At 48.0% G+C, this 144,179-nt stretch overlaps 2 long non-coding RNA genes across 5 annotated transcripts; both read left to right on the top strand.

The window, feature by feature from the left end:
* The first annotated feature begins 6,824 nt into the window (after nucleotides 1–6,824).
* Nucleotides 6,825–16,744, top strand: LOC102552398 (uncharacterized). 3 transcript variants are annotated; one of them, XR_015627327.1, is made up of 4 exons: nucleotides 6,912–7,096; nucleotides 7,693–8,112; nucleotides 15,398–15,483; nucleotides 16,407–16,744. It is a non-coding gene; the product is annotated as an uncharacterized LOC102552398 (long non-coding RNA). The 3 variants fall into 3 exon arrangements; XR_015627325.1 differs by lacking the exon at nucleotides 7,693–8,112 and adding an exon at nucleotides 13,848–14,017 and having other exon boundaries at nucleotides 6,913–7,096; XR_015627324.1 differs by lacking the exon at nucleotides 7,693–8,112 and having other exon boundaries at nucleotides 6,825–7,096.
* Nucleotides 16,745–58,543: 41,799 nt separating this feature from the next.
* Nucleotides 58,544–128,183, top strand: LOC148004187 (uncharacterized). Of its 2 annotated transcripts, none has more exons than XR_015627322.1 (3): nucleotides 58,544–58,679; nucleotides 118,379–118,607; nucleotides 126,717–128,183. It is a non-coding gene; the product is annotated as an uncharacterized LOC148004187 (long non-coding RNA). The 2 variants fall into 2 exon arrangements; XR_015627323.1 differs by lacking the exon at nucleotides 58,544–58,679 and adding an exon at nucleotides 81,179–81,304.
* Nucleotides 128,184–144,179: the final 15,996 nt, after the last annotated feature.

Genomic DNA, 144,179 nt, shown 5'->3' with positions numbered 1-144,179 from the left:
TGTGCAGACACTAACCGGACAGCGGCTGACCATGGGTCTACTTGACTGGATTCCTCTCCTTTGCTTTCTAAAATGTACAGGGGCGCCCAATGGCAGGGTCTAGCACGAACTTCTATTCCCAGAGGAGGCACTGAGAAAGGAAATCTGGTGTGAGAGAAGTCAGTAGGGTTTAGATGCCATAGGCTGTCTCAACTTCTACCACGTCTTGCAGCCATGCCAACTCCTGTGAAACAGGCTCTGAGGGAATGCGTCTTTCCACCCTAGCCTAGCCACTCCCAACTCGCCTCAGCTACTGGGCATCACGAAAGGCAAGTGCAGCCTGACCTGTACTTCTCTTCCTTTGAAATCTCAGCTTTTGCTTTAGGAGGAATTCAACACTCAACGGGTGGGCTGCCAATCTGTGACTTCCAAGTTCTTTGTCCCAGTGTCACCCTGAACTAGGCATGCTGAACCCATCGTGACAGTTGGGGTCTGGGAGTGTCCTGTAGAGAGAGAGAAAGGAATTTCCCTTTGACTCAGAAAATCCTGCTTCCCAGGTCTCCCACCCTGCATGAAGCACTGACTTGTTTGGTAAGAAAAGGGGACCTTGAGGTTTAGAATCAAGGGATGTAGGGACAGACACTGGACAGGTCTGTCAGGATCCCTGGGGACTCTTTATTGAGCATCTGTCCTAGGCTGGAGCTTCTGGAAGTTCATACTTTCATTCTATTTTTCTCTTCTCATTTTTTCAGAACTAGACTTGGTGTGTGTGTGTGTGTGTGTGTGTGTGTGTGTGTGTGTGTGTTTGCACATGCACATGTGTGCCTGCTTGTGTAGCCATCAAAATGACAGAGATTCTACGGCCTACATTCTCCATAAACTGCAAATATTATGAGCTGTGTTCACACTCTGGGCCAAGACAAATGTAATTTTGGATTATCAAGTCCGCATGACAAATGAGTGCCCATTAATTTGTATTTATCTTGAGTGGGTTAACAGGAACTAGCAATGGGGGAAAAGGACATCTTTCCATTCCTTGGTAAAGAGAAGCTGATTCAGGTCCTCGGAAATGGTAGCAAACAGCCATCAAATGCTGAAGTGAAAGAAACGCATTTACCTTTGCTCAACACAAATGCATGCCTTGTAGGTCCTGGCATGCCTTCTACGTCCTAGATGCTCAACATGTATGCATGGTGTGCCTCCTGGGTCCTGGGCACTCAGAAGCAAACAAGGATCTTCTGTCACTGTCAGGGAACTCAGAGCTCAGTAGGAGCAACAAAGGGAATCTGAAGAATGAAGGCTATGTAAGTTTAGGGCCAGCGGTCACAGCTCCCTGGGGAGGAGCTGTCCTCCTGGAGGAAGTGATGTCTGCACTGAGTTTCATTGCAGAAGTAGGAGTTTGCCAGGGAAAAGACCTGGGGAAAGGTATGAGTGTCAGAAACAAGAGTATGGGTGTGTTCGACCGTGAGGTGGGCTTATAAGTCTGTCAAGTGGAAGGGGATGGGGGCAGGGAGGTGGGCTCGGGCCAAACCTGCAGGCTGAGCTGAGCACAGGACAGACTTTCCTCAGTGATGGGCAGCCAGCCTCACGTGAGAAGTTGGGGGGCAGACAACTCAGTTCTTCAGGAGGATGCACTAGGGAAGGCAACGCTGGGGACCAGAGATCCTGAGGATGCAGGTGAAAGTCAGGCAGAGGTGACAGGGAAGGAGGTAAGACGATGTTTTATATCAGTTTCCGTGTAGCTGCTATGACGTCATTGCTATCTTAGCAGCCTGGAAAAAAAATGCATCTTTAGTTTTTTTCCATCTTTGGAGGTTGGGAGTTCAAAGCCAGTTCCACGGGGCTGAAGGCAGAGGTGAAGGAGGATGGTTCTGCCTGGAGGTGCACGGTGAACCAACCGTATTCCCTAGCTGCAGAGGCCACCTGCATTCCTTGGCTCCCCTCCCCCTTCAATCTGCACCCCTCCCTTCTTCATCCCCAATGCCATCACTTTCTGTCTAGGTCTGGTCCTTGTGTCTCAAGCCCTTTGCAGCTGTGGTTACAGCTGCAAACTAGCCTTGTTGTGCAACTTCCAATTTCCAGGCTCTAGGGATTAGGGTGTGAACACATCTGGAAGGCCATTACTCAGTTGACATCCACAGAGAAAGCCTGCTCATTAGTCAGACCTGCTTAGCTTTTTTTTTTTTTTTTTTCATTCCTTGTCTCTCACTGCCTGGCACCCTTCAACCCTGGAATCTCTTTTCTCAGTTATCCTCTCTGCTCTTATACCTTGTCCTGTGTTCTGCTTCCAGAAGAGCCTAAACCAAGAGCTCAGAGTTGTCTGTCACTATGGAGTCATGGGATGAATTGAGGGTCATGCTGGAGAGGGGCTGTCAGCCTTGGAAAAAATTGGGGCACAGGGAAAGGAGTCTCTGGAGAACCTCTGGTAGCTTGTGGTATACCCCCATTTGCAGCACGTTTTCTAGTGCTTTACCCCCTATCTCTGGGGGTAAAGTTCCCCCTAAGTCCCCCCTCAGAAGTTCGTTTCAAGGCCTCTGAATTCTGTGGTCAGTTCAGTTAGATTCTGTGTTCTTGCTGTGTTAATGAGGACATGTGTGTCCCTTCCTTTCCCTCAGTCCCTTCCCCTGATGACAATGTTCTTGCATCAATATGGGCCTCCAACATCTCTGAGAACAGAGCGGATGAAGATGTCTTAAGCAGTACTGTGTGCACGTCTGCTGTCTCATTTACTCTCCACAGCACCACAGGGAGTGATTGCTGCCTCTGCAGATGAGGATGTTGGGGCTCAGGGAAGTTGAATGGCCTTCTAGGAACGGGATGGCACTGGGATGTTAGTGTGTCTCTACAGGACAGGGATTAGAAGATGACCTGAATGTCATACTGAGTTCTAGGGCATCCAGGGTTACATAGTAAAAGCTTGGTCTTGCAAAAACAAACTCGGGGCCAGGGTTCAGTGGGTCAAGTGATTAACCTGCCAAGGACCTGAGTTCAAGTCCTCAGAATCCATGTAAGAAACTAGACATGGCCAGTACTGGGATGCTGGCACATGAAGCTCTTGGAAGCTCACTGGGCAGTCAATCTGGCTATTTTGTCAGGTACAGAGAGAGACACGAACACTTGTGAAGATGGTACCCATATGCCTTTCCATTCCCTAGTCAGGCCCAGGATCATGTTTCCTTTCGATGGTGCTTTGAGGGGTGTGGTTCACTGGACTGTCTTGGTGACACTCTAGGTCTGCCTCAGCTGTGGAATGAAACACCAGGGCTTCCAGCTGTCTGGAACTCTGTGCAGTAGCATCACCCCTGCTTACCTGAACGTTATACCTCCCTCTCTGACCCACGATCGTGTTTACCTTGCTGACAGCTATGGCCTTGTGTGAGCTCAGATGAAACTCTGGGCAACCTTCAACCCCAGATCCTTTCCTCAGGATGGCTGCCAGCTCAGGGTACTTCTGATAACAATCATTTCTACTGCCCTGCTGGCCTTGACATAAGCCAGGGCTAGTGTCCTCCTGGCTTAGGGTAACAGTACAATAAAACCACATACAAATGCAGTAGAGCGCTCTCTCTCTCTCCCTCCCTCTCCTTCTCCCTCTCCCTCTCTCTCCCTCTCCCCCTCTCTCCCCCTCCCCTTCTCCCCCTCTCCCTCTCTCTCTCTTCCCCTCTTTTTCCCTCTCTCCCTACCCTCTCACCTCTCTCTCTTTCTTCCTTCCTTTCTTTCTTTCTTTCTTTCTTTCTTTCTTTCTTTCTTTCTTTCTTCCTTTCTTTCTCTCTGTCTTATGTAGTCCAGTCTGTCTTTGAATGCTTCTGATCCTCCTGTCACTGCCAGCTTCCTAGTGCTGGGATTATAGGCACGCATACTGACCATAACCTGTTTCTGAGGTGCTAGCAAGGCCTTGTTACGACAGGCAAGCACTCCATCAACTGAGCTACATCCCAAGTACAGGCTGGTATGTCATCCTCTGAGCAAAGAAGACACACTTCTCCTTTGCTTTGTCCATGGGACCTGGCACAGAGGTTTATCCCCAGTAGATGCTCTGCAAGTACTTTTGTTGTCTAAATGAGGAGCAGACCCCTCCCCCCCACCACACATATACCAAGCCTGACCCCTTCCCCCACACCAAGCCTTCCAGTGTCATTCCACCGGGCATCTCTAGCATCTGGGGACTCTGGTACATGCATGCCCCCCACAATCCCCATCTTGATTAATCCTGCAGACAGATGTCCTTTGGGAGTGATGGGGCAATATAACTGACTGAGAGGAAGGGTGCGCATGCTGGAACCAAGAGATCTGGCCAGGCTCCCAGTACCAGCACATGGCTGCATGCTGTTCCCAGCCCTGGAAAAGGAGGAGAAAAATAGGTCATATGCATCCAGCCCACACTATAACATGTGATCAGAGAACTCTATCTGCAGTCTCATCTCAGTGAGCAAGAGATAGTCACTCTCGCCATTAGTGTGTGTGTGCACATGCAGGTTCATATGTACAGATATGGGCATACGTGTGTGTGCACACAAGCATATGTGTGCACATATGTGGGCATGTGCGTGGAGGTCTGGAGACAACCTTGAGTGTTGTTCTTCCCTAGGTGCTGAGACTGGGTCTCTTGGAGTTCACCCACTGAGCTAGGCTAGCTGGCTAGAGAGCCCAGCCTTCCTCTTGCCTCCACCTCCCCAGCTCTGGGTTACAGGAGTATGTCACCTCACCTGGCTTTTTACATGGGTTCTGGGGACCAGACTTTGGTTTTCATGCTCACAGAGCAAGCATTTTACTGAGCTGTTTCTCCAGCCTTAATGCTCAATTTTTTTTTAAAGATGGAAAAATCTGAATCAGAATAGTTCATAAAGCCAGGTGTGGTAGCAGAGAATCAAGAGTTCAAAGCCAGCCTGAGCCGCTTTGCAAGTGTCTAGCTCCAAAAGTTAAACCAACCAAACAACAGCAAAACAAAATAAAAAATTAGAAAAGTTTATTTGCTCTGAGTTAGGGAGCAGACAGAGACAGAATTCGAGCTCCTGTAGCCTGTTGTGCCTTTCGTCAGCAGATACCCATTTGTATAGATATCTCAGGAACAAACAGAATACTTTAGGAAAAAGTGACTGCCCCATGCCCCATACATACTGAGTGTTCAGTCAATGATGCTTCCCTCTCCTGCTGGCCCTAATTCCTTAATTTCTCCCTGAATCAGGGCGGTGCGAGGGTTAGAGGATGGAAGAACCTGTAATTTTTATTATAACAACATCAACAACATCAATGATGACTCTGACATTGTGAGTCCCTCAGGAAGACCTCTGCTCTTGGAAAGGTAGACAGCCTGCCAGCCAGCTGCTGCTGACTTCTGGTCAGTCTAGTCGTAGGAAGGATGGCCTGGGGCCCTGAGCCTTGGAGGGAAACATTCTTTCACCTCTGGGTCATCCTGAACCCCATCTCCTTTGCGTCCCCCATGCAATCAATCAGGGGTTATACTAATACCACCTCAGCCCCTGGCATCAGTTCTCCTACTTCTCTCCAAGCTCAATGCCATGATGCTCTGAGCTACAAGAGGCTGCCCCCCCCCCCTTGGCCCTGTCTGTGGAGCTGAGTGTGTAGCCTCCGCTGGCCACACCTCTGCAAGTCCTCCTGAGATGTGGTGTGTGTCCTACACCAACTCAGGACAGCACCGCAGGGGAAAGCACACAGACCATCAGAACTCTGTGCAGGACTTTTCAGGAGCACCTCCCCCTGCCTGGGAGATTCTTTACCTCTGCCGGGTAACTCTCTTCCCATGGTTCTAGCTTGTACATTTCTTTCTCTTGGCCGCTAGTCCTCTTTTCTCCCTCTCCATCCAAGGATGTGGGCTAAATCTGCCACATCCGTGAAATCAGAGGCCCTACCTCTTGTCTCATCTCTAGGGCCTTCTACTGATGTTGAGTCCTCCAAAGGCCACACTGTGGTTTGACCCCAAGGACACATGTACAAGGCTAAGAGTGAATGGCATATGGGTAGAAAGGATAGCACAGACACCTGGCTGAGGCTGGGAGAGGGCCAGGGAGGGCCAGGTTAGCTGGGGATCCTGAGGGGACCCAGTCTTGTGCTATTTGCCTCCCTCCACACTTTTTTCGGCTTGTCATCTTCACAACACCTGGCCACCAGCCCATCTTAAAGATGGTGAAGCTCAGAGGACTTAAGAGCTCGCTGAAGACCGTGTGTCACAGGTCAGGACCTGGTGCTTTTATATATGAGTGATAAACTTGAGAGCATAAATGGGTTAATGAATGGATGGATGGATGATGGAGGGTGAGGCCAAGTGTGTTTGGCTTCAAGCCCTAGCTCTTGCCTGAGTCACACAGCAGGAGTCTTCTCAAAGAACAAAATGGCAATCCCACGGAAAGGAGGGCGAGCCACACAAACTCTCTGGAGACTGAGGTGCCAGCTGCTTTGAGCACAGTTTCCTCTCATGCCTGGTTGACCCTCCATGCATTTCTACAGAGACCCTTCCGCTCTCTACTGCCCTTCCAGATGCCTGGGAGGCCCCGTGAGTCTTTCCTGCTCACAGCTACCTACAAGGCTCACGCAACCCAAGCCTCTTGCAGCTGTTCAAGCCCAGAGACAGGCCACATGCTTCTGCCTTTCTGGAATCTTTCCGACTACCCCTGGGACACTCAAAACCAGCTGCCCTTTGCAAGGTGCTGTATGCCTTCCCTACCTCAGGTTTTGTCGTTTTCTCCAGGACAATATTTGTCTTCCCATTACTTTAATCATGCCTCTCGGGTCCAGCAGAGAGGCCTTGGAGGGGAATTAGAGTTATTTTTTGTTTGCCGTACTGGGGAGAACAAACAGGCTTGTTTGATTTACCTGTGTTTTCCCAGTAGGTAGACCCCTTGGAGCAAACACAAGCAGCCTCTCTTCCTGCCCTTCTGACCTGGAACATTTAAAACCCAGAGGGCTTCCAGCAGGGGTGAGCCAGAATGCCAGTGTTGTGTTCTGTACCGGGATGTCTGAGCCCAAGCTAAGTTCCCAAGCCTAAGAAGTAACTGTTTCCTCTAAAGTAACAGCCAGCCCTGTCACCATGACATAGCTTGATCTGAATGAGACTGTGTAGATAAAGGGCTCCAGGGATGAGTGCAGGATTCGATAGAAGGTAAGACCTGGAAGGAACTTGCATTTGTTGCTGAGCGGGGACCCTGCTGGTGGAGCTCCGCAGAGCTGGCTCCCTTCAGTTCTGGAGGAGCTGTCTATGCCCAGTGCTCCTTGTTGGGCTGCTTCCATCACTCACACTACACTCGGGCACTTCCCATGAGCCACTGCGGTGTTTCCGGGGGAAGAAGCAGCAGTGACATCTGCCTTCTGGAATAGGGAAGGGAGTGTGCACATCACAAGGCAAGTTAGAAAGGAATGTGGCGAGTAGACCCACTTAAGGGAATACGCCACAGGTGGGGTCGGGGACGGGAGGGCTGGGTCTCAGGAACACACCTTACAGTCGGTCTTCTGAAGGCTGATTAACTGCTTAGAGCCTCAGTGACTGTGGAGAGGTTGGAATGTGGCAAGTCCAGAGTCAAATTATCTTGGGCTAATCTTTACCCTTCCATAATAGACATTTGTTTTGCTCTTCTTTGGAATGCAACAACAGACCCTAGCTCCCACCAGCCAGAAGTCTATCAGGCTGGAGGAAAGTCACAGGGATGTTGCTTGAGAGCATCTGACACCCAGAATTGAGTTTCCCCCTTTTTCTTCTAGCCGCCTACCTGATGTGCCCACCAGTGACTTTTTGAAGTGCGTTGATTTTCTCTGTTCAGTTACTATAACAACTCCACCAGACTGTTACCATGCCGGAACGTGGAATTCAGAGTGAATCCGTGTCCCCAGGCCATGGCCACTTGCACTTGACTCCGGAATAAGCTTCTCTTTGAGATGAGAGCTGAGCTTTTACATCAGTAGAAGAGAATCAATCTAGTCCAGGCCTTTGTGGATCCCAAACCAAATTCTTAGTTAGGCCCATGCCACTTCCTGCCCAAATGAAGAGTCTGGAAAGGTGCTCTGTGACCATTGGCTCTTCTCCCAACTGTCTCTGAGGACTTCATCAGCCAGGGAGCAGGTGGTGAGAACCCAGTATGGTGCTGTTATTACAGCAGAGAATGCAGAAGGCAGGAGCCCAAGGTAGGGAGCAGGCAGACACCAAGATGGCTGTGATTGACTTTGGAATTCCTGTGGACTAGCTGGGAGTAGAGTTGAACTAGGGAGGGACAGGCTCAGTAATGTCCCTGCACTGCACAGTGGGTGGTGGGGATCAGTGAACCAACAGACCAATGGAAGGCTTACTAGCATCTGGTGGCTTCTGGGAGTTTTCCCACCTACATTCTTCTCGGAACTCTCCACTCGGGCAGGCAATCGATTCTCTGCCTCACTGTGTGGGAAACTGAGACCCTGAGATGGAAAAGCTCATAGGTTGCTGACTGATTGGAAATATAGTATAGATTTAGATCTGTCTTTTTTTTTTTCCTCCTATAACTTCAAAATCACGATCAGTTTCTCTCAGTGAACAATCATCTCTGTCATCAATACCCTCAACATCAGCACCACAATCTTGGGTACTGCCATCACCAGCATCAGTACCACCATCAAATTCACACCATGGTGCTGCCATTCACCATCACCAGCTTTGGGAGACAGGGTAGAATCCTAGTCCTGCCACTCAAATGACTTTAGGCACGTCAGAGCATCTCTCAGCTTTGGGTTCTTTATCTATGACATGGGGCTAGACAGGCAGAGGGCATAAAGTAGTAAAGGTGATAGAATCTAAGTTCTACTGTCTCCACTCTACAAGTGTGGTGATGCTTAGTCACCAGGGAGCAGTACTATTTGGAAGGATTAGAAGGATTAGGAGGTGTGGCCTTGTTGGAAGCACATTACTGGAGGGTGGACTTTGGAGTGTCAAAGTCCATGCCAGTCTATCTGTCTGTCTGCCTGCCCCCCCCCTCTCTCTCTCTCTCTCCCTCCCTCCCTCCCTCCCTCCCTCCTTCCCTCCCTCCCTCCCCCTAGAGACTGGGATGACTTTTCCAGCATCATGTCTGCCTGTGTGTCGTCATGTTCCCTGCCATGATAATATTGGACTAAACCTCTGAAACTGTAAGCAAGACTACAATTAAATGCTTTCTTTTATAAGAGTTTCTTTTATCAGGTCATGGTGTCTCTTCACAGCAATAGAACAGTGTTTAAGATGCTGCTTTAGTTAAGTCCATCAGTGACCTCCATGGTGGCATTCTAAGTGGCCTCTGAGAACCTCTGACACATCTGGCCACTTCTTCCTCCTGCCTGGGGCACTCACTTTCTACTTCTCCTTCCAAATATCAGATCCTCCAGACCCCACCCCTTTGCTGCCACTGTCTTCCAAAGAACCCTGAGCCTTCCAGTCTCCCAGAGTCTGATGCAGCTTCAGCTTTCTTCAGCCAAGGCCGCCATCTGCTTTCCTTTCTTTGAACCCCCTCCCCTCCTCCAACACCAACCTTCACAGTACCAGGACATGTTGAACCACTAACCTTAGAGTAGCCACAGAGAGCCCCTGACAGAGGAGGACCCTTCCCTTGTCATTCTGAGACTAAAAGAAAGGTCTTAAAGGAGTTAAAGGGCCAATTCTGAGCAGATTTCTTTCTTCCTTCCTTCCTTCCTTCCTTCCTTTCTTTTTTTTTTTTTTTTTGGAGGAAGTTTGAGGGCCTGTGTTTTTTGACTGTGCATCCCTTTTGTCTTCCTGATGTTTACTGGGTAAACTAGCTCCTTAAGATTCTTTTAAAAAGATTTATGTATCTTAATTATATGTATGTATATGTGTGTGTGTGTGTGTGTGTGTGTGTGTGTGTGTGTGTGTGTGTTTTGCTTACATGTATGTATGGTTCCATATGTGGGTGTGGTACCCGTGGAGGTCAGAAGAGGGCATCAAATCTCCTGAAATCATGAATGATTGCAAGCTGTGATGGGAGTGTTGGGATTTGAACCTGGGTCCTCTGCAAGAGCAATACCTCTGCAAGTGTTCTCAACCACTGAGCCATTTCCCCAGTCCCTACATTGGTCTATTTTTTGGTTTCGTGGCAAAATACCAGAGATAAATCAACTTCAAAGAGGCACCTTAGGGCTTCTACTGCTATGATAAATACCATGATTAAAACGAACTCGGGGATGAGAGGGTTATTTTACTTTACAACTCTCAGGTCCCACTCCAACACTGAGAGAAGTCAGGCAGGAACCTGGAGGCAGGAACCTGGAGGCAGGAACTGAAGCAGAGACCAGGGAGGAGTGCCAAGTTACTGGCTTGCTCAGGTTTTTTTTGTTTTTTGTTTGTTTGCTTTTTGTTGGTTTTTTTCTTATATACCTGGGGACCATCTGCTCACAGTGGACTGGATGGATGCTTTTAACATTAAACATCCATCAAGAAAATGTTCCTCAATGGAGACGATTCCTCAACTGACATCCCCTCTTCCTAGTTGACTCTAGTTTATGTCAAGTTGATAACACCAACCAAACCAAAACTATCTGGTGCTGCAGGTAAGATTGGTTTGAGGTTTCAGGGGTGTTTGTCAAGGCTAGGTAGTTCTGTTGCTTTTTTATTTCGTCCTGGATGGGAAGCAAAGAAGAAGCCAGAGGAGGGCAGGACCATTACAGATAAGAACAATCAGTGCTCTTAACCGCTGAGCCATCTCTCCAGTCCCCCAGTGGCTAAACTTTTGATGGCATCAATGTCCTCATGATCCATTCACCTCCCTAGTGAGTGACCAAGCCTTTACCCGACAAGTCTCATAGGGGTGCTTTATATCTAACTCATTAACACTCAGATAGCATTGGAGGAGATTAGAACCCCCAAACTCCTCAAACCCTGAACATATCTATTCTGAGATGTCTGTGGTGCAGGACTTCTTAATGGCTGGTCCCTATACCTGCAATTCTACATGGAAGCTCTAAGCACAGTGCCAGAGAAAAAGCCCAGAGTGACTGGGGACATCTCAGCTTGTGTTCTTGGATCTCTGAAATGGGTTTGCCTTGGGGTGCGAGGGATTGACTCTGTCTCCCCTATCAGGGGCCTGTTCAGAGACAGATGGCCTCATTGGGCTGTACACACACACACACACACACACACACACACACACACGCACGCACGCACGCACACACACACACGCACGCACACACACACGAGCAGAACTCGTTCGGGTCCTCTTGGCCTCAGGAGCATTCTGATCCGGTGCCAGGAGAAACAGATTGCCAGTTCCTTTCTGGGACTGTGGGTGGCTGGGTTTGAGAGAACTCTCTTCCAAGAACGTGTTTTCTCTTCCATGTTCAGGATGCAACGTGCTTCCCACTGTGCTCTTTTGAGGCTGGCCTAGCTGCAAAAGCTGCTGTGAGGGGGATCCTTTATGAAAGAGTGTGTGTGTGTGTGTGTGTGTGTGTGTGTGTGTGTGTGTGTGTGTTTGTGTGTGTGGTCACCTTTGGCATTGTCCCTTTGTGCCTGTTGCATAGGACTACCCAATTCAGACCACTATCCACTCCTCACTGACAAATTAACCTTCCTACCAACGGCTCAATGCGATTGGTTAGTCCCTTGCTCAAGAGCTACCCAGCAGCTTCCATGATCTCTAGGATACTTTCACAGGCTTCGTGTTCACTCAGGAATCCTGAAGCCTGCCCTTCTTTGGCCTTTCTTACCACATTTCTTCACTACGACTTACCATCTCCTTTCTGGGCTGGCCGTCTGCCCACCCTTCTCAGAGCACACTGGCTTGATGGCTGCATCCACATGTCCCTCCCCTTCCCACTTGCTGTCTCTCTAAACTACTTCCTGTTCTCCTAGGTGGGCTGAGGATAACCCTTGCAAAGGCCCACCTGCTGTCCGTGGGACCCACTCATTGCTAAGACTGAATATCTAATGAAAGCAACTTAAAGAAGAGTTCGGGGGTTGGGGATTTAGCTCAGTGGTGGAGCGCTTGCCTAGGAAGCGCAAGGCCCTGGGTTCGGTCCCCAGCTCTGGAAAAAAAAAAAAAGAAGAGTTCATTTGGGATTACGGCTTGTGGCTTGTCCGTGCAGTCTATGATGAGGAAGTCATGGTGACAGAAATGTGACACAGGTGCTCATATTGAGCGCATGTCTTTGTGTGTATGTATGTTTGTGTGTGCATGTATGTTTGTGTGTTTCTGTATCCAAGCATCTCTGTGTGCCCCTGGATATGCCTGTCTTGTGTATGTGTGTTTGTACCTATGTCTCTCTGAGTGTTCTCATGTGTGTGTCTGTATGTGCACATATGTATATACCTCTGTGCATCTTTATGTGTTTCTGAGTGTGTGTGTGTGTGTGTGTGTGTGTGTGTGTGTGTGTGGTGTATACTTTGTGTATTTCAAGGGTACAGTCCTAGGGTACTTCTGAGAGAGCCTTTTCTCTACAGCCTTAACACAGGGACCCCAGGCAGTGCTGGCTGCTCGGTCAAAGCAGAATGGAGTAAGGAACTCCCTCCCAAACAGATCCTGCTCTGCGTTAGCTCTTTTACCCAACGTCTTCCCACCTTTTTGGAAAATTAAGGCAGTTCTATATAAAGTTTCACAATTTTCAAAACTTCATGTTGTTCTTATATCTCGTGGTAAGCCTGCCATAGAGTGAGGGCAGAGACCACTCTAGGCTACCTCAGATGAGGGAACGATCTCAGGGCTTCACGCCACAATCCCAGGCAGAAGGTGACTGAGCCGACCTGTCTCTGAAGATTATAGTGACCTTTGAACTGTGCTGTTTCTTCCCTCACAGAGTATGTACTTTGAAAAGCTTCTAATTTTCTCATTCCCTCACCTCTTTTTCCTCTTCTTTCTCCTCCTCTCCCTATCCTATCTTCTCTCCCTCTCTTCTTTGCCCTCCTTAAAGGAAGATTCTGTCTCAAGCTACAGAGTCATCTTTTTTCCAAGACTTACTTTTAAAAAATTGAGACGGGGTCTTGCTAAGTATCCCAGGATGGCCTTGAACCTACAGTCCTCCTGCTTGGATCTCAGGAGCTGTGGGATTCCAGGTGTGCCACCACGCCCAGCTTTCTTGTTTGCTTCTTGATCTCAAGAGTGGCAGACGGCAAATCAGCAGATTTCTCCCCTGGGGGGAGAAACCAGCTAGGCGCTAGCTAGGCAGCTTTCTGCGTTGCAGTTCACAGCAAGTACAAGGACCGCAAACCATTGAGCAATCTTCCCTTGAACCATCTGCTTATTGTTTAATTATCTTCTGACTGAAGAAATGGAAAAGCTGACACATAGTTGAACCCGGCGAGAGTCAGGTTCCGCATCCCCCTCTTTGTGGACTGTGTATAGAACACCAGTCTGCCAACATCTCCTGGTCTCTCTGGGACACTGGCAGAAAAACACAGACAAATATTTATATTGCGTGGACTCAAGATGGTTTTCATTTTTTTTTCATGTTTAACCGATTTCAAATGAACGACAATGGCCCTTAATGTGGTTACAGGAATTTGTCATTAATTGTCACTTGAAATTGGACCCAGCTGGTCTGTCTGCCTTTGCTAGGTTCTGGTTCTTACTGACGTGGGCTGCTTCCCACTGGCTGGCTGCACTCCAGCTTAGAGGAGGCACTGGTCCCCATTCCATGTGGACAAAAGGGAAGTTCAGAGCACTGCTCTTTGCACACGGCACTTGAAGTTGGGAAGCCGTGTGAAGGCCACAAAATCAAGTCATCCTAGGTGCACTGTCCTTTCTCAGCAGCAAAGATACAAACTCCAGGCTCAAAGAGATGGGAACACAGCTGAATGGCCAGGAGACACAGGGGTGTGCTTCAGGGTTTCAGAGTATTTGTATGTGCGTGTGAAAGTATGAGACTTAATTGGGGTGTCTCCCTCTGTATATCTCAACCTTATATTTTTGAAACAGGGTCTCTCATTGAGCCTGGAGTCCACTGATTGGCTAGACCAACTGGCCAGAAACCCCTGGGGATCCACCGGCCACCGCTTCCCCAGCATGGGGGTTACAGGCTGTGCCATCATGGCCAGTGTTTCAGACATGTGATGGGAATCTGAACTTAGATCATGCTTGCCTGGCAGGTACTTTACGCTCTGCCTTGGGGGTGGGGATTATCATTCACACCTGGTGGCTTTCAATTTCTGTTTCATTATGGTTATATAGTGTAGCCAATACTTTTATAGGAAATTGTTGACGGGATGTTAGGAAGACAGGTTTAATTAAAGTGGATACGAGAAGCCTGTGAATAAAGAAGGGATTAAATCACACTGGTAGTATGGGTAGAAGTGGTAAGAAGAATCCATAGTCCCATGACAGGGCTTCCTATGTTCTTGGAGATGAAGAAAATGCAACTTCTGCCCAAGCACAGAAAGGAAGAGTCACCTGGTTGATTAGTAATGTCTGCCCTGGTCACTGGATGGGATGGTTGTACTCGGGATATGTATGTATTATTCAGGGCTGAATGGTCCTCTGGGGACCTTTAACAGTTGAGGAGGGAATGGAGCTGGCCTCCCTCTAGTCTGTCACGCTGGAGGCTGAGACCAGGAGGCCAGATGGAGAGGCTTGAAAGCAGGGCCTCTCACACACAATCCTCAGCATGTTGACTCAGAAGCAGGAGGTTGGGTCAGGACTTAACATTCTTCATTTCTGACAGGCTTCCAGAGGCTGCAGTTGCTGCTGGTCTCTGGGACGTCTCAGAATAGCAAGGACAGCTCTGGAACCTGAACCAATGTTCCTTTGCTTCAGGCGTAACTGCCTGCATGGGGGTCTGTGCAATCTCACTCTAATCATGTCTGAAGGTTCACTGCTCTACCATTGCAGACAGTCACTCAGGCAGACACAACACTGACAGGGTCTCTGAGCTGACCAAGTAGTTAGGTAGACTGACCGGGGAGTCCAGGGAGCTCTGCCTCTGTCTCTCTGCTGGGAGTAAAATTTCTCTCTCTCTCTCTCTCTCTCTCTCTCTCTCTCTCTCTCTCTCTCTCTCTCTCTCTCTGTCTGTCTCTCTCTCTCTGTGTGTTATGTGTGGTGTGTGGTGTGTATCTATCTCTGTCTCTGTCTATCTGTCTTCTTTGGTCTCTCTGTATATGTGTGTATGCATGTGTGTGTGTGTGTGTGTGTGTGTGTGTGTGTGTGTGTGTGTGCATGCTATCATGCCCACATTTTTAACATTTACTTTTTAGTATCACTCTGCCCACCTGCTTTACTTGGGTTCTAGGGCTCCAACTCAGGCACTCATGCTTGCAGAGTGACCACTCCACCAGGCAAGTCTTCTCTGACTGAGCCATTTCCTCAGCCCCAGATTCAGTGTTTACTGGGATGCTCTCCGTTTGCAATAGGTTAGGAGAGTGTATTGATTTTTAAGTAGCATCTTCTGATATGACAAAAACAAGCCAGACAAACTTCAAAACTTGCATTCTTTTTTCTTTATTCTTCTTTATTCTTTATTCTTCATTATTTAGCACACCAGTACTGAAGGCCACTCAGGCAGTACACGGGATCTTGAAAATTAGAAGTAAACTCTAGATGTCTCCATCGTGACTCGACAGTAAGTTTCACGGCTTCTGCTGCCTGTGTCTTTAGTGTGTGGTGTTAATTCTGTTAAATGCTGTTGTCACAGAGTTCCTTAAATAGTTTTTAATGGGCTTTAATTTGCAGGAAAATGCTCTGCTCAGGATTCAGGGGGCAGGGGTTGTCAAAAAATTTTTTTTAAATGAACAGATAGGATTCCTCAGAAAAACTTTTAGGCAGTCATTTGCTGGTTATGGTTCTAACACACATGATGTGTGTGTGTGTGTGTGTGTGTGTGTGTGTGTGTGTGTGTGTACTAGCAAGCAATCAAAAGGGAGGAAGGGAGGGAGAGAGAGACAAAGAGAGAGAGAGAGAGAGAGAGAGAGAGAGAGAGAGAGAGAGAGAGAGAGGGAGAGAGAGGTTGTAGAAGAAATTGATTCTCTGATTCTCTCCTTCTGGGAATTGAACTTGGGCCACAAGGCTTGGCAGCAAGCACCTTTACCCACTGAGTCATCTCATTGGCCTGGACCACAGAAGTAGTTCCTCTTTATCGTCTGGGTTCTTGGAAGGGACTCTTTCAACCACATGAACTAATTAGGATGGTAGGGAAAATACAAGCAGGTTGGGAATTTCACTGTGCATTGAAACCTTAGATCTGCTCGGGTAATTAATATTATTAATTATCTGTGAGGAAAGAACCCATAACATAAAATCCTTCTTTAAAAATCTGCTGGAAGTGAAATTGCCACCATCCCAGCAACCAGGAAACGGACAGGTGGAAGAAAAAGGAGAAAATTCCCTTTGTTGTTGTTGTTACCATGGTGTCTTTGTATGATTTCAGGCAAAGCCGATGTCATTTGGACACTAGAGTTGGGATCTCTTCCCTGTGTTTTAAGATGTCATCATAGATCTGTATGTTAGAAGCGTGGTCCTAATAAGCAATCCTGTGTCCCTTCACAGAGAGAAACAACAGCCCCCCTCTCAGCTCCACCTTTGCCAATGCCAGCTAAGGTGCTCACGAACTCCTGGCTTCACAGAGGACAGAGGTCAAAAGCCATCCTAGGAGGTACAAGAGAATGACCCAGTCTCCTAGAGGAGAGAGTCTCAACTGGGCCACCTTCTGTTCAGGTGGCATCTGGTTGGGAAATACGTATTAGAAACATTTTTTTTTCTAAAATAGCGAAAAATGTGTCACACAGAGAGAAATTGACAAGCACAGTTACACCGTGAGATTCCTACACTTGGGTGCTCTGTAATGTGTCCTCAAGTTTGCTTAACCAATAAAATGCAAAATGGTAGGATTTGAATGTTCTTGTTCAACAGGCAGATGCAGTTAGCATTCTGTAGGCCGCTGTATACAGACACTCATAAACGTCACCAGGAGTGTGACCGTTCAGCCTGTGTCACTGTAACGGAAGCTGGAGCAAACTCTGCTGAAGTACACTCTTGCTTATTTAGGCTTTTTTTTTTTTTTTTACAGCAAACTTTATTCCAAACTACTACTTCCACCCCAAAAAGTACATATAAAATTCATATATTCGCATCACAAACCACCAAACCAAAAATATCTCCTCAATTTGCGCAGCCATTTTCTTTTGTTGTTCTTGGAGACAAGAGTCTTGCTCTGTAGCCTGAGCTCTTCTGGAACTCACTGGTGTAGCCTAGGCTGGCTTCAGATGGGAAGTTCTCCTGTCTTAGGTTCCCAAGACCTACAGATAAGTACCATCACACTGGCTCGCTTAATAATCTTAAATAACGAAACAGCTAGGAAACACGTAGACACCCAATGTACAATTTGAGAGCTGTTTAGCTAAGTAAATATTTAATATTCAGCAAAAATCATAGCATTGAAATCGGAAAGTTCTTGAGTTTCGAGAGAATGCCTGTGTACCTTTTTGAGATGGATTTGTGTGTGAAGACCGAAATATTTTAACTGAGAAGAAACCAAGTGTGTGGGCTTGTTTCTCCTCCCAGTGGGCTCTCCAGGGCAGTCTTCACTTGACTACAACATACAATTTTGCTTGTCCTCTGCGATGTCATATACTAAAAACCCTTCGCCAGGCTCAATATAGAGAGCTTGCCTGGCATACGAGAGAGTCCTGGGCTTGATCCCCAGCAGTTATGCTAGGCTGTGGAGGCAAATGCCTGCAATTTCATGGGAAGCAGAGCTCATGACAACTGGGAGTTCAAAGCCCGGCTCAGCTGTGTGAGATTCTGTTTCAAAAACTATAAATGGATGGATAGATGGATGGATGAATAAATGGATGATAAATAAGCCCTTTGTTTATGTGACAGCCATACCTAACACTATAGAAATTTCACCCTTGGACTCTCAGGGCCCCATGGCCCTGTTTGTTGCTCACATTCTATTGACCAAGGTCTCATGGCCTGGCCACAGCTTTGTCCTGGGCTCTTGACACACCAAAGCTGCCTTTGTAGCTCAGTGGCTCTTGGTCCCCAGGACAGGACTCTACCTCTCTGCCCCTGCACTGTAGCCTCACGTTCTGCACCACGGGTTGTTTCCGATCCACCAACCTCATTGGTTTGACTCCTCCTTCAAGCCCTTGTCAGGTGTGGGTCCCCCAGCTCTCCGAGGTTCTGATAGAAAACACAATGAGTTCGCATCCCCAAAGACCCATCTCTCAGGTTGTTCTAGATTGCATCTAGCCGACAAATGGGACTGACGGTCGCATGTGGCAAGCACTTTAGCCACTGAGCCACCTCCCAAGCTCTTCACTGGAATCTTGCAACATGCGGAGCACCAGGTCTGAACAGGTACTTGGTGTCGACATGTAATTTTGTTAACTTTTAATTAAAGACATTAAACATTTCTTCAGTACTGACTATTGATTTTAGTACTTGCTCTTCTGTGGGTGTCTTGAAAACAAATCCTATTTTCCATCTCTGGCTTGAATTCGGTGTGTCTATTGCAGTGGGTTTGATGCCTGGGAGACTTGAGAATCAATGTGGTCCCAGCTGGAGAAGTGATAGGCTGGCTCCTATTTAGGAAACTCTAAACTACACAAAGAAAGCTAGGGGGTGCTGGGGAGATGGCTCAGTGGTTAAGAGCACTAACTGCTCTTCCAGAGGTCCTGAGTTCAATTCCCAGCAACCACATGGTGACTCACAACCGTCTGTAATGGAATCCGATGCCCTCTTCTGGTGTGTCTTGAGACAACAGTGTACTTATATGAAACAAACAAATAAATCTTTAAGAAAAAAGAAAGAAAGAAAGAAAGCTAGGAACTCTGCCTGCCTTTAAACAGAGGCAACCCCAAGTAGAGGTTCGGTGTGTCTGTGTGCAATTATTCTATTATCTTCATTCTTTTTTTGTCAACTGGACACAGGCTGAAGTTATCTGGGTAGAGGAACCCCAACTGAGGAAAATGCCCACGTCTGATTGGCCTATAGGCAAACCTGTGCTGCAGTTTCCTGTTTGATGATTGATGTGGGAGGGCCCAGTGCACAGTCCGTGGGGCCATCCCTGGTTAGGTAGTCCTGGGTTGTGTAAGAAAGCAGGCTGAGCAGGCCACGAGAGGCAAGCCAGTAAACCGTGTTCCTCCATGGTCTCTGCATCAGCTCCTGCCTCCAGCTCCTGTCCAGACTTTCTTCATGACAGGCTACAATTGTAAGCTGAAATAACCCTCCCCGCCCCCATCCCCATGTAGCTTTTGGCCATTGTGTTTCATTCAGCAGCAGAAACCTAATTAAGACATCTATGCTCTTGGGATTTCCATTTCACTGTGGGAAGATGAAAAAGTTCTGCCCTTCCTGTGGAGAGGTCTTGAGGATTGAGGGCCTCTGTACTGTGACCCTAAATGTTGAGGCCCTCAGCAAACAGACTTTTCTCCCGATTCCAGAAAGCTCCCAGGTCATTGTGATCTGTCTGGCTAAAGAGAGGAGCTCCTGCTGTCCTGGTCATAAGTTAAAAGAAACCAGTGTTGAGTCTGCGAAGTTTTGCAGTCCTGTTAGTTTTAACCTTGAGTGTGGGATCTCTGATTTCCCAGCTTCTATGCTAATATGAATTAGAACTGCTGTGGGAAGAGGAGACGCCGAATTCAGACATCACCTCCTCCCCAGCCTCTCCAGGGCTGGATTCTGGGCACTTTACAGTCGTACCTAACATAGGCACCCACAGGGTATGCTTCCTAGATCCTGGCTGAAGTTACATGGTAGCCCTATGGATATATGGCTAAGCCCTTGGGGGTAGGAGAAAGGAGATTGGAAGACACCAAGACTCCATGAACTTCCACAGTCTGAATTTTAAGAGATGCTATCAGCCTGAAGAGAAATTTGAGGCTTATCTACTTTCCCCAGCACCATTTCCTGTCATATCTCCACCAGCTGCTGTCCACATCTTCCTGGAAGCATTTTTACTGTTTCCCCTGGTAAATTTGAGTCTGGAATTCTCACTTGACAGACTGAAAACTGAGATTTCAAGAAGTGTGGGCTGGGGAGATGGCTCAGTGGTTAAGGCACCTGCTCTGTAAGCATGAGTAGTGGAGTTGGGATCCTGGCATCCAAACAAAAGCATATGCTAGGGTTAATCGGGAGGTGGGAGGGCCCTTGGAACGTACTGGCCAGCCACTTTAGCTTAATTGTTAGGCCCCAGAATCGGTGAGAGGATCAAAAATACTGTGGGTTGTTTCCACAGAGAGTCTGACCTAGAGGATGCATGTCCCAACTGTCATCAGAGAAGCTTCTCCTTGCCATAGGTGGCAATTGACACAGAGACCCTCAGCTGGTCAACAAGCAGAGACTGAGACCGTGGAGTGCTCAGCCCTAAATGGGACATTCCCATCCCTCCCTCCCAGGCCCAGGGATCTCTGTGGAAGAGGAGCTGGAAAAAGTTTAAGAACCAGAGGTGGCAGATGACTTCAAGGAGCCAGGGGTTTCTGGACACAGCAGGACAGCTACATATACAAACTCAGAGTAACTGGGACAGCATGCCCAGGACTCACACAAGCTAAAGCTGGACAAAACTCCAGCCTGGAGCGGGGAGATGGGCGTGAAATCCCACCACACTCTGAGAAGCTGCTGGCATTTGATGGCTTCTGGTACCGTTTGATGGAGAGTCCTCTGGCATGTGGGCCACACTCCAGGACAGACTTCAAATCGAAGAGTGGTTGGGCAACACACACTGGACTTGATGGGAGAAGTTGGGCTGGTGGAGAGGTGAGGGTAGATCTGGGAGGAGGCAGGGGACGGGAGGGGATGGTGATAGTGAGATATAGTATGAAATTCCCAAAGCATTAGCATATTGTTTAAAAATAAGGTGGAGCAGCATTGAAGAAACCATTTGATATCAGCCCCTGGCCTCATGCATGTATTCAGACATGGGCATGCCCACACAAACATGGACACATATACGTATGCACACACACACACACACACACACACAAACACACACACAGAGGAGGGGGAGGGAGAGTGAGGTTGAAGTAACTCCTCCTTTCCTCTTTTGATTTGATAAATGTTATTCTGAAGTGGAAACGGGTAGGTGGCTTTAGGGTCATGTTCTGTGCTCTATGTGCATACGTGCTACAGGTTTGGAGCTTAGATTCAAATGTTTTCCAGGAGGGCTGGTCCCGCTGGCTGATTGTCCCCAGCTGTTGTCATTAAGGCTCTAGCTTCCCAGTAATCATCCAGAGACTTTCCCCCTGAGCCCAGGATGACCATTCCAACTTTAGTCTTCTGTCAGGTGCTGAGGCCAAGGCTTTCCAGCCTCACTGTGCCACTGTCTCATGGCTTAACGGGGAGGCCACCTGCACAGGCCCTGTACCAGCTGCCTGCCGTACTGAGAGGCATCTTCTACATGTACTTTCTAGAATCATGATAGACATTAGCCATTGAGAGCGGAGGCTCCATGTTCACCTGAGTGTCCCAAGCCTCTCCCTCTCTCCCTCCTTCCCTCCCTCCTTCTCTCCATCTTTCATCTTCCTCCCTCCCCCTCCTCCTCTTCTAAATACAAGGCCTTATTATATAATCTTGGATGGCCTAGAAGTTGCTATGCAGAGCAGTTTGGCCCAGCACTCACAGAGACCTACCTGCCTCTGCCTCTCAATACTGGAATTACACGTGCGTGCCGCTGTGCCCAATTTCTTGGGTGATTTGGAAGCTTGCAGTCAGGCCCCAACGTTTGTATTGGCAGAGTTTCTTATCAGTAGGGCCATGTCCTGTCCCCCTCCCCCCATTAAGCTAATTGTAGCTAGAATTGTGTCACTACCTCATCCCAGTATCTGCCAGAGTCCCACTAACTGAGAGTCTGTGGCATTTGTGCTCTGAATCTTTAGTGAGTTCCCAAGATCTTCCTCAGCACCCTAAAATGTAGTGACTTTTGCCATCCACATTGCTTTTTATATAGACAAGTTTCAGAGGATTAAAAACCATTACCCAGTTCTAATAATATCTCATTAGGGTTGTCCCTGTCTTTTGTGATCCAAGTGAGATTGCTTTAAACCAAGTTTCTCTTCTGCAGAAGGCCTAGGAGCCCACATTTTCTGGGACTCTCTAGGGCTCCATATGCTGTGGGCTTTCATAGCCTCAGGCTCCTGGTGTTTCATGTACTGTCTCCATCTCCTCAGATGGACCAGATGGAGAGTTCAGCCTCCTCTCCATTTCCACAGAGCCATCTGCTGGCCCAGAGATTGGTGGGTGAGACTGGTTTCCTTTGAAGATGGGGCAGGGTGAGGTGGGAGTAGGCAAGGATTTGCATCACTACAGTGCTAAGGAGTTCAAGTTGTCATTAGTGTGCTCCCCCCCCCCCCCAATCACACCATCTCGCTTGCTTTTTCTTAGGCAGCTCCGTATTATCTTTCCCTTCCCCAGTTCCTTCCTTCTCTGGTTCTTTCTCCTCTTTTTCACATCAAAATGTTCCTCCTCCTTTCCACACGCCCTGCAGAGCAAATTGGCCTTTGCCCCGTGGCCTTGGCTGTGGCACGTGCCATATGCTTTCAGACCCTGCCGTCTCCTCCAGAAGGCGTCACTCCAAACAGAGCCCATTTCCTCCTTAGAGGGGTCCTTGTAGTAGCTGCAGATAACGAAGCCTCACCTCATTTGCCTCCGTGAGGAGTGCTGAGACTGGAAGGGATCCCGAGGCCATGAGTCAAGTTGATAGCAGCCTTTGGCCCAAGGTCGCTGGCAGGTAAGAAGCAGTTAGAATCAGGACGAGGGCCCTGGCTCTGACCTTAGTATTCCTGTTGCTTAGCTGGTCCATTAACAACGTGGGTTTCCAAGGCATTCCTACAAGTGCAGTGATTCGGAGCAAGGCTTCGAGGTTGGACAACAGTCCACACGGGCCACCCCATGACATGCGCAGGTACTTCTAACCCTGCAATCTGGACTCAGCAGCTAATCCTCAAGAGGTTGCTGCCTCTTGAGTCAGCAGGATCCAGGATGTAACCCCATCTCCATCACTGCTATCCTGATCTTAGATAGTTGTTTCTTTTGGGGCCTCAGCTCACCGCATTCATCAAGACAGGTCTGTTTTTGGATGTTCTGAATCGGGTGCTTTTGGGTGTTCTGAATAGTTTGTAGACATGTTTCAGTGCACATTTGGCTCTACATGTGAGGGAGAGCCAGGATTTTTCACACCACCGTACCAGAGTCAGCTCTGCTAATGCCTGCTTCGTAGAGCTTTGCATCAAAGAAAGATTACCATTGCATAGGAAATATTCCAACTCTTCTGTTCTAGCTGATATGTGGGGTCCATGCTTCAGTGACCCCCGAGGCTTCATGGCTGTAGTGAGCTGGGCTTCCACACAGCCACCTTCTGTGGGGACACAGGAGCAGATGGGCACAGATATGATCCATCACCAGGCAGCTGGGCCAGCTGGGCCAGTGGGCAGGTCCCCATGGTGTTGGGTGTTTTGGGGGACTTTCTGGGTACTGGTAAGTGTGAATCAGGGTGCAAGGTTTCCATTTCCTCTGCCCAACACCCTATTTTGGAACTACACATAAGTGTATGCTTCAGCAGATCACAGGTGTGGAAGGTTCCACAGGTCTGAAGGGGGTGTGGGAGAGTACAGGGAGCCGGGCCCAGGTGGGCACCCACTATTTCCACTGTGGGTGGTATCCTGTGTATGAAGTCCTTGTCTTGTCTCCTGTCAACCTTCAGAGGGCTCTTTCCTTAGTCGGCCCATATATTCTGTGGCTTCTCAGAGTAGCCAGGTGGGGCACAGGTGACACCGGGGTTAGATGCAGACCCTGAAGCTTGCCAGGGGGACCCTGCTCCATGCTAGCACAAGTCTGACCCACCATTGACTTCTTTCAGCCTCATACTAAGAATAAAGAGAATGCCGAGGTCTAAGTGCAGACCTCAGCGTTCGGCCAACACTCATGTATCCATGATCTCATTTGACCACCCACAATATCAAGAGAGGGGCATGGACAGAATCATAGTGACACCATATAAGAGGCATGCAGGGATGCAATCAGGTCTGAGGGTTTAATATAGCACTGTGTCTTCCATTCAAACTCCTTCTGACCTCCATGTGTGCTCAGCCCACATCAGAATTCTCTATTACTACCAAGGAAAACGTAAAGACAGACGTCTGTCCTTACCCAACCTTAGCTGTCGAAATAGCAGCACTAGGATATGTTCCTCTTCCAGGCATTCGGTTATTCTCTGAGCCACTCTTCTGTCCACACATGCCTTGTTTACTCATCCACTCACTCACCTATTCTTCCACCCGAGCTTTGCAGAACGCTTACCGTGTGCTCAGCCAATGGTGGCATCTTAGGGAGTGCACAGGGTGTGATGGTGAGAACTCAGTTAGGAGCAATGGGAAGGGGTTGTAGAGACCTGATTTCCCAGCCAGGGCAGATACAGTCTCCTCTGTCATATGGGCCAAGGTCGGCATGCTTTGGGCACTATGACGATGGCTCGGTGGATGTCCCTTGAGCTCCAGCTTTCCTGCAGCACCAGGACTCCTTAGCACCATAGGAGAATAGAGAAGGGAGGGTTCAGATAACTGGAGTGGAGGACTCGACTCAGCTTAAGAAGTTGGGGAAAAAGTAAAAACCAGAAAAGAGGAGGAGAAAAGGGAGAATAAAAGGATGAGGAGGAGGAGAAGAGAAAAGTAGAAGAGGAAGAGGAGGAGGAAGAGAAGGAGGAGGAGGAGGCAGAGGAAGAGGAGGAAGAAGAGGCAGAGGAAGAGGAGGAAGAAGAGAAGGAGGAGGAGGAGGCAGAGGAAGAGGAGGAGCAGGAGCAGGAGCAGGAGCAGGAGCAGGAGCAGGAGCAGGAGCAGGAGCAGGAGCAGGAGCAGGAGCAGGAGCAGGAGAAAGTAACTGGGGAGACTTCTGAAGGTTGAAGAGGAAGGGAGGTGGGTAGCAGCATGCAAGTGAAGGTTAGACCGTAGAAGCTGCCCCCAGCCCTTCGGCTCCCACTGGATGTGTCAGGTGAACCTGGTGCAGCAGCGGTTGGCTGCTACCTTGTGTTGACAAGAGCCTGGCCTACCGGGATGGGACAATCTGTCATCTCCTTTGGCAGGCAGCACTGGCGCTCACATTCCTCTCTCTCCTTTTTGTTGTTGGAGAGACAGAAGAGAGAACATGAATCGTGAACAAACACATGGGGAGAGAAGGGAAAGAATGGGAAACAGAGAAGGAAGTGAAGAGATTCAAACCAGAGGAGAAGACAGGGAGGAAGCAGGAGAGAGGAAGGTGAGGGAATGAAGAAGAGGGGAAGGAGGAAGAGATTTTAAAAAAGAAAAGTGGACAAGGCCCCTCAGCCTTCCTTTAAACATTATTTTCATTGACTTCTGACCCTTGGGCATACATATAGGGTGTGCCATGATGATTTAACACAAGTCATGAGTGGGGGGCGGGGGGGCATGAGCTTTTCTTTCCATACAACCCAACCTTTTGAGACAAGGTCCATGTAGCCTGAGCTAGCCCAGTACTCTCCGTGCAGCTAAAGATGACATTGAACTTCCTGGCTCTGTCTCCCAAGTGCTGAGATTACAGGTGTGCGCCACCATGGCCAGTTTATGGGGGTACTTGGGATGGGATACATACTTTGTGAATGGTGGTTGGAATTAGAATGAGCCCATAGGCTCATATGAGTGCTTGTTTGGTCCCAGTTGATAAACTGTTTGGGGAGAATTAGGAGGTGTGGCTTTGTTGGAGTAAATGCGTTCTTGGTTGGAGGAGGTGTGTCACTGGGGATGGACTTTAGGACAAGCCTAGTATCTGTCTGTCTGCTGCCTGTGGACTAGGATGCAAGGCCCTCAGCCTCTGCTCCAATACCTTGCCTGTCTGCTTCTGCCATGATGCTAATGCACTCACACTGAAAACGTAAGCAAGCCTCTGATTAAATGCTTCCTTTTATAAGGGTTGCTGTCATCATGGTGTCTACTGGACAAATCTACCAATTCAGCTCCAACCCCCATTTTTCCCTCTTTCTTGTTTGAGAAGCCCTGGGAGCCCCCATCACCACCCTGCTGTGGCAGGACTGCCTTCTTAATCTTCCAAATAACTTTAGCTAATTCTTTTAAAAAGTACTTGGGAAGCTGGACATGCCCTTGAGTCTAGCACTCGAGGGGGGATGTAGGAGGGTCAGGAGGGTCGTCTTGGCTACACAGTGAATTTGAGGTCAGCCTGGCCTACTTATTGAGATCCCATCTTACAACAAAAGCAAGAGTCTGGAAAGATTGCTCATCACTTGAGGGAACTGGCTACAGTGTTTGATTCCCAGGATCTGTGTCTGGTTCCCAGCACCCATACCCACAGAGCAGCTCACAACATGCTGTAACTCCAGTCTCAGTGGATCCAACACCCTCTTCTGGTGTCCTTCTGTGCTCAATGAGCATAGCGCACAGACATACAAACAGGCAAAATATATATACACATAAAAGACAAAACCTTCCCAGCCAAACAAAGCAACAACAGTAACAACAGCAAAACACCGAAACTCTGGGATACAAAACTGGGCTGTCAGAATTTGAATCAGAGCATGAGCTTTCTGCTTCCTTAGAAGAGCAATGGCTGTTCTGGCTTGTTCAGGGGTCCACACAGCAGCTGGGAGGCTTCTTAAGCCCTGACCACAAGTCAGAGGAGAGTTACCATGATCACTGTTGCCATATGGGTTGGATTCTGTCATGGAATCATGGGTAGTGAGGATAACAGTTGTCACGGAAACACCTCCACCTTTCTCTTGACCTTGGAGACACCATTCTTAAATAATCCTCCCTCCCTTTCTCTCTTTCCTTCCATCCCTTACTCCTTTCCTTCCTCTCCAATCTCTCAAAACACTTGAGATAAGAAAACTGATTTAAGAAATAACCTTTATCTTGAAATAGGAATAAGACAAGAAATCTCTATAAACAATATATTTTAAAACATTTTTAGAACTTTTGGCCAATTCAAAGTTTCATAAAGTAGGAGTAGGGGGGAAGGCACCTGGGCTATTGAAAAGAAAGAGAAGCATCCTTGGCTTTAGATCCTGTGTAGGGCACATAGCTAGGAAGAAAGAATTGGAGCGTGTGACAGACATTGCACAGCTGCCAGTGCTGAGGGTCGGGATGCCTCAGCTTCACCACAGAGCACCGCTGGAAGAGATGTGCGACTCCAGGATCCTTGGCAGTCTTCAGATAGCTTGTCATGGACGGAGCATCCAGTCACCCTCCCACATATGAAGTGGCCCAGGATTTCTTCCAGGACAGTTTCCTCATTACAAAGTCAGAGGCTCACAGGGGCTGCTGCTCAATGTATTTTCTCTGTTGTTGTGGTTCTGTATCCCTGCCATTGGTGCTCTCATGTGTACCTGTGGACTAACTGCTGTGCTCTGGGTACCCTGTAACTACTGCAGTGAGGGAGGACCAAGTTCATGAGAATACAGCCTTTCTCTTGGCTGATTTTCTTATTAATCTCTTTTCTCCTCTCTTCCTCCCCTTTCTTTTTCTCTTATGTACCACAGTTTTCTTTCCTGCTCGCTCTCCCTTCCTTCCTCTTCCCCCTCCCTTCCCCCCTCCACATACAGATGAGGCTAACCCTGGATTCTGTTACTGCTTGGGTTACAGGATGCACCACCATGCCTGGTTTTATATTGGAGATTGGGTCTACGGCTTGGTGCATGCCCGGCAAATTCTACCATTCAAACTACATTCCCAACTCCTTGTGAACAATTGTTAGGGATATTTGTGAATATTCTCCTGCACAAAATAAGTGTGTAAAAACTGAGAACTTTCCTACACACCCACACTAATCAGACTGGAGACAAAAGCAAAGGAAGCCAGGATTCCCACCTAGGTGGCTCTCATCTTTTGGGAGGAAGGACAATCACAAAACCTCATTATTGCTGTGTGAGAAAGATTTGAGTGACTGGAGAGAGGTACAACATGCTCTTGGTTGGGGGAAGGGTCCCTGAATTAATAAATAGATCTAGAAAAGGAATCAAATTAAAATCTCAATGGAAACTCTTGGTCATCCAATGAACAATTCTTTATTATGTATCCAAAAGAATAATGAGCTAAAAATTGTCAAAGAATTTTCTGAAAAAAAAATCATGGGGATAGGATTTCTTCTAATAGACATTACAGCTATGGGACTCAGGGTTTGGGCTCAAGAAGCAAGCAGCACCGGGACTCCATGGGAAACCACCGGGTTTAAAAGCCCAGCCTTCCTCAGGGCAGGAAAGTAACACAGATACAAAGGAGCAGTCCGAGTCAAGAGGAAGGCAGGGGTGGGTTAAATGGTGTTGAGAATTTGACTCCTTGTGGGATGCTCAGTGTGGACCATTATCTTTCCCTCATGTAATTCCAGACAAACCTCAGCACTGAGCACCAGAAATCCACGAGCCAGAGACAGAAGCAAGAAGAGGCTAAGTGACCTTAGAGCTAGTTTGATCCGCTTAGGCTTAAAAGCAAGTCAGGGAATCAAAAAGGAAATTGTCAGCAGAACACAACTCCCGAACACACATTTCTAACAAAGGAGCCACAAAAAGTTGGCCACGGATAGAACAAAAGGCTATCAGCCTTAATATGTAAAGAGCTCTTACAAATAACTGATACCCCAGCAGAAACACTAGCAAAGAACATTAACAAAATAAAACACACACACGACCAAGCTGGGAACCGATTTTACCATAGCCAAAGGCATTCCAAGTAAAACAATATGATTCTATTTCATTTTTCAAGTGTTCAGGTGTTTTTTTTTTTAATGTAGCATCTCACGTAGCCTAGGCGTGTGCTAACACATCTGGTTTGTGGAGCACAGGGCTTGAACCTAGAGTTGTATGCATGCTAGGCAAGCACCCTACCTACTGAGCCACACCCCAAGTCCCTCAATTGTCCAGTTGTTAAGACTGAAGATGATGGTGATGACGATGGGCCCTGAAAGAGTTTTCTAACCTGATTCAGTTTTGATCTCATAGTTAAGATTCTCAAGTCATGTGGTAGGCGGTCTCCACCAGGCTTGGGTTCACAGGGCCCTTCAGCAAGATTCCTGCACATATGTAGATGGAAAGATCAAGTAAATGCAGCAGGTGAATCTGTCCATCTGTCAGCTTCTGATGTCAGCATCCGAGGCAGGGTCTGGCCCCTATGGGTGTACAGGGTCCAGTAAGTGGAGAAGGATGAGTCTTGTGGTAGACAGATGGACTGACTGCCTACATGACAGGCTAGAGTGGCTGGCTTGAGACAGTGTGCTCAGGGTCTCCTTCAACAACCTTGGAGCCACCAGGGAGGGGAAGAGAGAACTGAGGGTAAATATGATGGGAGGAGATGGGGGTGGGGCCAGAGGCCTCCCAGTCTTCTGTGACAGCCAGCAAAGGAAGGCTGAACTTGCCAGTTCTTTCGTGTACACACCAGAAAAGTCAAGGTGGGGGACCCAACAGTTCAAGCCTGGCCTATGCTGCCTGTCTCACCACAGCATGTGATTTGAGGCTCACTTTACTTGTATTTGTTATTTATTTATTTATTTATTTATTTATTTATTTATTTATTGTATGTGTGGTTTGGCATGTGTGCATGTGTATATAATGCATGTGTGTGTCCGTGTGTGACTATATGTGAATACATGTTTATATGTGTATCTATTTCTGTGTGCACGTGTATGTGAGTGCATGTACATGTGTGTGCATTTGTGTGCATATATGTTTCTGTGTGCATGTGTATATGTATTTGTCTGTGTATGTACGTGTGTGCATATGTGTCCATGTGTATACATATGTGTATATGTATGTGTGTGTCCATGCAAGTGTCTGTGTGTATGTGTGTGTAAGTACATGTGTGTGTATTAAGTGTGTGCTATTGTTTGTATGTATGAGTGCATATGTTTAGGTGTGGGTGTTAATGTATATGTGTTTGTATGTTCATGTGTGTATATATGTGCATGTGTGTGTGTATTCGTGTTCTCCAATGCAAGTACAGGTGCACAGGGCACATGCAGTGGTCAGAGGACAACTTTCAGGTGTAAGTCAACACCCTTCCACCTTGTTAGAGATAGTCTTCTCAGTGCTGAGGATGCTGGGTTAGCTAGCCCTAGAGCCTCCCACTATCCAGTGGACAGTGCCGAGATTACAGACATGTGTGCCATCATCTCCAGCTCTTATGTGGCTTCTGCAGATTCAAACTCAGATCCTTAGGCTTGTGCAGCAAGAATCTCTAACCACTGAGTCATCTCCCTTCTGGCCAGCTTAAGGCTGGGAGGTCAAGTTGTTAGTCCCACTTTATATGCAGAACAACGATGTCAGGTAGGAAGAAAATTTGTCCCATGCTCAACTCACACAGATTACTCAAGTAAAGGAGCCAGGCTTGAAGCCGGATCTGTCTATTCCCAAGTCTTAACCTTGCTGCTCTGTTCTCCAAGTGTAGACTTACTTCTCTCCATGGCGGCAAGGAAAGAATCCACTTTTGCTGCATGTGCATCTTGGGAGGAACCGGGCTCTACCTCTAAATCAAAGCCTGGCTGTGAGGGTTGTTCTGGGAATGGGCCATCAGCATGGTGGCAGATCTCTGCCGTCAATCATGCCCCGGTGACACCCTGACACATGGTGCCGGAGTGTAATCAGAGCGATGGTGTTCTGATCTATGAGCGATGTTTATCATCCCAGAGCTGGTACCTTGACATATTACCTTAGCTTGCTGTCAGCAGGACAGCCCCTTAATGTATTTCTGTAATTCATCACCCACTGCTGGCGGCCAAGGAGACCTGCTGACGCCAGTCTACCAGAGCACTTTCTGTGAGTCTGAGTTCTTGGTTCTTAAAAATTCATGTTTGGGAGTGTGAGTGTCTACAGAGTTAGTAAGGGAGGGGAGTAGGAGCAGAGGGAGAGACATGGAGGAGAAGGAGAAGAGAGAGAGGAGGTGACACAGGAGGAGGGAAGAGAAAATAATGAGAATAAAAAGGAAGATAAAGGAGCTGAGGGAGGAAGAGGAAGATGGCAGGAGACAGAAGGCAGAGCAGGACCAAGGGGCAAGAGGGAGGGATGGAGGGTTCAAGGCTTAAGCAGCCACAGGGTAGCAGTGGGAACAGTGACCTGGACCCCCCACCTTACCCCTGCTCTGTAAGACATGGCTGAGGAACCTTTGCACTGTCCCCATTGTACTAAGCTAGATGTGGGGCTAAGCTGTAAGGGTGGGAAGCCAGGAATGGATAATTCTCTCCCTTCTAGAGAGAACACCATAGGCCTCATGGGAAACCAGGACCCACTCACTCCATCCCTGAGCCTGCCCCAGACCCTTGTATCCAACTGACCGTGGGCCACCTTTACTCAGAACCACTCTGGCAGATAACTGAAACCGAGGTCACCACTCCTCCCCTGGCCTCCCCACACCCCTGCCTCACTTCCTTGTAGAGTTGAAAGGACCACAAAGGCAAGGTCATCTTGTCTTGCAAAGGGGCCACTTGCAGGTCTCTCAGCCTTGCGATCTAGTTCATTCCCTTGGATTTCTCTTTGCTCTTGCAGGCCCCCTAAAAGCATAGGAGGAAACTGATCAGTCAGCAGGGATCATAGAATTCTACACGTGGGGCTGAAATATATGTGAGTTATTTCAGTTTCAGTTGCTAATATATATTAACCATGTAGATGAAGATTTCTAGAAATAGATTTTTTCATGTATGTATATGTGTATCTCTGTCTCTCTGTCTCTCTGTCTCTGTCTCTGTCTATGTGTGTGTGTGTGTGTATGTGTGTGTGTGTGTGTGTGTGTGTGTGTGTGTGTGCTAATGTTGGCAGAGGTTTGAAGATCATATTAGATCCCTTCGATCTGGAGTTACAGGGACCTGTAAGCTACTTGACATAAGTGCTAGGAACTAAGCTCAAATCATCTGGAGAGCAAGGAAGCGCTCTTAACCACTGAGCCATCTCTCTAGCCCTGTAACTTGAGATAAAAAGTGATGATAAAGCTAGGAAATTGGCATTAAACCAATTTCAGAAGAAAAATGGGCTTGGGCCAGTGGCTCAGAAATGAACCCGTGAATAGAAGGTGTGGTCTAGATTCCACATCTATGTGGAGTTTGGCACATACCACTCCTGCATCACCTGTACGTCCCTTTTTATTGCTGTATAATATTCCACTGTACCCATATACTATGACTTGCTCAAGCACTCACCACGGAAGGATAGTGTTCATTCTTCTAATGAGGGTATTTCACAGATCATTTTTTTTGTTTAACATGAGATCCAATTTATCCACTTTTCTTTAATGTATTATACTTGGTATCTCAAGCCTAAAGCCTTAGATCCCAAAGATTTTCTCCTATTTATTTTTTAAAAAGACTTAGTGCTTTTCATTTCTAAGTTGGATTATTTTTTATGCAAACAATGAAACTAAAGGCAGGCTTATTTTTAAGTAGGGGAAGGTCTCTGAATAGGGAGAGCTGGGTGCTGTCACCCTGGGATCTACGTAGTGGAAGGAGGGAATCAACTGCTTCCTCCAAGGTGTCCTCTGACACATGTGCTGTGACACAAGCGCATCCTGACACACAAAGTGTTTAGAAACAGCAGACAGCACATGTACCGGGTCCTTCCTGGTCCTCCCAACTGTCTATCACTGGGCTATTACCACACACTTGTGATTCAGTGTCTTTGGATGTCCTAATATCCACTAGGCTGAACTTTCCCCCTTCTGTTTTTGAAATTGCCTTAGCTTTGTAAGTTATCCACGTTTCCATATACACTTCAGAATAGTCTTTTAATTTATCTATAGACAATTCTTGCTGGAACTTTGGTGGGAACCCTTTTAAACTACATGTCGATTTGGCAGGACTGGGAGTTTAACTGTCAACCCTTCTTGTCCATGAACATGGTATACCTCTCTGTCTATTCAGGCTTTTGCTGCCCTCTGTCACCACAAGGAAGCTTTTAGCATGTGGCATTTTACATGTACTATTAGATTCTGTTCTAGTTTGGATCTTGGATTCCCCCACGACTCACGTGTTGAAATTTTAGTTCTTAGATGAGAATGCTATGGGAGGTGATAGAACCTTTGTCAGCTGTGACCTAGGGAATGGTCAGGCATTGGAGGATGTGCAGCATGGAGGAAGGACATGCACCATGGAGAACGTGCACCATGGAGGGAGGATGCTTACCTTGGAAACTATGTACCATGAAGGGAAGCTGTGCATCATGGAGGGAGGACTCGCACCATAGAGGGAGAATGTGCACCAGGGAGGACTTGCAGCATAGGGGGAGGATGTGGACCATGGAGGGAGGATGTGCACTATGGAGGGAGGACTTGCAGCATAGAGGGAGGACTCGCACCATGGAGGGAGGATGTGCACCATGGAGGGAGGACTTGCAGCATAGAGGGAGAATGTGGGCCATGGAGGGAGTACATCCACCATGGAGGGAGGATGTGCACCATGGAGGGAGGATGTGTACCATGGAGGGAGGATGTGCACCATGGAGGGAGGACTTGCAGCATAGAGGGAGGATGTGCACCATGGAGGCTATGCACCATGGAGGCTATGCACCATGGAGGAAGTACATCCACCATGGAGGGAGAATGTGGGCCATGGAGGGAGTACATCCACCATGGAGGGAGAATGTGGGCCATGGAGGGAGTACATCCACCATGGAGGGAGTACATCCACCATGGAGGGAGTACATCCACCATGGAGGGAGGACATACATCATGGAGGGAGGATGTGCACCATGGAGGCTATGCACCATGGAGGGAGTACATCCACCATGGAGGGAGGATGTGGGCCATGGAGGGAGGACGTGCACCATGGAGGGAGGATGTGCACCATGGAGGCTGTGCACCATGGAGGGAGTACATCCACCATGGAGGGAGGACATCCACCATGGAGGGAGGATGTGGGCCATGGAGGGAGGACATACATCATGGAGGGAGGACATGCGCCATGGAGGTATTTGGAGCCTTTGTTGTCTCCCTTTTGCTTCTTCTCGATGGTTGGTTCTTTCTGGGGATTGGACTTGGGTTATGCATCAAGTTCCTTTTTCCCCTTAGCCATATCACTGACTCCTTAAAAGGAAATGTCTGTTTGTCTTGAGTATTTTGGAGAGCCGTATCTCTGACTGCGATATTGGGATTATACAAATGGCTGTGCCTGGCTTTTTACGCGGGTGCGGGGAATTCAAACTCAAGTCTTCATGCTTGCACAACACTCTCCTGAGCCATCTCCTGCCCCTGTCTGTAGAGTTCTGAGTGCATCTCTGTGTTTGCCCCAGGTATTGTGTTCTGTGCATACAACTTTCCTAAACCAACTGCTGTCATATTAGCAACCCAAGTGAGGCACACAAACCCTCATTCCTTTTATGCCTCCCCTCTTTTTGACTTAATAATTTCTTCCACATTCTTTAGGCATTAGAAAGTGTTACAACTATTGCCTCAACCATCAAATATAAATGATAAAAGCTCAACAATAGAGAGAAATCTCATTTTTTCCATGCTTATGATCAATACATTCTCTTTTTTCCCCTTCTGGGCCTCAGAGTTTCTTTCTTAGAGAATTTTCTGTAGTTATTCTTTTAAGATAGGCACATTGCAAACAAATTCTCTTAGTTTTCGTTCATCTGTGTATATGTTGGTATCTAGCGGGCATAGAGCTCTAAGCTGACTCTTTCCTTCCTCCTTTGATAAATATCACACCCTTTCTAGCCTCTATGGTATGTTGTGAAGAAATCCACTATCATTAGAATTATTCTTCCCTCTATAGGTAAAGTGTCTTTTTTTTCCTCTTTTCTGTAGATGCCTTCAAGATTTTCCCTTTGTCTTTAGTCTCTTGAAGTCTCAGCATGTGTCATTAGTTTTTTCCCTGTTGTGCTAAAATACCCTGACAGAAGCAACTTGAGGAAGAAGTCCAGGTTATAGCCCATCGCTGTGGAGAAGTTAAAGCAGGAGGAACTTGAAGTAGTCACATTGCAGAATAGTTGAGAGAAGACAGAGAATCAGTGCACATATGCTTACTCTACCCATATAGGATTCCCTGCCTAGGGAATGGTGTTGCTCACAGTGGCCAGGTCATCTTCATTGACACAATCAAGATACTCTCGACCCCACCCAGACAAGCCAAAGGTCAGTGTGACATAGACAATCCATCATAGAGACTCTTCTTAGGTGAGTCTATATTTTGTGAAGTGGATAATTAATACTAACCCTCAAAGCATGGGTGGTGTTCTGTTTATTTATGGTTATATGTGTATCTTTCTAAGTGTATACCATGTGTTTGCAGGTACCATCAGAAGCCAGAAGAGGGCATCAAATCCCTTGGAGCTGGAGTAACAGGTTGTTGGGAGCCACCTGACATGGGTGCTGGGAACTAAACTTGGGTTCTCTGGAAGAGCAGCGAGTACGTTTAACTACTGAGCCGTCCCTCCATTTCCTCTTTCTAAGGATTCATAGAATTTGGGGGAAACTGTCAGCCATTATTCCTTATAGAATCTCTTCAGTGCCTATTTGTCTTTGGGGATCCCAATGACATGAAATCAGGTCTTTGGCTTAGCTCATACAGTTCTCTGCTGCAACCCTCTCCACAGTTTTCTTTTAGTCTGTTTTCCCTTTGCCTTTCAGATGGTGTGGATTACTATGCCTCTGTCTGCAGCTGAGTGTTTCTCTCTCCCCTCCCTTCTGCTCGTGAGCCCACTCACTGGGCCTTTTCAGTTTGGTTATTGTACATTTCAGTCCTAAACTTCCCGTCTGTTTCCCGTTTGTATCTTCCAAATTTTGCTGGTGCTTTCTGGGTTCTTGTTTGTTCCAAACATATCCACATGGCTGCTGCAGTATTTGTCTCCTGTCTGCTTTGTGCTCTTTGTAAGATAATTTTCACAGCTCTGTCATCCAGTGTTGGCATCTCATAATGATCTGCTTTCATTCAGTGTGAGTTTTCTCTTCTTGATGACGAGTTATTTTTATTTGTGTGTGTGTGTGTGTGTGTGTGTGTGTGTGTGTGTGTGTATTGGCCTGTGCTAGCAGAGACCAGAAACTGATAGCAGTGTCTTCCTTATAGGTATCCAGTAGTTTGTTCTAGCCTCATGGAACTGGGAGCTCACCCATTCATTGAGGCTGGCTAATGAGTTCTAGGGATCCGTCTGTCTCTCTGTAGCACTAGGATTACAGAAATGTGCTTAGCTTTCATGTAGGTGGGTGGATGGGTGCTAGGGTTCTGAACGTCGACTCTAGGACTTGTACAAGCCTTTTACTAACAGAACCATCTCTCCAGCCCCAAGGAAAGATGTCTTTAACCTTCCTTTCATTGCAGCATTCCCAGCCACAGGTAGAATTCAACATTGTCCATTCTGTCCCTGGATTTGACTTGAGACTGCATTACATGCAGACTGGATCCAGCATCTTTCTGGATCCTCATCCCCAGGTGAAAGGAGCTTCCTGGAAGGTCTGGGGCCTATGGGTTGGGTGGGCACTGCATACAGCTCCCTCAATGCTCTCCTTCATCCCCCTCCCTCCTCGTCCTCTTCTACCTCCCAACCCCCACTCTGCCTGATGCACAGCTGTTTTGGCAACATAGCAGCCTGATTATCTTTCAAGTAGCTTCTTGGAGCAGATGTTCCTGGCTCCTTCCTGTGCAGAAAACAAACAGGCACGGTGTTGTCATTTGCTCCCCAGAGGAAAATCCCTCTGCTGCCACTGTCTTCTCAAGAGGTTGGGGCTGTCTGCAAAGTCTCTGTGCACTTATCCTTGGCAGAAATTTAGCTCCAGATGGGTGAGGGAGTTCCTCCAGTCTTCTGGAGTGTGTGGCCTCACAAGGACGCTGGGATGGGAAGGCACACTCTCATTAGAATCATAGCTGGACCCCAGAGGCTGAGAGTGCTTGCTATGCAAGCATGAAGACCTGAGTTCGAGTCCCAAGCACCCATGTAAATAAAAAGGGTGCAGTTGGCTATGAATTTGCCTGTAACTCCAGGGCTGTGGGGAGTGGAGACAGGAGGATCATGGGCTTGCTGGCTGCCAGACTAATTCAGATTCAGCAAGAGACCCTGTCTCAAGAAAATAAGGTGGAGAGTAGAAGGACACCTGGAATCTTTCTCTGGCTTCTGTGCATACACATGGGGCACATATACCACATGCAGTCACATGCACACAGACACACACAGAGACACACAGATACATTCACACACTGAGAGACCCACACACAGATGCACACATAGATGCACACACAGACATATTCACACACACACTAATACACACAGAAACATACACAGACACCCACAGAGACATGTGCACACATAGACAGACACAGAGACATGTACACACAGTCACACATGGAGACAGACACAGATGTACACACATAGACACACTGGCACACATAGAGACACCAAGATTCACACAAGGAGGGACACACACACACACACACACACACACACACACACACACACACACACACTTACTTCAGGCTTCTATTTGGCCTCTAACTTTTGAAAAGCTCTCAGGGGTTTGTCCCAGGTTGAAAAATCCCATTTGCGGATTGAGGAGATGGGTCAGTGGTTAGGAACACCGAATTTGGTTCACAGAACCCACATCAGGCATTCTAAGACTGTCTCCTGACCTCCATGGGTACCTGTCATTGTGATGAAGGATCGGACTTTCGTTTCTAGTAGATGGGAATGAAGGTCCCTTGTGAGGTCGAATGTGTCTTAAAATGTGCCCTTGGGGCCATCTGGCTGGTTTAGAAGGTTAAAGGTATTTGTGCCAAGGTGCCTAACACCAAGCCTATCGACCTGAGTTCCATCTAGGCCTGACACGGTAGAAGTGACCTGATTCCTGCCAGTCGGAGTCTTCTGACCTCCACACATGTGCCCAGGCACAGGCACACCCTCCGCCCCGATAAAGTAATAAATGTTAAAAATATTTAAAGATAACATAAAATGTGACTCTACTAATGGAGTGGTTGAGGTCAGAGCAGGATGCACTTGTTACAGAGCACTGTAACAAGTCTAGGCAGGGCTACCTATCCTCCAGAGGCTGCCTAAAGGTGTAGGAAAAGCGGAGAGAAGTTTAGTCAATGTGCCCACACTGGAGAGAGGAACAGAGATCTAGTGACCCCCTCCCCAAAGGTCTATCTTTAGAGCCCTGACACCAGGGTTGGGGCTGCATAGAGGGCAAGAGGTGTCCACATCTAAGAAATCAGGATCAAGGAGTGGTCCTATCCCTCACTGACTCCATCAGTATTATCTTAGGTCCGGTCTGTCCTGAAGTTGTCAGAGCCCTGTGAAATCTCATTCTGAGGACAAGCTCCCCTCTAGCTGGCACCAAGGTTAAGAGTTTTCTTCTTCCAACATGATACTCCTGGGAAAATTCCAATTTCCTGCCATGCACTGTCTCAATAGTCTGAACACCAAGGGGAAGAGTGCAGTGTCTCTTTGGAACATCTTCATCCCTGCTGGGGCAGATTATGCCCCCTTTATCTCCTGACTTCTCCTGGGAACCATGGCTCCTGGTGGCTCAGGTCGATAGGTGCAGGGTGGACAGGCTGCCCCTTGCCAGGCTCGGGAGGCCCTCTTGTCAGAGAAACGAACTTTCAGCGTGCCAAGCGCAAGCTGCACCCTTAGTATCTTGGTGAAGCTTAGGTGACACGGCATCCCCAGCACTCCAATCACCTCAGCTCTTCTGTAGCAGCAGTTGGCCTTCACGACTGCAGCCTGCTTCTGCAGCATCACACCAGTGACGGGGGCAGCCCCAGTCTTGGTTTTTGGGATCATTTACCCATGTCTGCTCACTGACCAACATCTACAGTTTCCCAAGGTTGACAGTGGGGCAGAAGCTCTTGTTCTTTTCTGAGTGGCAAAGCCAGGCATCCACCAACTTTCCCACAGCACCTGACGATACATGCTGAAGTTGGTCCTGTGGTAGTGTATGCCGTCAGCGCTACCATGGCCTCCCGGGTACTTCTGCTGCTCACTAGTGCAGCTGTTGCTATGGCTTTTGTGAGTCTGAAGTTTCCAGATTTCCCTCAGTCTGGGTGTCATGGCAGCAGTCCAGGGGACACCAGTGGAATGATTCTTGGTTTATGTAGTCCATAGCCGCTAGCTGTGGGACTGTGTTCTGCAACCCTCTCATTTGTCCTGACTGGTCGGGTTGGTTGGCTCCACCTGGTTCCACTCTGTGGAACCCCAGTCTCTCGTGTTGTCCTGCTCTGTTCTAGCCTATACTTCTGCTCTGACCAGTTCTTCTGTTCATCCCAGCCTGCTCTGGTGTGGTTGAACCAGGTCACTGAGTTAGTTCCTCTTCTGTTCTTTTCACTCATTCAGTTACGGATGTTTTCCCTGTCTACTTGTATTCATACTATACTGTTCTTATTGATCCTTCCCTCCATGTGATGATCTTGTCCCAATCAACTCTACTTCCTTGACTCTGAGAGACTGAGTCTTTGGCCTCACAGTACCCTCAGGACTTAGGAGGAACTTGCTGCTGGGGCTTGACCCTCACTGTGATGGTATTGTGGTGATGGTCCTTTTAATGGAGGGGAATAGAGGTAATTGGGCCACTGACTTTGAAAGTAATCGATAAGGCCTCATGGAATATTATAAAGCAAGGCAGCCCCCTGTGTCTGGTTCCTTCTGTACACAGATGGCTTCATTCCTTGCCCTACTGAGGTGCAGTCAAAGGGGACATTTGCTGAGGTCAGACAGGGGTGGGCATCCCATTTGCTACTATCAACCTCCAAAACCACAAGCTAAGTAAACATTGTTTCTTAATAAAGTAACCAGCCACGAGTGTTTTGTTATGGCAACATGAAAGGGATGACAATACTAAATTCTGCCTTGTTGTTTGATGGGAAACCATGAGACCATAAGGGGGGAAAAAGGCATCTGGGGCAAGAGAAAACATCTCTGGAGAGGGAGTGGAAGATAGGGAGAAGAGAGATAAGGCTAAGGGGCATCTGACCTGTGATGGGAAGGTTTGGTTGGGAAGCGAGCTTGCCTGGGCATCAGTGGCTCCCTAGTCTAGAGCCTGGGAAAGCCTAGAGGGTTCAGCGAGGTAGAGGGCTGTAAGTCTTGGGGAAAGAAGTGAGAGGATAGGTCGGACTCTGTAGGAGCACTGATGCCTCCAAACAACATTACTCTGTGACTTGGGACTGACTGCGTTGACTGTGGAGCAAGTCATTTAGCTTCTGAGCCTCACTTCGGATAGCCCTAAAGATAAGTAGCTTAGAGTCCTGTGCAGAGGGCCGGTCAAGCACTCAGTGTAGTGTCTGATCCATCATTAGTGCTTAGAAAATGTTCTTCTTGGGCCAGCAAAATGGCCCAGTAGACAAAGGGACTTGCTACCAGCCCTGATGACTTGAGTTCAGTTCCTCAGAACCCACATAGAAGGAGAGAACTGACCGCAGTAAGAGGGCCCCTGACTTCTGCACATATGCTGCGGAATGTGTGTGTGTTCTCTTCCCTGCAGTGAATGAATATATAGGTAAGATAGTAAGAGAAAATATTCTCCGTGTCTCACCTTGCTCCTGTGTACTTAGTCCAGCTTGACTTTACTAAGTAAGCAGTGAGCCTCAGTTTTCCAATACTGTAATGTGGGCAGTATGGAACAAACACGAGGTGGGAGAAAGGCTCTGTGGAGTTGTCGTCTTGAGACTGAAGGGGCTCCATGCATGATCAATATTTGTTGACTGAATGATTGATTGCAGCTCTCTCCCTTGGACCCACCATCATAACGCTTTGTGCGGAGCTGAGCACACAGACGGTGCCTAATAAATACCCACACGCTGGAAACAAACGATAAACGAATCTGAGAGTGTGGGAGGCAGGAGACCCCCCATTTCCAAAGCAGAGCAGACAGGTGGATGCTGGGGCCGAGCTGATGAGCCTCACAGCAGACCTCCGGGTATATTCTGAATTGGGGAATTAGAAGACAATGGGAGAGACTGCCAAAAAGAATTTATCTCGGAAGTAGAGTTTGGGGAATAGCACTAATATTTCTGGAAATTGAAACTCCAACCATGAAATTGCCTATCATTTATCATACGCAGGCTCTCAAAGGGGAAACGGAAAAGCATTTAGTCTTATTGCTTTTTAAACACACGGTTGTTGAGCGCAGCCATCTAGGCTGTGGTTTGAGGAGATGGTGTGTCTGAGAGGGTTTGGCCAGCAGCAGCTCAGTCCCACATAATGTAAGGCTGTTCACATAATGTAAGACTCTGGTCTGCCTGTGCCTGAGCCAGGCATGGTGTGGATCTCCACTGAGGCCAGTCTTGGGAGGCAGCTGGGAGAAGAAGTAATTCTGGCCTTCACGGAAAGCACCCCCCAGACCCTAGAATCCCCGTGGCTTCTGTTAGTGTCTATTAACTCTGTTGATTTGAGAGTCCCCCACACTTCCAGTGCCCAGCTGGCCTTTCTTTTCTAAGTGTGTGGTATATGTGTGCGCATATGTGTACACGCTCATGTGTGTGTGGATAAGTGTGCATGCGTGTGTGCTTGGAGACCAGAGGCCCATGTCTTCCTCACCTCAGAGTTTGAGCAGGGTCTCTCACTGAGTCTGGAGCTCACTAACGAGGGTAGACACACTGGCCAGCAAGCCCTACAGCTCTTCCTGTCATCACCTCTCTACTGCTGGGATTAGAGGTATGCTGTCCTGCCTGACTTTTATTTACATGGGTGCTGGGTACTTGAACTTGGGTCCAAGCTTGTGCCGTAGTGCCTTACTCTTCCAAGCCCCCTTTCCCTTCTATTCTGTCTCTATCATCTTTGTCTTCAGAAGCCATGGCCCAACTTAGCTATAGCCAATTCCTCTGTTCAGAGATTTTTACCCACATACCAAGAAGTAGCTAGAGAGGAGGCGAGCCGATTTGCATCTGCTCTCATCACCTTGAACCCCAGGGCTGCTGTCTGTCTCTCCATGGTGGTGCTGCAGTGGTCCTACGACCTATTCTCCAAGGAAACTTTCAGCTGCATCCTTCCTCCTGTCCACACCTCCACTGCTGCCCATATCTCTCCCACTCTCACTTTGCTCAGGAAATAGCATCTAGAAAGAGAGCTATCTTCCAATGTGAGCCCCACATCCCTGCACCTCCCTCCCCTTCCTCTGATGAAGGCCATCGCTCTGCCCAAGGATGTGCTCTACATGTGGACCATGATCCCACTGTTATTGTCTGAACTCCGCCATCTCTTAGGCATCTTCACTAAGGTCATAATGGGGTGCTGGGAACTTGGTCCTTAAGACTGCACACCTCTCTCCAGTTTCCAACCCTTTCTTCAGCTCCCTTCCTGGATTCTGCTTTAAGAACCAATCAGTTCCTGCCTGCCTTCTCTCAGCGGCATTCTGTCCTTATGTCCTTTGTATTCTTGGCATCCAGTAGATTCCCTCTGGACTTTCAGTTCCAGGTCACATGATCCCTTTTCTTTCTCTTTTCCTTGGCCTTGGGCAATGGTGGATCCATTGCCCAGCCTCTCTATGTGGGACTCCTTCAGGGTCTGGCCTTGAGTTCCCTCCCCTTTTAATCTCCCAGTTGTCCTGACCTAACCTCATCCCACTCAACTGTAGTACATCCTGGCCTTCTGCATTTGACACCCCCCAAGCCCCACCCCCACCTCCTGTCCTGGCCTCAGTCCCTATTTGGGGATACAACCATTTGCTTGACATTGACAGGAAATGCCTAGGAACCTCACAAGCAAACAGCCAAGGGTGGGGAGATGTTTCCATCAGTACAGTGCCTGCTTCTCAAGCATGAGGACTGGAGCTTGATCCCCAGAACCCACATAGACTGTCAGGTGTGGTGGGAACTATGGGTATAGGACAGCAGGTAGAAAGTATCAGAGGAAGAGGAAGTAGGAGGCTGTGTCAGACAACGGGCTGGGCAGAGAGAGTGCTGGTCAAGGATGGCATCAGATGTGTAAAGTGGAGAGAGAGAGAGAGAAAGTATATGTATATGTGTATATGTATGTATCTGTGTGTATGTATGTATATGTGTGTATGTGTGTATATGTATGTATGTATTACACACAAACATATACATGTGTTTACATATATGTAGATACATATACATACAAGCATAGATACGTGTGTGTGTGTGTGTGTGTGTGTGTGTGTAAATGGTCAGGATGAGGTATACCTTCCTCCCCTTCCTCTGATGGTGAGGTCAAGGAGGTGGTCGCCATGGGAGTTGACAGACAAGCAATGGTTGGCACCCATCAAGTAGAGGAACATGAGGCCCCAAGGTGGGATGCCTCCTTAAAGGAGATGTTGAAGCTGGCAAACTGAGGATGTGCTTAAATCTACAGCACATAGAGAGCTACGGGGAGATTGGGTTTCTTGACAAGGGGTTCAGGGAAGCTGTGTTTAATTTTCATTTAAAGTTTTTATTAGCATATATTAATTATAAATACCTCTTGCTCTCGTTTTGACAGTTTCCCGCATATATATGGTAGTTTTTGATCACGTCTGGTCCCCGCCACCTCTGCTGACTCTCACCTGCTCCAACTAGTCCTCTACTTTCGTTTTTACTTTGTAGTGAACCAATGGGTTCAGTTAGAACAATTTACAGAGGGTGGGCCCCTTGTCAGAGGCTATACCACTGAAGGAAATGTTTTTCCTAGGGAGGCAGGATCCAGTGTGGTGAAGGGCAGCAGTGAGTAGAAATGATGCCCACTTCACCTCTTCTTTTGGTATATGGGATGTGGGAGCAGAGCTGGCTCTTTTTAGGAGGGGCAGGGAAGCCAGACACTGGTTAGGACAGAGTTTAGATACACATCGGGAATATGGGCACTGCTGATCACTATGCCTGGGTGCCCCTCTGTTCCTCCTCTCTATTCCCTCCCCTCCTCTCATCTCCCCTTTCTGCATATGTATGTGTGTTCATGTGTACACACACATATGTACATGTGTGAGTGGGTCTCTCAATGGGGTGGAGCTTGCTGACTTAACAAAACTAGTGAGCTCTGAAGATTCATTCACAAGCCTGTGCTACCTACCACACCTGGATGTTTTATAAGGTTCTGGGGTTCGAACTCAGGTCCTCATGCTTGCAAGGTAAGTCCTTCCCTGATGGAGTCATACACCACTCTCGCTTCTTTCTGCCTCCAGGCTACGCAAGAGCAGCAGTTGGCTTCCTTGTTTGCCTCTCTGACCCTCCCTCTACTGTGCCCCAGGTTCTACTCTGAACTTCAGCTTAGATATTCTGAGAGCAGAGACTGTGTTAGCCTAGCTTCTATGCCAGTGGGGTGTGGCTCAAGATGGTTCACTGGTGAACTCATCCCCACCCTTAAGTCCTCACTGAAAAGAGATATTGGCTCAATAACAAATGTGCCAGACCACAGGGGCTCTGAGGATAGCAGTTGCCACTGACCAGGTACTTGCTCCTTGTAGGCTGAGACCTATATGGATACAAAGGTAGAGGGGACCAGAGACATCATCACACCCTTGCCCTCTCCCTGACAGGATTTTTTTTTTGTTTCAATTTTAGAGATTAAAAGAACCGAAACTCAGAGATGTTAGGTGACTCAATGAAATTCTCACAGCTCAGGCGGAGCAGAGCTAGGATTAGAACCCAGGAGGCTTTGACTTCAAAGTCTGGCTCTTGCCAGGAGTCTCATCTCAGAGATGTCCGTCCCTGACTGGGTACCAGATTGCAGGCCAGGACAAATAGGCTCCTTGGGTGGTCTCACTGGCAGGGGTGGCTGGGTGGGCTGCTCCCCCCTCTTTAGCTTCTCTAGCTGGGGGCAGGCATGCATGCACAGCAACGGTCCCCAGGCAGCAGTGGGATGAATAACTGATAGTGATTAGCTAAATCATAACATCGTTCATGCCACGCATACGTGATGAGACAACCGGTGCCAGGCCTCGCTGAGCAGCAGTGGGCACCCCCACGTTGCAGCCGCGCTGTCCCCCTTCCGCCCCCCCAGCCTGGAGAAGTCACCGCAGCACCCGCTGCCGCCCTGTGTTATCAGGCACATGAAGTGCCGCTTCAATGAATATAGATTGACCTTATTATAGCAGCCGGCTGCTGGTGCCAGGCGCAGCCAGGCATACTTTGCACAAATTAAAGGTGTCAGCATGTAATTTACGGTTCATGGAGGAGGAGAAAGGCTGGTGGGGGTGGGGGAGGCTCCAAGGTAGGTAGGAAGGAAGGTGGGCTGCGGTGGGGCTGGCACAGGGGCCCTCACACACTAATGACAGGAGGTGCAGCCGAGGTGTCATTTCCATCCCTGGTTTTGCTCATTTTCGCTATTCATCGCTCGAAGGTGGGGCAGCCCCCTCCTCGAAGCACCCCCCCAACCCCACCTCCGCGCCGTGTGCATGTGTGTGTATTTTGCAGCTAAATTACTGGTTTTACCTGAAGAGCGTAAAGTAGGTGTGCTAATTTACGGCTTGGCAGATAAAGCCTCAGTGTGGGGAGCTGTCTGGGAGGCCTGTGATACGACATCATTTGACTAACACACCCCAGAGCGGCTTGACATCTCGAGTTGGGCCTGTGATTAAAGTTGTGGCTTTCTTCGCCTCCCTCTCCCTTTTCCGACACCGAGAACAGATTAAACTCTAAGTAATAGATCTCGGGTTTCTTGCCATCCCACTGATATACACAGTACACAGTTTGACACAAAGAGTAAGTTATATATCACAAACAACAGCCTCTGCCCTTCACCGCCCAGAATTAATTTCCCATTTGCTGAGCTTCCCTGTTCTGCAGGCCCATTTCCTGCCGAGCGGTCCGGCTCTCCTCTGTGATGGCAGGGGAGACAAATGGATGGGGAGACTTAGTTCAGGACAGGTAGCGGGACCCTAGAGGCTTTCCAACAGGATAGGTGAAACTGAAGGGAAGAAGTGACTTCCTATTGTCACCTCCTGTGGTGACACCACCAGGGGGTGGTGCTCAGCTGGGGCTTCTGATTGACAGCTCCAGATGCTGGATGTGGGATGGGGCCTGTCCTGTGCTAAGGGCAGGAAGGTAGAGGGGTTAGACAATACCCTGACCCCCCCCATGTTGCCATTTAAAACTCTGTCTCCTCTACTCCATCTGAGTCACACCTAGAGGCTACTGATGCCTTTGTTGGTCCCCAGGCTTGGCTAGTGTGGGTGCCAGCAGGAGATGGGAAGACAGAGCAGATCTTTTCTGCTTCTCCTGAATGATGCCCCACCCTGGGGAGAACTGCTTTCCACAGGAGGAGGGGACAGTGCTGGAACCAGCTCCTGTCCCCCTAGGATAATGGCTGGTAGCTACTTTTTCCCTCTAGCCACCTCACTGTCCTTTATGGCTCCCTTAACTCTGATGGCCTCTGTCAATGCCTCTCTACTCCTACCTCTGCAGCTGGACCATAGGGGAATTCTAGCTCCTGGGGGACCTGACTGGTACCTGGGGTACTTCTTCTTCCTCCTACCCCAAAAGACTCTAATGCCCCAGTCCTCTGCCTGAGGGTACGCAGCAAGTAGGAGGTATCTAGATATCCATGGCAACACATTGTCTGTTCAGCCATTCTAAGACTTACCCAGCCAAGGACTTCATACATGCAAACTCCCTCATGGGCCGTATGTGGCACTACCTGGCTAGGCCCAGTAAGTGGCAAAAGAGTAAGGCCTGGAGATGCAGAGCTCGTGTCTGAATCTAAGCCTGGCTTGAGGCACAACTTCCTCCTTGTTGTGTGTGAATTTATCATTCTGGATTCTCATGTGTACACACAACTACATCTAAAGACACAGGCATGCATGCATACATACATACATGCATGCATACACACATATATACACATATGTACACACATATACATGTATATAGATATATACACAAATACATATCTAAACATGCAAGAATGCATATATATACATATACACATATATACATAAATACATATCTAAACACACAGGCATGCATATATGTGCATATATACACACTATAGACATATACACACATATAATATATACATATATACACATGTATACATAAATACATATCTAAAAACACATGAATGCATATATATACACATATATATGCATATACATATACATATATGCACAGATATACATATACACACATATATACACAATTACATATCTAAACACATAGGCATGCATAAATATACACATTTATATGCATATACACATATATACACACATATGCAAATATATACACATAAATACATATCTAAACATACAAACATGCATATATACACATATATACACACACATATACATACATATATACATACAAATACATATCTAAACATGCATATGTACATATATATACACACACAAGTGCACACATATATGCATACTGACCTATTATTATACATACCATGTGCACACATGACTTGAATATCCTGGGGACAGAAGTTGAGGATGGTCAGGGAGGAAGGTCCAGAAGCTGCAGGATCTGAGATGGCAGATTAGGCCAGGGAAATCAAGAAGTTTCTGGAAGAGGCAAACTGGTCCTGAGATGATCTGACTGCCATTAGAACATACTACATGGGACCACCAGGTTGCATGGGGTAGGGAAGTACATTACAAATACAAACACCAGGGACCGGAGAGGCTTCTTAGTCAGAAAGGTGCTGGTTATGCCAACATAAGGACCCACATAAAAGCCAGGCATGGTGACACGTGTCTATAGCCCCACTGCTGGGACAAGTAGGGACATAGGTAGATCCTGGAGCTTGCTGGACATCCTGTCCCACCAAAGCAATGATCTCCCGGAACAGTGAGAGACCCTGTCTCAAAAACAAAGTAGACAGTGGGTAAGGAAGACACCTGAGGTCAACCTCTGGCCTCCATATGCAGGAACACATATGGGCCCATATGCCTGCCTATGTGCATACATCTGTCTACAAAAACAAGCTCACATACCTGTCTATACGGACAGACAGACAGGCAGGCAGGCAGGCAGGCAGGCACGCACGCACGCGCACACACACACACACACACACACACACACACACACGTTACAGATCAAGGCCTTCTCTCTGTCTTCCTGAATAAGGCCTCCAAGGTGCAGCCCAAGAAACACGTTTTTTTTTCCTAAGGGCATCTAGATATGTGACCGGTTTGGGGAGCAGCCAACCCTCCCCTAATCCCCACTCTACACCAGGAAGTACAGAAATAAAAACGGAGGCTGAGGGACTTGTTCAAGGTCTCACAGTAATAGTTCTAAAGCCAGGAGAGAACCCTGTCCCTCTGTTCCCAGTACAGTGCTCACCTGGGACAACTACCCACTCACACCATGTGCCGCCACCCCATGGGCTTTCCAGAGGACAGAGTAGAAGCGAAGCTTCCCTAGAGACCCAGGCTTCGCCTCCTCCCCCACCCTGCAGCCGGTTCTCAAGATGGCAAGTGGGGGGTGGATGAAGGTGGAGGCAAAGTGAGAACGAGCCTGGAATAAATGACATTTAGAAGCATGAGTCACTGGCACTTGCTGTTTTCTCCTGCTTCCCCCTCTGCACCATACACCCCCAGGCACTCTGAGCTGTAGGAACACCAAGTCTGGACAGGGCTTTGGGGAACCTGCCTCAGGGCGCCTCCAGGAAAGAGTGGCTGGGAGCAGAGATGGCCTCTGAGCCTGGCGCTCTGCCTCCTTGATGTGTAACCGTCAGGGATGTGTGGTACTTCTCTGAGCTCAGCCGAGGACCCTCAGCTTTTCTGTTTCCTGGGGCCATCATTACCAGCTGGCTCTTGACAGGCTCTCTTCCCTACTGTTCTAGAGCTTGACTGCTCTGGCTTAGTCATGTAGTCTCTCTGGTGCCTGTGATGGCTGGAGAATGCTCCATGGCTGAAGGGAGATGTGGGACAAGGCCAGCCAGTGGTCCCTTGGGCCTCTTCAACTCGTGTCCTTTGTCTTCAGTGACAAAGGTGGCTGCATCATCTTTAGGGTAGGCTGGACAAAGGTTCCTGGGTCTTCTACCCGCAGTACCTTGAAGTCCCTACATTGAGCATGGAGGAGGTGTGTGTGTGTGTGTGTAAACCCAGCCAGATCAGACAGGCCTACTGCAGGTCCCTGCAGTCCAACAAACAGTCCTGAGCACACAGCAGGTCCCCAGGACAGATACTGGATGAAGCCTGTGACCCCCTAGGATCTTAAGGCTAAATCCCCAACGTGGTACTTTTGGACAAGGATCCTCTGTGAGCCAGGACAGGGGATAGGCTAAGAAGCCTCGTCTACCACAGCCAGAATACAGCAAATACAGAGGCGAATGCCAGCAGCAAACCACTGAACTGAGAATAGGACCCCCGTTGAAGGAATCAGAGAAAGAACTGGAAGAGCTTGAAGGGGCTTGAGACCCCATATGTACAACAATATCAACCAACCAGAGCTTCCAGGACTAAGCCACTACCTAAAGACTATACATGGACTGACCCTGGACTCTGTCCCCATAGGTAGCAATTAATATCCTAGTAAGAGCACCAGTGGAAGGGGAAGCCCTGGGTCCTGCTAAGACTGAACCCCCAGTGAACTAGATTGTTGGGGGAGGGCGGCAATGGGGGGAGGATGGGGAGGGGAACACCCATAAGGAAGGGGAGGGGGGAGGGGGATGTTTGACCGGAAACCGGGAAAGGGAATAACACTCGAAATGTATATAAGAAATACTCAAGTTAATAAAAAAAAAAAAAGAAGCCTCGTCTACGTGTGTCCTCTGCAGTCCCACTGCAGAGTAAAAAACAAAAACAAAAACACCCAAAAAAACCCCCAAAAAACAACTAAACAAACACAAAAACAAACATACAACAGATGCCTGCATTATATGTGACTCTTAACATTGTATGCATTGGAACTTAGATGTGGGTGGCACACAGTAGGTGTGCAGTTCATCTGGGTGGTGGAGGGAAGTGAATGAGAAAGAAAGATAGTTGCCAGGGCAAGGTGGGCATGTACAGTGCCCCTGCCCAGCCGACTCTGTTTTCTTCCTGAAGCCTTTCTCTCCTCCTGGCACAGAGATTTCCTTGAAAGGGCTGCTGGGGTTGAGGGGCAGGGCACCAGAGAAATGTCTCTAGAAGATGAATGCTCTTCCTGTGAGAGACTGAGGGTGTTTGGCCCCATTTCTGTTGGGCACCTCTTTGAGCAGTCCTCTGCTAGAGAGAACGCCAAGCCAAGCACCTTGATCCTGAACCTGCGTCCAACCAGCAACCCGAGTGCCACAGGGGCCCCTAGCCACGGAGCTCTGCATGTGGCACGGGGTGAGACTGCAGGGAGCAATGTGTGTTCAAGGGCATGGGAGAGGAGGGATGACGGAAGAGTTTCCATCCCTGGAATCCCGGAACCACTTCTGCTCCCTCACTACGTATAGTCACCTGCTCCAGCTTCTGGCCACGGGCCTGACATTCTCTGTGGCCCCATGTGTTACTGGCATGTGGCTAGAACACCCCATCCTGGCTGGGGCTGGTCTCCACCAACATCCTGGCGGCTTTGCAGTGACACGCAGGAAGTGCTGGGAGGTGCTTCTGCCTGGAGATCACCTTGTCTTACAGGCAACAGGCAACTGGGGGTGGGGCTGGGGGTGGGTGGGGGTGAGGAAGGGGTGGGGGTGTGTGGAGGGTGGGGGAGTGTGGAAGATGGAGGGTGGGGAGGGGGGTGGTAGGAGGGTGGGTTCTCAACTTCATTATATCACATCCCTGCCTCCTGCAGAACCTTTCTCCTTTTGTTTCATTTCTCTCACAGGCTGCCTGGGAAGGGAGTATGGCCTTGAGTGTTTCCCATCCCTCTTAGGGTATGGATGGTCTCCCAGGGGACTTCAGAGTCTTGCCTGACCTGGCAAATAGGGGAGACATGGGGACAGTTAGAGTTCAGTGGGCTTCAAAGTGAAGCAGAAATCTGGGCAGTTATGGACAAGGCTGTTTTCCTAGAGGCAAGGACTCTTGGAGGCAGTTTTATGATTCAGTCAGTCACTCAGTATCCCCATTTTATAGGTTTTAGGGATGATGTGACCTTCCCAAGGTATATCTTTCTGGGACGCCTGTTGGCATCTGCCTGTATAGTCTGCATACTGGGTAAATAACTTGCTTGACCACAGGAATCCTTACTGCTCCAAAGGTTCCCTCTCCTCTCTTCCCTCTCTCCTCCCCTTCTCCTCCCCCTCCTTCCCCTCCTCCTTCCCCTCCTCCTCCCCTTCTCCTCCCCCTCCTCCTCTCCCTCTCCTCCTCCTTCCCCCCTCCCCTTCCCCCTCCCCCTCCTCCTCTCCCTCTCCTCCTCCTTCCCCCCTCCCCTTCCCCCTCCCCCTCCTCTTCTCCTCCCCCTTCTCCTCCCCCTCCTCCTTCCCCCCTCCCCTTCTCCCTCCCCCTCCTCTTCTCCTCCCCCTTCTCCTCCCCCTCCTCCTTCCCCCCTCCCCTTCCCTCTCCCCCTCCTCTTCTCCTCCCCCTCCTCCTCTCCCTCTCCTCCTCCTTCCCCCCTCCCCTTCCCCCTCTCCCTCCTCTTCTCCTCCCCCTTCTCCTCCCCCTCCTACTCCCCTTCTTCCTTCCCCCCTCCCCTCCCCCCTCCCCTCCTCCTCTCCCTCTCCTCCTTCCCCTCCTCCCCTTCCCCCTCCCCCTCCTTCCCCTCTCCCCTCCCCCCTCCCCTCCTCCTCTCCTCCCCTCCTAGCCTTTGGTGTCATCACTGTATTTTTCAGACGTGCATACAGGGTATTTTGGTCATATTATTCCTGCTTCACTCACTCTTGTCTTCCACCCCAATCTGACTGTTCCCCAGTCTCATGCAGGCCTCCGTCTACTTTCACATACTTTGTTATTTCCATTAATATTTGTTATTAGTCATGCATGTACCTGGATATGCAAAGCTGTCAGAGGGCTGTTCTCTCCTTTCATATTTACATCAGTCGCAGGGATCAACTCAGGTTGCCAGGCCTGGCCTTGCCAGCTCTCTCCCTCTCTCTCTCTCTCTCTCTCTCTCTCTCTCTCTCTCTCTCTCTCTCTCTCTGTGTGTGTGTGTGTGTGTGTGTGTGTGTGTGTGTAATTTTTTTCTGGTTTTTACACATGAAAGAAAATATATGATGTTGGTCTTGCTTCACTCAATATGATAGTCTTTAGTTTCATTCATTTTTTTTTTTTACAAATGACAATTCCATTCTGCTTTGTATTCAAATACTACTCTATAGAAAATATTTATCAATTTTGCATATACAAATTTCTTACATGTCCATTTGTTTATGGGCATCTAGGCTAGTTCCATACCTTGGATAGCGTGACTTTTAGGCAATAAAAATGGAAGTGCAGGTATCTCTGATAAGTTGATGTCTAGTCCTTCAGATGCATACCCAGGAGAGGAGCAGCTGGGTCTTAGGGAACCTCCATGGTGATATCCATAGTGCCTATACTACTTTATATCCCACTGTCCAAGCAAGACTTTTCCAGGAGAGAAGCAACACACATGTCTACTCACCTTGTAAGTGTTGCAGCTCTGAGGAGAAAGGTGCCTTGACGGCTGGGAACCAAGGGAGATCCCCAAAGTCACACCACAGAACAAAACTCACACAAGAGATTTATTGGGAAAAACACAAGAAGGTGGCTGCCTCTGCTCAGGAGAGAAGCAACAAAGAACTGAGCAGGAGTCAGGCTTATATGGGGTTTCTTGGAGCAAGGAGTTTCCCAGAGTGGCCTGATCTTGGGGCAAACTCAGGGATTGGTGGAAATTTGTGGCCTAATCTTGGGCTTTTTTTTTTTTCTCTGTAGGGTGGAGCATGGCTGCCTGCATCTTGAGCATCTGGAACCTGCCCTTATGACTGTTAGATTAATCTGGGTATGGAGCCTGGCTACTCAAGTCTCACGGGGCTTAACACTCCAGAAAGGGAGTCCACGACAGACCAAAGTACGGATACCATCAAAGTCCAACTTAGTGAACCAATGAGTTTTATTGGTGTTACTTGCAGGAATATGGATGAGGGGTTACTTATAGGAGCGGAAATGACACAGAGACAGATACATTACCAAACCACCCCAGCATTGGTACAAAAGTTGGAAACCCAGAGCCCACTGCTCAACCTGAAGACAACTCAACAGGCTGGAGACCATCCCTTTCAGGTGCATCAAGACTTCTTCCAGGCAGCTAAGCTCTAGGCATTTTGGTCTCAGCTTCCCGAGTCTCCTTTACAGTATGGCTCCTCTGAGAATGACTATTAGCTATCTTTAGTGTTTATGGAAGGGGGAGGGGTGGCTAGTGAATCTAATCAGTTTTAGGAACTTCCTGAAGCTATCTTGAGTTGTTTACTTCCTGTTTTAAGGAGCTTCCCTGAAGGATGGAGTTTCAATCTCAGAGGAAACTGCTACACAACACACACCAGCAACACATAGACATTCATCTGACACCCTACACATGCCAGCATTTGTTGATGCTTGTTTTTTTTGTTGTTGTTGTTTTTGTTTTTTAATGATAGCCATTCTGATTGTGGTGACATGGAATCTCACGGATCTTTGATTTGTATTTCTTTTATGGCTAAAGACATTGAACACCGTTTCATGTTTCTGTTGGTCACTTGTCTTATGAGGACTGTTCAACTCATTTGCCATTTTAATGGCTGGGGTGTATATTCTTTTGGTGGTTCAACTTCTAGTTCTTTATACAATCTGTAAACTAATCTCTCATTGGATGAGTTGCTGGTGAGGATTTTCCTCCAATCCCAGGCTGGGCTCTTCACTCTGTTCCTTTCCTTTGCTGTGCAGAAGCCTTTTAGTTAGAGGCAAGCTAGGGATGTGCTTGTTTTGAGGAAGAGGAAAGGTAGAAGGAAACATGGAGACACTTCATGAGTGTGAGCTCCACAGCCCTAAGTGGTGTGCAAATGCAGCAGTCCTAAGAGCCACAGAGTGAGGGACCTGAGGGGATGCTACCTGAAAGGACCAGAATAGGCACAGGACACACCAAGAACAAATTTCTGCACAGAGGAGATTTGTTTGCTCCAGAGGGACAAAGGGCAGGGATAAGAGACAAAGACAGGAGACAGAGGACTAGGGAAAAGGGAAAAGGAACAAGGGAGAGGGGGAAGGGATATTTGCCTCGGAGGGACAAAGGACTCCCTGTCACTGGATAGAGAGAGAAGACACATGTGGTCTGTCGGCAAATGACAAATAAAGAGGGAAACCGTGTTAGGAAGAGGTGTTTAATCTTGATTGGGTGTGTTAGGGTAGCCGAAAAGAGGCTTTTGATTACTGAACTTTGAAACTTTGATAGCTGGACGGTGGTAGTCAGTCTAAGAGGAAGGAAGTTGCCAAAATAAGGGAATAGACCTTGGTGGTCAGCTTTAGGAATGTAACCTAATGGTTTAGCAAGGCAGAGGGAATCACGGAAGGGCCAGGCCTGCCCGAGCTACGTTCACCATGCTCAGGCTGGCCAGAGCCCTTTTCTACCTGTATAGATCTGAAGGCCCAAGTCTTTCAGACTCAGCTCAAGTCCAGCATGCTTTGCTCCCTCAGTCAACTCCACGCAGGCGCCACCATCCTATAGTCGCTTCCTGGGTGCTGCCTGACTTTTAACTCAGCTCCAGTTCATTGATGATGGGGAGCTTGAACTTGTGTGTGTTTGTTTTAGAGTTAGAAAGGCTCTAAGCTTCGAGGAGGAAGCAGAGAGGGTTCAGGTAGTTAGAAGGGGTTTAACCCTTTAACCGCCTGCCAAAACACACACACACACACACACACACACACACACACACACACACACGCACTCACGCATGCATGCACATGCACACGCACAAAAGGCACTCATACATGCACACACATGCACACATGTGTGCACACACAGGCATGTGTGCACACATACACCTGCTACCTCTTTTTTTTTTTTTTTTTTTTGGTTCTTTTTTTCAGAGCTGGGGACCGAACCCAGGGCCTTGCGCTTCCTAGGTAAGCGCTCTACCACTGAGCTAAATCCCCAGCCCCACCTGCTACCTCTTAACAATGACCTTCGGCAACTAAGTCATTTCTCAGAACCTCAGTCTCCTTAATTTTAAAGTGGGGGTGATATTAACTACAGAGCCACAGGCTGGGTGAAAGCAACATGAGGTTTTAGGTTATAACTGATGAGGGAGCCTGGCACATAATGGGAATACAATAAGAGGTAGTGACTGTTGTTATCAGCGATCTTCACTGGGCAGCTCTTGGGTGATCTCTGCCCCCAAATCCATCTTGGAGGAAGCCTGCCTCTCCTCTGGTCTCTGGAAATTCTGGCCCTCAATCATGATGACAGCCATATGTCATTCTGTGCCTGTGTCATTTGCTGTTGCTGCCAGCCTTGTGTCCTGTACTCTGCATACTCTCACTCTGTCCCTGACTGTCCTAGTCCTGAAAGGTGAGACTGAGTTTTTTGGGTTTCCAAATAACAAAGGGATATGACAGCCTTGGTTCTAATGCTGACTTCCATGGCTGGCCTGTTAACGCTAGGGGAGAAACCATTGAGATGAGACCAGGGGTGGCCAGTGGCTGACCAGGAGCAGGCAGAGCACAACCCTACAGACAGGTGCTTCCAACTTCCTGTCAGCCACCTTTCACTCAGCTGTCTGGACTTGTCCATACTGTAGGAGGTCGCTGAAGAAGGTAGCCAGCCTGTGAAACTCTAGTCACATGCAGGCTTGGATGGCCCTTAGTCTGTGGGCTTAAACAAGACTATCTTGAGTGCTCAAATCCAGCGGACCTCTCAGGGGAGCTGGGTCCATCTGAAGTAGGAGAGCTGTGGATGCAGGTTTGCGTGTGCATGCACGTGCGTGTGCGTGCGTGTGCGTGCGTGTGTGTGTATGTGTGTGTGTGTGTGTGTGCGCGTGCGCGCGCACACACAGCTGGACATCTGCTGCAGAGGACACAGGACAATGTATTTACCTTACTCCCTTGAGACAGGGTCTCACATTGAACCTGGAGGTAGCCTTATGGTCAGTAAGTGCCTTGGTCCTCCTGTCTCTGCCTGCCACTGGCCTGGAGTTATGAATGCATGTTAATCACTATGCTTTTTATGTGGGTTCTGAGGACTTGAACCCAAGGCCTGAGGCTTGTGCAGCAAGCTACCTTACCACCTGCTGAGCCATCTCTCCCATCCAGCAGCTTTGGTTTTTACACTGAACTTTTATTTAAGGTGAGGAAGGAGGGTCCCTACTTTGCTGAGCTTCTCTGCAGTGGTAAATACAGCCTGTACTGTCCATCCATTCCCGTGCCCTGCTCTAGCTCTCCTGATAGTCACTTCCCATGCCCTGTCCTAGCTCCCCCAGTACCATGCAGCTTTTGTTCCCTCGCTACCACTTCTCCTCTTTACCTTGGCTGTTCCCTCTGCTTGGCATACTTCCCCCTCCTCCTTACTCAAGGGACTCCTTCGTTCCTGGGAGTTTCCATGCTGCAGGATAGGTGCCCTTTTAGGCCTATATCTCTAGTAGGAATTTACTTATTAGATTGTCTCTTGCTTCTCTGTGTGTATCTCTGTGTGTGAATACATGCACGTGCTCAACATGTGTACAGGACACGCATGAGTGCTATTTATCAGGCATAGACCATGGACTCCGGGAATCGAATTCTGGTCCTCATGCTTGTGTGGCAAGCACTTCACGGACTAAGCCATCTCTGCGGCCCCATTGCCTCTCTTTTTATCCCCCTACAATCATGGGGGCTCTCCAGAGCTGAGTTAGCTTTGGAAGTTTAACCTCTACCTAAGGCGCAGTGCCAGTTCTACACGTGCTTCTCAAAAGTCTTCTGGATCAATGCCCACAGACAGGGAACTATGTGCAGGCTCATCTAGAAAGTTCTTCTGACTTTCCAGGGAGGGTCATGGCATGCGGTGTGTAGCTCATTGACCACCAGAGAACCCACCACCCTCAGCACAGGTAAGGATACAGAGAGGAACACACTGCAGCTAAAAGGACAGGGCTTGTGGGAGACAGCAGCAGGATTGGGCCTCTATCCTTCAGTTATAGCCCACTTATAAAAGTATGCATAAGGAACTGTGGAGTCTCAGCCTCCTAGCTACTGATGATGCAAGATCCAAGTGGGAGCCTGTGAAGGGGAGGCAGGGGCTCAGCTGAGTGCAGGGTGAAGCAGTCTTGGAGTGCTAGGCACTCCAGGCTTTCTCTGCCAGAAGGTGGTTGGTAATGTTTGCAGTGCTAAGGGCCAGAGCCCTGGTCCTAACTGGACCAGCTGGCCAATCAAACGGACAAGTCTGTGAAAACAGAAAAAGGAGATGTATTCACTGTGGTTACACCGGGAAGAGGAACAAAGAGGCCCAGTGACCCCCTCCAAGCCCGTGTAGGGGTCCTGACACAGGGATTAAGTGGAGGCTATGCTTAGCCAAACAGCCTGGTCCTGCCTGTCACTGACCCATCTTCAGTCTCAGCTCTTGGCTCTCTGGTGAGGTGGTCTGACAAGCTGTCAAAACCATATGAAATCTCTTGCTGGGAGACAAGTTCCCCCTCTGCTGGCACCAGGCTTCTGCATTTTCCTTCTCCCAGCATGAAATTCCTGGGGAAATTCCAATTTCTTGGAGTGCATTGTCTCAATAGCCTGACAGCAGAAGGGAGGAACATGGATATCTCTTTAGAGACCTTCATCCCTGCTGGGATGATGACAGAAGTCAAGCTTTCCTCTGCCTGGATGAAGCTCTGGGTCCCCTCAGGGATATCAGAGAGGTTCTGAAGACAGATGGCTATGCATAGTGTCTTTGGGGAGGCGCCTGGACAGGGGCACAGAGGTCAGTACACGAAGAGAGTTAAGAGCAGACACTTCTAAACATTTCAATTTCAACTCACTATGAAGAAAAACAAATCAGGTCCCAGAGCCTTAATCACTGTCTACATTTGAAGGTCAAGTACCAACATAGACATTCTGAAATGAAAATGTCAAAAGTATAAAAAGGACTTTTTCTTGTGGGCCCCCAGTGAAGAGACCTCAGGTGACCAGGTTAGAAGGCTACAGAGCTGCCGTGAGGCCCGGCTTTCCTCTACTGCTTGGTAGCTTAAACTTTTAGATCCATGCTCTGTTTCTGTAAAATGGGACAATAATTCCTACTTGCTGTGGTTTAAATGAGGCGATAATACATAGTGTGTCTGGGATAGGGCTCTGCAGGCTGGGAGGTGTCCTGTATGTGACCAGGGTTATCGCCATCCTGGGAGAAGGCTCTCCCTTTCATGCTTATGTAAATGGAACTCACCTCTAAATACCAGGGCCAGAGTCACGGCCAAGCACAGCTCTGTGACTAAGAAGACATTTCCCTTCACAAGATCCAGGGCTCTGCTACATCCTCACTGTGAACAGGAAAGGTTAGACCTGGAACCCAGATAAGAGAGGGCTGCCTGGTGTTTCCCAGGATGAGGCCAGGGAGCCGGGCCAATTTCAGATTCCTCTGTTCCCTTTGAAATAATAGTGTCAGCTTGGGTTCACAGGCTGGTCACAGCTTCGATCCCTCCCTAACTTCCTAAGGCAAGTCCATGAATTATACAGTGTGGGAGCAGACGGTACTGAGGAAGGCTGCATCACAAGCCTGGCTTAATAAGGACACTCCAGCTATTCTTGGAAGGCATTTGCAAGTCAAAACCACGGCGCACACACTCGGAGCTCTGATGTCACCTTTGGAGTCTGAGCATTTCAGCTGGGTCAGCACTATTTTATGCTACATGCCATCGGCAAGAAGGGAGGAGGGGCAGGGAAGTTTGTTTGGCTTTGTTTTCATCTTAACTTTTTGGTGATAGCACAAATGGTCAAATGGGCCTTCCTACCCCACCTTGACTTTGAGGCAAGTCAATGCCTCGCCCCTGGGCTGGGCTGGGTCCCTGACTGGGGAGGAAGTGGTACCCTCGTCATCAGAGCCTTGGGCTAAGTGACAAGGAGATGAAAGAGTGTCTGTTTCCTTTCATATGTTTCGGCAAGATTCTGCATGGCCTTACCTACCAGTCCCTAGAACATGCTGGAACCATGTTAGAGACTCGGCTGACAAGAGGGAGAGAGGGTAGGATGGATATTTCACCACTTACCGAAAAATATCAAGTGTGTGTGTCTGTGTGTCTGTGTGTCTGTGTGTGTGCAAGGGTATGTTTATATGAGTGTACTTCTGTGTGTGTGCAAGTGCATGTTTGTATTTGAGTGTGTGTGTGTGTGTGTGTGTGTGTGTGTACATATAGGTCAGAGGCCAGCTTGGTTCTTGTTTCCTTAATTGTTGGTTTTTTAAATAGGGTCTCCTGTCAGTCTGGTACTTTCTAAGTAGGCTAGGCTGCCAGGACAGGGAGCATCAGGTGTTCACTTGTCCCTCTTTCCCCTGCACCGGCATTATAGGCTTGGGCCATTATGCCTGACTCCTTTGTTTTTAAGATTTCTTTTTATTTTTAACTATGTGTGCTTGTCCGTTGTAAGGATGTGTGCACACAAGGGAGGTTTCCCTCAGAGGCAAGAAGAGGAATTCAGATCCCTCGGAGCTGGAGTTACAGGGGGTTGTGAACCACCTGACCGGGTGCTGGCTACTGAATCCGGGGGCCTCTGCAAGAGCAGCAAGTGCTTTTAACCTGTGAGTCATCTCATCATCTACCACATTCCTCCTTAAAACACGGACCTGGGGATGAAACCTGGCTTCTTCTGTTTACGAAATAAGTATCTTACTGACTAAGGTATCTCCCGGCCACCCCACCCGGATCTATTTTTAAACATTAAATAGCCCAGAGGAGATAGACGAGGTCATCAAGCTGAGGGCCATGTTGGACAGCCCCAAGTGGGAGGCCTGATGAATCCAAGCGGTTCTCTTGAGGCTTCTGGGGCAATAGTAGCTTCCCTTCATGATGCTGTGAGAATGGTAGCTCCCTGTAGCATTGCTGTGTGCCAGAGCTGCAGGCTTCCTGGTTGGACATCTGAGCACATGGGGGTAGGCGGTCCATCTACAACTCAGGATGTGATGAGAAAGGCCAGCAGGTCTTATGCATAGGAGGCTTGGATCAAGACTAAGAGGCCTCCGTGCAACCATTAAGGCTCACGGCTTTCCTAGCTCATTTCCCAGGAGACTTGAGGGCCAGTAGCATCTTTGTGTTTGAATAGATGTGTTTTGGAACCTCTCAAGTACAAACCCAACCTGATACTGATGAATGGTTTTAGGATGTCAACCAAACACCGCTGTCCTGTGAGCTGTAGCCACGCAGGCCGTTAGTCCTCATGCTCAGTGACCATCTCTACTCAAACTAGGAAGCCCCTAAGGATCATGTCAGGGGAGAAAAGACCCTGACTTGGAGCATGGGTAACATAGCTTATCAGGTAAAGGAGCTTGCACAGCAAGTCCTGAGTTTACTACCTGGAACCCACAGAAAAGCGTCAGGAGAGAACCAATTCCATAATTCCACAAAGATTGTCCTGTGATTTTGATATATGCATGCTGACATATGCATTCAATCATCCCCCATCTGTCTCTCTCTGTCTCTCTGCCTGTCTCTTTCTCTCTGTTTTTTCCTCTGTCTCTGTCTCTCTGTCTCTCTGTCTCTCTGTCTCTCTGTCTCTCTCTCTCTCTCTCTCTCTCTCTCTCTCTCTCTCACACACACACACACACACACACACACACACACACACACACCTGGAACTCTCTAGGCTGTGTTGCTGCTGCTGGTTCTCACCTTAGGTAGCAAGAGGATGGACAATGGACTAGGTCATTCTAAGACTTGGGTTCAGACGCTGGGGACAAGCTCTGGGCTCGGGTGCTGTAATAGATACATGTGGCTTTACATCTACTTCAAGAATGTGCTCCAGGTGCACAGGTCGCCCAGCTTAGGATGCTGGGCAAGCAAGGCAACAGGATAAATACTGGACCACAACCCAGGAGAAAGGATTTCCTTGCAACAGTCGTTCCCTCCTACTCACACAGCAACCTGTCGGGACTTTTTTAGCTCATCTGTGGCACACGTATGTGGAAGCCTCCAGTCAATCCCATCTTTCATTCTGCAGGATGCAGGTCCACTTCCCCAGTGCTGAGATTATGAGCACACACCATCACATCTGGCCTTTTAAAATATGGGATGGAGCTTAGGTCTTCATCCTTGCACGGTGACAAGCGCTTCACTGACTGAGCCTTCTCCCCAGGCTTCTTCCTCTGTATCCACCTATGTCACAAAGAAATGAAGTTCCAGGTCCCCTCTCAGAGGGTAACCTGATCCTGGGAGCCAGTGGGTGTGGATGCTTGCTAAGCGGCCATCATACCTTGTTCCCTCAGAGACTACGATGTTGTCCTCTGTAGTTACCCAGGATGCACTCCTCCCCACCATAACAACTGTCCTGCTTTTGTTCATAGCTCTGCCCCTTCCTGTTGCACCGATGTATCCTCTGGCCTTACCTTCTGGTCTGGATCCTATGCCTGAACCTCTGATGTAAGAACATGGACTCTCCAGCCTTACCAACTCTCTCAGTGGCCTTGGGCCTGCGACATGGGCTGATTCAATCAGAATGATCTAATTAGAACTTGTCTTGCCTTCCATGTCTTTGGTCATCCATCATTGTTACCTTGTTCCAGTGAAACTCTTTCATCAGCATCTGTTTCCATGGGTGTCTGCTGAGACTGGCCACCTAACACTGTCTTTGGATAGATGTTCCTTATCTTTGCTGACATCAGCTGGGACATGACAATGTCATTCCTCTTTTGAGCTCATATGACAGCTTTGCCAGCTATTGTGAGTCCCCTGGGAAGCTCTGCTCTCCATAGGCCTGGAGGAGCCCATCTGACCTTTCTACAGCAGACTGGGGTTCTGTCCTGGATAATTTTATGTCAACTTGACACATGTTAAAGGCATCTGAGAAGGGAACATCAATTGAAAAAAAAATGGCAACATAAGACTGGGCTGTAGGCAGGCAAGCCTGTAGGGCTCTTTCGTAATTAGTGATTGATGGGGAGGACCCAGTCATGGTGGGTGGTACCGCTCTGGGCTGTTGGTCCTGGATTCTGTAAGAAAGCAGGCTGAGCAAGTCATAAGTAGCACTCCTCTGTGGCCTCTGCACCAGCTTCTGCCTCCAGGTTCCTGCTCTGTTTAAGTTCCTGTCTTGACTTGATCCTCAATGAACTGTGGTTCAGGGTATATAAGCCAAACAAACCTTTCCCCGCTCAGGTTGCTTCTGACCATGGCGCTTCATCACAGCAATAGGAGCCTTAACCAAGGCAGGTTCCCTGGGTCCAACTGTCTGGTTCCCCACTGGATTTTTGCCCTCCTCCAAGGCATGAGGCCATCTCAAATCCTCCTGTCTCATTTTAAAGACATGGGAGAAATTTCTGGTTCTGTAGCTTCCTGTGAGCCTCAAGTGGCATGAGGACTGTGGTTCCTTATCCCTGCCCCTCGAATTGCTGGTCATCCTCTACTGTCATTCTCCGTACACCCAGGCTTCTGAATCAAATCTCTACGGCAAGGTGGCTTGGCTCTGCAGCTACCGCCCTTCAACACTCACTTGGTTCTGAGTTTTGCTTCCAATGACACTTGGGATGGACAGGATTCTTATAAGAGACCAAGAAGTCAGGAACCAGAATGGGAAAAACACAAGAAACAAAGGGAGATTCAAAAGCCCTTCTGACTCGTTAAGATAAATGTAACTTTACAGAAAAAAAATGGCTCTTTTTTTTTAATTACCACAAATGTCACTATTATCACAGATGACATTAATTTCTAAGAGAAAAAGAAGAAAATATGTCACAATTCTGTTTTGTACATATGCTGATTAAATGAAAAGTTTATAGCAGATGCCAGCTTCAAATAAGGACATATAAATATTTAATTGTTTGTCTGCATGTATACATTTCTGTATACACAATACATGACTGTGTGCACACAGGACACTGGTTCTCAAGTGGGAAGGTTTTGTTTCTAGGGGGTGTTGGGCAATGTCTGGGAACATTTTTGTTTGTCCTAGCTGAGGTCTGCGGTGCTCCTGGCGTCCATGGGAAGAGACCTGGCACACTGCTTATCTTCCCAAGCCCAGGACAGCCTATGTTATCGGCCTCAAATGTCAGTGCTGCTGAGGTGGAAGCCAGATGTTCTGGTGAACCCTTGTAATCCCAGCACTTGGGAAACAGAGGCAGAAGGAGAATTAGAAATTTAGGATCATCCTCTGTTATGTGGCCAACCTAGGCTAAATGAAAGCATCTCCAAAAAAAATCACTTAAAAAAATAAACAACAGCATTTGAGTTGAGAGACGTTGGCCTAGGCCCACATCCGTGCTGGCTGTTCTTGGTTTTCAACTTAACCACATCTGGGATTAATAAGACCCATGTGTCTGGGCATACCTGCAAGGGCTATTTTTATAACTAAATCATTGGAAGTGGGAAGACCTACTTCTAATCTAAACCTTTGGGGTGGGAAGATCCACCTTTAATCTTGACCACACCTTCTGCTGGAAGCCTATGTGAAAGACAGGGAAGAAGGAAGCTGCTCTCCTTCCCCTGCTCTCACGCTGGTTAGCGAGTCCAATCCTTCACCGCCATTAGAGCCTACCTCTTCAGGATTCCAACAGATAAGGAAGACCAACTGAGACACCCAGGCTCGTGGTCTTAACAATTATTGGATTATTGGGCCTTCCATTGGAAGACAGCCAGTGTTGGATTAGTTGGACCACAGCCTATACATCATTCTAATAAATCTAATACATACATGTATATGTATATGTGTATATTATACACACACACACGCACACACACACACACACACGCATGCACGTGCGCACGCACACACCTGTAGAGAACCCTGACTAATATAACACCTGAAACAGAAGCTCTTAGGGTAGAATGTGTGACTGCCTGGTATTCCAGCACTTTCTTCAGGCACAGCCATTTGCATACCTGATAGATTCCTTTCAACAGTTCCATCTTGCCTTACTCATGCAGAGGTCACAGACTGGTGGAAGGCCATCAGCCTTCATGGCCTCTGAGGCACAGACTCCATAGGCTTGGCGATGCTCTGGCTCCAGGGGAAGATGCGGGTCAGTCCAGAGCCAGGTTCAGTTCTGCTTTCTTATGAGAACGGCTGATTTACTTGTGTGCTGTGTGGCACCTGTGGAAGCTCAACTGTGAAAAGGTGAAACTGTGGGGTTGGACTGGGGAGAGACATTGGGAAGGGAAGGGGTAGGTATTTCATAGTCTTATGAAGGTATAGACGTTGTTCCTTTTTTTTATTCTTTCTTTCTCTGTCTATGTATATATGTATGCTTTTGTGTGGGGGGGCACATGTATGCATGGGTTATGGAGGCCAGAGATCAATCTTTCATGTTCTTCAGATAATGTCCACCTTGGTTTTTGAGACAAGACCTCTCTCACTGGGACCTAGGGCTCATTAGTTAGGGTAGTCTAGCATCCAAGGATCCTCCTGACTCTACCTCCCCAGCTCTGGAATTAAAAGAGCGTGCCCAGCCTTTTCTTAAAGAGTGGGAAGGCCCTCAAGTTTGCTTGGTGAACAGTTTACCAACTGAGCCATTTCCTCGACCCCAAGATATGAATTTTAATGTATTGTGGTAAATAGTGCCTCCTAGAGAATGTTTGTGTGTAGTTTGCTCCAGCACAGAAAAAGATGTAGGATTTTGTAGTTATATGCTCGCTCTGTTTGTCTGTCTGTCTGTCTGTCTGACTGTCTCTGTCTCATTCTGTCTCTCTCTCACTCCTTCTGTACACTCGCACACATACATATATATGAATGGGACTTGGTACGTACATTAGTAATTGTGGAGGACTTTTACTGTCCAGATAGTCACCTCTGAAGTCCCACACAGATCACCAACTATCACTGAGACATCACTGGTCTACAGTGACGCTATGAGAGCAAACAAGTCACCTAGACGTGGAATGATAACAGCTGAGCTGCCAAGACAGGACATTTTAAACTTTTTGCTTCCTAGTTGAGAGAGTCAGGAAAATGCAGAATAGCCAGCACTCTCGCCTGAGGTGGTCCAGTAAGTAAGGGCCTCACCACCGAGACTGACCTTGATTGAGACCGATCAAACCCTAGTTTGCAAACCAGTTGGTGGAAGGAGAGGACCAATTAAAGAAAACTGGCCTCTGACTTCTACACAGTTGCCGTGGTATAGTCTTGCACATACACAGGGACAAGAATAAATAAATGTAATTTTCAAAGTGGTGGGCTAGTGGAACGTTCGATGCTAGGTGGATTCCCATTAGAAGCATGGGTGGGTATGGGATGGGGGAGAGGGGAAAGTAGAAAGGTATGGTAGATTCAGAATGTTGCTGTGCATTATGTTACTACATTTTAAAGTTTAAACAAACACACAAACAAATGACATGGTTGTTAGAGCTCCAAAGGACAGCCTTACACCCCCTCTGATGCCCTATGAGCTCATATTTTCAGCTGGCAGAACAGAGTCTGGACTTCAGGTCTTATTCATGTGGTCCGAGAGGTCCTAGGCTGTCTTATTTATTTATTTATTTATTTATTTATTTATTTATTTATAGATTTATAGATTTATTTATTATATATAAGTGCACTGTAGCTGTCTTCAGACACACCAGAAGAGGGTATCAGCTCTCATTACAGATGGTTGTGAGCCACCATGTGGTTGCTGGGATTTGAACTCAGGAACTCTGGAAGAGCAGCCAGTGCTCCTAACCACTGAGTCATCTCTCTAGCCCCCAAGCTGAAGTCTAACACTGAAGTCCAAGAAGCCTGTTATCCTGGTTTGGATGTGAAATGTCCTCATAAGCTCTTGTGTTTGAATACTTGGTGGCCAGCTGGTGGTTCTGTTTTAGGAGGGTATGCAAACTGAAGGAAGTGGGACAATGAGGGGGGGTGGCAAACTTAAGGGTTATTAGTTTATGGTGTATTCATCTTTCTGCCAGATGGCTTAATTCCCCTGCAGGTGCCAAGTGAGAAGCTTGGCCTGCTGGACTGTGAGCCCCTCAATGAGGCAGAGTGCTGTCAGGATTGCCCATGCTGGATCAGGTACACTCAGCATCTCTTCCCTAACCTGAAGAACGCTTTAAGCCTTAGACTTGAGGAGGTACCACAACAACTCTTACCTTCCACTCCTTTCTCCTTCTGATACGCCTTCCTAGACTTCAATAAGAAAAAGGCCATAAATGACATTTTTGCTAGCTCTAGTGGCACAGGTCTATAATCTCACGAGACTAAGGCAGGAGGATTGAAAAATTCAAGGCCACTTTGGGCTTTGGAACTAGTTCAAAGTCAATCTAAGCAACTTAATGATACCCTGAATCAAAATAAAAAGCAAAGGAAAGAAACTTGGGGACATAGCTAAATGATGGTGAGCTTGGCAAGTGAGGTTCCCAGAGTATAAACAAACAAACAAACAAGAACATGTATAAGGTAGGAACGCTGACATGTGTCTATACTTCTAGGACTCAGGAGGCTGGCATTTATTTTCCAGACTCCCTTGCAGCTAGATCTCTGAGATGTGGAAGTAGAAGTGAGGTGAGTGCTAGGTTTTGGATGGGGAGGTGCTGTGGAGTTTATTGGAAGAGTTGATTCCGTGAACAGACAGAGAGGCAACAACATGGTGGGAGCTCTGTGAAGAGTTTAGGCCTGAGCACCAGAGACAGACAGTGTGATGGGATGTCTGAAAAGAGAAACAAGAGCTCATATAGCATAAGTAGGAGTCCTTTTCATATCAAGAGTATACAGCCCGGCTCTTTCAATCCCAGGCAGGGGCCAGGGAAGTGGGTGGGGAACAGGTGACTTTGGTGTTAACTCACTTCCCAGTTAAGAGATCCTGGCACCAAGAACTCTGTTAGTTAGGATCTCACCCTGTCACAGTAGGGGCCCTATGAAACAAGGATCGGAGGCTGGTGTGGCCTGAACAGAGTCTAGATTCTACAGTGAGGTCATCTTAGTATTGCTTTTTTCTGCCTTCTGTGGACAAATGCAGGAGCCATATTCCCCATTGTGTTACATCTGGGTCCTATTCTTGCTGGAGCTGAGAAGAGCAACGAGTGACAGATTTGTGACCATTGGCCTTGGCAAAGAGAGAAAGTGGGCATCCTGATTCTTTACCTTCCTAGCTGTGTCAGAGTGACAGCTCCCTGGTGGGTCAGCTCCCATATGGTGATGTCTCAAAAGTTGTTCTTGGAAACCCCCAAAACATCATGAAACCTCCGTTTTGTTTTCATGTATGTGTACGGGTGCATATATGTGCATGAGAGTGTGTGTGTGTGTGTGTGTGTGTGTGTGTGTGTGAATGTGTGTACATGTATGTAGGAATATATGTGGTGACCAGAGATGAATGTTAATATCACTCCTCAATTGATCTCAATTGATCTCAATCCTTTTTTTTAGGTTATTTATTATTGCTGTGTGTGTGTGTGTATGTGTGTGTGTGTGTATGTGTGTGTGTGTGTGTGTGTGTGTGTGTATGGTGTGTGTGTGTGTGTGTGTGTGTGTGTGTGTGTGTGTGTGTGTGTTTGGGCATGCATTTGCCATGGTGCATGTGTGGAGGTCAGAGGACTCTCTTGTGCAGTCAGCTCTCTTCTTTCACTTTTACAGGGATTCTGAACTCAGGTCTCAGCCTTGTGCACAGCTTTACCTCCTGAGCCATCTTGCTGGCCCCTCTCATTATTGTTTGAGGCAGGGTCTCTCATTGAACCTGGAGCTCAATGGCTAGATTGGCTGCCCAGAGACGCCCAGCAATTATCCTGATTCTTCCTCCCCAGATCTATGTGGCAAGTCTTTATTGATTTCATGATTTCTCCAGCCCTACTCATGTTAAAAAAAATCCTACATTAAATCTATTACTGTTGGAAATGGCTACCCTATTCCTGTTTCCTGCTGACTGATACAGGACAGTTAGAACCACTGAGCTGACAAAATGGATTTTGGACTGAAAAGTCACTCAGGAGGTGCCACAAAGGAAGTAGAATAATTCTAGGTAATCAACAGGGTGACCCTGTGTCCAGGGTCAGGAGGACTGTCCCTACTGTTCTGGCTTTACCCAGTTTTTGTCTCTTAAGCTTTCTTGGATTAAGGTGAGGCAAAGTACCTAAAAAAGCATTGAAGGAGGTACTCGGCCTCTGGGTCATGCGAGGACAGAGTCAGCCAATGAGGAGTGCAGTGTGTAGCCACTCTCTCTGGAGAGCTTGTAAGCCTGCCCTGCCCTGGCTTGGCCTGCACTTGCCTCTCTGCCTCCCACTTTCTGTGTCAAAAGTCTTAGCCCCACATTTAAAAGGAGACCCCACTCTTCATATCAACATAGCGTTTCCATGCAGCATCATTAGGAAGGAAGCTGGGGCATCAGTTTATCAGCGCTCCATGCCAGGACCCAATCACAAGGCTGAATTAATGAAGGAGGAGGGAGATGAGCACCCAACCAGCTACCCAGATGTGTAGCAGACAGACCGGGGAGAACCTCAACTTTAATAGAAAGAGGAAAGGACAGTGAGGGAGGAGGAACTTTCTTCATCTATCAGACTGTGGGAAATCAGAGCCACTGAGCCTGGATGTGGCAGCCAGAGCTAAAGTCGTCTCTCATGGGGCAGGGTGGGAAGGAGGGAGACCTGAGCAGAAGCCAGGGCAGCTCTTTGCTACAGGGGACAGCGTGCGTCTCTGGGAGGTTTCTCTTGCACCTGTGACACCAGTCACCCATGCACAGAGGATAGGGAAAGGGTACAGTGTGGCTCTGTCATGACAAGTCCTATCTTAGTCTCAGACCTGCAATGTGACCAGAGTCCCTAGATGCTGGTCTAGTCTCCTGCGGAGTGTGAAGGGTGGAGAGGCACTAAGGCAAACGTTAGGATGAGAGATTCCCTCATCGCCCACAGCATCTTCTAGTCTGTCCTTTTCTTCCTAAGCTCCTCCCTCTCCTGCTTCTCCCTCTCCAGCCCCATCCCTCGGCTCCTCCTCCCCATTCCACCCCCAGCCTCACTAGCGTCCCAGAGTGACTTAATGTTATTTCTGTCCCCAGAGCCTTTGTACATGCTGTTCCCTCTCCTGTGGTGCCTCTCCCCACAACTGGTTAGAAGAGCCAGTCCCCTGAGCTCAACCTAGGTGCTGTCACCCCAGGGCGGCCCTCATCAGCTCTTTCTTCATGGTTGCCTCTGTGAGCAAGATCACGTCTTTCCTCTTGTGCAGCTCTAGCTTCAAGGCCATGCACACTTAGAGACAGTGACTGTCTGTCTCATAGGAGGTTTGTCACGGGACAGTCACCCTACTCAGAGGCTCCACAGTCACTGGCACAACTCCAAGCCCAGATCCAAGGCACAGCCATATGAATGAGTCACTTTAGAAAAGGGTCTTCCAGAGCAGTGTTGCTTTCAAGGGACTGCAACTGGCACCTGTCTGCAAACTCATGAAGCCTGCCACCAGGGCCAGCTAGCTGAATGACACCAGTCCTACCCTTTGGGACTGGAAGTAGGGTATATGACTACTGTAGGTCCCTGTCACTGTGTTTGGAACAAGTATTGTTTAAGAGTGTAATCAGAGAAGATTTAGGTACCATTCATGTGAACGTAGCTTTGAAACCAGACAGTGTAGGAACTGGAGCAAGAGGGTGAGTGATAGATTAAGGGGGCTGGGCGACTCACAGAAGCCCAGTGGCCTGGATGAAGAAGCAGTCAGGTCTTAGGAAAAAGAGAGGACACACTATTTGAAACTGGAGGATGAAGACTAGAGAGTCTGTCACTTGAGATGACCTAGAAAATAGAGACGTTCCCAACAAACAGGTGATCCAGCAAAGGGAGGATGGGGCTGCAGGAAGACACATGTGGTCTCACTCCTCAGCAGTGGGAGGGCTGACTTATGATCAGGAGAGTTTAAGACATAACCTCCGAGGGGGTTTCAGATTGCTATGGGTCAGTGGAAACATGGTCCAGCCTGGGCAAAGCCTCTGGGGCTGCAGTGTCCACCAGTGAGGATGTGAAGGGACAGTAAAATTGATGTTCTTGCTTGAAGCCATTGACTTTGGAAGAAGCTTGCTGAGTAGGTAATTTAGACAGCCTCGCAGGCCCCACCTTCTTCACTGCCCCTCCTTCTTCCCTCCCCTTATATCTTCCCATAGCTGGGCTGAGTTAAGGGTGGTACCTAGGGGCTGCCTTTGATCTTGTGCTGTCTCATCCTTGTTCCAGCCCTTATTTGTTTTATGGACTGTGTCCTGATGACCTTGTCTTTGACCTACACATACTGATCCTGCCTTTAAGCTCTTATACCCTAGACTTAGCTTCCTGTGGAGGGATGTGCCCAGAGCCCAATAGAACACTCCCGTGGTCCTTCATGTAACCAGTAGGACTCAGGCATGCTGCCTCAACCTATAATCCCAGCTCGTGGGACTGTGAAGCAGGAGGATTGCTAGAAAACAGAGGCCAACCTTGACTACATAATAAGTTCCAGCAAGACTGGGATATAGGATGAGACCAAACCAGATAGCAAATATGGAGAGGGAGGCTGGGCCGGCCATCAGATGAGGGCACTTCCAATGGAACACTGGGCATCAGTGAGTCTTGCGTTACCCTGAAGTAGATGGAGATATTTTGGTAAGTTCATTTGCAAACAGATCCAGGGGCAGCCCCAGAGGAGGTCACAAGAGAAGGCCCTTCCTCTGAGCAGAGAAGGAATCCCTTTAGGACTTCATGAAGAAGCAGAGGAAACAAACACACTAGCAACTGGGCATGGCAATACATGTCTGTAACCTTTACACCAAGAGGCAGAGGCAGAGGAGGCAGGCAGAGGCAGAGGCAGAGGCAGAGGCAGAGGCAGAGGCAGAGGCAGAGGCAGAGGCAGAGGCAGAGGCAGAGGCAGAGGCAGAGGCAGAGGCAGAGGCAGAGGCAGAGGCAGAGGCAGAGGCAGAGGCAGAGGCAGAGGCAGAGGCAGAGGCAGAGGCAGAGGCAGAGGCAGAGGCAGAGGCAGAGGCAGAGGCAGAGGCAGAGGCAGAGGAGGCGAGAATCTCTGTGAGTTTGAAGCCAGTGTGGTTGACATATTAAGTTCCAGGCCAGCCACACTTCTACATAGTGTAAAAGGGGAAGGGGAAAATGGCTTGAGAGATAACTCAGAAGCTAAGCACTTGTTGCTCTTACAGAGGACCTAGATTCAGTTTCCAGCACCTACATAGCAGCCTACGACCATCCTTAACTCAAATTCTAGGCCATCTGGCTCTCTCTTGTGACCTCTACAAGCACTGTGTGTACAAGGTGCATGTATCATGCAGGCAAAACACTTATACACATAAAACAATCTAAAATGAAAAAAATCACACTAGCAAAACTCAGGAGTGCTGTGCCTATATCATGCGATGCATCCTGTAGCCTCATGAGGCACAAGCTATTTCAGATCCCAGATAAGCCAAGTCCCTCACCTCCATCCCACAGCATCCAAGAAGCTATGGCAACCAAAGGATTTGTCTGATTCAATTGGAGGCAAGTGAGGCCTGAGCTGATGTGGATGATTTACTGTCTTAATTACCTGCCAACTGTAAATATCTGTATTTCCCTGAAGAGAGAGACTGGTGCAGACCAGAATTTACTGGGTATTACATAATACTATGATACAGCCTGGAGTTCCCTCAGATCAAACTCTGTGTGTGTGTGTGTGTGTGTGTGTGTGTGTGTGTGTGTATGTGTGTGGGAGTGTGTGTGTATGTGTGTGTGAGAGAGTGAGTGTGAGAGTGTGTGTCTATGTGTGTGTGTATGTGTGTGAGAGTGTATGTGTGTGTGAATGTGTGTGTATGTGAGTGTCTGTGTCAGAGTATGTGTGTGAGTGTGTGTGTGAGTGTGTGTGTGTGAATATGTGTGTGTGAGTGTGTATGAGTGTGTGTGTATGTGTGTGAGTGTGTGTATGTGTGTGTGAGTGTGTGTGTGAGAGTGTGTGTATGTGTGTGTGAGTGTGTTTGTGTGTGTGAGAGTGTATGTGTGTGTGAATGTGTGTGTATGTGAGTGTCTGTGTGAGAGTATGTGTGTGAGTGTGTGTGTGTGTGATTGTGTATATATGTGTGTGTGTGAGTGTGTGTGTGTGTTTGTGTATGTGAGCGGGTTTGTAGAGGTCATAGATCGACCTCGGTCATTGTTCCCTCTCACCTATTGTTTGAGACTGGGTCTCAGTGGCCTGGGACCCACCAGTTCATCTGGGCTGGACAGTGAGCCCCAGGGTCCTACCTGTCTCTTCTTCTTCGACACTGGGAGTACAAGCGTGTTCCCTCATGCCTGGATTTTTCATGGGTCCTGAGGATTGAACTCATGTCCTTAGGCTTGCGTGGCAAAGCTTTATCCACTGTGGAGCTATGGCCCCAGCTCCTTACCCTTCAGCTGAATAAAATGGAGCATTGTAAAAATCTTGAAACATTGATTCGCAAATATAGTATAGTGGACCAGTGTTCTCTTTTATGATATGGGTTAGGGGAAACCAAGGTTCTCTGAAGCCCTTGGCAACCACCACAAAGCTAATAACAGAGGCTGTTCAAGTAGAGACATGAACTGGGAGCCATCTTAACCCCAGGAACCAGCACTGCTCTTCTGTGTGTGTGGATTCAGAAGTCAGAGGTGCGGCAGACACTCCCCGCACCGGCATGACCTTCTGTCCTGTGGTTTGTTTGTTTTTTAAAAATCAATATATTTGGGATGAGGGTGGCAAATGTGTGCTCTGGTGCTCATGTAGAGGTCAGAGGACAACTCACAGGAGGGCCATGTGGGACTCGGGGATCAAACTCAAGCACCTTCACCCCCTGAGCCACCTCACAAACCTCCACCCTCTGGTTCTTGGCAGAATTATGGCCCCATGCTAAGACACTGCTTCCCAACTTCTACCAGCTCTGGGCTTTGTAGAGCCATTTCTGTTATTTCTATAATAAACTTCAGAAAGCTTTCTGTGTTTTGGATGTTTATCGTTTCTGGACCCAGTGGCAAGCAGACATTTATCCACAGAAAGCCTGGAGTTTAATGAAGCTTTTGTACTGCAAATATGTTCATGGGCTGGAAATAGAATAAGCCCTTGGGCGTGTCTTCTCACCATCCCCCTTTGCACCATCCCTCTCTCCTTCCCCCAAAGCCCTCACTTATCCAGAGTCTCTGCCAGCACTCCCTCTGGTCCCCTTCTCACCCAGTAACTGATGTGCTCACTGACAATGTGGCAGGCGAGTTTTTGTGGCTTACTAGGAAAGCTGACGGAAGATTGAGGTGTTGTTTGCTAGGAGTCATGAGACAACCGGCCCTCTCTATTTGGAACCTCAGCTCTAACTGTGTGTGAAGTAGGCACACAACTGACAGAGCTTAACAGTCACAAGGTGCTAAAACTCACATTCACGGCATCCCATGATAAAAAGAGGGTGTGGGTTTTGCCATGATCTAACCCAATCAGTTTCCTTGATTATAGTTCTCAAGTGGCTTGCCTCACGATGCCAAAAGAGTTGCATGTGGCACCTGTGACCCCCTAGAAGAGAGGCATCTACTTCTAGGGCTAAGCACAATTATCAGGATGGCTGCTTAAAGCCACATCTGCTCCGACTGAATCTTCATTGATTCCATCAAACGCAAACGCAGATTTCAAGCTGATGGCTTTAAATCAGAGTTACCCGAGCTGGACAGGGGACTTAAGGTTTCCCAAACTTTCCTGGAGCAACTAGGCCAACCCCAGGAACTGGGACGACAGTCAGGTCTACCTCAAAGGTAGCTACTACACATTGAGATGGACCTCAAACCTGTCTCAGGAGCCATGAGGTTCTGTCCCACTCCCTGTTTGCATCTGCAATTCTATCTGAGAACATGGCTTTGTGGAGGCTTCCTCTTGCCATTTCTCTCCATGGTCTGGGCTTCATTCCACCATCAACCTCAGATCTTCTGGAACTTTCCCTGAACCTGTGGGCAAGGAGATGTGGAAAGCCAGGAGCAGGGTGCTGGCTCGTGATGACTTCCTGAATGCAGTCTCTCTGCCTACAGGGCTGCCCCCCAGCCTGGTACTCAAATGTGCAGAATACCAACACTAATCCAGCTTTTCATAGTGAAGGAGTGTGTGATTGGCTGTGGAAACCTCAGATGTCTGTGTGGAATATGCTCTCACCCATTAATACTACCGATTCTCAATTCCCAGAGTGAGTCACAGCCAGCCCAGCCGTGTTCTAAGCATATCCTATTGTGTACAAACATTATGTGTGTATACCAAATCCTCCTTCATACATAATAATTATAACACGAGCATGCTGGCTGGGGAGGAATAAACAGATGCCTAAAGCCAGCAAGGGCTCTGATTGCGCAGGGCTAAAGGGATGAAGCTTGCCGCACTCACACCACCAGAGACTGACGGTCTGAGAAACAGAGTCCATGCCCGTGACTTTCTTTTTATCTTTGTGTGCATGCATTTATCTGTATGTGTGATATGTGTGGGTTTGTGTGTGGAAGTGCAGGTGCCTGGGCCACAGTGCATGTGTAGAGGTCAGAGCTGAGTATGGGTGCCAGCCCTGGCCTCCCACCTTGTTTGAGACAGAATCTTTCTCTTGTTCTGTTACTTGTTCTTATGCCAGGCTAGGTGGCCCATGACGGTCCAGGGACACTTGAGCTTACACCTCTTACTTTCCCATATAGGGTCACAGGGTTATAGACACAAGGTGCCATGCCCGCCTTTTATGAGGGGTCTGGGGATTCAAACTCTCAGGTAATTTACCCACTGAGCCATCTCCCCAGCTCACAGATGATTTAATAGAGAAATTTTACTTTGTTTTTCATTAAACTATGACCAAATGGAAGATGTGCTTGAGAAAGCCAGGAAATAAGTTGTGAAATAAAATAATAACTCACAAGGCTGAGCATCCATACACTGAGCAGCATGACCACGGACAGGAATTCAATTTGGACAACTCATAAATTAGAATTTAAATGACACAGTCTGAAGTAGATACTAACAACAGCCAGATAATAACCTCCATAGTATATGGGCCAGTATCATTGCATTATTTATTTTCATAAATATATGTGTGTGTGTGTGTGTGTGTGTGTGTGTGTGTGCTTTGCTTATACATCCCAGTTATAGCCACAGGTTGGTAGAGAATTTTACATCAGATGAAGAGATTCTAATGTAGAAAATCAAAGGTCGGAAAGACAAAGTGGCTGTTGCATACACGGAGGAGAAAGAGCTTCTTCTCCCATAAGGAAGAAACAAGGGAAGAGAGCTGGTGTGTCTAGAACTTGGGAAGTTACAGAAGAACCTCAGAGCCGGAGCTGGTTCTGCTTGGGAAGTGCTTGCTGGTAGAGAAAGAGGGTTTGACTCTGATGGAATGCACAGGATGTGAGCACTGGGAAGGTAGGGCAGGGTAGTTCTCCAGGGTTTGCTGGCCAGCCAGGCTAGCCTAGTGGGAGAGCTCCAGGCTGCTGCTAAGAGACTGTCTCCAAAAGGATGGCACTCCTGAGGGAGGAATGGCACCTGAGGCCTTTACATACACACACACACACACACACACACACACACACACACACACACACACACACACACAAAAGCATACATGTGCACATGCAACACACACACACACACGCACGCACACGCACACATACATGCACACACACACAGAGGAAGCTTCTTAGAGTAAGGATGTATGAACCACACCAATGCTGCCATGTCTTAAGTGCGATCAGCTGTGATTGCTGGGCTGACAAAAATCTGGCTGAGGTGGTCCTGTCAGGAACACAAAGCAAATGGCATAGAAGCAGCCCCTCTTCTCCTGTGTCCTATTATCTTCCTCCTCAAGTGCTCTGGAGACAGAGACTCCAAGGGAACATCTGGTCCCTTCCCAAGAAATTTCTCCCTAGAACACAAAGCTTAGATGCTAAAGGCAGATGCAGAGTTCCCACCTAAGGGTTAGTAAGTGGAGTCTTGTACTGGCTAGAGAAAAAGGCACCTCTGGTAGAGTGGGCCATGTTGGAATGTGTGCATGCTAAGTAGAGGAAGGAGTTCCACCATGCCAGGGTGTTGGGCTCAGCAGAAGGATGGAGGATGGATGGTAGCCTCCCCACCTCCCGAGCTTCTGGATTAGCTACATTGGTGTGTAGAGCATCACCTGCGTAGTCAAGAGTTGTGGCCCTTACTCCGTCAGGCTACTTAAATACACATAGAAACATAGTATGCACATATGTGTGACTATAGATACATACACATGGATAGTTAACCCTGAACACAGAGAGGAACCAGCCATAGTGTTGTTCTATTTCCTGTCCTTCTGGCTTTGGATAGTATATCAAGAGACATCGCCCCCTCTGGTGTGTCTGTAACCCTTCTCAGCAAGGGCCGGGGGCTCCAATGTACAGAGGCAGGTCTGCAGACCAGGGTAAATGAACTTAGGCCAGGAGTCCTTTCTGAGAGTCTTTGGTGAGGGACAGGGCGGGAGGAGCGAGGAAGTTTCAAACAGATGTTAGAGAAATTTGGGGGTAGCACTTTCAGAATTCTTCAGAATAGACTTTCAGGTGATAACCACGAGGCTAACAATAGTCTTAGATAAACCTTCCTGGAACTAGGTTCAGAGAGCAGGTGAATGTAGGGGTGATTCTATCAGGAATTCAAGGAACTCGGGGCTGGAGAATTGGCTCAGTAGTCAGGACGGCTTGCTGCTCTTCCACAGGTCTTCAGTCCGATTCTTGGCTCACGGTTACCTCTAACTACAGCTCTGATGGCTCTACTACCCTCCTCTGGCCTCGGGGGGGGGGACACTACACTTGTGTGTGTGTGTGTGTGTGTGTGTGTATAAGAGAGAGAGATATCTTTTTTTCTTTTTTAGGGTTCACTTTATTTGTTCAATGTTAAACAGCGAAGTAAACAGTTTAACTATGGCATCATCTACAGATCTCTCTCTCTCTCTCTCTCTCTCTCTCTCTCTCTCTCTCTCTCTCTCTCCCCCTTTAAAAAGAGAAAAAAATTCAGGAACTCGCTCATGGGAGATATTCATGAATGGAAGTTAGAAGGCAGGTCCTAGAAGGAGAAGGTACCTGGCATGTAGGAAGGCTTTGCCTTGAGTCTAGAGAACTACCATTTCTTGGCCAGGGGTGCCATGGACAAAGTTGTAGCCTTGGGGTAGGCAGTTCACTGAAGCCCAAGGCCCTTCCTTGTGAGGGCTGAGCGTGAGCCTCCACTGAAATCGTTGGAGGAGTGTGAGTCGACTGTGAGGAGTTCCGAGCAGCAGACTGTCGCGTACTTATCCGTGGTGACCATGAGGAAGAGGGTTACAGTGGATCTATGCTTGGTTTATAATTCTGGTCTTTCCCAAGTCTTCCCATCCCACAGTACTGACATCCAGAGCTCCAGACTGAATCCCCAGACCCTTGGCCCTTCCCTTTCCTCCTCCTCAGACTGCAATCCATCAGCAGGACATATAGGATCCACCTTCAAAACACCTCCCGAGCCTGTCAGTTCCTCTTCGCTCCCTACCATTTACCCCCTGACCCCCACCTGCTCTCTGTGCTCCCTGCTCCCTACACCTGTTAGACCCTATCACTGGGCCATTCATCCCACTCATCAGGTTTCCCTGGTCAATGGTCACTGTTCTCAGACTCTCAACTCTGCTTTTCCTGCCAAGTCTGTTCTGTACAGCAGCCAGAATGACCTCAAAATATGAATCTTCTAAACAAAGACTTTTAACTGCGTCCTTTTCCTTTTCTTTATCTGCAGAGGAGGGAGGGTTTACTTGGCTTGTAGCTGCAGAGGCTTGGGTCTATAATTTCTGGGCTTCTTCATGTTTTGGGCAGAACATTCATGGTGGCAGAAAAATGGAGGGGAGGAGGCTGATCACCTCATGGCCGACAGAAGCAGAGAGAGCAGCTCCCGTCATGACAGAGGGAAGCCCAACAGAGTCCTTAGTGGTTTCTTGTTGCCTAACTCCTTACCATGGATGCAGGTTCCCATGATTACAATCCTTGCCTTACATCTCCGTTTTTTCCTGGCCCGCCATGTTCTCATGATTCTCACTCTTGACTCTTTCAATAGGTCAGGCTCACTCTTGCCGTTGCCTTTGCAGTATCTGTTGCCCCTGTCTATCCCCCTAAATGGTCATGGCTGATCCTTCTTGTCATCCAAGCCCAGCTCATAGTTGCTTTGTTTATCTAGGCCCTCCCTGGCCGGGTAGGTCTATACTCTTTCTGCCGTCATCTCTCTGTCCCTATCTCTTCATCTTTGTCTCTTCCTCTGTCTCTCTCGGTATGAATGTGTTCAGGGTTGGCTGGTAGGCAGTTCCCAGGGCTAGGGTTAGGGTGCCTGTATCTGTCTCCCCAGCACTGGGATTATAAACCTACACCATCATGCCTGACTTTGTTTGTTTGTTTGTTTTAAAGTTGTTCTAGAGATCAAACTCAGGTCCTGGTACTTCTAAGACAAGGACTTTCCCAACTGAGCTTTCTCCCAAGCCCCCTGGCTGCTTTATTTCATAAAGATATTAGTTCAACCTGGAGTCACAGCTCAGGCCCCTCTTGCAGCCTGGGAGACTGTCTGTAAACTGATCAAATCCTGTGTGGCCCAGTATGACTGACAGTGGGTACCACTCCAGGATCCCAGGGTTCACTGGAGACCTAGCTGACTAGGTTGTAGTGCATCTCCACTGAGTCCTGAGAAAAAGGAACTCAAGAGGGTAGATCTCAGTCCATTCCAGATGGTGCATCTGTTGTCATGTGGATAGCACCAGCTACCTACCACCTGATGTGCGAGTACACCGGAAACTGCCTAGCCCTCAGCGGAACAATGAAGGGATATTTGGTTCCTCGGTCTACCTGCCCAGGCTAAGTAGAAACAAACATGAGGTTGGAAATACTTTTAATGTGTGTGTTTTCTTGGGTCATTAAAGGAGAAAAACAAGCTTTGGGTGGTGGGAAGCAAACCACCGTCCAATTTACAAGTAGTTATTGGGTTCTGCTGGCTGTGGCCCAGTCATCAGAGGCCCTGGGCTAGTTTGCATAAACTGGGGTCTGATGAGGTCTGTCTGATCATGGAACTGATTTCTGGAAAGAGAGACAGGGCAGAAAAGGGGTGGGGAGGGGCAGGGATCAGGAATGGTGCTAACACAGAGAGCCAGGGTTGCCTCTGGCTGCACGTTGGGGTGCTCATATACAAACCACTCCTAACAGAGACCAGTCTGGGGTGCTCAGACCAAGGGGCTGTATGGGCAATGAGAGAATTTCAAGGAAGCAAAACAGAAGCCAAGGCTCTCTGCTGCTGATGGACATGGAAGGGCTCCAGTCCCTTGATGGAGCAAAGGTGTTATAATGGCCATCAGCTCCTTCCTCCAGCCAGATCTGCTTTTCTCTCCTCTGCCTTCCCCACTGCTTCCTTCTCCCACTGGAGAGCACTTAGCCGCGCCTCCCCAGCCCCACCAGCACCCTACCTGGAGGATGTGTGATTATCTCCAGCAAACACACACCAGAGGCAGTCTCTTGGCTGCCAAGCACATTGGCACCTTAAAGCTACAGCTTGGAAAAAGCCCACAGTTGGTGTCTGAGCTTCATTGATGACTTCGGAGGAGGCAGCGTGTGCCGCCTGGAGAGATGGAGGGGTAAAGGCGTGGAAACACAGGCTGGCCTTGGAGTGGAGCACGAGGAGGGGGGTGGGGGGAGGGGAGGCCGAGCAGTTCTGTTTTATGCAGAAGGAGCACGCACCAGAGTGAGTGAGGCAGGCAGGGAGTCAGCGCCTGCTAATTCGAAGTTAATTTTGAATTGCCTTGAAAATCACCACGCAGCATCCAGTTCTGCCTTTGGTGGTCGAAGAAAGCAGCTGCTTTCTATTCTTCTTCAGGGCTTGTCTCCCCCCCCCAGCAGTGAGGCCAATTAGGCAGAACAGCAGTGGAAGCTGAAGTTGGTCTAATTTCTCAGCAAAAGGTCAGGCGAATTGTCTGTTGGGAACTAACGGCGCAGGGCACACTGTGAGAGGTGCCATTTCTTTGGCCTGCTCCTGCTTGCCCTTGATAACATCTCTTTGGCATCTTTAAAGATGGTCTCCTAGGTGGGCTTTTTGAAAACTGAGGCCCCTTTGTCCTAACCATCAGTGTTCCTGTGCCTTAGGAACAACACAAGGCAAGAACAATATGGTCCCTTTGCTCAAGGAGGGTCACAGGTGTAGGGAGACCATCCGTCCATCCATCCATCCATCCATCCATCCATCCATCCATCCATCCATCCATCCAGATGTCCTGAAACACATATTCTTATCCAAAGCTTCAGCAGCCTAGGGCTGGCGGGGGAGCATGGCTTCAGTGATGTCTGCCTTTTCTTGTTTGTCTTGTAAGAACCAACGTCAGGGCTGTTTCCTCCAAGGCTACCTACAGTGTCTCTATGCTCATAGGCAACTTTGCATCCAACGTCACCAGTGGTTTGGGAAGGGGGTTTCTGCTGTTTGGGGCCTTTGTAGATCTGTTTTGAATGGGCAGTAGGCTGGCAGGATGCCAACTGCCCAAGAGAGGGCTGGGGACTTGCTTGATCCCATGATGGGCACAACATGGCAACACTGTCATTTCAAAACTATCAGTGGTTCCTGTTGGCAGAGGTGCAGACTTTTATCTCCAGGGCATCTGTGCCCTTAGCATTGTGGAAACTATTTTTAGGTCGAGAAGTGAGTTCACTCCCACTGGTCTGGGAGGAACTGTGGATGTTTTAGGCTGTGGATGTTTTTGATGGGCAGGCGAGAGACCAAGCTGTGTGTGTATTGATGCCAGCGTAAGCTCATGCCTGTCTGTTTCCACCTCTCCTCCTTTGTTGCTTTCAATTGTGTTCTGCTTACCGTTCACATCTCTTCTGCAAAACAAGGTTCTTTTCTGACCCTCCTGGGCACAAATTGCATTTTACTCTCCTCCCAAGAGCTGCCCAAATAAAGGCTGGAGGGAGGCGATTCATTCTGGCTCAACCTCCGGGATTATTAGGCAAGATTAATATTGTCTTAGGTCCTTAGCATAGTGTGTGTTTAGATGAGGATACAACTGCATCTGCCAGAGCCCTACAGGAGCCCCCATGAGGCAGAAGTTATTGTTAGCTTTAACTTTCAACTTGACACAGCCTAGAGTTACCTGAGAAAGAAGTCCCATTTGAGGAATTGCCCAAACTGACCTGTGGACATATCTGTGTGGCTTGTTTTGATTGTTAATTGATGGAAAAAGGTCCCGCCTACCATGGGCAGTACAATTCCCTAGGCAAGTGGTCCTAGACTGTATGAGAGCAAGATAAGCATAGCTGGTGAGCAAGCCAGCAAACAGTATTCTTCCACGGGTTTTGCTTCAAGTTCCTACTTGAGTTGCTGCCCTGACATCTCCCTCCAGTTGCTTTTAGTCAGTATTTCCAAGTGTTTAAATCCAATCTCTAGTAAGATCTCTCAGATGTCCTTGGTCATTTGGAGGCGTTTCTGACTCATTGTCTATGACTACCCTGTTGTGTGGGCTAGTTTGATGTCAACTTGACAAACATTAAAGTCATCTGAGAGGAGGGAGCCTCAATTTAAAAAATGTCTCCAGAAGATCAGGCTGGGTGGCATTTTAATTAGTGATTGATAGGGGAGGGCTCAGACTATTGTGGGTGGTGCCATCCCTGGGGCTGGTGGTCCTGAGCTCTGCAAGAAAGCAAGCTGAGGGAAGCCATGGAGAGCAAGTCAGGAAGCACCACTCCTCCATGAGATCTGCATATGCTCCTGCTTTTAGGTTCCTGTTCTTCCTTCTCTCAGTGATGGACCGATATCTGGAAGTGTAAGGTAAAATTAACTCTTTCCTCCCCAAGTCACTTTAGTCATTATGTTTCGTCATGGTAATCCTAACTAGGACATCTGTGGACAGTTTGCTCAATGATAGGAGTTTCCAGTTTAACAAAAAAAGTGTCATGAAATTTGTGCCTGAGTTTAGTTGAACCCTCTTTGCCCTAGGCAGTAACCAGCTCATACCGGTCTTCTGTATCGTCTCCATTGCAGGTCACAGCGATGTAGTTCATAATTTACCATCTTCAACCCACACCACTGCCTTGAACAACTGGAAAGCTGAGTAGAGGAAGAGAAAGGGGTGTCTCCTGGCTTCCTAAGGGAAACCTTAATATCTATGGCTAGTCCAAGGCTCTGGAAAGGCATGGCAGAGGTCTTATCTAGCTTGGCATCCCGTTAGAGTGGCCTTGATTAAGTGGTACAGGAGACTCACCACCCCATGTTGGTCAAATTAAAGTGGTTGATCAAGTGAAATACTCATGGGAAAAAAAACTTTCCCAAAGCCAAGGCTGTAAGAGGAAGGGGTGGATGTTGACCAGCAATTCTCTGCAGGTCTTCTGAACACCTGCATGTTCTGTGAGCGGTGGCACTGGCTGCCTTTGTTCCATATTTTCTTTTCAAAGATGGATTGCAAACCACCTTGGCAGAGAGTGTCTCCCACCGAAACCAAGGGAGGGAAGGCACAGTGGTCACTAGGAAAGACACACCTTTCCTATGTGAAGGGGTATGGTCTTTCTCTTCCTGTGTGGCAGTCTACCGAATACGCAGGTCATCAGGTCATTCTCCTGTTGCCTTGTGGGATTTGAGGCTTTGGGGACTAAGGCTATTGGCTCTTTCCACGAGTAATGAACTCCTTTGGTGATCCAGCAGTCTCTCTATGTGTGTGTGTGTGTGTGTGTGTGTGTGTGTGTGTGTGTGTATCCTTTAAAAATCTTAAAGTAATCTTAAAGTAGTACTTATTTGTGTTTCATTACTATTTTACCATTCTCTATATTAAAAGAATATTGTCTTGGCTGGGGAGACGGCTCAGTAGGCAAAAAGCACTTGTTGTACAAGCCTACTGACCCAAATTTGGATCCCTAGGACCCATGTGAAAGCACGGCACTTCAGCATGTATCTGTATGTCATCCCAGAATCATATACAGGGTTATGGTGGGGCATAACGAGGAGAATCAACAGAAACTTGCAGACCTGTAGTATGGATTGAGCAGAGGCAAAGAGACCTTGTTCTCAAAGTGGAGAGCTGAGGCTCCAACACCAGAAGATTGCCTTCTGGTCTCCAAATAAGCACTGAGGCACACGCAAGCCCAATGACACCCAAGAACATGTGTGCGAGTGCGTGCGCGTGCGCGCGCGCACACACACACACACACACACACACACACACACACACGAGAGAGAGAGAGAGAGAGAGAGAGAGAGAGAGAGAGAGAGAGAGAGAGAGACTTGTCTGATTGCCAGATTTATTAATTTGCAGGTAGCGATGGGCTTGAGGCAGGCTTCAGACTTCAGAGGAGTGTTCTTTTCCTTTCTGTCTTTCTAGTCTGCCTCAATTCTTCACAGCTACATCTCTGGCCTGGGTCAATCCCAAACATGGTGTATGAGCTTTCTCCACCACATGTTACAGAGGTCTGGACCATTATGAGCTTTTTGGGGTCCCATCCAGAATGCTGGTGTACTCTGTGTGTGCATCAACCCTGTATGTAGATCTGTGAGAATGGCTGGATTGTTACCACAACCCTCCTTGCTACAGCCGTCATTTCCCCTTCTGCCAATCAGGGCAACAGTAGCTTTTCCTTCTGAGGGGTTCCTAGGAACTAACAGACTCAGCGCAAGCCTGCTCCAGTGAAGTCACCCTTGTCATTGTCATCCTGTTACTCCCCTCACTCTTTCCTTTCTGTGCCCACCTTGGCTGCCCTTTGTAAGGCTTGCCTTCCCCCTTAATAGCCTGTCTATAAACTAAGTCTCTCTCTTCTGCACTGAAATTGGCCAATTTACATGACACCCCTTGCCACGGTCTCTGGATGTGCCTCTAATCTAATCAGACTAATTTCAATTTCCTGGATTTAATGACTTTTAATTCAATTAATTTAGAATGCAGTACACAAGGTGATTAATTAGGAGATGTTACTGGGGGGACTCAGGAGGTGAATTGTTGTGCTCGAGAGTTTAAATATTATTGGGGCTGCATCCTGTAGTTGTCCCCTCACCCGGGAGGCCTTGAAAGAGGCAGAGTTCAAAGGAGCTACACGAGTCAGAGACTCACACTGAAGTTCCCTGGAAGACAAGGCTGAACTCTGCTACTACAGTGCCACCGGCAAGTCTCAGGGGACACGGTGAAGAGCTAGGTGACTCCAGTGGCTGTACTTGGAACTTGGCTATACAAGGGAGGATAAAACAACATTGTCTTTCAACAGAGGTACTTCACTGTGGAATTTATTGTGCCTGGCAAATAAACCACAGGGCTCCCGATGAGCTGTCACAGACTTTCATTATTACAGTAACATATTTATGGAGTACCTGCTTGTGTGTGTGTGTGTGTGTGTGTGTGCGCGCGCACGCGCACATGATGAACATATATATGTATGAGCATATATATGGGTGATTATATATATATATATGGAGAGAGAGAGAGAGAGAGAGAGAGAGAGAGAGAGAGAGAGAGAGAGAGATACTTATATTCATATTTGTGGAGACCAGAACGGGCAGTCATAGCCCTCGGAGCTGGAGGTAGAGAAGCTTGACAGACACCTAGCTTGTCAGGAGGATGCAGGGAATCTGAGCTCTGGTCTTCATGATTTCATAGAAAGTGCCCTTAGCCAGAGAAGTCATTTCTCTCCAGCCCTCCACCTTATGTTTTGAGACAGGATTTCTCATCGACTCTCTGGATCCTCATTTTGACTAACAAGGCTAGCCAAGGAGGCCCTGGGATCCACTCGTCTTTGCCCTCTCCCCCTGAACTGATGGGGTTACAGACATGCACCACCATACCCAGTTTTTTCTTCTTGTTGTTGTTTGTCTGTTTGTGTGGGAAACAAGAATCTGAACCTGGGTCTTCTTGCTTGTGTGGCAAGTAAGCACTTTACCCAATGGAACCATTTCCCGATACATATATACATGCATGACCTCCATGTAACAAAGTGTCCTCTAATGACAGGACTATGTTCTGAGAAACATGCCATTAGGCAGTTTGGGCACTATGTGAACACCCGAGAGTATGCTTACACAAGCTAATATGGTCACAGTGCCAACAGCTGACAGAAAGTGCAGGGACCTTTATTATAAATGTGGTCTGTCAGGACCAAAAGATCATTCTGCTGAGCCTGGTGCTCTTGCTCTACTGTCCAGAGGAAGGATGCTGGGCTCAGAGCTGACTCTGCCAGGATATCTGTTATCTCTTATTCAGAGAGAGCAGCCAATGAGGTCAGCATGTAACAGGTAGTTGGAGGGACAAATAGGTCAGAACATAAAGTGTCCTTTAGTTCATGTTTTTTTTTTTCTTTTTCTGAGAGATTGTAACAGTCATTATATTTGTAGAGCCCAAACTTTGGGCAAAGTGTGACCGAAGATATGACCTTGGTAGGCATTACCATGTCCTGTAGTGACTTAAAACATGGCTTCCTTCGTCCTTGTTCACTGAGAGGAATCAGCCTGGAGCTTCCCCATAGTTCTCCTGGAAAGCCTCACTGTAAAGTTTCTCTGCAACTGTCTCAAGTCATGTGTCCTGGTCACCAGCCAGGACTTCAGACTGTAGTCCAGGTAGGTTCTGAGAAGCAGCATTAGGCTGACCCTCTGCTTTGATCTAGAGCCCACCCCATGAAACTGAACAAGACCCTGCACCCTGAGAAAACTGTCTTCCTAAAATGTAGCTCCAATTCCAAGGTCATTCAGTATGCCAATGAGCTCTGTGGTATGTGTAGGGGCTCTTGCTACCATTGTCCTAGAATGCTGGGCCATGATCTGAGTAAGGAAAGAAGCCAACATAGTAGGGTCCGTGACCTTCTGCTGCATGAGCCGTGTCTGAGAAGCCCAGCCCCTTGGCCTGGAGAAGTAATGGCGCAGGGCAGCCTTTGACATGGGTTCTTTGAGTGGATGAAGGACAATGGGTGGAATTCACACACAGACTCCATAAAGAAACCAAGTAGGGGCTTTCACCACGGAGGTGGCCATTGCTCAGACTGTTCACGGTAAAGCCGATTGGTGTACTTTACTCCTTTGGTTTTCCTTTCTCTAGTTTTCCTTTCCTTGTCTGTCTATTCAGGCTTTAAGATGTAACTAGAAGAAATGTTTCCTTCAGGAAGGCTTTCTGGTAAAGCCCACCTTGCAGCCCCTACACTGGGCCGGGTCCTCTGTGACACTGTAAGGATCCAGGCATACTCGTGGTACCCTTGACAACCTTCACATCCTGCCTGTGCCCCTGCCCCTCCATCACCCTACAAGATCCACACACTTCCTCGTGGCTGAGGCATGGTGAACCTGTAGCCCTTCATGGCTGAGGACCTTAAGCATGCAGTCAAGAAGAGACTAAAATGGCTGACCCGATGCCTGAGCCAAAAGCCCACAGGCCTACATCTGTCTACATAGAATCTTACAGAGCCCCCCACATTCTGTCATTTATGACAACATGGGCCTTTGTAAGATTTAGAAGTGACAGTGTCAGGTGTGGTGGATTAGATCTGGGTGTGGTCTATCACAAGACAATACCTGGGGCAGTAATGTTGTGCAAGCAGGCTTACTTAGATCGTGGTTTTGGGGGGTCATTTATTTCTTTATTGACAGGGTCTCATGAATCTCAGGCTGATCTTGAATGCCTGCTTTTTATGATCCTGAAGATCGAACTCAGGTCTTCACACAACTGAGCTACATTCCCACTCCAATTGTGGAAGTTTGAAGTATGAGATTCTGGAAGGAAGATAGCTGGAGATTTACTCTGTTAGTAAAGAACCTGTTGTACAGGCATGAAGACCTGGGTTTGGGTCTCCTGCACCCATTGGAAAAAAATCAGATATAGCTGTGTACACTTATAACTTCTGTGCTGGGGGGGGCAGAGACAAGCAGATTCCTGGAGATCCTTGGTCAGCCAGTACTGCTGACTCAAAGGGCTCTAGGTTCAAGAGAGACACTGGATGTCTAACTTTTCATCTCCATGTGCACATGCACACACATGTACATGCACCCACACACACATGCACACATTTCCACAAGTGTGTCTACATACCACCCATGTGCCCACATGCACATGTGTACATGTGCACACAAAGTAAATAAAGAAAATGCCCAAGATAAGGTGGGCTCTATTAGTTATCTAATGAGAATAGCAGACAGTAGTATATCAATGTGTGTGCACTCATGTGCAGGTGACAGCTTTCATCATCAAACCTAAAATCAGAGAAAGAAACTGGTGCTCCATAGTCCCTTCCGAGGACATGCTCTGAACAACCAAAGGTCATCTCACTGTACCCCAGCCCCCACCTCCCAAAGGTCCTCCATCATCACATAACACCACTATTGAGCTCACGACTTCAATCACAGCGGGTACTTTGTGGGCCTGCTTACATGGTACTCAGACCACAGTACCAACTGATGTGTCTGGGGCAATAATACTGGGGACTGTCACCAGGGCTGTTTATGAAAGTGAGGGCGATCTGTCAACCTGTGGTATACCATGTAAATAACCAAAGAACCACCAAGTCTGCCTCCCCAGCATGCCAGCACACTAAGCAATGCAAGTTCCCAGGGAAGACGTGAAACTATGAAACCAGAGTCAAAGGCACTGCCACTCCCCTTCCTCGGGGCCCCTTTGAGTCCAGGCCAAAGCCCCACTTAACAGCTTTTTTCCTTCATTTTACAAAGGTGAGGAGAGCCCAGGCCTGGGATTTTAAAGCTGGATCTCATTTCTATTAAGATGGCTGTTGGCCTCAAAAGATTAACTCGCCGTCACCCTCCCCCTTGAAAGCTGATCCGAGTGGAAAAATGGAGTTAGAAAATTCCTCCTTCCTTTCCCTCACACCTCAGCAGATTAAGGGGGAGGCTTGACGCTGAGTTGTAGGGATTTATGGAAGTGTGCAGGCGCTGGCTTTTAAATGCTCACTCCCTCTTTGCGAGGTTGGCAGCGCTGCCTCCTATAAATCCTCCCTCCCTGGTATGTCTTAGCCTTTCCACGCCAGCGATGCGGAGGCCTGCAACACCTTTTCCGTGCAGTAGCCTGTGAAAATATTGAAGTCAGGCCCAGAAAAACACCAGCCCAGAAAGGGGAAGCTTTGATGTTTGCAAGTTCTTTTTCAGACAGCCCTTGCCAAATCTTCATTTTTCTAGTTTACAAGGGAAGGGATTCTGACCATCTGTCGGCTGTCAACCCATGTTTGTTTGGATGAGGGTTTTATTTTATTTTTTCCCCCCATCTAGCACTCCTGTTCTTACAAGTAGTTTATTGGACTTCATAAATGTCAGCTTTCTGCATGCATTCTGTAAGCAGCTTACAATTTAGTGTTTAATCAAAATTGAGCAGTCCGCGTCTGTAATCAATCCGAAGTGGGAGGTAACAATGAGCTAGAAGCTGAGAGGGCCCTGGGACCGTGGTTTATGCCTCCCAACTGTCTCCATTAGGATGGTTCTTGAAAGTGCGGGGAGGTACAATGAAGTGGGGAAAGGCTCCGATCTTGGGCTCCTACTGTGTGCTGTTTTGGGAGTGTGTTTCTTACTGCTTGCCAAAATCTTGCCTCCCCGCAAACCATCAACCTACACTCTGGCTTACAAAAAAAGTCAGCATTTTTTTTTTTTAAACTCCTGGATCAACAAGTCAGCAGAGAGATCTCTCTGTTCTCACCTGAGCTGTTTACATAGCTGGGCATAGCCTGCTATGGGGTAACCTTAGTTGACCTCCTGTAGCCCAGGCTTGGCTTCACGGTTGGTGCCTCTTACCCTCCAATCAGGCTCCAGAGATTTTTTTCTTCCTGGTGTCTGCAGTTGCAGAGGTTGGGGGCAGGGGGAGCTTAGCCATGTGAGCACTTGCCCTAGTGCCTACTACAGTGGTGAACAGTTCATCGGCCAAGGCAAGCTATGTGGCCAGCCTTAATGGACGAGGATGTGCCTTAGCCCCTGAAGACTAACTAAATACCCGATGCTGGTTGCTTATGAACAACACGAATGTGTTATTCAGTGCTCTGAGTGCTCCAAGATTGAGGTGCACTTGGTGTCCAAAGAAGGTCTGCTTACTGGTTCAGAGACACCATGTTCTTGCTTCATACTTATGTAAAATATATATTTATATACAATATGTGTAATATTACATATCTCTGAAGCCTTTTGTTTGTGTTTACATATCCAAATATCTCTGTGTGAATGTACATGTGTTTGCGTGAGCATGTTAGGGTCACAGGTTGACATTCGATATCTTTGGTGGTGGCTCTGTACCCTTTTTTATGAGACAGGGTCTCTCACTGACCTGGGGTTCACCACTTTGGGTAGACTAGGCAGTGAGCCCCAGGCACCCTCCTGTCTCTGCCTCCCTTCACAGCACAGCCGTGTGCTAACACACCCAGCTTTCTGTAAAGTTCTAGGGAGTGAACTCAGATCCTCCAGCACTTCACCGACTGAGCTCTCCTCCCATTCCAATGTCCTCTCTAGACTTGGGAGGCCTGCACCCCAGTGAGCCAGTTATCTCCTGAGGCTTCCCCCGCCCCCATCTGCTGACACCATTATGCTAGCCATTAGCTTTCAGCATGTGAACTTCCAGGAGGCAGATTCTGAGATCTTGTCAGGGAAGACCTGCCATCCCTTTAAAGTGAAAGGAGGACAGAGTCATAGGCAAAGGCCATGGATGTAGAGAAGGGTGAACAGGGACCAGGGTCCTACATGCCATCGGTCCATCACAGTGAGGCAAGTGTCTCATATAGAAGGTAATTGCTACTACCCTCTCCATGTCCAGATGGAGACGTGCTGAGATGTAGTCATTCCTTAGCAGTCAGCAGCCAAGTCAGGCGCCTTCCTCAGCAGAGCTTGTAGGCTGCTTCTCCTTGACTCTGAATCCACTTTCCAGGGAAGTAGGTGGAGCTAAGTCTTCCACACCATTTCCCCTCCATTTAAATGATGAAAGGAAGACCCAAGCAGTTGCTGGCACAGCCATTTGCTTCATTGTCCCCCTGACACCTGTCCAGATCACAGGGCAGTTGGGAGTCTTCGGAAGAGATTGCCCTGCCCACAGTCATTCCTGCATCAAGTGTCCCAGAGGATCGTGTGGACAGAGAAACTTTTGATGTTTGCTTAAAATTTCAGAGTCATAGACTCCGATGTGTAGTTGAAAGAGCCTGGTATCTTAGCTCCATCTTCCCATGTCCCATTCCCTGCTGAGCTGTGGAAAGTACCAGAAGCTAGAGGAGCGTGCCATTAGTCAGGGGCCGCCGATGCTGATGGACCATCGGACCTAGAAGGACAGAGTGATGGTGATGAGCTCTCCAGCAAAGGCACGGCTCTGCTTCCTGCTCCAGGTCAGCTCCTGATTCCAAGAGTGTACTTTCGGGTTTTGAAGAATGCTAAAGTGGCCATGGGCAAAGCTCCTTAGAGCAAGAGGGTGCTCCTAAGAACCACACTGACTAAGTCTCCCTTCTCCCCAACCTGTATGACCATGGCTTCCTGGCCTTCCTTCCTTGGGCTGTTTTGGACTGTGGAACATTAACTTTGAGTCCTTGTTCTCCAGATCCCTCCCAGTCCACCTCCCTATCCCGCCCTCACTGGGGGCAGCAGTGTGTCAAAGAAGCCAGCTGTCCTGGTCCGGTTCTACTCAATGGCTGCTTATTTCTGGGTACGGTTAAGAAACCTCCATATCCTCTATTTTCTCCCTGGTAACACAGGTGACACAGGCCACAGTGTGGTTGATGTAAAAGCTATATTGTCACACCCAGGAGGAGGTCCTGCTTGGGGATACTCAATTCTCATTCTTTCTCCATCCTCGGCCTCTCTGTCTGACCTCCTCCTCGTTCCTGTCTATTTGAATCTTCACAGCACTTTCTAGTCCTTCAATAATTCAGCCTTAATGTTTTATTAAGCAGAGGCTTCCTAATGGGCTGTTATTGACCTGGCAAGGAGCCAATATCCCCCCCTGTGGGGCTCCTCGGGCTCTGAAGGGAGATTACTGATGGAGCACTGCTCTGATGGTGCCCTCTGGCTGCGAGGGCGTGGCCCAGGAGCCAATTCTGATGCTGTCCCTCTCCAGCCTTTCGAGGCCTTCTGACCTTTTGAATTTGCTTCTGCAAAATGGGGTTTGTATTACTCTGGCTGAGGTATCTATGAATATGGAATTGGTATGTGGGAAGCGCCTGGGGCTCAGGCCAGCCCTAGTGCTGAGAAAGTGAGTAATTGGCTGCTCTATGGTACTGTCTTACCCAGGACGGCCCCCAGAAGTGCTCATATTGCTTTAAAAGTCAACACCACATTCTCTTTTTGGAGTTGCTGGGAACAACTCCATTCCTAAGACGTTTCTATAAGGAAAGAAATACCTCGGGGTGTGTGTGTGTGTGTGTGTGTGTGTGTGTGTGTGTGTGTGTGTGTGAGACCCTGTTCTGTGACTCTTAATTTCTAAAAACGTGTAGCTTCAGATGGATGGTTCACCTCCCATGGTTCTGGCTGTCATTTAAGGGCTGCTCCAAAGCTATCCCCTCCAGGAAGTCTTCCGAGATTCTTTTTTTTTTCTTTTTTCTTTTTTTTCGGAGCTGGGGACCGAACCCAGGGCCTTGCACTTGCTAGGCAAGTGCTCTACCGCTGAGCTAAATCCCCAACCCGTCTTCCGAGATTCTTAGTCCAAACGAATCCACTGTTCTGTGGCTCCGTCGTCCTTCAGTGTCTGCCCATGGCTACAACCAAGGCTAACCCTTTAGACCAGCTTCCAGCTATGTGACCCATCAGTGTCCTCCCTGTACCCAGTTCCTGTTGTGTCAGGATGCCTGGCCTCCACACAGCTGCCGAAGCTGCCTCCATCGCCTGGAAACTTTGTTCCTTTCTGACTCCATGGTGAGGATACTTCGTGATATAAGGTTCAGCCCGTGTCCCCAGGACTAGCAACAGTTTATTGTGCTCATGTGTTCCAGGACCCAGTGGTTCTGGGTTATTTGTCTGTGAGATCACAGTGTCCCACATGGGGCCTGGCACATAGAGCATGCTCGGTCAACATGGCATTGAGGAGAGTTTGCTCCTGAGACTATCACAGGACCTGGGCCTGAGGCCTGTGTGTTCATGGGATAATTATTCAAAGACTGCTTATTGAAACTGAAGCAGAGCATTGCAGCTAGGTGAGCTGGGAAAATGGTTTCTGTGGTGTATGTGTGTGTGTTATGAATAAATGTACACATGTATGCATAAGTATGTTTATATGTACACATGTAGGAGTAATTGTATATATGCATATATGTGTGGGTCGGTCTATGTTGCATATGCATATGCACATGTATATGGGTATGTAGGTATGAGTATGTCTATGTATACATACATGTATATGGGTGTGTATGCATGTGTGTGTATGTATGAATATATGTGTGTACATAACTGTACCTATGTGTATATATGGATATATATAGGTAGGGAGAGTATATGCCTATACACACATGCACATGCATGAATATGCCTGTATAAATGTATGAGTATATGAGTGTATGTGTACATGAAAATGCCAGTGGACATGTGTGTGAGCATATGTGTGTGCATGTGCATGTATATGTATGTATGTGTATGTGTAAATGCATCTACATGTATGCATGTATGTGTATCCTCTACAGGACAGATGATAGGCATGTCATGGTCTGCTATCTGTAAGGTTTAGTTTTCTAGGACCAGCATGTTTCTTCCCTGCCACACATCTGCTGTACACAGATTTCCTCCTGGGTATCAGATTGCCACTAGACAGTTTCAGAGGCAACCACAAGCAGTTCCTGCAGGGCAGACATTGTGTGGTGTTTTTCAGAGTTCCCAGCACAGGCTTGGGGTTGGATAAACCAGGCTCTGTGGCCTTGGGCAGGTCTCTGCCATCTGGAGTCCCCTGGGGTGATTGTTAATGCACAGCCTATGTGCCTGTGTTTTGGGTGTTGGTAGAGCTTGGTCTCTTTCTCAGAAGACTGAAGCACGGAAGCCTGCGTTGTCTTGGATCAGAAGCAGGCACAGAGCAGGAGCTGAAGCAGGGTGGACTGTGGGAGTCCTCGTGCCCCAGTGCTCTGCTAGTCCTTTCTCAGGATAGCATCCCCCAGTGCTTGCTCACTAAGCCTGGGACTGACCACACCGAGTGACACCTGTGAGGGATCAGCACCCAGCTTCACTCAGGGGAGGCTGAGGTTATTGATGACTGGTTCTGCCCTCTTGGTTTTAGGAGTAGAGAACCCAAGGTGGTGTTTACAGGGATGCTTTAGTCCTGGCCAGTTGCAGAGACTAGAATTTTCACCTTTTCTCCTATAGGGTGTGTTGTGGAAAGTAGGTAGAAAGAAGGCTTGCTGTCTTTGTGGAACTGAGACAAAGAACAGGGCGGGCTGCAGGGCAAGATGAGGCTCTGTGAGGATCCCCTCCAGACTCTTGAGCTCCCAGGGAGGCCAGCCCATTACCTCCGACCTCACATCCGATGTCAGAATCTATTGAGGCCCTTACCCACAGGTGAAGAGCTGGACTTTGAGCTCGGGTCCATTGCAACGAAGCTTTGCTGCTCTTCTCTGCTTCTCCAGCCCAGAAATGGGGAAAAAAAAAGAAGTCATGTCAAAGTAGCCTAAACTGATTCCACCAGCTTGACAGGGTGAGGGTGGGCAAGCTGCCCAGGCCTCTCCTGAGGACACCAGACGTTATTTGAGTGGAATGAGGTACTTGAAGGGAGGGGTAGCTGGACTTTCCCCTGGGCATGGGAAGTCAAGGCACTCTGTTGAGGTTTGGTCCATTACTATGTATTACAATGCCAGATTCTATACCCAAAGGCCTAGGCCAATGAGTTTGTTGTTCGTTCCTTGATTTAAAACTATTGGTTAATTAAAATTCTCTTTAGCCAATTACTGGAGGGATTAGGGGTAGGTGGTTTTGGAGGGACCTTGTTAGAGGAGGAGAGGTGAGGTGAAGCCATCACCAGGGGGAGAGGAACCATGAGCACATGGCTAGGAGAAACAGCAAGTATGTGGGGTACACCGCTGGGGAGGTAGACAGGCCAGCAGTTAGAAAAGCAGATTAGGAGTTACCCCCCAGTAATTGTCAAAGCCAATAAAATAACCATAGTCTGAGTCTCACTTATTTGCAAGCTGGTCAGAGATGAGCTTAAACAGTCTGTAGTAAAGGTATCCATTTCTCTCTGGCTACTTCTGCCTTATAGAGCATCTTTCAAATGATGGTGTGACTACGTAGCCAGGGGTGTCTGGGCCAGATGCCAGAGGAACTAGACAATGTCTTGGCAACTTTTGGTTTTACTTGTAAAATTCAATGGGAGACATACTCCATCCTATAATATTCCCATGAGTTCACATGGGCACATATGTGTGCATATGTATGCATATATGAGCTGAACCTTTAGGGAACCATGGCTACAGGAAAAGCTGCTAGTACCTGTGGCAGGGAGCCCTGCATGGTCTTGTTCCTCACCCTGAGCTGTTTGCAGCCCTGGGCCAAAGAAGGAACTAGAGAGAGAGTTGAAGCACATTGAGGGCTTGCTTCCCAGGAGCAGCCTGCTCAGAATAGCTCACCTGAAACAGAGCCGGGAGTTCCAAGACCTGCCCAAGGTCACCCAGTGACTATGAGATTGGAGTCCAGACCCTAAGTCCCACATCTAGGGCTCATCCCCACAGTCCTCGGAGTGCACTCAGACACCGTTCAGAGTATGCTCAGTCCACCCCCCCCCCTTCTGCCTGCCTGAGAGGTCACTGGGCAACATCTGGAGATCCAGCATTCTAATGACCAAACCTGACCTGCTATTTGTCCCAACCTATCTCTGACTGCTGGAGTGGCCTCCTGACTTTTCTGTGTTTCCTTTTTTCGCCTACACAAACATGAAGGAAACATGACTCAGTCTGGACTTGAACCAGAAAGGTGGCAAGGCACTTCATGCTGGTCCCCAAATGAGGAACTGGGTCGAGATTCTGGAAGAATTAGAATCTAATTAAATGGATGAGGAACTAGTCAGAAGGCCACAGTCAAGATGATCAGAGGAGTCTTACTACAGCAGCCTGGATGGCGTCTCTAGTGGATGTCAAAGGGTTCTGTCTTTGGCCTAACTTAGTCAATACCCTTGTCAATGATTAGAATGATTTCAGACGGGGAGGAGAGAGCAATGTTTATGAGCCTCTCTTGTGGTGTCTGATGCAGGTCATTTCTTTAGCTCCCCACAGTCTGCCTGTGTCAGTCATTCACAGACTATGGAATGAAAGCAGAGAGAGGGGGGAACTTGCCCAGGCTCATAGACACTGAAAAGATGTGGGTTCAAAGGTAGAAACCCCCAATTCCCACCTGACACTAGCCTGCCCTACCTCAGAGTGATGGGTGGGCCGGTGAGAAGGATGGACAGACGACAGGTGACAGGTTGGATCACCAGAGGCCTGACATTAACACCGGGCCAAAATGACGACCCCCAGAGATGAAAGGTGACTGAGACCTCCTCACATGCATGACTCTAGCACACTCAGCAGACGCAGACAGGATGTGGAGTGGCTGGATCAACAGCACTGGTAAGCTAGTGTTGGACTTTAGAGGGCAGGAAGCATCAGATGAATCAATGGTGGCATAAGGGACAACTGACAAAGCTGTCGTCTTTGTTACTTCCCTGAGGAAAGTCACTCAGAGGGAGAAGGGAGACCCACGTAGTCAGCTTTGGTCCTGAGAGCACAGTCTAGGCCTGGAAACGTGCGTGTGTGTGTGTGCGTGTGTGTGTGTGTGTGTGTTGGCAGGGGTGGGGAGTACAGCCTGCAAGGCCCAGGAAGCTAAGGTAAGGGCCCGCTGTTAACAACTTTCAGTACCCGCTCCTGCCCTCCCTGTGCAGTTACAGACACTTCCTGATGGTATTAACCTCATATGCTTACGGCAAACACTATGCACATGGTTTTGATTTTCTTTTATTGCTATAACCAGAGTACACTCAGGGGTTTCTTGTGACCCACTTTTGACATGAAAATACATTCCAAGAAGCACTAAAAGTAACTGAAAGGAAGTAAAAGCCACTGCGGTCTTCATGCACACCACTCACAAAGATGAGATGCACTGGGCTCCCGGCTAGCTTCTCTTCCTCGTATGGTATTTCAGAACTCCTCTTGAAATAGCCAGTGTTCAGACACCCAGCATCCTCTTGGCATGCAGCCACCCTGACATACTTTGTCTTTGGTCCCTCTCCTTCCTCATCACATGGATGGGTTAAGGTTTGGCCCTCTGTCTCATCATGTGCATGGGTTAATATCTACCTTTTCCTGCCCCTTCTCCTCCTTTAACTCATTCCTGTTTAGTTTTCTTCCCATATCCCCAAATTGTATTTCCTGTGTCCCTTCTCCACTTCCCAGCTTCCTTTGCAGCGATGTTACAAGCTGTGTGATGTTTTCACTGACAGTCGGACACCAACGCAAGAAAACGCCCATGCACACCTCTTCCTTCTCTCTCTTTGTCTATGGTGACTTTGGAGGGCTTTGGTGATCCCAAGGCCATGGGAAGAGAATGTGAAAGTCAGTGTTCATTTTCAGCCTCAAAGAATCCAGAGTCGCCTGGAAGACACACCTCTACCCATGTCAATGGGAGATTATCTGATTACATTAATTGATGCAGGAAGACCCTTTTTGATTGTGGGTAGCACTGTTACCTGGGCAGGGGATCCTGGACCAAATAAAGGAAAACAGGGAGCTGAACACCAGGACGTATACCTTCATTTTTCTCTTCTAACTATGACTGTCATTCATGTGACCAACTGCTTCATGTTCCTGGTGCCTTGACTCCCCCACCATGATGGATCTTCAACTACGAACAGGAATAACCCATTTTTTGTCCTTGAGTTATTGTTGTCAGAGTATTTTATCCCAGCAACAGGAAGAAAAGCTAGAGCAGTGTGCAAGCCAGCCTGCCTCAGACCCCCAAGGCACCACAGGTCTTGATCTTCATTTACTAAATCCTGAAATTAGCAGCCACACTGCTGTACCCTGACCTGGTCTAGCCCAGAGACTTCCCAGAATGCCAGAACTAACTGAGTATTTCTGCTGGAGGGTTCTTTACAGAGATGAAGGAAGGCGCTCTCTCAGCGTCCCCCAGCAGCTGATTGACACTTTCCTCCCTGTCATCATGCAGTCCAGATGGCACTTCCCGTTTGGCAGCGCCTCACGTGGCTCCCCCAGCTCCTACCAGCTCTGCCTCTCCATTCTCCACAGTCAAGTATGTTCACCAGCAGACACTTGCCAAGAACACATCCTCGAGTCTGCCAGGGAGTATCTGTCTGAGGAGGGACAATCTAGAGACTATTTAGAGATGAAAGAGTGCCCGGGAGATAGAAGCCTTGTTTTAAACGTGAGCAAGCAGAGGCTTGCTGTCCTTCAGGCCTTGGGGAAGGAGCTGGAAGATAAGAGGTCAGCTTTCTATGGAGAGGGCACAGCCTTGCAGAGACAGGATTAAACTACCTGATTTTTCTAGATTCCCTTCCAAGCTCAGCATGGTGACTCAAATCCCTAATCCCAGCACTTGACAGACTGAAGCTGGAGGATCAGGAGTTCAAGGCCAGCCTCAGCTACACAACAAAGATTGACAAGAGCTACTCGAGACCCTGGCTAAGAAACTCAAAAAAAAAAAAAAACTAGATAAAAAACTTACTCTGTAATACAATAATGTGTTTGGATAACTTTTTGTCACTAATGAAGAATTTAGAAAACAAGATCTCTTGATTTAATGAGGAAATAAAAATGGCCACACTGAAATGATCTTTCTGAGAGGCTATCTCATGAGATCAACATCCTTGGCTCTTGAGAGGCTGGCAAACGGTGATGAGCATTCAGAAGGGACACAGGAGCACGGAGCATACCAGCAATTTACACATCAACCACGAAGAGGGCTGTGCTTGAAGGAGTCACAAGTCTTGAGACAAGCCAGAGTCATCACGGTAACAGCCTCATAAGAAAGGCAACCAGTGCTTTATTATGTATGGAGCGATCGCCTGGTGTCTGAACATTCAGATACAATCACCCTCACACTTATTATTACAGTGTTCCAGAGATCCTCGGATGGCTCACAGCTCATCCTGGCCTGGGGAAGAAGAATTGCTTGCCTACTTGATGGACATGGAGACGCTTTGCAGAGATTTCCCCAAGACCACGAAGCTAGCAAAGGGCCAGTCCAAGACTTGAACCTTAATCTCCAGTCTCAGATTTTAGAATAAAAGACCAGAAGGCAGGTGTGGTGGGGCTCGCTTGTAATCTCCACATTTGGGAGGCTGAAGCAGGAGGATCATGATTTTGAGGGTGGTTTGGGCTGTATAGAGAGTTCCAGGTCAGTCTGGGCTACATGGTGAGACCCTACCTAAGAACAAACAAACAAACAAATAAGGGCTAACTTCTCCTTGGTATTTGAAGCTGGGGCATACTGCTCTTACGTAGCTGGGGTCCTGGGCAATTCCACTTTCTGAGGCTGGGGTCACTAAAAAGATTAGCAGCTGTGGATAATAAACTTTTTACTTTATGTGCACGTGCCTGCATATAAGTGCACCAAGCATGTGCAGTGCCCACTGAGGCCAGGAAAAGGTATCAGATCTGGAATTGAAGTTACGGAGCTGTCCCATGGGTGTTGGGGATCAGATTCTGGTCCCTGGGCAAGAACATCAATTGCTCTTAACTGCCAAGCCATGTCTCCAGCCCTGGCAAGGAGGGATTTGTGTGTGTGTGTGTGTGTGTGTGTGTGTGTGTGTGTGTGTGTGTGTATGTGTGTGTGTGTACCAAGTCCTGGGGTACCAGTGCTGACTCTGCCAGGCTCCCCTTTTGGAAACAGAAGGGAAGTCTCTGAGCTCTGAGCTGATCTGTGAATGTCTGTGGAGGCTGGGGCTGTTTTAGTGTGTGTGTGTGTGTGTGTGTGTGTGTGTGTGTGTGTGTGTGTGTGTGAATTAATGCAGGCAGAATAACTGACAGAGACTCCTGGTAAGACATTTATTTTGACTGGGTTTTAGCCCACCTTAGCGGGGAGGGAATAGCAGAGTTGCACATCCATGGACAGGGACGTGACAGTGACTAATCATATGGTGGCAGGCCAGGTGGGGGAGTGATCTGGAAGGCGCTAGTCTGAAACCTTCAAAGTCCTCGCCTTGGTGACCCACATTGGCCAACGGGATCTCCCAGACTTCTAAAATGTTGCTTCCTAATGGGGAACAAGTGTTCGAATGTTCACAAGCTTGAGGCAAACACTTCAGATTCGAAACGAAAAGACCCAACAAGAGGCTAAGATGCGGGTCTGGAAAAATCTACTAAGGAGAAGGCTCTTGTTCCAATCAGGAGTGCCTTTGGCTGCAAGCCATATAGCAACCGGCCCCACTGGCTTGATCCTGTTTACTAACTTCTTAGTGATAATAAGGGGTAGGGAGAAGTGACTTTACACGCCACGCCCCCACCACCACCTCCACTGCTCTGTGCCTGGTCCACATGCGCACAAGCTGCTTATAAAACCAACACAGGAACCATCCTGTCCAGACTCCCATCCAAGAGTGGGAGCTTGGCTCAAATAAGCAATGGCTGTAATCAGATGCTCACCCTATGTTTTTTGTTTTGTTTTGTTTTGTTTTGTTTTGTTTTTTGACTAGACACACCACTACCCCCAACAAGTCTAGGGTTTTGATAGGATGGAAAGAGAGGCCTGGGAGGATGTGGGGTGACAACGGAACCCTTGTACTGATATGGGACCGATTCTGAAGGGTTCTTTGACACCCAGCTTCTGCTGGGAGGGAAAGTCTCGCTTGTGGAGGGAAAACAACGGGAGGCAGGGGCGCACGAGGACTAGGGGACCAACCTGCCATGCTGCAGGTTTGCATGGCTGAGCTGAAAGAGGATAGAGCTCCCTGGGTTATCTCCTCTGTCCTTTTTCAGTTTCCTTAACCCCACAGGCTGGGGCTGCGAGCTGAGTCCCAGGCGCTCATTAATAGCCTCTGGGTATGTGTACGTCTCTACCCGAAGATGTCTAACCGCAGACTTCCTCTTGACTCCTGGCAACAGGGAGGAAACAAAACCAGAGTGGTTTTCATTGCTGAAAAGGACAGAACCAACTTGTTTGCTTAATAAGCCCAGACGGTGGAGCTTCTCTTCTAAGAGGAAAGGCTACCCTGGTAGGCCAAGGAGTCTTGACTGGGCAAAGAAATCCCAGGACTCCACACTGAGATCCCCTGCAATTTAGAGGCTCTGTGGTCGATGAGAGGAAACCACCAGGCAGGGGCTCAGGAGACTTGGCCTGGAGCATCCATCGCTCGTGACCCACAGAGCCTGGCGGAAGAGATACACTCTGGGGCTCAGTAGACTGGGCCCGCAGCACTGCATGTGACCCACTGAACCTAGTGGAAGATGTACACCCATGCAAGGAAACTGAGGCCTTCTCCATCCCACCACCACAGGGCCTCTAACCACTTCCGGTTTCACAGACTTCACTTGTGTACTTATTTTTTCCCCCTTTCTCTCGTTTACTGGTATTAATTTTAGCAATCGACGAATTCCCATTTTGTCGTTTTCCGTTTGCCTGTTTCACTAATTTAATGATATACATTCAACACTTTTATTCTTAGTTTGTCTTCCTTAATAACAAGGGCTTTTGAAACTGTATTTTTTCTTGAGGTCAGATTTTCTCAGGGTCCTTTAGATTTCAGAAAAAAATTTCCTCTCTTTATCAGTTTCTCTACGGTTTTGTATATGTGTTTATGTGTGTGCATGTAAGCACAGGGGTGTGTGTGTGTGTGTGTGTGTGTGTGTGTGTGTGTGTGTAGGCCAGAGGAAGTTGGCAAATGTCTTCTTTTGCCCTCCCCCTAATTTTTATTATTTTTTTAAGATTTATTTATTTTATATATACAAGTTCACTGTAGCTGTCTTCAGACACACCAGAAGAAGCATTGAATGCCATTACAGATGGTTGTGAGCCACTATGTGGTTACTGAGAATTGAACTCAGGACCTCTGGAGGAGTAGTCAGTGCTCTTAACCGCTGAGCCATCTCTCCAGCCCCCTTATTTTAATTTTTTTCTTTTTTTTTTTTTCGGAGCTGGGGACTGAACCCAGGGCCTCGCGCTTGCTAGGCGAGTGCTCTACCACTGAGCTAAATCCCCAACCCCTTATTTTAATTTTTTAAGACATATTTTATTATACAAATGTTTGTATTGTACCATGCATATGCAGGTGCCTGAAGAGGCCAGAAGAAGGTTGGACCTCAGGAACAGTCGGTTGTGAGCCACTTAATGTGGGTGCTGGGGGACAAACGCAAGTCCTTAGGGAGAGAAGAAAGCACTCAGGACCACTGATCCACCTTCCCAACCTTCTCACTTTAGCTTTAGACAGTCTCTCCCTGAACCTACAGCTCACTGAATCATCTGGGCTGGACAACCTCAAGCTCCAGGGATCTCCTGTTTCAGCCTCCTTGATGCTGGGATAGAAAGAGCATGCTACTAAGCCAGGCCTTTTCATGGCTTCTGGGGATCAAACTCAGATCGTGTGCCCTTTTAAGGAGAGCACATGCATGTTTAACATGAACCCATGGCAACGCCAGGAGCTGGCCTTGGTTATGGAATGGAATAGAAGATGGGGAGGGGTCTTGGAGAAGACAGTCCTGGCTTTTCCTTCAACCAGGTGCTGGCACACTCTGGAGCTGCGATTTGGGGTCACTGTTGACCTCTCAGAGCCTCGGGTTTGTTGTCTCTAAATTAGGAACAAAGGACCTGAAACTCATGGAAATCAAGTTTGAGGAAGGGAGGAAGGAAGACAAGAATAGAGGGAGAAGAGAAAGGAGAGCTGGAGAGGAGAGAAAGGAAGGAAAGAAAGACAGGACGGGACAGGATGGGACAGGACAGAACTGGACGGACAGTAGAAGGGCTGAGGGAAAGCAGGGAGGGAGGAAAAAGAGTGGGGTGGCAGCTTGCCACCAATTCACACCCAGGGTGTGAGGAGAGGAGAAAGTGGTCAGCCTCTCCTGAGTTCTGACAGGCTGAGTGAGGAGCCCCTCCTTCAGACCGGGGAAGCTCAGAGATTTGGACAAGCAGAGAGCTGAGGGGAAGTTGGCCAGGCTGAGAAGGAAGGACTGACAGGAAATGCAAGAGTGAGTGATGAGCCTTGGAAGGGGAAGGTGGTGGCCTTGGAGGCTGGGCTGGACTTTGTGTCCTATGCAGCAGAAAGCTGAGAGGAAGACTGACTAAGCTGAGGCAACTGCAGGGCAATGGGCAAGAGTGGAGGCAGGCTGTGGAGTCCTGGAATTCAGGCTTGAGAGACACTTGTCTGAGGCCAGGCCAGGCCATCAGACAGCAGACACCAAAGTTGGGGACAGATCCTGGCACCCCTTCCCCAGCATAAGCCTCCCTGGCTCTGGAGAGGTGCAGGAAAGCCAGGGGACATTGCCACACCTGCAGGAGTGAGCTCCTCAGGCCTGTGAATTTCTAGTGTTTTCCTATGGGGTCCCCTGGGCTTCCAGGAACAGCTTTTTTGCTTATGAGATGACCTAAGGGTAGGCAGACTTTCACAAAACCCCAGGGTGACTGCTTGGGCCATACCCCTGAAGAATTAGAAGCTGGAAACCCAAAGTCAGGCCTGTGGCTCTGTTACCCTCCTCCCTGCTTCTGTTCCTCTTTCCTTGTCCCTGCCCTTCCTGACTGACAACTGGTTCTACATGCTCCTACTCCTAACCCCCCTGTAGGAACCACCAGGGAGGGAAACTCAGCCTGGCTGGAGGGGCCTGGGAAAATCTGACTGGCTATACCAAGCAATAGGTGGGCATCAGCTGCTGCGGGGAGAGCTCCCACCATCTCCCACCCCCTCCTTCAGTTCTGCAGCCACATGACGATAGTCTTTAGACAACATGACTCCTTAGGGGAGGGGATACCCTCTAAGGTTGTCTCTTCTGTGTAAACCGGGACCCCAAGTCGTGTGCATGCCCCAAGTGAGTGTGGGAGGGGGCCCACCCTCAAGGCAGAATCCACAGGTTTCTGCACTCACTGGGTCAGAGGAGACTAACGATTTAAGAAAATGCTGAACAATCCTAGTGCCTTGTGATTATAGCCAGTGAAGGCAGGGAGAGAATCTGACCGGAGTTCAGGAGGGGCACGGCAGGTTGGGCCGCTGCCACGGCTTCCTCCTGGTGCTGGTCTGGAATGGGGCCATGACTGCTTCGGTAAGGGGTTTGTCACACAGGCACGAGAACCTGAGTTTAATCCCCAGAACACCCATAAGGAGTGACAGCAAGCAGACACAGTGAGGTGTGCTTCAAACACTAACACAGAGGAAACAGAGACAGGCAGATCCTGGGGCTCACTGGCCAGCTTAGCCTAGCCTGTCTGGCAAGTTCTAGGCCAGTGATAAGGCCTGCCTCAAATAAAAGGTGGCCCTAATCTGAGGAAGGACTTCTGGGGAGCTAGGGTTGCTCTTTTGCTTCTCAGGTTCCTTCATACTTCGTGCAGCACCTGTGTGAGGAGGAACCCCAGATGTTCCGCCATTTTCCCCCAGTGGGGAGTAGGCTTTATACATTTTTGGCTCATGCTGCCTTAAACTGGACTTCCAAGAGGTCCTTACAGACCCAGAAGACTCTGCAAGCTTTCTCCTGCAGAATGCATTTCTAAAATGGTATAGGAGGCCAACTGCAGCTGAGGAACCCGGGAAAGCATCACACTGGGTGTGAACGCAGGCTTTTGCGTCTATGTGGTGGCCAACTCATTGGAGAGAGGCTGTGACAGTAGCCAAGCATACAGCCTCTGGGTCTACTTAGTCAGGAAGCTCAGGTCAGTGTCTGAGTCTCCCAAGCCTCAAGTTTCTCATCTGCCCATCGGAACAACAAATGGAACAAGAAGAAGCCATAGTCCACAGGATTTAAAGAGACCAGGAGAAAGCGGCCAGTGCTGACAGGCTCAGTGAGACGCTGAGCCTTATTGATTGACTCTACAAAGCCTTAGCCCAGCCTCTCTTAACTTATTGGCAGCTGCGATTTGTCTAAGATAAGGACCACTACTTTTGGACTCCTACCCACAAGTACCCTCTGTAGGATTCTCTTTGGTTCTTACTTTTCCTGTGGGTGCTCCTTGCAAGAGTCAAAAACCCAAGACCTCATCATCCCTTTGGGATCAGATCCACCCTCCTTTGCCACAGCTTTGCAGTGGATCTAGGAATGAAACTCTCCCTCCCTTTGCCCTCATATTCATGTGAACCTAGAAGACCAGCATGGCCCTCTAACATCGTGGCCACTGGGTCATCAGTTCAGTCTGTGAACCTCAGTTGTGGGACCTCAGTTTTTCTGTGCCTCAGTTTCCTTGTGTGTCAAATGGAGGGAGTAACACAAAGGACTTTCCTCAGTAGGGCATGGTGACATATTGCCTAGGAAGGGCTCCCTAATGGTTGGCTATTGCTGTAAATGAAAATTTCAAAACGGTGCATATGCTAATGGCTGCATAACCTTCTCTTGTGTGGGTAGATGGTGATTTATTTAACCATCTCCTTGATTTGGGCCACTGTGGCTGTCTTTAGTTCTTTGCTGCTATAAATAATACCACAGTGGACATCTTGTATATAAATCTTCCCATTTATTTCTGATTACTTCCTCTGAAGAGATCCCCGAGTATTGCTTGTCTTAGAACAAAGTCCTGTCCCCCAGATTTTTCGATGCTGCCCTTTGAAATGAAAGTAAAGCCTATTTTCCATCAGAGAGAGGAACATATGGAATGGGTTAGAGGAGACTCGGTTTGGGAGAAAGGCAGAAATAGGTTCAAGATGGGATTAGACGTGTGTCAGGATGCCTGACATGGAGCCAGTTACAAAGCTCTCCTCCCAGCTCCTGGTTGGAGGGGAGGCAGAGTCTTGGTCCTCAGGGAGCACTGATTTCTCTCTCTGAGACAATTGCAAGGAGCTTTGATGTTTTCTGAGTGTGTGGGAAGCTCAAGTCGTGTGGCTAGCACTGAACTCCTCCAACCAGAAGGGGGCGATGCCGTCTGTTTCTGCAGGCAGCCAGGCCTTGGCTTTGTTGCTAAGATTGCTTCTTGTTGCCTTAAAACTTTGGCTCGTGTTTTCTATATTTCTCCTGTCTGTTTTTCTTCCCTCCCTCCCACCTTTACACTTTTCACTATCACTTAGATTGCCTTTTTCCCCCCTCCCATTCACTCAGGAGGAAGCTAACATATGCTTTCCCTAGGCCAGACATCAAGACTGCTTTCAGACCCGCGCTGGATCCCAGCATGCTTGGAGACTCTGCCTCACACACATCAAACAGATTAAATACTTTTTTTTTTCCTGTGAAAAATTATGACTTATTTTTATAACTTTGCTTTTGAAATTCTTTGGCTACAAGTAATTCATTTGATGTAGAATTGGCTTTGATTTCTCAGCAATTATCAAGAGGGCTCAGGAATTCTTGCAAAGTGAGAAAATCTAACCTGTACATCGTTCTGAGACGTAATGAAATTTTTACGAATACTAAATGAAACTGTTAATGAGGTTGATGGAAGATTTTGTTTGGGAGACATTTCATTAAAATTTTATTAATTTCCATTGTAAAGTTTCCCCTTCATGTTTAGAGCCAATGATTTTGGGGTGTGTGTGTGTGTGTGTGTGTGTGTGTGTGTGTGTGTGTGTGTGTGTATGTGTGTGTGTGGTGATTTTTATCTCAAGCCCTCTAGTGCCTAATGCATAGCGTGTTCTACCCAGCTTGGGGCTGAAGAGTCTGCACTTTGCACAGAGCCTTCAAGTCTCTTGACTGAAAAGAGTCAAAGTACTGTTATCCTGAAATGTGTCAGGAAATGCTCAAAAGACACTGAGGAAAAGGTGACCAGCATGTAACTGGAGTTCCAGCATAGAAGTCCCAGTTCTCACGGTCTTAAAAATTCAGGCTCAGCCATTGGTCTGAATATACCATAAGCAGTTTAATCCTGAAAAGCAGAGATATATTTTATCAACTGTCGGGAAGAAGGAAGCCCAGTGACCAAGAGTCTGTCCTCAGGACACCTATGTGAACTTTAGATTTAAATAGAGGAAGAACTGGGGAATGGGGTATGCATGACTAAGCAGTCTTCAGCAAGGTGTGGTCTTACAAAGAGGTCCAATGAACAGAGGCTATGATATAGTTTGTGTCCCCCGATCAGCTACAAGGTGTGCTGTTCCCATGGTAGATATTGTTTTCATCCTGTACGTCATCCATCCTGCAAGGACTGTCCATTCCTGGAATCTAAGGTGACTGCAGGTTCAGGACAATGAGTTGTCTTTGTGTTTCCAGCCTGGAAGGAGGAAGAGATAGGATAGGTAGCCAGACACTCCCTGAGTGATTAACGTTGACTATGCAGAGTCAATCACGAGTCTGACTGGAGATAAAAGACACACACACACACACACACACACACACACACACACACACACACACACACACACCAAAAACAGATGCTGGGCTTTCCTCCTGCCTCAAGGCTTATAACTTGTAAGGCTGCTTGTTTTTACTGTCAGTCTGACAGAACCTAGACTCACCTAGGAAGAAGGAATCTCAATTGAAGAGTAACCTTGAAAGATTGGCCTTATGCCCTTGTCTGTGAGGAACTGTCTTGATGGATGATGGATGAAAACCCAGCCTACCATGGGCGGCACAATCCCTAGGCAGGCAGTTCTAGGCTATATATTAAAACTAGTATTGAATAAACCAAGGAGTTTCTCCATGGTTTCTGCTTCAGATCCCCTCATTGATGGATTGTGAACTGGAAGTTTAAGTCAAATAAACCCTTTCTTCCCTGAGTTGCTTTTGCTCAGAGTGTAATATCACAGCAACAAAGAGTAAACTAGTACAGGCCCCAACTGAGGGCCTTATTTTTGCTTTTTACTCAAAGCGATCTCTAAGGGCCTTTTCTTTCCAAGGCTAGCCTGAGTGAAATCTGAACTTTTCTAAGAGGATCGGATTGTGCAAGCAAGGATCCAGAAAATGTCCAAATTAGAAAAGAACCTACCGGAAAATACGGCTGGCTGGCCACTTTGCTCAACCCGGAGCCTTGTTCCCCATGACATTCCCTGGGAGCTCCTCAGACCTCCTGGGTTAGTCAGAGCCTTTACGGCAGTAGGATTGCTTTGATTTATGTTTTTCACAGGAAAGTCTGGGGTAGCAGGGCCGGAGGGAAAGCCAGCCAGGGGTAGGAGCTGGAGAGGGCATAGAGCTGCAGGTACCCCTCAGGCAGGTTTCAAGTTTGGCCTGAAAGTTCAGACCCTGCACCCTCTTCCTCTCTACCCCTACCAGTCCCAAACTTCAACTGTTGCTTGGAGGGCTGGGGCTTTTCCTGCTTATAGGTTTCTCCATCTCTGGACCAACAGAGGCCCCTTGCACTGGCCTCTGCTCTAGACAGCTTGTCTTCCCTGCTTGGTTCTTTCAGCCAGCACACCAACGATTACCTAATAGACTGTAGGCTACGTGCATAATTTATTCCTGTGAGTAATTGATCACATTCGGATGAGCAAGGGCCAGCATCAGGAAGAGACATCAATAACCAGAGGAAGGAAGCTTGGGCTACAGTCAGCTAATTAGATGTCTCGCTGAGGCAGCTCTTTAAACAGAAGGAGCTGAAGGTCGCAACTGACAGGTCAAGCACACCCTCCCCTCCCTGCTCCTATGTGATCCAGCTTTGCTATAAGTTAGAGAGAGTGGCAAGGAGACCACACCTGAGCCAGAGAACTCTGCCACCAGCCTGAGTGATCTCGAGCAAACCTCTTTCCTCTGGGCTTTGATTTTATCAACTGTGGAATGAGGAGAGGGCTGCAGGAGTGGGTTCCAAACACGACTCCAAACAGAAACTCCGGAAGACTTGCCGACATAGATTGCAAGGATGTAGCACCTAAATGAGGCTACAGTTGTTACAGGGCAGGTCGGGCATCTCTTGTAACTCACACTAGTGGTCCAGTGGGCATTCTGACAGAAAGATAACCTGAAGTTCATGCTTTGGTTTGACCCTTCTTATTGTTGGTAAAGGTGTTTTTCTTTAGAGCAGTAGGTCTCGACCTTCTTAATTCTGTGGCCCTTCAAATAGTTCCTCACGTTGTGAAGGCCCCCCAACCATAAAATTACTTTTGTTGCCACTTCATAACTGTAATTTTGCTACTGTTATGAATTTTAATGTAAATATCTGATATGTGACCCCTGTGAAAGAGTCACTCAATCCTGAAGGGCTCATGATCCATAGGTTGATAACCACTGCCTCAGAACTTCATTTATTCATTCTGAGGAAGCTTGTCTCCCGTTCCTGCCTTGGTTGCTAACTCACTACCTAGGAGCCGTTCCTTCTCCAGTGATCCCTTCCTAACCCCTGCAAACACGGGCTGGCATCATGTTGCTTCTGACCACTGTGTGTGGAGGCTCCCTGGAGATTTAACAAGTGCAGAGAGTGCCAGACCCCATTTCACTGAGAGATGCTTCTTCAGTACGTCTGGGGTGGCTCAGGGTGGAGGTGTTTAAATGCTGCCAGGTAATTCCAAGGATCAGGTACATTTGTAAGTCGGGGACTAGGACAGATGGCACATCTGCCATGCTGGTGCCACACTTGTACTCTGGAGCTGGGGAGGATCCAGTTCTCTTCACGTGGGAAGTGTGGCAGTAGCCTGCTTGCCTCCACAAGGCCAAGTGACTTTAGGCCATGGGTGTGTAAGCTTTGCTTATGTGTACACAGGTGCATGTGTGGGTGGTTACGTCTGATCATGGAGATTGACCTCAGTTGTCGTTCCTCAAGATGTGTCCACATGGGGCTGGGGATTTAGCTCAGTGGTAGAGCGCTTACCTAGGAAGCGCAAGGCCCTGGGTTCGGTCCCCAGCTCCGAAAAAAAAAAAAAAAAAAAAAAAAGATGTGTCCACATTTTTTGCTTGATATTTTGTGGTCTTTCTTTTCTTCCTTCCTTCATTCCTTTGTTCCCTCCCTCCCTCCCTCCCTCCCTCCCTCCCTCCCTCCTTCCTTCTATTTTTCCTCCTTCCTTCCCTCCCTCCTTCCTTCCCTCCTTCCCTCCTTTTGAGTAACTTCTGTTGGCTTCCTCATTTGCTTGTCTTATGTATTTGTTTATTATTCTCGAGCATGTCATTTGCTGTACCATCCACCTTGTTACCCTGAGACAGGACCTCTCCTTCCACCAGATGCTCAAGCTTCAATTAGGCTAGCTGGCCAGCCAGCTCTCGGGACTTACCTGCCTCCTCCCTCCCTCAGACCCGGGGTTATAGGCACTCAAAGCCACACCCAGCTTTTTCTGTGTGTGGGATCATCTCCTAAGTCTCTGCTTTCCCACTTCACCATGGGACTCTCTGATTTGGCTCAGCTGGTCACCTGGATAAAGAGCATCAGGGACCCCCACTCCCTCCCATCCCATCACCCAGCAAGTTCTGGGGTTGCAGGTAAATGGCACCACTTAAGCTTTTTGTGTTGGTGTTGGGGATTGAACGCAGGTCCTCATACTGGATGGCAAACTCACTACCAGCCGAGCCATCTCTTCAGCCCCATCAAGCGTTTGACAGTGTGATGTAATGTTATCTACAAATGTATTTGGGGGGCTGGAGAGATGGCTCAGCGATTAAGAGCACTGACTGCTCTTCTAGAGGTCCTGAGTTCAATTCCCAGCAACCACATGGTGGCTCACAACCATCTGTAATGGGATCTGATGCCCTCTTCTGGTGTGTCTGAAGACAGCTACAGCGTACTTAAATAAAAAATAAAATCTACAAATGTACTTGGCTGCAGGGAAGCTATGGTAGCTACAATTACAGGTCGGATCTGCCAGTGGGAAGGTCTACTGCTCTGCAGTAGAATAAATGGAAGATCTGTTTGTTTGCCCATTTTTGTTTTTTGCTTTGTTTTTGTTTGGTTTGATTGAGACAGGTCTCACAGTGTAGCTCTGGCTGGCCTGAAACTCAGTATGTAGACCAGGCTAGCCTGGAACTCAAAGAAGTCCTCCTGCTTCTGCTTGGGAGAGGCTCACTCTCTGTGTAAACCGCTCATCCCCCTTCCCTACGGTCACCTGAGTGTGTCCGGTGGAAGCCAGCCTGACTGAATATTCACACTCCTCACTCTGAGGAAAGCAGAGCTTGAAGAGAATCTATGGCTACTGAAGGCCAGGGGGCTGAAGGTGAACATGGGAGGCGCGCCTCAGCTTTTGGTCCAGGGAATAATCCTGGGGATGGTTCCATCCTGGGAAGCCAGCTACCTTCTGCTACATCCTTTTCTGCTTTCTCTAATCTCTTAAAGATCTTGTCTGATACCCAGGGGATCAGCAAAATCTCTACACTGCCTGGCCAGTGAACCTAAATGCTGATTTGTAGCTCTTGGAGGCCGTGGTCACTTTTACATCCATTTCCTCTGGATGAACTGCTGCTGATCTCTCCTGCTTGGTCTTCCGGTTCCCATTAGCCCCTACGGACACTGTTCCTGTGGCAGCCAGAGTGTCTTTTTAAGATATCAATCAGGGGCCAGTAGAATGCTCAGTGTAGAAGGGTGCTTGCCACCAGGCCTGAGATTCTGAGCTTGATCCCGGGCACACACAGTGAAAGGAGAGAACTGACTCATTCCAGCTGTTCTCTGACTTCCACATTCATGCTGTGGCATCTACACAGTCATATGCATGCATGTGCTACACACGTATGCATGCATGTGTGTGCACACACACAGAGACACATATACAGACACGTATACATACATACCGTAAAAGTAAAGACACGAGACACAAATCAGGTCATGTCATTGCTTTGGACTAGCTTCCTATTCTCATGGGATAAAACCCTGTCTGGTCTATAAGGAATGCCTGATGCCTGCTTATTCTCTGAGGATGAAATTCACATTTCCTTCCTTGGTTACAAAGCCCTGCACAGCCTGGATGTCTGTTTCTCATCTTGCCCCACTCCTCCTACCTGTATCTGCCTCTCTAGGTAGAAAAACCTTACCCTGTGTTCTCTCCCGCTCTGTTCTTGGTTTGCACATAGCTGCGTTCTCTTGCCAAGCCCCTCTGTGGACTCAAGACTGTGTGTCTGAGTTCAGATTAAAGGCCCTGGGTGCTGTCCTCATGGGGGATCCTAAGTGTTCCAGGAGTCTTTTCTCTTTGTTCTGGCCAATACATAAAGGACACAGTGGGCATTGCCAGGGGACTCTAAGGGGTTAAGGGTGGTTTGTTTGGAAGGGGATTGGGTTTTGTTTTTATTTTAAATATTTTTACATTTACATTGTGTGCCTGTGGGGGGGGCATGTGGAGGTGAGAGGACAGTTTTCAGGAATCTGCTTTCTCCGTCCAACATTCAGGTCCCAGGGACTGAACTCAATTCATCAGGCTTTGTGGCACTCACCCGTACGCAGCTGCTGACCCATCTCACCGGCCAGAGTTTGGGTTTTGGATTACTGGGCAAGAAATCAATCACCAATTATCTGGCATGAATCTCAATGAAGCCTTACTGTTTTAACTCACACAGATTTGGGGCTGTCTGTTCTAACAGTTAGAGGAACTTGCCCTGACTTAGTCAGTTACTTAGATAATTATTGTCTGTTCTCAGCTCCTTCTATGCTCTTGTAGCATCTACAGAGATGCCTTTCCTGGTAACTCCTCACATGCTGTCTCTTTCATAGCCTCTAGGTCTTCACTTCTAAGTCATCACCCGGTTAATACTTATATTTGTTTTCTGGATGATTTTTTCAAAACTAATTTTATAACCTGTGTGCTTATGTGTGTTTATGTGTGTATGTATACTATATATAATATATACAATATATGATATATACAAACTATGTCTATATCTCTATCTATCTATCTATCTATCTATCTATCTATCTATCTATCTATTGTTTGCTGTCCTGTCTTCTAAGAAGTAAGCTTTTGTGGGTGCAAATCAAGACCGAGTCATTTTTCCGTATCCTATCCAAAGTGTCAGACAAGGAACAGCCATTCGATGCTATAAATTGATAGATTAAATGAATGAACAAACATATTTTGGATGATTCCATTGAAGTTAAGCATTAATTGGACAGCAACTTGGTACAAGGTCCTTCACATACATTTAAATCATTCTCTAGACCATTCGTAATGGTGTGTGTGTGTAAGATTATCACTGCAAATAAGATATAAAGATCGATCAAGGGCCGTAGTCAGCCACAATAGTGCATACCCTTCCCACACAGCGTCCTGCAGCTGCCATTTTATCCCTAAAATGTGGGTCTTAATACCCCACCCCCCTTTTTCTTTTGAGACAAGATTTCATTATGTAGTCCAGGCTGACCTTCAACTCTTCATCCTCCTGCCTCAGCCTCTGAAGTGCTAGGATTACAAGTATGTGCCACCATACCCAGCACTTTATTTGTTTTTCATCAAGGAGACACTCCTCAGAGAGAAACGGGGTTACTTTCCCAAGATCACAAAGCTAAGGTGGTTGTGGAGCTGGGAAAGGAAGAGAAAGGAACCCAGTACTTTCTTCTCTCCCCCCTCCTGTTTTTCTGGATGTAGTTCAAATTCAGTTGCTACAGAGCTGCATTCCCAGCCCCGCCCCCTTTTTAACACTTTTAACAAAGTTACTCTAAGTTGCCTTTGCTGGCCTTTGAACTCAGTATGTAGGCAGGAGGCGCTTGAATTTGAGATCCTGCTCCCTCTGCCTCCAGGGTAGTTAAGTACCTGGGACTGTACTCCTTGACTTCAGGCTCAGGTATCCCACCAGTCCAGTAGTCTTCTTCCTCCTAAAGTCTACAGGCTCATTAGAAACCCCAAGAAAATATCCTGACTATGGAACACACACAGACATGTTATTCCCTAAGCTGCTGCTCCTGAGTTTGTAATAGGATTGTGTGTGAGTGTGTGTGTGTGAGTGTATGTGTGTGTATGTGTGTGTGAGTGTGTGTGTGAGTGTGTGTATGTGTGTGAGTGTGTGTGTATATGTGTGTGAGTGTATATGTGTGTGTCTGTGTGAGTGTGTGTGTATGTGTGTGTGAATGTGTGTGAATGTGTGTGAGTGTGTGTATATGTGTGTATGTGTGTGTGAGTGTGTGTATGTGTGTGAGTGTGTGTGTATATGTGTGTGAATGTGTGTATATGTGTGTGTATGTGTGTGTGTATGTGTGTGTGAGTGTGTGTGTATGTGTGTGTGAATGTGTGAGTGTGTGTGTATGTGTGTGTGAGTGTGTGAGAGTGTGTATGTGTGTGTGAGTGTGTGTATATGTGTGTGAATGTGTGTGAGTGTGTGTGTATCTGTATGTATGTGTTGTGTATATGTGTGTGAGTGTGTATGTGTGTGTGTCTGTGTGAGTGTGTGTATGTGTATGTGAATGTGTGTGAGTGTGTGACTGTGTGTATGTGTGAGTGTGTATATATGTGTGTGAATTTATGTGTGTGTATATGTGTGTGTATGTGTGTGAGTGTGTATGTGTGTGTGAGTGTGTGTGAGTATGTGTATGTGTGTGAGTGTGTGTGAGTGTGTGAATGTGTGAGTGTGTGTATGTGTGTGAGTGTGTATATGTGTGTATGAGTGTGTATATGTGTGTGAGTGTGTATGTGTGTGTATGTGTGAGTGTGTGTGAGTGTGTGTATGTGTGTGTGAGTGTGTATGTGTGTGTGAGTGTGTGTGTATGTGTGTGTGTGTGTGAGAGAGAGAGAGAGAGAGAGAGAGAGAGAGAGAGAGAGAGAGAGAGAGATTGTGTTGGTGTGGTTCATGCACGTGAGGGACAGGGGACAACCTCGGTATCATTCTTTAGGCATCTACGTCTTTTTGTTTAAGACAGAGTGTCTCCTTGGCCTGGAACATTATCAAATAGCTAACCTGGATGGCCAGGGAGGCTTCAGGAATCACCTGTCTCCACTTCCCATCTCATCTTGGCTGAGATTACAGATTTGAACCATTGCTCCTGGCTTTTAACATGAGTTGTGGGGGATCCAAATTCATGTTTGCAGGGTGAGCGCTCTACTGACTGAACCATCTCCACAGCCCCCCCACCCCCGTCCCCCGACACAGGGCAGGGCACCATGTTTCCTGAGCATGTAGCTGAAATGTCGTTTGTGAGTCTTGCTCTGTCGGCCTCCATCAGAGAATCAGGGGACAGCCAAAGCTGCTGGGAAGCAATGTGTGAGCCACTTTGGCAGATGAAAATATGAGGCAAATCGTTTTGTCTGAGGGCTGGGCTCGCTGAGGAGTCTGAGTGGGCGCAGCTGGAGACAAAGATGTCGGCTTGCAACTGGTAGTAAACTTTAGTGGCTTTCAGTTCTGTGACTTGGCGGGCTGCGGGATGGTGCACAGAACTTATGAATTCTCTGGGGTGGGAGCTAATTAGGGTGCAATTTTTCAATTATGGAACACTGAGCAAGCCCTTCCCCACTCCCCCCGTGCCATCCCTCCATGGATGCACTCCATTTGTCTACTTTCCTTTATTTCTTAATCATTTCATGATCTGACGGCAATTATTTGTCATTTGAAAAAGAAAATTGTCAGGGAGCCACTGCCTCCCCCCTAGGAAGGGCCCTGCCTTCCTAGGTGGCAAGGCTTGCTTTGATCAATGGTTTTCGTTCCTGCCCTCCCCCCACTCCCACCCTGGGTTGGATTGGCAACAGGAAAACATTAGTTGCTGACGTGGGCCTGCTGGGATGGCAACTCTTTTGTACAGAGGAATGGAACAGAGCAGGCTCCAGTTGAAAGGAGTCCCGCCCAGGGATACAGGCCCACCCACGTCACCTAGGTCGAGAGTGTGGGATGTTTTGTCTAGAGAATTTTGGTCATTCTCTGAGATGATAAACCGGCCTGATAATCCGCAATGCAGAACAGAAATGGGGCAAAAACAGAGCCAGGAAAAAAGAAGCAAGCCACCAGGAATGGGAAATCTTAAATGACTTTGTTTAAATGTCATGCTATTCTCAAAACCCTGTTCTCATATGTATGTGAGTTAATTAAATGGAAAAATGTCAAATTAGTTGCTTAAAATATTAATGGCATGACTTACCCCAGATTTGAGAGCTGGTAGAGGAGAGGAAGCTGACCTTTCGGCCCCAAGTGTACTGCCTGGGGCCTTTAGAATCCATCGTTCTTTCTTCCACAAGTTGACCCTTGAGTGCTGATGGCTTTGTGGACTGGAATGCTAGTGCACACTGGTGGCTTTTTACTTTTGCAGCAACTGCTTTGTCCCCAAAGAGGCCCAGTAGCCATCTATGTTTATTCCAGAGTCTGGATGATTCAGCATTGCTTTTCTAATGGGGCGTGTGTGTGTGTGTGTGTGTGTGTGTGTGTGTGTGTGTGTGTGTCTGCGTGTGTGTGAGAGAGAGTGTGTGAATGTAGATGTGAGTGTGTGTGTGAGAGTGTGTGTATGTGTGAATGTGTATGTGTGTGAGTGTGTGAGTGTGTGTGTGTGTGTGTCTATGCCTGTATGTGTGTACTTTCTCCTTTCTCCAGTACAGCTAGCTTTTTTTCCCCTTTGAGATGGAGAGTCCCTCATTGGTCTGGAGCAGATGGATTTGGCTAGTGAGGGGTCTGCTTGTCTCCACCTCTCCAAAACTGAGATTATAAATCTCTTCCCCCAAGCCCTGCTTTCCAAATGTTTTGGGAATCCAACTCAGGTCCTCTTGTTTACATCGTGAGCATTGGACTGGCCTACCTGGCTCCCCCTCCCCCTCTTTTGGTTTTTAAAGGGTGTTTTGGTTGGAAGAGACCATTAAAATGTAAAATTGGGAAGATGGTTTAAAAGGAGGTGTCCCTGTTTGGGTCAAGAGTTACTCAGCACCCAGGTCCTCACAGCCTGTGTTATTTGAGCAAAATGTTGAGAGGATGGAGAGCCCCTCAAGCTTTTCAGGTCTGGTAGAGACTATGATGTGGCCTCGAGGTAGACTGTGGGGCCAGCAAAGACCCAAGGAAACAAGGAGCAGCTCCAATGCCACTAAACTATTGCTAGCTGAATGGAGCTACTTATTTAGGCCATACGTTTCCTGCTTGCCACCCTCGAGGGCTTGGAATGTCCAGGGAGGGAGGACAAGCCAAGCACAGGAGTATGTCAAGCTCTGCAGAAGGGAGGCCAGTATGGGGAACGTGTGCTGTGATCACCCGACGACCCCGTCTCCCTGAGCTGTATCCCTCCCTTGCCTCTGCCATGCATGGGACAGTGTCTAGGTCTTATTTTCTCCCCATTCTAGCAGAGGCAGACAGGTGAGTTAGGAAGGACAACACTGTTCAATGAGAGTGGACATAGGGCTGGGCAGGTAGTTCAGTCATCAGGGCGTTTTCTGCACACGCATGAGGACCAGAGTCTGGAGCACCAGCACCAGCATACAAATCCAGTCACGGTAGAATGCACTTTCTATCCTAGCACTGGAGAAGCCATGATGGGAGATCTCTGGAGCTCACTAGCTCGCACGCCTAGCTCAATTGCTGAGCTCCACGTCGAAGTGAGCTCTCTCTCTCTCGTCTCAACAAGGTGGTGGGTGTCTCCTGTGGAATGACACCCAAGTTGCTGGTCTACTGTCTAGACTCCAGCCACACCCTGTCAATTGAGCCAAAGTGACCAACCTCTATGTCAGTCAGCTCAACCAGACACAGGTGTTACCCACTTCGCTCATTCAGCAAATTGGAGATCCCCAAGCAAAGCAGGTGGCTAAACTGAATCTGAGGAGACGTGTAATGGGGGAATGCCTCTTCATCAATAACTGTAACCAGGAGTAGAAACATCAGACAAGAGAGATGGGCCCAGCTTTAAATGTAATGTCCACAGGGGGAAGAAGATATTCCAAGATGTGTGTGGGGGAAATGTATTTTCAGAAACCCTATTACATGTAAGCTTTTTTCAGGATCAGTCAGCGTTGGTAGGCTGAATCGTGCCCCGCAACCCCCGTATATCCTAGTCTCAGTCCAGAACCTATGAATGTTACCCTATACAGCCAAGGGACTCTCTGGGTATGGTTGAGCGTAATGGATGGGTAGATTGGCCTGTTTTATACAGTTGTCTCAGTGTAGTCACGCGAGGCCTTAAAATGTGTTGCATGAAAAGGCGAGTTATGTGTGTCACATCAGTCACAACCCAAGTCGTGTGGCCTTATCACATGGGGAGGGGAGGTTGGAGGCAGGGGAGGCAGAGACATTTCTGTTTCTTCCGTGTGTGTGTGTGTGTGTGTGTGTGTGCGCGCGCGCACGCGTGCGCTCATGGTGTGGAGGCCAGATATACTCAGGCATGCTGTCTATGTTGGTTTTTGAGTCAGGGTCTCTCAGTGGCCTAGAGATTTCCATTAGGTGAGGCAGGTTGGCCAGTGTGTCCCAGGGATTTGCCTGTCTCCATCTCTCCGGCGCTGGGGTTATGTCGCCATGCCTAGCTTTCTCATGTGGGTTCTAGAGACCAAATTCAAGTCCTTGTGCTTTACTGACAGAGACATCTCCCTAGCCCTGGCTTCTCTGCTGTTTATGGCCCCCGAGGTTTCAGCATGTGTCCAGAGCACGTGGGTGGAAGGGCCAAAGTGAGAAGCAGGCAGATCAAAGTGGTCCACTTTAAAAGTGGAGGGAAGGGCCCCAGAGACAGGAGGATGGGTGACCATTAGAAAGCTGTCAAAGGCACGGTAGTGGCTTTTCCCCCTGGAGCCTCCAGGAGACTTTAGATTTGACATGTTTTTCAGTTGAACCCAGGAAAACTGGTTTTAAACCTCTGTTCTCCAGAATGATCCGCTGTCTGCCTGTATGGCCACAGGACAACCTACGCTGCTGTTCCTTATGCTTTTTCCATCTTGTTCTTTGAGACAGAGTCTCTGATTGAGAACTGGAATTTGTCAATTGGTCTAAGCTGGCTGGCCCCTGAGTCTCGGGGATCCCTCTGCCCTACCTTCCCGGCCGTGGAATTATGAGCATGTCTAGCATACCTGGCTTGTTGTTTTTTAAATGAGGGTTCTAGGGCTAGAGCTCAGGTCCCCATGTGTACCCCACCATCTGATCCTTCTCCCTAGCACAGTGTGTGTTGTTTTAAATCTGTGGTCATGTTATAGCAGCAACAATACCATCGGTGATTGCTAAGTAATCCGTGAGCTCCAGGCCTTCTCATCGCCAGGCCCAGCAATGGGCTGGGACAGCGCTGCTTCCTATTAAGAATCAAGTGACACTGTCCTCTGGTTGTCTCATAGAACTGTGGCCATCAGGGTCCACTCTTCTCATAGTGGTGACAAGAACATAAGAGAAAACTAACAAGTCTTTGCCAAGCTGGCTGAACAGCTTACTCAAGCCAGTTGCCTGTTTGTCACCATAGGTCACAAGGCCAGTCTAACATACAGGCAGCCTGGTCTGTAAGAGACTCTGGGAGGCCAGACAGCAAAGACTCGGACGGACCCTCCTAGGAGCAGACATGCTGAACTGCCATGCTTTTTCTAGAGGATTCCTAATGAGCACAGATGGGTGGAACACCCAAGAAGTCCCTCAGGGGGAATATGCCTGCCTAACTCTAACATAGGACTCCTGTGAGCCTGGAATCTTGCTATCATCCCAGAGAACTATTCTGAGGCCCACTTGCATTCAGTGTGCTTACAAAGGTCTGGGGAGAGCAGGGTAATGGAACTGATCCAGGCATTGAAGGATGGGTTCAATCTAGCAGACTGGAATGAGGGTGGCTGTGATGATTAATCTCAGTTGCCAACTTGGTGAGATCTAGAATCAATCACCTGGGAAATGGGCCTCTGAGCATGCCTTCGGATGATTTTCTTGATTAGAAAGACCATCCACTGTGGGTGGTATTATCCCCTGAGCTGGAGAAAGGTGGCTGGGAAGCAGCATTCCTGGTTGTAGATGCCACGTGACCAGCTGCTTCAAGTTCCTGGTTCCCTGACTTATTCACTGTGGTGTATTTTACCCTCTGGAACTGTGAGCTGAAATAGCCTGTATTAGTCAGGGTTCTCTTGAGAAGAAGAAAGGAAAGAATGAATATATAAATGTGTGTGTGTGTGTGTGTGTGTATTATAGTGGCTTACATACTGTGGTCTGTCTATTCTAACAGTGGCTCTTTCCCGATGCAAAGTCCAAGAATGCAATAGTTGTTTGGTCCTTGAGGCTGGGTGTCTCAGCTGGTCTTCAGTCTACACTGGAATCTCCAAGTAGGCTCTAATGCCAACAAAGGAATGAACTTGCCATCGAAAGCAAGGACAAGTTGGCAAAGAAGAAGAACTTCCTTCTTTCACATTCCTTGTATTGACGGCCACCAGAAGTCGTGGCCCAGATGATATAAGGTGAGTCTTCCTACCTCTAATGATCCAATGAAGAAAATCCTTTGCAGGTGACCCCAGCAGTTTGAGTTTAAGTTATTTCCAGATGTGGAAGGACCTCAGATGGCCCTTTCTTCCTCAAGTTGTTTTCTGGGTGCTTTATCAAAGCAACAGTGACCTAAGAAGGCTAAAGGAACCAAGATAAGCACCCCTCCAAGGTGGAGAACAATTGGAATGTTCCACCTGGGTATGGGGAATTCTCCTGGGAAGAGCTCACCCAGTACTCCCAGTATTCCCAGTCAGCCTAAGGATTAATCATGGTGGCTTCTCCAGCCCAATGCTTCAGAATCCTTCTGATGCTGAGGGCAGACTCTCCTGGCATCCGAGGATGGCACACCTCCTCTGGACGCCTGCATCTGGGGGGAACTAGAAGAAAAGAGAGAAAGGGAGTCTAGGGATGTAGCTCAGTTGGTAGGGTTGATGCACCCATCCTTGGTTTGATTCCCCAGCACCACATAAACCCAGCATGGTGGTGCATGTCTATAACCCTAACCCTGGGGAAGTGGAGGATTAAAGTTTCAAGGTCTTCTGCAACTACCACATGGACAGTTTGGAGCTAGACGTCTGGGCTACATCAGACCCTGTTTTAGAGAGAGAAGGGGAGGGGGAGGCCTCTGCACAAGTTATGAACAGATTTCACACCCAAGCCTGACTGTTTGCAGCCTTCGTGTAGAATCTCTCCTGAAACGGAGGTGGGGACACCTTCCATCTTTCCAAGGACTTGGGGACAGTCAAAGGACCTGGATGCTAGGTCCCCATGCTGGGGAGTCCATCAACCCACATTGGCACAGGTGAACAGAGCTGACGGGAATGGTGTCGAACACTGAGCCCAGGGCATGCTCAGAAGCGACGAAGTGAGGCTCAGGACGTAGGACTGTGCAGAGGCCTGAGGGGAATGAAGTGAAGCCTAGATGTTCCTGCACCACCCTCCCTCCCCATGTAATGAGGCACTACTGTGTGGGCAAGGCCGGCCACTCTGGGGGAATGGTGACTTATTTGACACACCTAATTAGGCTATTTCCATGTAACACATTTTAACGGAGGCCATTACATCCTAATAAAAGGCAACGGCCTCGCCATAAATCCCACAACCAACAGGAGGGAAAGCCAGGAGACTGGGAGCCAGACCTGGATCCAGCGGCCTCTTGGGATACAGGACCGAAGAAAGTATCTGCCAGCTCTCTCACTCAGCCCTTAAAGGGCACGAACCACATGCTGGGCTCTCTTTCCTTCAGGCTCCCAAGACACAGGCTAAAAGCACAGGTGAGGGGAAGGGAAAGATGATGCCATAGTTCAGCGGTGGTAAATGTGGACAAGATAGACGGCCATAGGGTGGGAAATGACCTCTACAGGGGACCAGGTTGGATGGGTCTCAAAGGATCCATAGGAATTTTCTACACGGATAAAGGGGTGGCTGGGAGTAAGGCAAAGAGAAAAAGGAGCCAGTGGTAAAGAGAAAGACAGGAAGAGGCCTGTGAGTCCAAGAACACTGAGGTTGGAGGAACTGGGCATGGGGAGCAAGTGGGGGGAAGTCCTGGAGGGGTACATTGAAATGGAGAAGAGCCTGCTCTGAAGCAGGAGTTTGGTTCTTTTGACGCAAAAGGAAATTGGATCATGTACGTGAATCATAGCTCACAAAAGAGTAAGGAAATAACAGTGAGAAGAAAAGATCTCTCAGGGCTGCAAGTGTGACGGGCTGGCCTGTGGGCCATGTTCTGGTGATCAGAGGGGGGCGGGGCAGCGTCACTGCCAGCATGCATAGTCTAAACCAAAGATATGCTGCTGTCATTCCCCTGCCTGGGACCTTTGCACGTGTCTTATATCTACAGGACAAGTGCCACCTCCTGGTCTGTTGTTTGACATCTGTACTGTGTCACCAGCTTGTCTCTCTGGGCTTCCGTCCTTCATCCGTCTCCCTGCAGCTATGAATAGTCATGTACAAGGCTCCCTTTTGTTTGGCTTCTTCTCAACCTTCATCTTCTCATATCCCTGATCACATCTCAGGGATCCTTTTCCTTTTTGGAATCTTCCTATATCTCCCTGGAAGAACTCACAGCACTGTCAGCGCTGTCTTGGGGTCTGAGACCACCTGCATTTGAACTCAAGTGTAGACGTGTCTCCCCTTCGTGAGGCCCTGAGCTTACAGTGGCAGTAGTAAACAGGATGTGCCATCTCCTCATGGCTCAGCTCAGGTGCCTGGTACACAGGCCACAGCCTGTGCTTTCTGAATAGGACTGGAGCCTGGGAAGGGGCCTGCTACCTTCAGCATCATCCCATAGCTAGAGGGGTTCTGAGATCTCACTTAAGGCAAACACCTCATTTGCTGTAGAAGAGCTGAGGCCCAGAGAGAGGAAGTGACTTTCCTGCCTTCATCCAGCTATGAGGAGGAGGCCTTTCTGGGGGTGGTGTGGGTCTCCCCCCAGCCAGGACCCTGCTTTTTACTTCTGTCTCTGGCACTCAGTGGAACTCTAGGAGGCTAAGCTCTCAAGGGCCAGCAGCACACTTTCTTCAGGGCCCCTTCTTAGGTCACTCAGAGTTCCTAATAATGTATCCACTATCCCATGAGGAGCTCTAGGGTCACCAGAAACTCTGGGCATTGCTACTGTGGGACTGGAGGGTGGGACTGGAGGGTGATCCTGGCTCTGCTGCTGCAGGAGTGGAGTCTGGGCTGGGCTGTTTGCACTCCTCCAGCTTGCAGTATTGTAGTGGATACACCTGCTGTTTTCTTATGCCTGGGGAAGCCCAGGAGGACGTTGGTTTCTCTTTCAGAGAGAGAAAGAGGGGGGATAGTGGGGGGGGGAGAGAAGAGAGAGAGAGAGAGAGAGAGAGAGAGAGAGAGAGAGAGGGAGAGAGAGAGAGGGAGAGAGAGAGGGAGAGAGAGGGAGAGAGAGGGAGAGAGAGGGAGAGAGAGAGAGGGAGAGAGAGACTCAGAGGTAGGTGAGGTGTGGTGTGTTGCTGGGAGGAGGGGGTTGGAGGAAGTAGGGGGTGGGGGAGTGGAGAGGTGGGGGTAGTATTTCTGAACCTGTTGCAGAATCTAGATCCCTTGAGATTGTGAAATAATCAAGAGTTTCTGGGCATTCCCTGTCTCCAGCCTTCATCTCTGGAGCCAATGGTTGAGCCCTACTATGTGCCAGGCACTCAAACCTTTTGAACCTTGTGACCCGATGCTGAAAGAGGAGTTGCTCTGATTCTCAGGAAAAGGAAGGCCTGGGCTTGGAACATCCACAAACTGCCAAGGCCCCTCCCTGGTTTACAGGTAGTGGAGCCTCAACCCAGACCTGGCGACCACGGTGCTCCTGTTCCTGAGGGAGGGGAGTGTGAGTTAGCATGTGGCCCTGCCTTCTTCACACCTTATTCATAGTTGTGCCCCCAGCCATGTGGGTAACTTTCCTGAAAGTGACTAACCCTTTCTGGGCCTCCTTCTGGGCCTTCTGAGGATGCCTTGTACCAGCGACTCTCTCCCTACCAAGGTCCTGGGAGGAGATGCAGCAAGCTGATGTTAGCCCGGTGATTTCTGGTTTTGTTTTTGTTTTCAGTTTTTTTTTTTCTGGCCTGCTTCCTGCCACAAACTCTCTCTCCCTAGAAACCATGAAGTTGAGAGAACCCCCCCCCCCCCCTCACCCTGGAAAGTAGCTCAGATGTGGAGAGCGCACTTCCTCATCTCAGGCTGTGGGCTCACCTCCCTGTCTCTGTCTCTAGGGTGCAGTGAGCTCACTGGACTTGGAGCCTGGAAACAGGGGTTCTGTTCCGTTCATGACTGCTATGATGTTGCTTTTGGTGTCCGAGTCCTTGCTCCTGGGTGGTCCTGGGGACAGACAGACACAAAACCAAATGTGGAAAGGGAGTAAGTTCTTCCACTGTCTAGCCTCTCCCACTTTACAGATGAGATCAGAAGGAGAGAAATGACTGACCCAGGCCCTAAGCCCGCACAGACATCAAGGTCACACCTAAGGTTGGGTAACGATGCAGGGGTTGCAGTTGTCTGCAGACAAGAGACTGGCAACCTGGGATCCTTGTGCAGCAGGCAGACATGGGGCAGTTCATCAGAGCAGCATCATGCGTTCCTCAGGGGCATGGGGAATCAGATTGGAGGGGGCTTAGTGGCTTCCGCACCTAAAACGAAGAACCGTGGCACAAGTCTTTAAGGCTCCTTCCACCTGACAGAAAGGGGAATGACTGCCTGAGGTGGAGACCAGTATACCCTCTGAAGTGAAGGTCTGGACCCCTTCAAAAGTCACCACCACTATATTATCATGCTACAGTGTGTGTGTGGTGGCAGACAGTGTTGTGGAGTTGGTTTTCTCCTGCTACCTTTACATGGGTTCCAGGGGTGGACGTTAGGTCATCAGGCCGTGTCAGGGTAAACTGTTCACTAGCTGAGTCATCGCCCCAGCCCAGATCTGAGCCTCTTAATATACCCTGTGGTTGTAGTGCCTGACTTCATAAGGGACCCATACATAGAGAGGATAGCATGGAATCTCAGGCCTATAGAGATGGCCTATCTCTAGGGTATAGAACATTCCAGAAGCTCAGCAGGAATCGGTGCCAGAATTATCTTAGTTTGGTTCAGGGACTGTGGCCTATAGACCTCTGTGTCCTTGGGACCTTGGAGAATGGAGTCCAGTGGTCCTGTTTCATGAGGTGAATTTCATCCTGGCCTCTCCTCTGCTTGGCTGTGCTCACAGGCATGTGACCTGGCATCTGAGTGGGGTTTTGCACTCATGTCTTGGCAGCAGCAGCTCCGCCCCTGTGAGGTCTTATGCAGATATATGACGCTCTTGACCCGAAGCTGAGGGGGGAAGTGGTTTGAATCCCACATCTTGATTTACTGGGTGGGGTAGTCACCCTTTACCATAGCTTTTTCAGTTTGGGGCCAGCCCAGACTGGATGTGGTTTTCTTGCTCTCTCTCTCTCTCTCTCTCTCTCTCTCTCTCTCTCTCTCTCTCTCTCTCTCTCTGTGTGTGTGTGTGTGTGTGTGTGTGTGTGTGTGTGTGTGTGTATGAGGGAGAGATTGTCTTAGCTACCTGAGGAGGCAGGGGTGGGGAGAGAGAGAGAGAGAGAGAGAGAGAGAGAGAGAGAGAGAGAGAGAATGTCGTCTTAGCTACCTTCCTTCCTTTATCTCTGAGAGTACTTTGAGGTACTAGGACTCCCTGAAGCTGACCTGTCAAACCCAGATGTCCCCGGTCAGACACAGGCAGACCTGGGAAGAGCTCAGTGCGTGTTAGTGGAGAGAAAGCATTTCTGCTGCAGTGAAAGCAGAGTAGAGGTATCTTGCCTGAATGTCACAGAAAATAAAATAACACAAAGTAATTACACTTCATTTTATCTCCGTGGGGTCTTAAATCACATCAGCTGTTACCTCAGTTTTAGAATGTGAGATAGGCCCACGCCTGACTAAGCAGCAAATTAGCTAGTTATTTTCTTTAACTGCCTCCTGGTCTCTTCAGAGAGTCCCTTCACTTCCAGCCTGGTTGCCCCCCAAAAGGATTTACAAGTCCCCGAGAGCCCTCGCTCTTCAGAAAGAGAGCCTCTCCATCAACCCACCTTTATGTCCCTAGAAGCTCCACTTTGCTGGGACGCAATTCCCAGTCTGTCAGGGGACCAGTCCTTCTTCATGGGCCTGGTTTGGTGATCTAGGTGCCCTAGGTTTCCCCAGGACCTTTGGTAGTGAGTTTTTACCATGTCTGGGTTACCTAACTCTTGCACTGTAGTAGAGAGATAGGAAGGACTGGGGAGGGGTGGCTTAGGCCAGCCAGCTTCAGAGGACATGTCCAAGATCACATGGTGAGAAGGGAGTCTTGGTGAGGTCGAGGCTTCTACCTGAGGGGTTGTTTTAAAGGCATCCCCAAGCTTTCCTATGCATTCATTTTAAACTTGGAGCGTGGAGTATAATGGCTTCATATCAAATACACGAGATCCATTAAAGGGGGAAAAGGAGGACTTTGGGTTGTTTTGGTCACATGGTTTGGTCACATGATTGGAGATGCAAATGAGAAGGCTTTACTACCATGTAGAATCCCAGTTATGAGTCTTCACTGAGGAAGTCAAATGGCCCAAGGCCTTCTCCAAAGCTGGGTTACAGAGAAAACTCAGCCCAGCGAAATCCAGAAGGAAAATCCTGTAAAAATTCTCTAGCTTTGGAGACTGCGAGGACTGGTCAGTCTCCCAAGAGGGTCCCCATGTAACCAGAGCTGCGTCACATAAGTGTCACTTTTTATAGTCACCAGCTTGCTGACTTGTGGTGGGTGGATGGGAGGAAGCAAACTACCATCCAGGTGACACACCACAGTCATGTACGTGTGTAAGTCAGCGTTATACAGGGACACCACGTGTGCACAGGTGTGTGACGTGGTCACATGGTCACAGAGAGCAGCACAGCCATGTAGAGCTCATGCGTCTCCCAGAAGTGACTTCTGAAATAAAGACGAAGGGTATGTGCAGATGCTGTACTCTCCAGGGACCTGGAGCCTCACAGCTGTCCCTGGTGTAAGTGTCAGGGCAGCACTTTGGGAAAGCCATTTCAACCTTACACGTCATGCCTGGAGGTGCCTGTGTAGGAGGTTGGCATATCAGCCATAGTTCTTGCAGGATAGGGCAGGACCAGTTCACTTAGCTTGGTCTAGGCCTCTTTACATCCAAGTCATGCATGCTAGTCCATGATTCTTGCCAGCCTGATCCAGTTTCTCCATGGACACCAGCTGGAGATCCAGGGCACTATCCATGGCTTACAGACAAATCTTACGTGACCAGAATAATTCTTAATAGTTTTACCAGCTACTAGTATGGAAATATTAGTCATTTCATATTGAAATAAAAAAATTTCCAAAGCTACAAATTTGGCCTTTTCTGAGAACCTGGGGGGGATCTGGCTTCACTGGTCAGGCTCTTACATGGCCCCTGTCACTCATATGAGTTCCCTCAATTCTTTGATTCAACATGTGTATGCTAGACCCCGCCCTCCAGCCTCAGTCAGCTTCTGCGCTCGCCAGGCCCTGAGGAGCAACCCAGACCCCACTCTGTCTTGTTTGATAGATAAGGAAGCAGAAGTCAGGGCAAGGGCTGCAAAAACTGCTCAAAGGACACTCCCCCTCCCACTCCTTTTTAGGACACTCCAGTATACAAAGCCGATGGGGTTTGCAGGCCATGCTGGGCTATTGGGCTTCACCCTACTCTCAGTACATAATGCATGTTCCACCTGACCCTCACCATACGATGCACCTCGACCCTGCCATACAGTACACCCCATCCCCACCACACAGCCCCTGCCATACAGTACACCCCATCCCCACCACACAACACATCCCTCCTGTCCCCACACAATGCACGGCCCCCCTCCAACCCTGCTGCACACCTCACTTTCACCCCCCATAATGTGAGTCCTCCCAAGGTGAGGATCCTGAATAAGCCTGCACCGACTCTCCACTCAGCCCCTAGAGCATGCTTGCTATTCCAAACTCTCCTCTCCAGCAACCCAGGCCTTGAAGGCAGAGCCAGTGTGCCCTGACAGCTCTGCTGTGGAGACAGGCTTCCTCTATTCTCCTATCGTGGGCTCCCACCCACTGTTGCCTGTTCTGCAAGCATCGAGTCCACTGTCACTAGCCACCACTCACGGTTCCCTCGGAATGATCCCTCGGATCTTGGATGCCAGCCCGAGGAGCCCTGCGTATGTATAGATCTCATTTTCACACAACAGGCTGCTTAGCAGATGGGGACCCAGACCAGCCTCCAACATTTAGCTGAGTGTTAAGATGTGGGAAGCTAGAGGGCTTTGAAGCAGCCCCTTACTGTTGCCAGCGTTCAACCTCAGAGAATTTCCATGGAGGGGGGAAAAAAACCCAATGACAACAACAACAACAACAAAAAAAAAAAAACCCTAAACTTAAAAGAAAAAAAAACCTTTAAAAAACAAACTCAACAACAGCAACACACACATATATACACAAACCCAACAAAACCACAGCTTTCCTTGCTCCCCCAAACCAGATGGCAGATGGTATGGAACCAGTAAAACGCAGCCTCACGCGCTTGTTTATTTACCATTGAGTGTAATGTGGCTTTGTCGTCCCGTGCTAGGAAATAGCAACCTTCCAACTAAAGAAGAGATGGGCTGGAGTCGCACCTTGGGCGAACTTTGAAGGAACTGTGCCCGAGGGTGGCAGGACCCAGGAAGACGGAACAGGCTGAGGCCTCTCTGGCTGGGAAACTGGAGGTCCTCATTGTGAGGACTGATGATGCATGTCTGCTCCTTGCCTTTTGCAGACCTTTGTCCCAAAGGCAGCCTGCCACCGGAAGAATGTGTCTGTGGCACTGCTAAAACGTCTGTGGGACGTCTCTGGGCGGCTCGCTGATGACAGAGAAGGGCTTGTGCCCTTTGACAGAAGGATCTGTTTTGCGGTTTGAGCCTTCGGGTGCTGAAGAAGAAGAGCGTTGGGCTTCACCACGGTTCTTTCCCCCATTGTCATCCAGGAGACTCACAGCTAAAATTTCATGCCAAGATTAAATAACTCTGAATTAGTTAAGTGGCAGAAACCCAATCCTAACCATTTTAAGTAAAAAGGTAACTTATTAGGTCAAAGGAATACAGATGGCTTCAGAGATGGCTGGAATTGTAGTTAATCGGCCTCTCCCTTCCAGATCTTAAACTTGCTCTCTCCACAGGCCAGTCACCACAGCCCCAAACATCTCCAACCCAATCCTAACATTCATTAGAGTTCCCTTGGGACATCTGACGGTCCTTCTTGACACGTGCTTCATCTGGGGGCTGGTTATAGTAGCTGGAGACTCAGAGGATTCTGACTAGGGTTGGACCATGTGACTCAGGTGGGAGAGGAGCCCATCCATTCTATGGGAACACATGGAGCAAAGTTCCCTAAGGTGTGTGTGGGGGAGGGGAAGTGTGCACAGGAGGATCCCTAACATAGTTTTCTAACCCTGCCCTTACCACCAATTCATGTATGTCTTTCTTGAAGACTCAAGTTATCAGATGTCTCTTTTATAATAATGGATCCTAAAAGCTACTAACCAGAGGCATAGCATATTCTGAATGAACAAGGAAGGGAGAGTCTGAAGAGATTCAAGAGTGTATGGGTTGGAGTGGTTCCTTGGTAAATGGTAGCCTGGGAATCCTGGAACTCACTCTGTCCCCAGGGCTGTGTTAAAGACGACACTCTGGTTCAAGGTCACCTTGACCAAAGTCTGATGACTGCGTCTCTGATGGCTGAAACTCAGAAGCCTGACATCTGGTAGAGGCTCTTCCTGCCCTGAATCTGATTGTGACTTCTTCTTCCCATCCTTCCCTGATGGCTCCGCTCCCACTGCCCAGCCCAAAATTTCTTGCAACTTGATCAGTTCATTAGAATGAACAGGGGCTGGAGAGATGGCTCAGTGGTTAAGAGCACTGACTGTTCTTCCTGAGGTCCTGAGTTCAAATCCCAGCAACCACATCGTGGCTCACAACCATCTGTAAAGAGATTTGATGCCCTCTTCTGGTGTGTCTGAGGACAGTGACAGTGTACTCACATACATATAATAAATAAATCTAAAAAAAAAAAAAGAATGGAACAGGATTCCCTGGGTCCTTTCAGATCAGAAAGGAAATTCTTATCTTTTTGAGACAGGGTCTCCTATAGCCCAGGCAAGACTCAAACTTGATTTGTAGCCAGGATGACCTTGAATTTCAGATCCACCTATCTCCACCTCCCAAATGCCGGGATTGCAGGCTCTTGGACAGTCACACCCGATGGAGAGTGGTAGGATTGAGCCTAGTGCTTTGTGCTGGCCCAGCAAGCACTGGATTAACTCGGCCACATCCCCACCCCCCAAAAAGACATCTTTCAGAATGTCCTGTCTATCGGTTTGTTCATCGCCGAGCAGCACATTACTGAAAAGATGGCGACTTTAGACAATGTAGGCCTTTATCCTCTCTGGTTGTCTGATGTCAAGAGACCAGGCAGCCAAATGGAGTCTTCCCAGCAGGCCCCAGGAAGCTGCAATGAAGTATTAGACTGCAATCTCACCAGGAGGCTTGACTGAGGAGAGGAGGAGAGGGGAGGGAAGGATTCTTTTACAGACTATAATCCATTCCTTTGTGACTGAATAAGAGAAGGTCCTGGCTTTATGCATTCTGTGGGCCCAGGGCCATCTCATGGGCTCCCAAGTCTCCCTTCCACAGTTCCTTGCCACATGGGCCCCCAGCACAGGATTGCTTATTTACAAGCCAACACAGAGAACCTCCACATAGCATTTATAAGACACCAGAGTTGTGAAACTCATCTCTTCCTTCCCTTGCTGTATATACCACAAAGGGACCACAAGAGGGATGCCCCATGTCCGTTAATATATTGTGATAGTTATCTACAAGGGGTCAGAAATATTAGGGTAATAACAATTACTAGATATAATTGCTGTTAGGCCTCATTTAATGACCCCCCACACACACACACACCTTGGCGCTCCTGTATCCATGTAATAATAATGCCATCTCTGTGCCTGGCAGCACAAGGATCTCCACACCCTCTTCAGTGAGGACAGAGAGTGAGAGCTGGGAAGGGCCCCCGGGGAGGACGGTGCTGAGGACTGTGTTTGGAGGTCTAAGGGTTACATAGAGCTTTGAGACCCTCTTTGACCTTGGCGGAGAGGTGGTCAGAACCAATTTCCCAAGTGCATTGATACCAGGATCACCTTGACGGGTGGATAGGAGACAGGGAGAGAAAGTGGCAGGGAAGATAATGATGTAGAGACAGAAGAGCAAAGTGCATTTGGAGAGCTTGGGGACCTGGTGTGACCAGCACATACACCCTGAGAAGATGGGGACAGGATGGCAAGGACTTCAAAGCCAGCTTCTGAAGCCTGCTTTCCTTCTGTGACCCATAGAGGGCCACCATGAGACCGCAGGGACTGGAGTGGCATCTGAGGAACTCAGGTTCCAGGGAGCCTAGTACAGCAGAGTCACGAGGTGAGAAAAGCTGTCTGCCTTCAGGGTCCAGAGTTTTTACCCCACTGTCTCTCTGAAAAGTCCCGGGGAAGGCAGACCTTTCTCGAGTGACCTCAGACAGCCGGGCTGTCAGAAGTTCTGCAGGGCAGTGGCTGCATGGAAGAAGAACATCCCAACCAATCCCTCTCTGCTACCCTTGCTCTGGCCACCAAGCAGAGCTGGAGTGCAAAGTCAGTCATCTGTTAATCTGGAGAACTTGACAAAAGGGACTTTGATCAGGGCTTGTTTTTCCCTCTTCTTAAGTTTCCCGATGACACATAACCCATTTCAGCCTTGGGCCTGCAAGAGCGGTCTCTCTCTCTGCTCGTCCCCACCCTCCCTTCCTTCCCTGTGGCCTTCTCCCCACACCAACATTAATTGGCCTATAAGTGGTTACATGTGTTCCTTTACATGTTAGTTTGGGTCTGGTTGTTCTTTCTTTTTTATTTTTTTCTTTTTTAGCCTCACAGTTATTTATGTTCACGGAAGTAATGTTTGAAGGCCTGCACTGGGGAGCCCAGCCTTCTGGAGCTTTCCTTTCTCCTCCAGATCTTGATGCTGCCCACCCTTTGTCATGTCCTATCTCATCTTGCTTAACCCCCCCCCCCCCCAGCTTTGCAGCCCATATCATACAACCATGGAGCGTCACGGTTATCAGAGGCCTTCGGCAAGCCAACACTGTGGCTTTTCAAAGTAATGAAGTCCAATGATGGGGATATCTTATGATAAAAATCAGGGCCGATAAGATGGCTTGGCCCTTGCTTGCTGGGCTGACAATGGGAACCCACAGGGTAGTGAGAAAACAGACTCCCTTTTAGCTTGGGTCTTGAGCAGCACTCTGACTTCCAAAAAGCTGAGAGGTTTAAATAACAGACCCTGACTGACACACAAAGAGTTCAATTTATGAGTGGTCTGCTGACTTCCACGTGCGTTCTGTGGGACACACTTAGGATCACATACATAGCGTATACAGACATGTACACAGAATAGTAAGGATTGCAATATTTGTGGAGGGTCTACTCTGTGAAGGTCTTACATGTATTCCCTCATTTCTCTCCCAAACCAACTTTCTGAGTGAAGTCACTTGCTGTCACACAGATGGGCAAACTGAGGTTCCTGAGGCCAATCAGAGACGTCTCTGGGGCTAGCTTGCCTATAACCTTCCTGAACCCTTAGTGGCAGGGAAACCTTGGGCAAAGTGCTTGCCCTCTCTGTGCTCCATGTTTCTTGTCAGTCATAGGGGTTGGTGTGAGTCCTTTCTCAAAGACTTGCTATGGGTAGTCAAGTAATTTGATATTTTAGAATGCTTTGGACAGTGCATACAGGATTCAACTATGCCTTTAGATGCCCTGACTAAAACAAATATTTGGGGAACTGGGGAATGTAGCTCAGCTGGTAGAGTGCTTGCCTACCATATACAAGGTCCGGAGTTCATTCCCCTCATATGTAGAATGTGATGGTGCACATACCAGGGTCAGAAGTTCAAGGTCCTCCTCAGGTAGTTTGATTGAGGCTAGCCTGAGCTGCATGAAACCCTATCATTAATGGAAGCATACACACACACACACACACACACACACACACACACACACACATGTGCACACACACGTGCACTCATGCATGCACGTGAGACATGCACACAGACCTATTTGCAAATGTACACACATATACATATGTTTCATACACATTCAGCACACATGCACATAATGCATTCATACACACATATACATACATTTGTACATACATGCACACATAAACATATACATACATGCATACATACACACAAACACACACATATCAATGCAAGGAATTCTCAGAAAGTAAAAGAAAAGGATAGGTAGAGTACAGGAAAGATTTTGAAAAATCGATCACACATCTGGGGCATTTAACATCCAAGCACCAAGTTCCAGAAAGAAAAGAGTAGAGAAGGAACTGGGGGAGGGTTGCAATAGTCATGGAAACAGTGTGACAAAAAAGTTCCCAGAACTGAAATCTGTTTTAATCGGTCTCAGTTTGTCACACACTCAAGCCAACAAGGGACAGAAGGCCCAAAACGAGGCCAATGATTGTGAAATTTCAAAGATTAAGATACTGAGAGAGCTTCCAGAATGAGACAGAGAGAGAGAGAGAGAGAGAGAGAGAGAGAGAGAGAGAGAGAGAGAGAGAATAGCATAAGCAAAGCCATTATACCATTATAACAGGTCAGAGAAACTGCGTGTGTGTGGCTTCTGTCAAGGAAAGCAGAATATTAGAGGTCAAAGCAAGAAGATCAGGAGTTCAAGGTCATCTTTGGTTACAGAGAGAATGTGAGACCAGCAAGGACTGTTTGAGATTCTCAAGAGCAAGGAAATGGTGAATAAAAGAAAGAAAATTAGAGCACAGGGTGGCACTGAGTCCTCAACAGCAGGTCTACAAGCTGGTTTTGACTGGATTTCTATACCCAGCTAAACTACTAATCAACGGTGGACTTCTCTACAGCAACCCTGAAAACAGGAGCCAAATAAGTAAGGCCTACCAAATTCTGAAGAAAAATAATTTGTTATTGAGTTTACACTCAGGAAAATAACAATCCGTGGAGGTGTTAAAAATATCTTTAAAATTCACATTCTCCCAAATTCACCTTTCATTGTCAAGGTACAACTGGAAGGACTGGAAAGTCAACCAAGGAAGAGGTATTTATAAAGCAGATGATCCAGTGGAGGGCAAACTGAAAGGACCTGGTGTCACATGAACAGAGGTTATGACCACAGCCAAGACAGAAACAAGGAACTATGTCTTTGTACCAGAACTGTTTGCCTCACAGTGGTAGCTCTTTGGACCCTCTGACAGCTGACCAACTTTTGCTCCTGCCCATCTGTCTCCACAGCTGAAGTAACGACAGCTGCTGCTTCTCTGCCATCCTCCTCTTCTTGCACTTCCTCCTCCTCCATCCATAGGCACAGTCGGGTTTCTGGAGCGCTCCATGTCCCTCAGGAACTGAGGCAGACTATCATATCATATTGTCACCTATGGTTTTGATTTGAATACCCCAGGCAAGATGCCCCGTCTTTTAAACAGGCTAATGGAGGTACCCATCTCACAGGACCACCGTGAGGACAGAGTGAGCTAATATTTGCCGAGCTTTTAGCTTGGCATCTGGTGAGCTGTCATGTGACACCGGCATTTGTTAAATGAGCCATATTACACAGTGAAGCGAAGGTGAGCCTGGCAGTAAGTTAGCTGTACGTCACTGTACTTTCCAGCCTCAGCTGCCACAAGCACATTAGCTCTGAACAGTCACATACTGCTGGACCCTTGCTCACCAGCTTTCTTAGCCCTTTGACCTTGTGACGCCAACAGGTCCCTGATGCCCACTCTGACTACCTCTTACTGCCACTAGGACCCTCTGTGCCATCCTCTTCAGACAGATCCTGTCCTCCATTTCCAAGGACCTTTTCCAGTGAGCCCCTCACTGAAGGATCTTCCTTCTGATTCCCCTGTGCTGTTCGTAGGTTTTGGGCTATACTCCCTAGACAGCCCATTCTTTCTTTATCAATAAACACACAAATAAACTATGATGGTTGACAATTACTAATAGAGTTTCCTTGATTGCCATATACACACTGGGTCCCTGTCACATTCTAGACACTTGTCCAACCCCTGCCCTTGATGAATGCTCTCTGTACCAGTTATCTGATCTTGACTGACTGTCAACTCCACAAGGATGGGTGCCTCATGCCAACCTTTGCTGCTCTCTGTTTTCCTGGTCCTTAACATTTATGGTGGCTGACCTCTGTGGTTGGTTAGAAGTCAAAAGACTATTGTTGCCTTGCCCGAGAGAGAAGGAATGGGATTGGGGCCACAGTCTCTTGTGAGCACACAAAGGTCCTCTCTAAGGCCTGGCAGGAAACAGAGGTGCTGACAAGCAGTTTACAGGTTAAAAGAAGAAAGGCAGGCCCCACCCAGGCTGGTGGAAGGTGGTTGTGGTTTCTTTGGTAAGCATCACCCCAGTCTCTTGCTTTTTGCCTTCTGTTCCCCTGGCTATGTAACCAGGCCAATCTTCCAGATCAGCTGAGGCCCTTTGGGGGGTGGGAAGGGACATTCCTTCTGTGGAGAGTGCTTTGACTCATCTGGGGAAACAGTTTAGAACCAGTGGTTCACCCCAGGCTAGTTTTTGTCTCATTTCCCAAGGGCCAATCAGCCTCTTAATTTCACTCTGAGGTTTAGAGTTTCCCCTCCAGCAGTCAGAGAGACTCAGATAGGATGCTTTGCATAAGTGTGGGAAGCCTTGGAGCTTGAAGAAGGAAGAGTTTAGGGAACTGGGAGGCTGCTGGGAGTGCTCAGCAGACACACACCCCCTCTGAGGGGTGTGGGTTCATTCTCACACAGGCCTAATTATCTCTTTCTAGGCCTTTTGCAAAAGAATCAACAGAAGAAAAACCAAAGGAGGCTCTGGATTTAGCTTTTCATCTCCTAGAGCAAGTCAGGGAGAGGGATGAGAGTGGAGGTTCAGGTGACCTGAGGCAAATGACAAGCTATAGACTCTACCTTTACATGGAGCAGCCAGGGGCCTACATTCACAGCTTTGAGGGTGGGGAAGTAGAATGGTTTGGGACAAGATTTCACTCTCTAGTCAAGGATGAACTTTACTTTCTGACCCTCCTGCTTCCACTCCCCAAATTCTGGGATTATAGTTTTGTGGATCATGCCCTCCTCCCCAGCCACAAATGCTTCATAAATTAATTGAAAGAGCACATCTCTCTGAGAACATTTTCCTGGCTGTCCCATTAACACTGGGCCTTTTGTTTTGTTCTGTTTTGTTTTGTCTTATTGGTTGCCCGCCTTTTAGCACAGCGCTGAGGATCTGACCTAAGGTTTTTTGTTTGCTCAGCAAGTGCATTTACCCACTGAGCCACCTCTTCAGATACCTGTGATTTCAAAGTTGCTTCCTTTGTCAGGCAGGGCCGTGCAGGAAGAACAAGAGAAAAATAACACCATGGTAAACACAAGGTTACTTCAGGTAAAGTCTCTCTGAGGAGGGAAGCTGTTATCAAGCCCATGGGAACTAGCTGCTGGGGAACATTGGTTCCTATCCCCCATGCTTGCTCAGAAGATCAGACAATCTTGTTTCAGTTTTGGTGACGTGAAATGTCAGTGTAAGTTACCCATGTGAATGAGACTGCACTGTCAGGGCCCAACACAGAAGCTTAGTTCAAAATAACGGCGTCCTCGAATTTATGTTCAAGATCATCACTCCAGGCACCCAAGGCTAATGACATTGTGCTTCCTATGATCGTTTTTTGTCCAAGTGACCGTAACAGAGCTCATCAGCTACAAGAGAATGTGTCTTGGACCTCTAGAGTTTTCCCACGAGCCAGGTGGACACAACCACAGAGAACCCTGAGAAGCTCAAGGTAGGGAAGGCTTCATGGTCACAGGCTCCCTAGGGAGGAATCCCATGAACAGGTCATCATGACAGAGCATCACTGAGACCAGAGCCTTGCTGGTTTCAAATGACCTCTGCAAGCCCGTTTGGCTCACTGTCACCCTCTTCTTCACTCTCTGAAGTGTCATCCTTTGACCCCAGCTGAAAACAAAAATCCATTATTTATCACTCGTTAAGAACACAGGTCTGTGAAGAAGCTAAGACTAGAGTACAAATTAGCCAATCGTGTGACAAAATGTATTTCTTTCCCCAGCAATTCTTTATCCCTTCTCCTAACCTCACGATTTAGCCCCTTACCAAAGACTTAAAATTAACCAGTTATAACCCCAGCTCCAGGGTATCTAACACCTTCTCTCCACAGGCACCTTCACACACACACACACACACACACACACACACACACACACACACACACACACAGAGTGAAGAATAAAATCTTAATACATACTAAATGCATAAATGTTTTTATTGCATTTGAAGAGCTTTGTTAGGGCCACTTGGACAAAAATAACCATAAAAAACACAATGTCATTAGCCTCGGGTGCCTGGAGTGGTGAGCTTGAACATAGAGGACGCCATTATTTTGAACTAATCCCTGCCAGTGAAAAATAACCTCACGTAGCTATCCATCCTTGTGGGTTTCTTGTAGAATTTTACATGGCCCTGGCTTCAACTTTGAGAGTGAAGATGCTGTACCTTAAATAAGACGAATCCCAACCCCCCACTCCCTGCTGCCCTGACCTTGAACTGTATAGTTAGCTTTTTTTAAGAAAAGCTTCATTTTTCTCATTTGCATACCTGGAACTAAGCTAGCCCGTTGTGGTAGCACACTCATTCAACCGTTTTGCTTTTGCTTTTGTTTTTTAAGTGCTTGCCACCTTCCCCAACACCATGCTGCTGTGGTAGTGAGGGAATGTGCCTGGAAATCCAGGGACTTTCTCGTATAGTCACAGGAACACATCTTTTCGGACTACGGTTGGGGGCCATCAGGAAAGGCATGCTTTTTCTGTTAAAGGCCAGGTTGTGAATATTTTCCAGCTTTAAAAATGGCCCTGGACAAAACACAGGCCTTGGCATAGCTAGATTAAAGTTAGGCTGGGTTGGCCTGCGGCCATTCTCTTCCTCTTGAGAAAGGAGTTAGTTACCATTTGGAGCTGAGGTCCAACGGCCCACCACTCTAAGAAGAAGGTATACTCGATGTCTACTTGACTCCGCCATGATCCCTGAAGGTTCTTCCTGAAGGCTCCTTCAAAGACTTATTTTTTTCTCCACAAAGTGTTCCTCTTGCCCATGTGGAGGTGGGCATGTCAGACCTCAGGTTGGATTCAAGAACATCCTCAACCTGCTTTCCTGAGAGCAAAGTGTGAGCTCAAAGCCTTTGGCGGCCACCATGACAGGTGCATCAGAGACCAGCCAAAGACACCACAGTCCTATAGGCTGAGGAGCTAGGACAGGGTCTCTCCTTTCCTAGGCTAGGGGCTGCTGGAGTGCCTGAGGATATGAGTCTGACCCCAGCTGGGTGTTGTGGCAGGTGCATGCAATACTAGTGCAGAGGAGGCAGAGAAGTGGGGGGCGATCCCCCAGGCTGGCTGGCCAGCTGGTCTAGATGAATCAGGGAGTTTCAGGTTCCAGTGAGGCCCTGGTTCATTATTAACTGAAAATAAAAACAAGGTGGGCATCTTCTGAGAAACAACACTTGATACTTTAGGTTGACTCCTGATCTTTAGTGTATATACAAGAGACACAGAGACACACACAGAGACACACACAGAGACACAGACACAGACACACACACACACACACACACACACACACACACACACACACACACACACACGGTCTGGAGTGGAGGCTCCCAGACTCAAGCTCTCATGGAATCAGTCTTGTGAGCCCCGTGAATGCAGATTTCTGAATCTTCATTTCCTCCACCTTGCAGCAGGCCCACAGATTTGCAGTGTGAGCAAGCTCCTCAGCTGACTCTGAAGTGGGAGCTTGGAACGAGGCCCATCTAGCTCTGACACTCAGTGGTTGTCAGAGGGAGAAGGAAGCCCTGAGCCTTCCTGGACTGGCTTGGCTGTGGTGGGACAGAGAATGCTAGTGGTGGGTACTGATATCACTTCTGCAAGGACGTGGCAGGATGTGGTTGACCTTAACGTTCTGTGCAGTGGGGAGCCAGGGGACTCAGAGAGAGACTAGGCAGCAGGCTCAGCCAGCACGCCTCTGAATGCTCATTGGGAAATGAGAGGTGAGCCTCTGCCTTACCCTCCCTTGTGAGCCTGAAACTGACACTTCTTGAAGTCTTGGTGCATCAAGGAGTGAGGATGAGACATTTGCAAATATGCCTAGAGGGATTTATGAAATTACATGTACAACTAGCCCCTTATGGAGAGGGGCTTCTCTCAGTGGAGTGAGAGTCCCCTTCAGAACATCCAAAGGTCAAGAGGTAGAGTCCTGCTCCAAGGCCGGGTATAGGTAATGACTTAGCCCTCCTGGAGTTGACAAGGCCCAAGCTTGCTCAGTTTGTCAACTGTTGGGGCTTCCTGGGCTCCTTTCTTAGAAAGGCTGAAGACTGTGGAATGGGAAGTACCTGGGCACTAAGGTAGCACGTGGCAGAGCCTCTCTATCAGGTGGGAGCCCCTTGAATTTTGTCATGTTGCTTTCTGGTTTTGCTTCAAGGCTCTCGAAAAGAAGGAAGCAGGGGCCGTGGAAGACATTCTCATCAGACATGACATTTCTTCCTTGGGAAACTATCTCTGGTACCTGTTGTGTAGAGAGCCCTGTGCTGTGTGTGGGAGGAGGAGGGGTTGGAAGTAAGCCCCTGGTCCCTGACGGAGAGATGCTCACAGGCCAGCTGGGAAGATAGCATGTGCTTGAGAAGCAAGGGGTGGGGAGATGATGGTGATGAGGGTGGTGGTGCTGCTGCTGCTGATAGTTACAGGAAGGGTAAAGAAGAATGGAAGTGATGGTGCTGATATTCTCCCACATGCGTGCGGCTACCCAGTCCACAGAGTGTGCTTGTCACTGGTATCTTACTTGATGTTCAAAAGTTAAAAAAAGAAGGGGGCAGGGTGTTGGGGAGGTGGTTTAGCCCTCTGTAAAAACAAGGCATGGCGGTAAGCACCTGTCATCCCAGAGCCGAGAGAGCAAGACCCTTAGGGATCACTCTCCTCCTTGCTGAACTGGTGAACCTAGTTCAGGGGAAATCTTGCCTCAAAAAACAAGATGGAGAGAAGTAGAGTACGACACCTGATATCAACCTCCACATGCATCGGGCACACATGTACTTGAGCTTTCGTGTCAGGAGCATGTACATGTACCCACACACACACATACATATACACACATATACACACACATACACACACATACACGCACATATACACACATACACACATAAACATACACACACATAAACATACACACACATACACACATACACACACATACACACATAAACATACACACACATAAACATACACACACATAAACATACACACACATACACACATACACACACATACACACACACATACACACATACACATACACACACACGCACACATATACACACACATACACCATAGACATACACACACATAAACATACACATATACACATACATACATATACATACACACACATACACACACATATACACACACATACACCATAGACACACACACACATAAACATATACACATACACACATACACATATACACACATATACACATACATACACAAACACATAAACATACACACACAAACACACATATACACACACATACACACATACACACATACATACACATATACACACATATACACATACACACACATATACACATACATACACACAGACACACACACACAGAGGATTTTTTTAACAATGGAGTCTTAATTGTACCGAAGGCCAGACTATCACTCAGAAGGAGAAGGAAGCAGCTGAGCTGGCCTGGGCTGCTTGCTGCTGCCTCCTGAGTCATCCCTGAGAGATAATAGCTAAATCCTCTTAAGTCACAAAACATGTCATCAGAGCATCACAAGAGCAGATGCCTCATGGAAAGTGAGTGTTTCTAGACCTCCAGGGTCCTTGGCTCTCATGACCTGACAAGAGATAAGTGGATTTAGACAGGAGTGTGCTTGGAAGGGAGAGGTGGAACTGAGAGTGAAGGCAGCTCTCCTGGCAGGAAGAGACCTGTGGTCAAGAACCAGGATGAGTGTCCAAGATGTGTCAGGAAGAGCAAGATCCAGGTCTGACAGGACGAGGTATCCGGAAGACTGCCTGTGCATCAGAAGAGGCAGGCTTAAGATGGTTTCTTCCCAGTGGCTACTGTACATCCCTTCCTTGTATTACAGGAGATAGGCCACCAGTTTTCCCCTGGTACCTTTGTCCTTTCCAACAGGTCCATTCATACTGAAATTGAGGAGTAGCCAAACCTAGAGTGGTCTGCAATCAGAGCCCAAAGGCGGACCGGGTTCCTTCGACTTTTCTCTGAAGCCTCACAAGGCTGTTGAAAGCGGAAGCACATAGAACAACAGCAGCTCTGACTCACAGGGGTCACATCAAAGCTTAGCGGTGAACAGACGTGGGCAAGAACTGTGTGTGAGCTGAGTTTTCCTGACACTCTGTGAGACTGAGGGCCCCTCTGGGCAACCTCACTGTGGAAAGAAGTGTGTGGTTGCTAGAGATTGTGTGACTCATACTGTGGGCAGGGTTCAGGAACCAAGATAGAGCCTTGTCTGCTGTGAGCACAGGCATATCTGAGGCCATAGTTTCCCAATATTTATTTGTCTATCCAAGCATCCATCTAAGCATCCATCCATCCGTCCGTCCATCCATCCATCCATTCATCCCTTCATGCATCCCTCCATCCGTCCATCCCTCCATCCTTAGCCTATCCATTTATCTACCATCAATCTATCACCCTTCATCTATCAATTATCCATCCATCATCTATCACTCGTTTGGAACTGTCTGAGTCATCACCATATCTTTTTCTAGCACAGGGCCTGCACACAGTATGTGATTATGGTATTTCATGAACAAATAAATGAATGGTTGGGTGGATGAATGATGGACTGATGGAAGGATGGATAGATGATAGATGGATGAATGGATGCTTGGATAGGTGGACGGATGAATCTTGACTAACTGATGGCCTTAGTTTAAGCTCTCAGACTCACATGGTAGAAAAGGGGAGCTGAGTCCTCAAAGTTGTCCTCTGACCCCCACAAGTGCGTTATGGCACATGCCCCGCCCCTACTGCCGTGCATAATAAAAAAGTAGTTTAGAAAACAGTACCGACATTAAAGAGCTTGTTTTATCAGAGCACTAATTCCATTCATAGGGGCCCTGTACCCATAACCCAATTACTTTCAAGGACTCCAGCTCCAAACACTATTATAATGGCAATCAGGTTTCAGAGTATAAATTTGGGGGTATACATGTAGACCATAACGTGAAGCATGTAGAAGTGGTATAAAATCTGGCAGTTACTTTAGTACTTTAAGGACCTTGCTCTTCAATTCATGAATATGGGATACATTTCCATTTATTTATGTCTTTAATTTCTTTTAGCAATGTTTTGTGGTCTGTTTTGTTTTTGTTTTGTCTTGTTTTGTTTTATTTTCTTGATACAGGGTTTCTTTGTGTAACAGCACTGACTGTCCTAGAACTTGCTTTGTAGATCAGGCTGGTCTCGAACTCACAGAGACCTGCCTGCCTCTGTCTCCAGAGTGCTGGGATCAAAGGTATGAGCCACTACGCCTGGCTTAATTTCCAAGTATTTTTATTCTTTTGATGCCATTTAAGGTGAAAATATTTTCATTGACCTTTTTAGGTTTTTGGTTGTTAAGAAACCTTTCTTTCTTTCATGTATTGACTTTTGTTTTGTTGGAGACCGGCTTCCTCTGTCCCACCCTAGCTGTCCTGACCATCTGTATGACAGAGAGGTTGAGAACTGAGGAACTGCTCAGTCCAGGAGCTGGATGCTTCTGCTACTCTAGTGTAGCACTGCAGGCCTGGAGGATCCCTAAAGGGCAGCTGGTCTTCAGTCCAGGCTGGGAGACTGGAGAAGCCGAGGTCAGCTAAGGCTGGTATCCTCCAATGAGACGAACACTCAGTGGCAGAGTCAAGCGGACAGGCAAGCTCCAACTTGTCTCTGGAACCTGTCCCTGGGACTTCTTTGTTATCTACGCTTCTACCTGAAGATACCACACACCCTGTGGGGAGGTCCCCTGGATTTCTTCCTGGAAATGCCCACAGAGACTCACCCAACAGATTCAATCAAGTTGGTAAACAAGATTAGCCATGACATCCTTGTGCACTAAGTTAGGAGATGCTCCTCTTCAGCGTCTGGAAGCCTGTGAGGAGGGTCTGAAAACCTTAGAGATTTGTAGGAACCACCAGACACCACCAGGGCCAGAAGGTTAGTTTTCTCAAGTTCTTTGAGAATTTTTATTGGTGACTCCGTAGCCCTCCTTGTTCTACGGAAGTCTGCTCAGATTTATTTCGTTTCACGCTTCAGGCTTGGTAGTTTGTGTTTCTAGGAATGTGTCCACTTTATCTCAGGGAGCTAGCTTGTGTGTGCGGGCTTGTTCACGATGATTTCTCAGAATCCCCTGCGTTTCTGTACAAGTGGTAGTGGGGGTCCTGCTTTCACTTCTGACTTCTCTATCTGTCTCTTAGCCAACACACCTACAGGCTGTCGATGTTGCTTTGTCCAAGCCAGCTGCTGGTTTCGTCTGTTCTCTACCTGACTTACCTCTGCTCTGCTCTTTGCATACCCTTCCTTCCACTTCTGCCTTCTGCTTCTGAAGGGTTGGTCTGTTCTATTTTTAGTGTCTTCAGTGCAAAGTCGAATCGTTTGTCTGAGTTTGCTTTGTCCAGTGCAGACACTTACATTTTTCACTGCATTTACTTATGTATTTATTTGTGAATGTATGTGTGCGTGTGTGTGTGTGTCTGTGTATGTGCATGCCATGACACATGTGTGGGGGTCATAAGACAACCTGCAGGACCTGTTACTCTTCCATTAACTGGGTCTTGGGAATCAAACCCAAGTCCTCGGGCTTGGCTGCAGCACATCTTCCTGTTGAGCTGTCTGAATAGCCCAACACTGATTATTTACAATTTTCCCTTATCGTTGCTTTCTTTATGCCTCCGTTATTCTGGTATACCATGCTTATTTTTATTATCTTATTTTACTGTGTCTAAGTATTATCTAATTTGTCTTATGACTTCTGTGATTTTTAAAAATAGAATGCTGGGGTGTTCTTCCTCTCTCCCTTTCTCCCTTTCTTCCTCTCTCCCTTCCTTCCTTCTTTCCTTTCTTCCTTCCTTTCTCTCTCTCTTTCTTTCCTTCCTTTCTTCCTTTCTTTCTTCCCTCCCTTTCTCTCTCTTTTTCTTTCTTTCCTTCCTTTCTTTCTTTTCTTCTTTTCTTTCTATCTGTCCATCTGTCCTTTCTTTCTTTCTTCCTTCCTTCCTTTCTTTCTTTCTTCCTCTCTTCCTTCCTGCCTTCCTTCCTTCCTTTCTCTCTCTTTCTTTCCTTCCTTTCTTTCTTTTCTTCTTTTCTTTCTGTCTGTCCATTCATCTGTCCTTCCTTCCTTCCTTTTTTCTTCCTTTTTTTCTTCCTTCCTTCCTTTCTCTCTCTTTCTTTCCTTCCTTTCTTTCTTTTCTTCTTTTCTTTCTGTCTGTCCATTCATCTGTCCTTCCTTCCTTCCTTTTTTTCTTCCTTCCTTCCTTCCTTCCTTCCTTCCTTTCTTTCTTTCTTTCTTTCTTTCTTTCTTTCTTTCTTTCTTTCTTTCTGGTTTTTGGAGACAGGGTTTCTCTGTGCAGCCCCAGCTGTCCTGGAACTCACTCTATAGACCCAGTTGACCTTGAACTCACAGAGATCCTCCCACTTCTGCCGCTGAGTGCTAGAATTAAAGGTATGCACCATCATTGTCTGGCTAGAATGTTGTGAATATCTAGGGTTTTTTTGTTGTTGTTGTTAGTTTTTATTTCTTCTTGTTGTGTTCGGTGAAGAGACCTTGTGTGACAGCCACCTGTTGACACTTGACTTGTGGTTTATCATGTGGTCTGTCTCGGGAAGTGCCCCACCTGCGCTCAAGAAGAACAAGAAGCAGGATAGGTAGAGTGCTCTGCCGTGTTAGGCACTCTGGCTTGTGGTACTGCTTTCATCCTCTCTTTCCTTGCTTCTCCACTCTCTGGTTGTTCCGTCCATCACTGGTATTGGGCGCTGACATCTCCAGCTGCTGTTGTTGGTCGATGCTTTACTCTCTGCAATTCTGTCAGCGTGTACTTCAGATGTCTGCACGGTTCGCTGAGGTACATGCATACGGGTAACTGTTATAGCTTCTTGCTATGTCAAAACTTTTATTAATATGTAATATCTTTCTCTGCCTCATAGCAATTTTTAAAATTCAGATGTACTGTGGGCTGATATTAGTATAATATCCTCTGCTTGCTTTTGATTTCATTTTCATGAAGTATCTTTTCCCATACTTTCGCTTTCAACATATTTGAGTTTCTGAACATGATTGGAATCCCTTGGTGACAGTATAATATTAGGCCATGCTTATTACTTCATTACTAATTAATTAATTTCCCACAACAGCCTTAGCAAGAGCTCAAGGTTAGCCCTGTGGGTTAGATGTCACCTGACTTCAGCTGTCCTGCAGAAATTAGCAGAGGGATGGGACAGCCAGCCAGCCAGAGGTAACAGCAGTGAAGAAGTCACAGGGTAGGGGACAGCAAGCCCTGGGCTTACTGCTGAAAAGACAGGTAGGGCCAAGAGAAAGCCAACTCAGGGGCTGTGGTTTAAAATATAGATATCTGTACTTCCAAAAACTAGAATCATACTACCCTGGAAACCCATGAGGCATGATTTGGATGGGAACACAGAACCACTTAGAAGCTAATGGGAAAAAAAGGCGACTTAGGGACTATCCCCACCTATACATCCCCAAAATATCCTCCCTCTCAGCGCTGCCTGCTGGGTTGGATGCCTCGGATCACTGGTGTCTCGGGCTCCTCCTCCTCCCATTATCTGGGCCTTCTTAGGAAGTTCCACTGCAAGCTGCAGCCCAGCTCAGGAACTGCCCGTGGCTGCCTACCGCTCTTCTGATTGCGTCAG

The sequence above is a fragment of the Rattus norvegicus genome, chromosome 8, assembly GCF_021556685.1.
Source record: "Rattus norvegicus strain SHRSP/BbbUtx chromosome 8, alternate assembly SHRSP_T2T, whole genome shotgun sequence".
NCBI classification, from domain to species: Eukaryota; Metazoa; Chordata; class Mammalia; order Rodentia; family Muridae; genus Rattus; species Rattus norvegicus.
This window is presented reverse-complemented; position numbering and strand designations above follow the sequence as displayed.